We start from the raw sequence: 135,142 nt of genomic DNA, 5'->3' as shown, positions 1-135,142 counted from the left end.
TCCTAACCTGTCAGTTTATCGCTGGAGCAGACAGTGATTTAGATCTCAGAAATGTCTACATGTGATTAAATGAATGGCATCTCTCAAAACACTCCTTAACAACAGCTTTTCTGTAAAATGAAAGCCAGCTTTTAAGTTGTGTACAGTTTCTGAACTTCAGTCAGTGGATCCACAAATTCTTTACATACTTTCAGTACAATCTGGAGCACTGGAATTTCTAAATTGTTTTTCCCTGTGTTACTGAAAAAGACACCTGAAAAGTCGAAATAAGTACCATAAACCCCAGGACTCTCTTCAGAATATTTAACTGATCTTTAAACAGTAGCAGAAATAAGGAGAATTCAGGAACTGTTTCTACTCAGCCATACTGGATGAAAAAATCTGGAGAAGGGGATTATCAAATAACCTCCCAGGCACAAAAGAAAATTTGTGGATTTCAGCAGACAAATTGTAAAATAAACTGTAAGAGAGGAAGTAACTGTTCCACCCAGGGCTGAAGAAATTCACATTTTGGACGAGCAAGGGGTGACAAGACTGGAAATGGGTGATTTTTTTTTTTTTTTTTTTTTTTTTCAGTACTAGTATGTATGGGAGCAAAGTGTTTAACACATAATTTGAAGCATTTGAAGTTGTGGGGATGGCTTAGTGAAACTCAAGAACTAATTGCACTGCCTGCTTACCAGTTCTGTCACTGGTATGTGTTCGTCTTGCCGCTGTTTTCCTGGGTCAGCCGCTGAACTGTTTGTTGCGTGGTGGAACTGTAGAATCCTCTTTCTCCTACGTCTGCTTTTTGGCACCTTGGCAAATACATTTAGGGATATCAAAAGTCAGCTTCCCATAGAAGGATATTAATTTATATACTATTCTTTCGAAGTGATACCATGTTATTTAAGTAATATGATCTAGAGCTGTTTGGCTTAAGTGCTTCTTCACCTGTTCCATATGCTTCCCATTCTGGCTTTACTAAAACCAAGGAAATTTTAAGTAAATTACCGAAATCTGCTAATAATAAAAGAGTTGAGATTTTAGAAAGGCGGAGAGAGTTTCCTTCTTAACGTCCTTCTGCTTATTAGCTTGAAATACTGTAGGAAAGATGAGTTGGTATAGTATAACACCGTTTACAGGGTGCTAGAGAGGAGAGCTGCTGTCTGCTGGAGAATCCGATCTTTCCCGGTCCCCCTGGTTGTTCTTTCTGGTTGTTTTAGTGGGGAGCCCAAATTCGTCATTCAGAGCTGAGTTGCTAGGTTGGATTCCTTGCAGTGCGAGAATTCTTTTCAAGGGCAAGGTGTCATTTTTGGCAGTTCCGTTCCACAGTTTCTGGAAGGAGAGGTGTGCTGCAGTATTTTAGAAATGGCTGCTGTACACACGGGGGTGCTCAAGCTATAGTTCGTGTTGGGCTGTCAGGGCTCTGAAATCTAGGGCAAGCAGGCAGGCTTCCGATCAAAACATTTTTTTTCTCCTTCGGCCTTTCATCTTGGTGCTGTTTCAGAGCTTAATCAGCCCATCCCTTTGCAGCGTACGCTGTTTTTCCACCTCGCTGCCGTGTCCCTTTGAAGTGACCCAGCCTTTAACACTGCTGATCTTGAAAATAATGACAGGAACTTGCTAGCTGCTCCCTCTTTGTGAGCTGAGGATGCCAAAGGGAAGCTGGCAGGTGCCGGGACAATCCCTCTTACCGCCTGGTTGTCTTTGCAAAGCCGTCCGTTGGTGCAGCCGTGTGGCCAGCTGGCAGGAGAACTCCGCTTTCCTTTTTCACTTGTTATTGTCGGCTACCTGTATTTAATTAATCTGGCTTATTTCTAGCAGTAAATAAAATACTTCTCGTTCCTTTGAAGCTCAGCGTAGCGCCAGGAGTAAAGAGCAGCTGCTGTTCTCAGAAGTGAGGGTTGTTGCTCTATTTTTAAATTTTGAAAGATCACAAGTTAGTGTTATCTTAACAGAGAGGGGAAGAGGTCAGGGGGGAATTTGCACAACATAAGAACTGGCAGAGAGAATGTCCTTAATACTTCCTGCCCCCCCCTATTTTTTTAGGTTCAGGACCAGTTGTGGTCATGATTTCAGAATACTCCAACTAGACATTGCTGGATCTCTCAGCGTACAAGCACGGTCTGGATCAGGCTGGACTATGCAATTGCATTTGTGTCAAATTAGAAGACACAAATACAGAGTTTTTGCTGGCGTCAGGGCTTTTTCTTGCCAGGGTTGTGCCAGCTGTGGGAGGAGGGAGGGTGCTAGGTCTAGCAAAAAGCCAGTCACAGAAAGGCACTGTGTGCTGCCAAGTTCACCTGCTAGAAGCTTTTGAATAGATGTAAATCTGCAAAGTCAGTTCATAATAAGGGATCAGTTTGTAATTTGAATGCCTTAATTAACTTTGCAATTGAAGTAACAGTGAGTAATGTTTTTTAAGCTACTTGACTTAATAAAATCCTCTACTTTTGTTTCAAACTAAAAAGATAAGAGTCCGTCAGGAGAGGCTGCTGCTGCTTTATTTGTAGGGGTTGGGCTCCTGGCTGAGCGTAACTGCTGGACACGGAGCCCACATGGCTCTTTTTCGCCCACTGCTTCCCTTGTTTGAGCAAATTACAGTCTCTGGCAGTGGGGAGGATGCCTCTCTGGGTTTCCTCGCAAGGTGAAGGATAAGAATTTGGGGGGTAGAGTAGGGTCTGCCATACCGTCCCTCCCAACTGCAGTTCCTGTGGCAAATTCTTCATTGAGCAAATTATTCAGTGTTCTGTGGTTTTGACCAGGAGTAGATAAAATGCTAATAAAAATGATATCTCTACTTTTACTTACATCCATGGTAGAAGATGGCAAAGGAGTCCGCAGTATTATCAACAGCAATGAATGAGAACTGGAATTTAAGCCTATGATTTTAATCTAATTTCATACTTAGACTGCAGAATTAAGACCATCATGGTGTCTCTGAAGTAGTTAAATTCTGTTCCACGTGGTACTGGTAGGGGAGGCGAAGGAGCACGTAGACTGCTGTAGATGTAAAGAAACTACTAGAACTCACCAAACTTTTTCCTCTGCATGCTAAGCATTGTGGTTTGAGCTGTTGTATTTAATTTCTTTTAAATAATAATAATATTTGTTTTCTGATTATTATTTTTCCCTGCGTAGCATGATAAAATACATTACATTATCTTATATTTGTTTAAATATGTTTTAGCTTGTTTGCAGGGTATGTGATGAATCACTTGGACAAAAAATAGCTTGTCCTGGATCAATTAAATGAATGTGATTCGAAGCCCTTGGAAAACGGGAGACAAATAATACTCGTTTCCAAGTTTTCAGATGGACAGTGTTTTTACAAAAAGCCAATATGCTTCTGGCGACTGGCAAACGTTGTCACAAACCCAAGTAACAAATGTGATTTTGTGCTCCTGGAGCGAGCTGATGTGCAGTAATGGGACAGTAAATGCTGGGGAGCTAGTTTCAGTTAGCGTGCTCAGAAGTTACCCACGTTGTTTGTGCTGGAGATGATTCTAAAAGGTCCCTCTGCTCTTTAACACATGTCATACTTACAGAGATGGGGGCTTTTTTTTTAGGGATCACAGTTCTTCCTAAGTGCCAGATAATCTTTCCTGCTCCGAAACTCTCCTGTCATTGCAGTCCTCAGATGTTACAATGATGGGAGCGAAGCTAGCAGTGAGGAATGCTCTCATTTCTTGCAGATTCCGTGGGGAAAATTTAACATACAACAAATGGTCCTGACTGTTCTGGGAAGGAAGCAGCCGTCGTCGACATTCCTAAAAGCTAAGGGTGGAGTGAAGTGAGGATGACAGTCCTTGTGCCATCCTTCGGGATGGAAGAATTTGCGTGGGAAGTGCCGTGCTTTGTTTTGCCTGGAAGCCTGTCCCCTCGGTTCACCCTCTCGCACCCTTCCACCTCTCAGACTGGGATGCCAGGAGAGAGGTAGGGAAGGAAAACACGTGTACCTGTGCCAAGTACCCTGCCTTCCTTCCGGGAAATCGCTGCTTTGCATCTGCACTCGAACAGTAAAAAGGTGTTTCTGGTACTTGTTGCTAGAGTACTGCTGAGAATTTGTGATACTATCAGAAGCTTGATTTTGGCTTTACGAGCCCAAGGCTCCAGCGTGGTAAGCGGAGGGGCCAGGGAGGTTGAGAAGCCATTTGGAATGCTGATGGGTACCACACATGTTGTAATGGGAGGAATGTTGTTAATTAGAAACAAATGCCAGCCTTCAGCATCGGCCAGTTTTGAGGAAAAGGGCCTGTTGGATCCAAGAGTTTGGGCCTTATTATGTTTGTTTTGAATTTGCCTGGGGACTGATTCTCAGTGCTGATCAAACGTGGTGTGCAGTCGTTCCAGAGCGGATAGAATGCAAAAAAACATGGTAAATGATGGATCCTTGGAAGTGCAAGAGGGTGAGAAGAGATCTTTGGATCGCAGTTAAGACGTACTCCTGCAGCCAAGTTAGAGCAAGCCAAGAAGTTGCTTTTCCACTCTACTCTTTTAAAGATGACCTGTTTTATTTTGCTCTGGGATGGGCTAGGAACGTTCAGGCAGAGAGACGGGCACTTCTGAAGCTCTTGAACTTGAGTGGAGGAGAGCATTTGCCTGCCGTTGGTCTTTGTTCCTGTTTGAGGGCTGTGATGGATGACCGTTTGTCATTGTGCGTGTTTCTCACTTTGGGAACGTCTTTTAGAAAATGGTGAACCGTGAACTTTTTCTGACAGGATGACATTTTAAATACGGATTTTGCTTGCTGTTTTTGAAAGGCTGAACTGGAGTTGAGAGGTCCAGTTGAGGTGCCAGAGCACTTCAATCCAATGATTTTCTTTCAGCACCTGAGTTTGAAGAGAAAACTGATTTTTATACTGCTGATAGAGGTTTTTTAGACATGACGAGTAACATGTGGCAGGAGCCTTTAAGAGTCTGAAACATTATTGCTCCAAGCAGTAATTGCAGGAAGGATTCAGAGATGGTTTTCTCTCCGTGCGAATCTCTTGCACAGTTTTAGGTTCATCACTGTTAATGAAAAACGTTGCCATGAGGAGGGGCTTTCCTGACATTCTTGGTTAATATAGGTGCCGCAGAGGAAAAAATAGTCATAAAGGTGTTTTTCAAGCACAGGGTGGTGAATTACTAAGTTAGTTATTGTTTGCCAGTTAATTCATAGTGTGCATTGCTAATTACTTTTTTTTTTTTATCTCTCTCTCTTGCTATTCGGTGTTCAAGCCAGGAATTGTGCTTCTTACCTTTTCCATAGGTGTCCATGTGGTTCACATAATTTGCTAACTAAAATACTACATACTTTTGACGCTCAACTGTTTGAAAATATTTGTTCCTTATTTCTAGGAATTTCTTTAGTACATTGCCAGAATCACGGTTGAATCACTACGTCCTTATCAGCTTTTGTACATGGAGAAGATCTAGCGTTGTCAGAAGGAAGGTAGCGAGGGACGACAACCAGGTCAGCTGGTTCCAAAGTGGTGCCATTTGCAAAGAAGCAGCGCTGATTTTCCTCTGTAATCGCCGTGTGGTTCATGTTTCCTATTTAGTTGCTGCCTAAGTGCTTGCTCCAGAGACTGCAACTAATAATTCTCTTTTATTTTACAAAGTAAACAACCTCAGATTAGTTGGATAATAAAAGCTTTGCTCTGCTTGCATTTTTCCACTTTATATGCTGTTACTGGAAGGCCGAGAGATAAGCTTTGTTTGGAGATATTTAGAATAACGGTTTCAGCAATAAGTCCCCAGAGATTGACTGTACACATGATTGCAATTTTAAAAAAATATATGGTGACCTTTACCCCTTCAGATGCCGATATCTAGAATGACCTTATTGTAGAAATCGTGAGAAAACAGGAGCAGCAATGCTTTAAAACGCTTTAATGCAGCATACCTGCTCAGTAACAGGTAGTCCTGCGGGTGCTTCTGCTTCTCTCGGCTGCGGCGTGGCGATGCTGACAGGCATATGTCAAACGGAACCAAATGCGGTTGACAGACGGCGAGAGCTTGGAGCTCTGGTGTGTTTGCTTTTCCAGTGCAGCCAACCCCCGCAAGGAACAGAGCTGCAACAAGAGGGGTGTGGCGCGGGAGTAAGTATATATCATGTTATTTGTGTCACAAGCTGTTTGCTCCTGTGACAATTCAGAGTTTGGATTGAAGATCTCTGTGGACAATCCGGCTTAAGTCTGGGAGGTGCTGAAATGCAAAAGTTGAGGCCTTGACCGCAATACAGTCTTTTAAAAATCCTCAAGGTAGGGCAAACTAATTCTGATATTCTGACCAAATGAAATTTGTTTGGTGCTTTCTGCTTTTTTTTGCCATTTCTCCTCCACGTTCTGTGAGGCAAGATGATGCTCGTATGGTGTATAATAACCCAGACCACAGATTGGTGCTGCGGGCCTGAGCAAAGGAGCTGCTGTCTTACTGTATTGGCATTATAACGGCTGTCAGCGTCCCTGAGTGGTCCCCTCTCAAAAAATTACTCACTTTTTTTTTCTTTTCTTACTATTCACTCATTTTCTGACCTGAAGAACAGCGGCGGATTGCCTGGATGAGTATGCAGCCTCACGATCAGTCACTGCGTGCCCTTTGATACGTAACTCTCAGAATTTTCAGAAGAGAGGGTTTTACAAGTTAGTAAGTGGTTGAGGGTCTCAAATGACATGTTGAGTGTTCACTGTGAGTTATATTTTCCAGTGGAAATGGAATATGTTCAAACAGAATGGAAACCCTGGGAAAAGAGGCTTCTGCCTAAAAAGTAAGCAGAATTGGAGCAAGCTATCAAATAGGGGCCTAACTATGGATTTAGCTTACTAATTAAAAAATTCAGTTTGGGGTGAAAGTTGTTGCTCTTTCCACACAGCGAACAGTAAATATTTCAGTTATGAATGCCTAAAAAAAAAGGATTTTTCTTCGTCTAAAGCTCAACAATTTCACTGGACAGCCTGTTTATTCCCATTAGGTGAAGATCGTAACGTGAATATGAATAATATCCTGAGCACTGGCAGTAGAACACAGCTGGATGTAAAGGGAAGGGAGCGTTATCTGGAGAGCGATGTCTAGGGCAGAAGACAGATATTTGAAATGCTGTTAGTGGCTAGGAGCCAGCATACTGCTAACACTGAACTGCTTTCTGTGCAGACAAGTGCTGCCCTTACTAATACATCTTTGGTTTTTAATACTTACTGGTGCTAAAAAGCCCTCCACGCAGAAACTGAGCCGGTATTTGGCAAGCAGGATGAATACAGCACCTGAAGCTCCTGGATGATACAACCATGGTTTCTTTTTTCATGCTTTTGATTATGCTGTGATTTGGAAGAGTATAAGGAAAAAAAGGTATCTCATGTTGTTTCTATATAACGACTGCCAAAAATATTGAAATTATTTAGCAGCAAACACATATTTTTCTCTGTAAGGTAAAGGTTTATGGCTAAACATTCCAGCATTCTTGATAGAATCCTTTCTTACTGTTACTCTGTAAATATTTCTGTTTTATGGAAGGAAGTTGAGCAAATAAACTGCTCATCATCATAGCTCTCTCTCAAAGTTTACTATACCTTCAAGTTGCAAAAGAAATGCTCCGAGAGGTCAACTGTATTAGCTGTTTATCTGACGTTTATCGCAGATTAAAACCCTACAGTTTATTTTAGAAAGGTTTTTTACTTTGTTTTGGGAGCCTCTGTTCTTCAGATGCTCTCTGTAGAAATTTGGATTGCGGGGAATGCTCGTGTCGGGGTCAAACGGCCGTTCTATTCTTATGCCTGTCCCAAACCTCTCTGGAGAAACTGTTGTGCTGGGTACAGAAGTTCCCAATCTGCAGCAGTTTTTCTGCTTGAGCTTAATTGGTGCTCCAAGTTTGCAGCCTTTGTTGCCTTTATTGCTGAAATTTAATGTTGAGATGCTGAATGTTGTTGTAAAACCCAGGGTAAGCTAACCTATGAACAGCAGAAGCAGGAAAATACACTGCTCTCAGAGAAGTAAGACTATTTCCTGATGTGAAAATATATGTATGTTAGTATTTGTGCCTGCATAAACATGTGTATTTGTCCATACACATGGAAACACCTTGTATTTATTCCATCTGAACTGGAGAGACTCTGCCAAACTCAAATATCAAAATATGTACCGGAATGTGATAACACACTTACAACAATGAAAACAGATAATTTTTTTTCTCTTTTTTTTTTTTTTCCTTGGTTTAGAAGAAAAGGGCAATGTGTTGGGAAATAAAGCTGAGAACGACTTGATGGTTTCATATGAAAAGGTAGAGATGGCAGGCGAGTAGTTCTGGAAAACCGTAGCGAAAGGGGTGATGTGATACTGCATGTGTGAGGCCGGCTGGAGACCGCATAGCCTGCTCTTGTTTTGGCCAAAGTTCTACAGCTTCCTTTTTTTGCCTTTTCAAACTCTGGTCAGTATCCATTGGGCTGCAATGTGTGGTGAGATCTTTGTCAAGAGGAAGAAGGTCCTCTGGGTCCTTATTGCTCGGCATAATAGTAGAACATTTTGTTGGGCGGCCGTGGGAGATCTCGGGAGGAGCCGGTGTGGTATATTCCAGCTCTGCTGTTTAGATCCTGGTTTCTTGGACTCACCACAGGAAATGCTAGCTTGCCATTTCTGGTCTTTGAGTTTTCTTTGTGCTGCGGAGAGCAAAGTCTGATGCACTCTGCTAAATGTTGTCTGTGCTATGGGAATTTGCTTGGGCTAATGAAGTTTTTAAGACCTGTTGGTTCATTCAGAGGTCAAGGAACATTTATGTAAGAGAGTCTTCAATAACATTCCTTCAACTTGGCACGTTGAAAAAGCACAGCGCCAGTTTTTCTCCTCTTTTGAGTATTAAATTTTTGCGTGGATCCTTTTGACTTCCCACCAAACAGTGAAATTGCTTTTAAAATCTGAAGACAGCATCATGTACAGGCAGAGAGACATGCATGATGAATTAGTTTCCGCTGATTCTTATTTTTGTTCCCTACCTCCCTGCCTAATTGAAGATGCAACTTGTGAGGTGGAATGGTTATACTGATCAGAAGCTCCTGGGCAGCCTGGAAAAGAAGTTGCCTTTCCTTTCTTAGAGCCGCAGCCTGGTATTTAGTTTCGGGTTTGCTATGACTGGTCAAGGTCACATCAGGATTCCTATCATCAGGCAGAGCTTTATCTGATGTGTCATGTCCCTTGCTGTGGCGTTTTCCGCACCAGTGATGGCGTGTGCAAGTGGCAAATACAGAGAAAGCCATCAAGAGTTCTGACTGTGTCCTTTTTTATGTGAGAGAAGCCCTGGGTGGTGGAAAAAGTTGTTTGTAAAGCTCTGAAGAAATTTGCATTGACCTTGAAAGACGTTTGGCCTTTTTCATCCCAGGACAGTTCTCACGGTTGTACCTGGGCTGAATCAATCTCCCCGTGAGCTGCGTCTAGCTGCTCCTTTCTGTCATCCAGCTGGAGGAACACTCTGACGTTCTTCTTATGCAAAGAGATGTCACTGGTTTTAATAGCCCATCCCAGGGGGTGGCTGAGTCTTTCCACTGCTGAGAAAGACGTCTTTTGGCTGTCAGTGAAGGTTAAAAACACGAGTGTACTGAGGACGTTCTGGTGCCTAAGTACATACACACGCCTGGATCTGTGGTGTCGCGTGCTTTCTGGCGCATCGCTGTAGGAATAAACAAACACCAGAGCGGGATAAACAGCAATTCTTCAAGAGGGGTTTAAAAGATCACATTTCTTTCAGTGAGATCTAGGTTTTGTTTGTTTGTTGGGTTTTTTAGGGGGGAGAGTGTTAAGAAATCCATTTAGAATTCAAGTTAGATGAACTACTTCCTTCAAGACCTTACCAGCCCTTGCTGTATTCAAACAGTGGAATCCGAGCAGCGAGAACATTTGAGGAGTGCGCGTTTGCTGCTGAGTTTTCCGGAAAGTCAAACCGCTGAATGGGTGCAGGGCTCCGGGTAAGTGCCCAAAGTTGATGTTGGCTAGTGGTAGACAAGTTTCTCGATGACATGAGCCGCCTCCGCAGGAGCAGAGAGAGCGTTTCCTTCACTTGATTTATTCTGTTCACTTGATTTATTCTGTTCATTCAGTTTAATCCAAAAAACCTGCTTCACTTGTAGCTGAGGAAACCAAGTGGAGGAGAGGGAGCTTGTAACGTCGGGATGCTGCTTGTACTCTCTGGCGGCAGGAATACGAACAAGCTGTGGTGTACCATGCTGAAACTCTGAAAATCAGAACAATAAAAAGCGTTTAGTTCAATAGTTACAGACAATGCTTTATTTAATAAATCAATTTTCCATTGCAAAACATAGTTAAGAGGTCATCTCCTTGTGCCTTCAGCTTTTTCTTAACAGTTTCAAGGTTTGGCAGTTGTAAGTTTCAATTTACTTTATTAGAAGAGTACATAACCACTCATTTCAAAATTAATTTAGAACCTTATTAATTATGTGATACTAAAATGGATGCGTAATGCATTTTGGTCATCGAAAAGTTCAGTTCAGAGGTTTTGTTTCCCTCGTTTGGAAGAGCCGATGATAAATTATATTTGATTTTATCAAAAGTCAGCTGAAAATTTATTCTTAGAAGGATAGGCTTAACTTGTTAGTAGTAATCATCTCGTGTCTCCTAAATGTGTTAAATGCTAACTTGTGGAAATGATCTGATTTCAGAATTACTGTGGTGGATCGCGGGTTGCTCTGTGTTGTGTTTATCATTAGGAGAACAAAGCAGGTGAGTAAAATTGTGTTGTAAAAATAACACGCTAAGCAAGTATCTGTTTGTACCTACTCAAGTAGAAGACATACATCACTCATGGGTGATGGGGATGGGCAAATCTCGAACAATTTTATTTCTCAACAGTAAAGTTTCATGTATTAAGGATGTAAACATTTTTCTGATTATCTTGAAACAATTTTCTTTTCCTAACGTGTCTTTAGAGCAAAGTTTCCAAGCCATTTTCTACCCTCTGCTAGAGCGTTTAGCAGATGCAGTCTACAGAAGCAGTCAGCTCAGCCAGAAAAGACATTTTTCATCCTTCCACAGCACTGTGTTTTTACCGCTCTCCAGAAAGAACACAGCAACCAAATCTTGTTGCGAGGAGGCAAAACTATCCTGGTCAAACACAGACAAAGTTTCACCTTTCTGTCTAGCTCATGTTTCTACAGTAACAATTATTTAAAGCACCGATACTTTACTCTTTGAAGTGCTGTAATTTACAGGTCTTTGTAAAACTAATTAATATCTTGGGAAGAAAGCTGTGTCAGCTAATAAGGAAAGAGAAGCTTGGAGAGTGATTTTTGGACAGTATATTTCTCTGACAAGTTCAGCAGGGTGAAGAATCTGCCTGAGGATTAGACTTACAGGTTGTATTAAAAAAAAATCCATGGCCAGAGGAGGAAAAATAAGGGAGGAAAGGAGATGGAAAAGTTGGAAACACAGAAGAGCAGTTTCATACGTGTTGAAAGGGGATTTCTTCTTATATGTGATGATGTCAAGCTTAAACTTAACCTTAGTCATGAGGCCACACACAAGAACATGAATTTGACTGCAGCTTGAGGAAGGAAGCTTCAAAGCCTAATGCATTTTACCCACGGAGTTTCAGAAGGATTTTGAGCACCTCAGTTTTCAAACATTGTCTCTGTGCTGGTGAAATGGCAGTCCTGAGGAGTGTACTGAAAGTTTGGAAACTTGTTGGAAAGTTTGTTTGTGCAACACTGGTACGCAGAATTATTTGGAAAGGCAGGATGGAGTAGCGTTCTGAAATAATTCCCGCCCTCTCTCGGTACAGCCAGTTGTTGAAGCTGCTGCATAAGATGAGAGAGAAGCAGGGATGACACACGGCAATGTAGCTGTGCCATGAATGGAACGATGCGAATTAACATCAGCCCAAGTCTTGCCTCGGTATCTGAAATAACCCGGGAAGGGGATGAGAGAGAGAATTCTTCTTTCCACACTGGGGACCTGGCTTGATTGCTGGAGCTGGCTCTCCGTGCTCTTGCCAAAGATAGCAGATGATTTTTAATGGCCACACCTATTCAGGATTGTTATTTTATGTTTTGTCCAATAAAGGACAGTATCAATGTTGTTCTGTTTCAGAAGAATACAACAAGCATGGTAAATGCTTCCAAAAATAACATTTTTTTTAGAAAAATAACCATGTTCTGGGGAGTAGCAGACTCGAGCTTTTTATTCGTCTAATGCTTGCGTAACGTGACCCTTATTAATGCCATTAGTATTTATTGAGCTGACTCTGGTTTGAAAACGCATACCATCGTCTTCTCTGTGTTTGAACTAGCAAGGACGCCTGAGGTCTGAGGCCCAGGTGTATTTGTAAGGCTGTTCACAAGGCATCTGTTTGCTTAGGGACTTACATGATTTTGCCTGAAGAACCCCTGTTCATCAAGAAAATTGTTTTGTATAAACAGCAAGTTTTGTGCAGTGTTTCTGCAGCTTATGTTATTGCGTAATTAAAAGTTTGGGTTGTTGAATTCACAAAATTACTGTATTTTTTCTAGCATTTGCTACAGAATTGCAGCAGCATTCCTAATCCTAGAGAGAGCCTAAACTCAGGCTGGCGCACACGGCGTTAATGAAAGCATTCTTCATTTTTGAGATTATTTTTTTTTTCCTGAAAGAGTTTCTGCTTTGCAATAGCCATCTTGACTTGCAAGGCACGCTTGGTTAGAGGCTTCTTGGTGTCCTCACAAGAGCAGCCTCAGAACCAGCCAACGTGGTGGTTTAGAGCTATGGTATTAATGCTGTCCCCAGCCTCCAGCCAGCATCGTGAAACCACGAGAATCAGACAAACAATAGGATTTGTTTGGTAAAAAAGATGTTTCCTAACCCTGCAAGATGTCATTTGTTGAACTACAGAGATTAACGGTGCGGGAGGAGAATTCCAGTGCTTGGAGCCTGGTCTCGAGGGGACGTAAGAACATTGGTCTTTTGTCCCGTGGAGGAGGATGGCTGGCTGCTTCAGAGGAGGCCAGCTCCCTGTTTGGGACAGCTTTGCAGACTGGTAAATACACCTCCCCAGAGCAGCTGCTTTCACAAGTGACTCAAAGTTGGTAGCAGGACATCCCTGAGTCCCCGAGGACTGCTTTGTCCGTACAACTCGTAACATGAGCTGCCAGATGAGCAGGAGCCCCTCTCTTAAAGATGCCCAAGGGAACTCGGTGTTCCACCACAACCTGGTGGTGTGTGCTGATGGAGTTCAGTGCCTGTGCAGTGCGGTGTGACTTCATCCCTTCGTCTTCTGCAGTGAGTTCCTGCTTGTCCTGCACTCGGCTAGCACGTTGGGTGGAAGTTAAAATGATGTATTTCCCAGGATTGTATACATTTCATACTCTGCTGCTTGGCGGTTTCCAAAACTACCCAGGATATCCCAGTAAAGTTTTGAGTTACAGGACATTATTTGAATATTTCCGAAGCATTTTTCTGAAAACATTTTTTTTTCAAATATAATAGAAGTGAGCAGGTACTTATGTTGTGCTCAGTAAAAGAAAACACTTTTCCCAGAAGTGAGTGCAGTTTGAAACTCCTGCCTCATTTCATGCAAAAGTAAAAGCAACCATTGTTAGGACAAAATGGAACTTAATGAACCGTGGTTTTAGTACAGCTCAAAACCTGTGTCCTGCGTAGTTCTCTTTGCAACTGAACATCCAAGGAGAATATAAACAGCTGAAAGCAAACTGAAAGTTTTACTGTTTGACTTCAGTTTCATCTTTTGAAAACTTCTAATTGCTCCCTTCAGTTGTCTGAAATTCGTGGAATATGAGGGAAATAGGTGGCAATTAGCAATAACTTCAGTGAGATGATGCTTAAAGGAGTCAGCCTCGCCAGAGCTTTTCCTGTGTTAAAACTGCAGAACTGACGTTTTAAAAACATTTCTGTTGTGTGTTGGGAAACAAGAGCTGCAGTTGATTTCCCTGTTACCGAGTGCAGATGGGCAGTCATGGGGCTGTCGGAGAGATGGTTTTCCTTTCTGCCAGGGTGAGTTCTCCCTTAGAGGCTCTGTGTAGACAATTAACAGTTTCACTGCCTTATCAGACCCTTAGCAGAGTCTTGCAACTGTTACTCATGCAAAGTCTGAAGATCTTAGAACCTAAAATACTTTAAAATAGTGGTAGAACATTGAAAACAAACCTTTCAAAGGTGTAGAGGAAAAGTCATTGGCAAGGCATGCACTCTGTCTAATAAAAAACTTTAAATTTTAAAGATACCAATAAAATCTTTAGAAAATAGAAAGAAAAGGTTGGCGTAGGAGTCTGGTGTGGAACCAGCATTTCTTGGCCGTCTACAAATTCTTTCAAAGAAACATTTGGAAAAGTTCTTTGCAGCATTTTTATTGTGTTTTTGTTCATCAGTTTCGGTGCCAAAATAGTTTAATGTGGGCTGAATACTTGATGTCTCTCGTTCTCTTTAAGTTCTTTGACATGAGCATCTCGTCTCAAAAGCAGGCCACTTCTATCTGTTAGACAATTCAGGCTCTTTATTTGGAGCATAATGGCAGCGACTGCATTGTGCTGTAGTCCAGACAGATTTTTGAAGGCTTCAGACCAAGACTCTACATCCTGTGGCTCAGGAATCTTTTTACTGCTTCGCCCTGGCAGAGAGGAGCGACTGTTCCCGCGTTAGGCGGCGGTGATCGGTGAGGGTGGCAGAAGAGATCCCAGCTTTGGGATGGCCCGGGAGCTACAGAATGTAGGAAACCCGCGTGAAGATCAGCGGTTCAGGTGGTTAGAGATTCAGATGGCACCAAGGCCAGTCATAACTGGGAATTGCTGTTGAGCGATGGTGTGTTTGTAAGAGTAGAAGAGTTGCGTTAGTAAAACAGGTAATTGTCCATCCAGCCTAATATTCCGGTTGTGGATGCTTTTAAGCAAGGTGTTAATCTTCCTTTCTTCAATACCCTGTTAATCATCTAACACTATACCATGGTGGGCTTGGAGCAGAGGGGATTTCTTTCTGATCCCAGCTGGTGACCAGCTTATGCCTTGATGGTAGGGGTTGATAGCCACAGTAATTCCTATATAAGCTATCAACACTTGATGTTTATTCCATTCCATAATGGAAATTATATTTATGTTTTGCAGACGTCAACTAGATACGGTGGAATCTGACAAACACTCCAGCAGCTTTTTGAAATTTGCTACCCAGTTTGTCTCGGTAGTCCAACTCAGTCTTCTGCAGGTCCTGTAAATTTGCTTAAACCACAGCTGAACCAATCTTCTCGCGTAACGGTAAGATCTGACTCTTTTCACCCATAATGATTGAATGCCAATTACGTCTAACGAGATTGACCCCAATCCTCCCACACACGACATGCAGAGCTCCATCTGTACAAATTTTAGTAAGTAATACTTCTCCTCGCTTGAAAAAGGCTCTGATTTTCTGAGTATACCCAGCTCTGAAGTTTTTGTGGATAATGTGAGCAGCCGCCGCGAGCGCTTCTTTCATTTGGTGGCTCAAGAAAGACGCAGAAAAGTTGTGGCGGCCCTTTGCTGGTCTGCAAAGATTCCGGGTTTGGTGTTTTGGGTTTTGTTTTTTTGATAGATATCTTCCGTTGCTCCAGAAGAGTCATTGGTAGCTGGGATTAAATATTTTGTATTTCAGGGCTAGGATTTCTTTACAGAAGCAAGCTCTTGATCTCCCCTTCCAATTTACTAATGCTCCCACTTCCTTCTCTTTTTTGGATTCCTTCCAGTCTAGTCTTAGCAGCAGCTGTGACCAAATGTGTATCTTCATTAAGCTCATTTGTGCTGTATCCCTTCTGCACACTGAAATGACATTCTGATGACAGTTTTGTGTTCCGGATTAATAAGCAGCATGTCTGGATACGGAGTTGTCTTGCGCTGGGGTGTGAATGAGCAAACAGTTCGGTTCTGTCTCATTGTACTTTCTCCTCCCAGCGCCTTTGGCTGGAGCATCTGGGCAGTTCCGTCTGTATGTTTGGAAAGCCAAAGTCAATGGCTCCGAGGGAATGTGGGGTTGGACGAGGCCAAATGTCACTGGAACCTAGCGTTGTCCTAACTATGCAAGAGAAAAACAAGATTAGAATGTTGGTTTCTAGCATTGGTGGCACCCACTTCAATCCTGCTTGAGGTCCTCAAGATCAAAGGAAGAGCTGTCAGTGACAAACGTGTCTTCAGCGTCGTTACCTTCGTGGCAGGCCTCCAGCTGTCTGAAAGAGATCAAAGACGCCAGAGAGAAATCTGGCAGTCCACCTCTTGGAAACTCCACGCAACCGGGCCGGTGGGGCTGCAACCAGCTGTGTCTGCGAGCCAGCTGTGTGGCGCTGCCGCGCCTGGCCGCGGGAGTACGTGTTCAGTTTAACGTAGCGGTGCTACAAACGTACCGATAAAGGAAGCTGTTTTATCCTGACATTTATTTCCAAGGCAGGGTGGCTGGCTGCAGGAGACTCACGGGGAGCCCTTGTGTTAACGCAGCCAGAGGAGCTGTTGAGAGGAGTAGAATGCCAGAACTCACGGCGTGCACCCTCCAAGCTCGTGATGAGTGCGAAGTAAAATGTCTTTGCTTAAACCACACTCTAGGAAACGAAGAGAGGTAAACTGGGAGGACTTCAGTCGCTGCCAGTGTGATGCCAGTGAAATGCCATCGACTTCAGCGTTAGATAACCTAGTCGTATGCTTCTCATCTCTGCAAAATACTCAATTTCTGAATCCATTAAACTCACAATGGGGCCCGGTATTGTTGGTTCCTAGTTTTTTCAGTCCCTTGCCTTCCCATCTGTCTTTTCCAATAAGAACAACATGGAAGGCAAGGTTTCTGCATCAGAACTGGAGATGGGATAAAATGTAAACTTGTTTGCCTTTTCCCGGTGTGCGTTGCGTTCACAGACCATGAAGAAGTCTGTGTTCTACCACTGCCAGATTCTGACTTGATGGACCAATTCTCATTTTCACCGCGGTGCTGTTGTCGGAGTGAAAAACAATCCTTTTGTATGCCAAACCTGGCCCTCGCTCGGTTTGCTACTAGGATTGGCAACCATTCCAGGAATCTCATGTTCTGCCTTCATTCCAGCGTTCCCCAGCGATTCATTTATTTCTTAGAAAAATATGTTCTGTTTGGATTGAAACACTGGCCATGGTGGCGCGTTTGTGTAGCGGCTTCCACCCTGAAGGATCCCAGCTTACGTTCCTTGTTGGCACAGCGGTTGTGGTGTGAGCAGGGGTCTTTCCACCTGGGCTGCCTGCGCTCGGCAGCAGGAAAGGGAGACAGCGCGGCGCTGGGGGAGAGGAAGCAGAAATCTACTGACAGCAAAGCCCGAGGATGACCTCTCCCTCCGTTTGAGAAGTGCAAGATGTTCTTGGGCAATTAAACATGACGAGAACTGCTACTTTATCTCAATCCATGTCTTCAATAGGATGCATGGCTGGTTTAAACACCCTTTAAAATAAAAACCGAAGCTTCCTGAGCTTAGCATCCTCCAGAAAGTTGAATAAGCTGCAGGTTCAAGGTTTGTTGGGAATGTGATGCTTAGACAGTCGAGTCAGCTGTGAAGGAATAGACATTCTTCTTTCACAGTGAGCGCAGCCGTGCTTCTCAGCGTGACGCCTTCACACTTGAGGCGCTCGTCATCCCACCTGGTAGGCTGGAGAGCCCGTGCCTGAACTTAACGCGGGGAACGTTTCCCTTGTTGACAAAGGCGAGTTACACTGCCTCGGCCTAGCAGCATTTAGCAGTACGGGGCACTGTGAAGTGAATGTCGGACCAGCTGACGTTGGAGTTGGCATTTATTTCGTGTTATTTGCGTGACTGGAAGTCTGCCCTCGTGAAAACTCAAGGCAGCCTTTTTGAATTGTGTGATGCTTGGTGAAACTTCTACACGTACGGCCAGGGCAGGAGATGGGGAAGGTGTCTGGGGTTTGTTTGGTTTCTTTGGATTCGGTTTGGTTTGGTTTTCTTTTTAAAGCTTTCAGCTTTGGTTTTTTCATCACTGGCCGGTTCCAGCGTTTCAGGGTTAATTCTAAGTGTCATATTCTGCCACTGTTCATTGACAGTTGCAAATAGCTACGCTGAAAAAAAAAAAAAAGAAAGGGGAACAAAAGAGGTTTCGGATATCACAGTCTGTTCCAGGAAAGCCTGCCAAGTCTCCAGAAAACCAAACTTAGTAACTGAAACTATTAAAATCATAGTGTTTTATGGAATTTTCATTTTGTTATTCTTTCATCCTAAGGTATTTAATCAAAGACGTTGCCCAAAGGATGCCATACGCTTCTCAGGCTTTGTCAGCAAGGCCACCGTGCGACTGACAGCAATTTTGGCGGCAGGTTCCGCTGTCAAGGTCTAGCAGTGCAGCCCTCTGAAATGTCCGCTGTGCGACTCGTGGGTCTGCGACACGCGCTAGGTCCGTGCCACCGTGTCTTCGCACACCCCGCTGTGTCAGGAATGTACTGGGCTCTCACAGGGATGCTCCTCGTGGTACGACATCTGGGGGACGATAAACAAATAAACGAAAGGGCTTCCTGTGGGACTGCAGGTGGAGTGTGCCGCACGGTTTTTAGTGGTGATGGAACAAAAGGAACGCAATAGTTTTCCAAAACATTGCTCTTGCTCTTACTGCTAGGCCTTCCGTTAATGCTTTCCTTTTGTGGAAGAAGAGTGTGAGACAAAAAGGCAAGTGGCCTCCTTAGGTAGAGTAAGTTTTGCCCGTTGGCCGTTATCTCTGAACGTTAAGGGTAAAGCAATAGGCGTTATCCCCTAACAAATCCCAAAGCAGCAGTGTAGTAAAAAGAGGGACAGACTGGGTGATCAGAGCACTGGACAGAGACTCCGTATTTTTGGATTCTCTTCTCTTTCTCGTTAGGCCAGAGGAAATCTTTTCCTTCCCGGGTGTCCACGTGAAGAGGGCTGGGAGGATGCCAAGCTGCGTTGAGGCCCGAGCTCTGCGGAGCCTTGGTTTCACCGAGACACGGCGCTGGGGCTTTTCCTTGCAGGGTGAGCGCCTCCAGCTTGCTTACGGCTGGGCGATCCTCAAAATGTGGAACTCGTTCCCTCTGGAGCTATGAAATGTGGACGGACTCCGCATTTTTACAGTGGAAAGGCATGAAATCACAGCCATATTGGCTAGGGCTATTATTCATTTAACGGTTAGGCTTCCACTGTTTGCTACGTGCCATTTTTATGTGCCTCGGGTTTATGCGTTTTGCAGTTAACTGTTTGAAAGGAGAAAGAAGTGATTCACCAGGGCTGTGCCTTTCTCCCCACTAACGCTGTGCTTTTCTTGTTGCTAGGATGAGGTTTGTTTCATATTGCACGTGGGCATACTGGAAAAAGTAAATGTATAAAATTTTACGGTCTCATTGTTCGTAAGAGAGCCCTGGAAAAAGCTGGCTCTGCGTACGTTGTGATAACTCAGCCCTGCCTGTGGGTACGGCCCTGGCTGTAAGCGCTTGGTTTGGAAGACACATTACTGAGAGCGTTGTTGTGTCTCTCTGTTATTGTTCAAAAAAGCTCAAGGCATGGTGTTTGCTTTTTAAATTAGTGACTTTTATGTGCTAGTTTGAAAAACTGGAAAAAAAACAAGCCCAAACCTGATACCTGTCATTCTTGGAAATCAAGAGCAGCCTCTCTGTTAACTTAATTAACCTTGGCCTGTGCCCGTTATCTTCTGTTTGTTCATCAGAAGAAATTTTCCTCGATTCCGTTTGCTTTGGCTTAACCGGAAAATTTGTCGTTTTTTTTGCAGGAGTTCCATGCTGCACAGTGAAGTTCTTCTCGGAGAAACCTCTTTTCTGAAAGAAGCCCCGTAAAAGCAGGTGGGTGTGACACCGTTGCTTTGAACGTTGGCTTGAGTCTGCCGGTTGGACATGAGCTCACGCTGAAGAAGGTGGATTCTCCTCACAGGAACCGCTGGTCAGTGAGGTTCCTGGGTGGTGGTTCAGGAACCCAGGCCTGAACCCTGTCAAGAAGAAAAAGCGTTGCCCACCACTTTCTCTATGCCCTTCTAGACACAGTTGGTGTGTAACTGGGACTTCGCATGGGATGACAGCTGTGGTCTCCAGGCGCGGAGCACCAGTGAGTAGCATTATTCTAAGGGCAGCCGGTCCTTGGTGCACTGGGAATGAAGGGAAGGGAGCCGGTTTTGGTTTAAATGTCAGGTTGTTTTGAAACGCAGCCTGTGCAGTATGTAGGTCAGCGCTAAAGGGATCGACTGTGTCTGCGAAGGCGCAGGGAGTGATTAATTTCCCTGGACAGAATTTGAGGGTTTTTTTTTTTTTTCAGTGTGTGCTCAAGTCAAGCTGCACATTCTCATTCATGATGGGCTCAGGTTTCGGACCGTCTGCCCGAAGGGGAAATTTATCCTGGCGACTGCTGAAAGGGGAACTCTTGTGGATTGGCACCAGTTTGCGCATAAAAAAATGAATTTTTTTTTTCTGCGTTTAAGGTAGCTTTTCAAGGATGGTTTATTTACATTTCCTTCTGTGTTCTCTGACCATTTCCATCAGCAGGAGCTGATATTTGCGTGCTCTCCAGCAGCTGCCAGGCACCCCATCAGACGCGTGTTAGCCTCCCGTCGCTGTCCTGAGTGAGTAAGGCCCGCGTTCCCGAGAACAGCGCCCACGGCGCTAGCCGTGTTTTACTGCTCAGTCAAATACACGCTGGTGGTGTCGTTCCTGATAGCTGTGAAACCATGCGGGAGCGAAGGCCTCCTCTTGTGAGCTGAGAAGCTTGGGTCACATCTTCTCTGAAGCATGAGGGATGGATCACGTATAGTCTCCGTGGAGGTCCTGATCGGAGAAAAGCTGCGTAGCTGTGTCAAGCCTTCAAGAGTTTTTTTTCAGTTGTTAGCTCTTTGTACGATGAGCTGGCTAAAGCCTGTATGGCCAGACAATAGATGCCAGTGGTCTAGTTTTATTTTAAATGTAATAAAATCCCGCCTAATGGAATCTGCAGGGAAGACTTAACAAAATGTCATGGACGGTCCTTTATATGAGCATGAATCGTAGAATCGTAGAATCTTAAGTTTGGAAGAGACCTCAAGATCGAGTCCGACCATCAACCCAACACCACCATGCCTACTCAACCACGTCCCTAAGTGCCACGTGTACGCGTTCTTTGAACATCTCCAGGGATGGTGACTCCACCACTTCCCTGGGCAGCCCTTTCCAATGCTTGAACCTTGTTTCCCTTATCCCAAGCAGTCTGAACCTTTGTGAGGGCCTTGCAGTCTCAAAGAAAGTGTTTAAAACTTGGCTGATAGGAAGTTTTAAATGACCGTAGAACTGAGTCTGGAAAAACTATTTGATAGTCTAAAATACTAACTTTAAATAGTAATTTATTACTTGGTTTTGCTACTTGTTGGTCGCATATGCAAGAATAGATTTTTAAAATTTGATTCTGTAATTGTTACACAGTTGATCTTGTCATGCTTTACAGATGAATAGCGGTCCTCAAGCTGTGGCAGAGGAACACGTCTGGAAGGCCTGGGGTTTTACTGCGACTGCGGAGATGCCTGAAAACACAGCTTGCCTTTCCTCCTCTCCGTTCTTCCCTCTGCTGTCCAATCCATAGACGCCCTGAGAGATGAGGAGCAGGCGGAGGGGTTGTGCGCAGAGAAGACTCTGGATGTGTTCTCTGCGGTGTGCTCCGGAGATGGTTCAGAGGTGGCTTCGCTCAATAATTATGTCAGACATATTTTCTGGCGCAGTTTGGCAGGTTCTTCCGCACACCTCTCCTGGTACGTGCACGCCTGACTTCTCTGTGCTGCCTATCTTCAAAGGGTACAGCTTCACCATGTACAAGGAGGCTCGCCAAAGGTGCTATTTACTGAGCGAAATGTGTTTTCCTGGAATCCTGATGGGCTGATTTATTGCTTCTGCAGTTTTTTCTGGAAGCTGCTGCACGGTGGAACTGTGCCTTCTGGGTCAGAGATGAAAGGAGCTGGCTGGTACCTCTGTGGAACTGAAACTGTTTTTTCCAAAGGTACAGTAAAATTGTAGCTGTTGTGTTGAAATGCACTGTTTTGCCTGGTTGAGGGAGACTACCAATTCATTTTTTTTGCAGCAAAGAGAATACTTGGATGCTTTGCTGCAGGACGTCTTTGGTTGCTGCTGGATTTTTTTTGCTGGAGTGAAAAAAATACTCTTATTTTCATTTTGACCTCTTTTTCTTTAAAAAAAAAAACCATGGTCTGGGGTTCTGTTTGTGTATAAGTGTGCCCTGAAGAGCCTGGGTGTGTATGCTTGTCCAAAATTTGTTTGTGAGCTAGTCAAAACCGACCAGTTATTCAGCATAGGAGACTGGCCCTGTGGTTGCTTTTGGACAGCTGGAATGATAAAAATAGTGCGAAAGTTTTAAGGTGACGTCACCTCTGAAGTTCGTGAACGTAATGAGACATCTCCTCGGTAAGCTGAGTACCCCAGAGAAGGGTGAGCGGTAGGTACCCTGTCAAATCAACGGCTCTCCTGCTGCCGCGGGACGTTTTGTTACTGTAATTTTTGACGTTGCTCTGTGGCACCAGTTGAGGAGATGACTGAAGTTCACATGCCGATGCAGTACAGCGTTCCCTCTGATAATTCTTTTTGCCTTGCCTCAGCAAGTGGCAGGCACTGCCCTTGAGAGGGGGACATGTCGCAGAAATGAGGGCTTCTGGTTTGACCAGGCTATAATCTGCAGAGGATGTACAGTAAGTGTGTTATTGGAATTAAATATTTTAATGTGTTAGCATAAAACTTCCCAACCATTTCTTCTGACCCAGTAGAATCCTCTTCTATGGGGGAAAAAAAAAAAAAAAAATCACTGTTAGGGATACTTCAAGAGGCTTTACATGGAGGACTCCGTCAGTTTTTATCAGACCTGCCTTCGAAGTGTTGTCTTTTTGCTGATAGGTCTCGGGCTCTACCGTGTTTCCAGCTTGTTGACACTGTTTATGGTGGGAAACGGCATTGCAGCGGTGAGATAAATGCTGCAGTCCCGAAGCACCGCCTGGAAGCTAAGGGGCAGCGGCAGAAAAGTGCTGGGAAATAGTTGAGTTCTGTAGGGTTTTTGTCGCTGCTCAAGTCACACCCAAATCCGAGTGCTTTATGATCTTAACGCAGAATTTGAAAAAGTCTGCATATGCTTTTAAAATTCCAGATCTCAGCTGAAGCTCAGGCTATTAAAACAGGAGAAAAGAATCTCTGCTGCAGAGACTTCCAGGCCGCTTGAAACACCACCAGTACTGGAATTTTCATTTAAAAGTCTGATCTTGCAGAGCTGCTGGGTGTGTTTTCAGTCTCAGCTCAGCATCTAACCGTTTATTGCCGCTGAATGGAACCTGCAGAGGCTCACTCAGACCACAGACAGGTCTCCCTTGGTCAGAGGCGCGTACAGACTTGGGGTTTGCACTGTTTGGGCGCGATTCCGGCGTGTTACACGATTCAGAGATCAAAGATGTATTCAGTGATCAGTTCGGCGGTTCCGGCTCTTGCGTGGGATGATGGCTTCCACTGCATGGATTATCCATACCTATACATTCACAAATATGCACCCGTGGCTGCAAGGCTAGAGCCAAAAATATTTGAAGTCTATCTAAAACATATTGTATTTCCTGTGTCTTGATTAAAATGACATTTTTAATCTCTAGGACACGTGATTGATTTAGCCTAAATTGGTAGGACTTTAAATCGGGTTACATTGAGAAGGCTCTTATTTTGGGCTGGTTTGTACTATGTATACATTGATCGCCAACAGAAAAAAAAAAAGCCCACAAAGTTGTTGAAAAGCTCTTCATCTGTTTTTACATCATTAGAATTTTTTCAATTAAGAATTGACCTTTTTTTTTCCTATTGTTTGCATGGAGGAGTTTTGTTGTTCTTAACAGTATTTGTACATGAATTTAACAGCAATAAATTAAGAATATTTTGTAGAAACCACGGAAGAAAGTCAGCTTCATAAATTTCTGAAATTTCAGAATTTCTGGAACTATATTCAGAAATATAAAATATTCATTTTTTTTCTGAATTTGAGTATCCTCCTACCAAACGATACGGAAAAGAATTCTACCAGCAAGTACAGACAGCGCCCCTTTCTCAAGGGCAGTGGGGAGCGGCAGACCTGTAATCCGGTTGGGGTTTGAGTGTGAGCGTATTTGCTGCTTTTCCTATGCAGTGACTAACATTCCCAGGAAGTGTCCAGGTTTTGTTCCAATTTTAGTAAAAAAAGCGGAAAGGCAGTGCTGTAATAATCTTTTCTGATCTCCTGTTTCATTAAAAGAGAGAACAACGCTTTGCTGCGTAGTGGTCATGGATCTCACAGTTGTGGAGACGGAAGCCCTTTGGGAAGAGGATGCGGTGCGCTGGCTGCTGTCGTAGGAACTTGCGGGGAGACGTGGGAGGAGGACGGTTCTTTTCCTGTGTTGGCGTGGGTTTAGAAACCCTCAGCTCCGCACAGATGGGTGCGGCAGTTGAGCGTGTGCGCGCACGGTGGTTTTGCCCACGGTTGCTGTGTGACCTTGACCCTTTTTCACAGAAGCATCCGTGGTCACGGTGGTGGTTCTGCATTTGCCCAGGTACGAGCAGACACTGAATTGTTGTGGCTCTTCCTGGCAAGTGCCAGTAGACAGAATATTTTGAGTGTGTTTCGTGATTAAAATGCAGCTCATTGGTTTTTGGTTGGTGTTTTTTTAAATCTTAAATTCATCAAGATTTTCCTTCATCTCCTTCCGTTACAATGCATTGAAGTTTCTTGGAAGGGGCAACCATGTGGAGGGTGACCAAAACTGGTTTAATGAATTAACTTTTCCAATCTCCCTTGGTCTCTCAGTACAGAAACCTAAGGATTTTACAGTTATGGAACATATTTGCCCCTCCTTCAGGTTTTGAATGGGAAGGTTCAGAGCATCTTCTGAATGAACACCGTGGTTTGGAAATGTCCCCGTTTTCGGGAGATGAGTGCTTCTGCAGGTACGCTCGTGTTTTTGTCTGCCAGCAGTCGTAACAGCGAATCAAACAGATTGGAACCCAGTTCTTCTCTAGCTTAGAAAACAGAAGTCGTTCCCTTGAAAGGTATTCAGAGCTGCGTAAACGCAAAACAAGTGGCTTCTGCGCTGCAGCTTCGCTTAGCGCTGCTGCTTAGAGAATCCCTGCGAAACCTAACCTGGCAGGGCAGGCTCCCGTGCTGAGCAGCCTCCTACGTCTTTCTGAAGTTCATGGTGATGGGAACAAGAAAAAATTCCTGCTTTCTTGTGCCTGTGTAAATTAAGGAGTGGAGGAATTAGTAGGGTCTCTGCTGTATCAGTTGCTAATTTTTACGAAATATGTCAGAACTTGGAGACTTCAATTCCAACTGTAAATCTGATTGAGATGAACCGGTGGGTTCAAAGGGAGAGTGGGAATGGGAGCACAGGCAGAGCTGCAGCACCATCTACAAGTGCTGATTTTTTTGGAAAGATGACTGGAAATAATGTGTGATTGAGTCTCCTGTTTGGGGGAAAAATGTACTGGAAGGTAAACATGGCATTGGGCTCTTTTATGACTAGGGAAGAGCTGATGTTGGAAGAGCAGAGGGGAAGCACTGCCGGTGGAACTGGGACCCTTGGCTGGAACACGGGAGAATTTAGGGATTCGTTGTTGTAAGAGGTTGGTGCACAGGGATGATTTTTGAGCCCGAAGAGCACCTGCAGGGATGCCTTTTTCTCACGTCTTGCAACAAAGGGATTATAGAGAACCCTAATTTCATCTTAACTGACTTGCAAATAAAATCCTCCTTCTACAGGGAATCCATTTCATAAGTTTACCCTACATGAAATAAATTTGAATTCTTAGGAAATAAAACATGGTAGTTTAATTCTTGCTCTCTTAGTAATGAGTTAACGTCCTCAGGGCTGAAGCAAAGGCACGTGAGCAAACTGGGTTACCTCTCCGCCGGTGCGTGGTAATTTCGCAAGGGTTAATGTTAGTGACAGACGTGGGTTCAGAAGCGTGCTGGTGAGCATGGGAAATCTTCAAATAATGAGGTTGTTCAGTCCCACAAAGATTAAGTATTTATTCTGCATTCTTTGCTTTAAAAGAAAGGAAATCAGCATGAAAAAGATCTCATTTTGAATGGTGGATCTCATAGTCCTTAATAGAGTAACCACTCCAGCCAGAAAAAGAATATTAGTTCCTCCGAAGCAGTACCTTATTGAGATACTTATCAGTGCGTGCAAGGGCGTTACATCGCTGTCCTCTGGGAATAACCATTTCTATCTTCTTCTGCCCCGTTCTGTAGAACGCTCTGTGAGAATGAACCGATTCCCTGAATGAAATCTCATTTTCTCAGACCTTTTCCCTGGTGAAGAACCCTATAAAGACAGAAAAGAATTATACAGAATAGAGGAAACCAAGTGCTTGGAGGCGCCGCGTGCCGGGTTTCTGGGCGCACAGCGGACGGCTCGCAGACAGGGGAGAGCTTTGTGGTTTGGTACCTCAAATGAGACGCCGGGCGATGGGCTACCGGGGAGTTTGGCCGTTCCGCGGCGTTCAAAGGAAACAGAAAACTCTGCTGGCACAGTTCTGTTGGGTTTGTACATGTAATAGTGAAATAGTCTATTAGTGAAGGGAGAGAGGAGGGAGTCTTCAATCCTGCACCTTCTTACGCACGGCTGGCTCACTGTGCTTGCTCCTCTGCTACCTGTGGGAACCGTTTATCAAAAGGGGAGATGAATTGGCTGGTTTTTTTCCCCAACACGTTTGCTGAGTGGGTTCCTGTCATGTAGGTGACAGGCAACTCTGTCTAACTGTTAAATGTGCGTGATCAGGGCTTGACTCTGAATGAGGAAACCATTGCATGTTACAGCGCACAGCCACCACAATCAGCCGTAACTGGTCGTTTCGTGGAGATGCAAGTGTTACACGTTCACATCTGTGCACCTTGGTCTGCATCACGAGATCATCACGAGTCTGCAGCCTGCTTCAAATTACCCATCAACTTCAGCGCCTGCAAATATTTTAAATATACTGAGAAAGTTAATGGCTGTCATGTGGTATCTGAGCCTGTCACTGCTTACATTGGAGTTGGGAATCTTACTCAGAGGTCACTGGAGTCATTGGGAAGCCCAAGACCTTGATTGGCAGTGACTCCTGTTGTTCTAGTGGTAGAGATTTGTCACCTTGTGAAATTTATTTGAAGCCTCAAACTTTTCCTGGTAGTAGAGTGTGCACGTCATGGAAATCACCCGGCGTGTTTGGCCGTTGGAAGAGGAAAAGAACAGAAACATGATTTGGCTTGTGACGTTTGTTATCCTCCTTCCGCGTGTCTTCTGGTGAGCGTAGGGTGGGATGTAGCGGCAACAAGGGGCAAACTCACACGGTCGCCTGGGAAGGCGCCAGGTTTCAGAGGTGTAAATCTGCCAAGTTTCATAAGCGTCACATAGAGTTTTGAAGTGCCTTCAGATACGGGAGACTCGTACTGCAGTCTTAAAAAATGCCAGTGAGGAACTGCGTGTTCTGCTGGAGTTGGTGAGCATCCCCAGACACAGTTTTGCCTGGGTTGAACTTAGGGAACTGATTCCCCTGTTGACACCAGGGATGTTAGTGGTGCCAAGGATGCTGTCTCTAGAGACAGTGTACATCCAGGCTTTTTGAGTGAACGTAGCCGTGACGCTGCACAGTCTGCGTCGAAGCCTCATGCCGTAAGTCACTTTATTTTAAATGACTTCTTGTTGATGTGTCCTTGTAAATTAACAGGATCTAGCAGATACCTACATAATGTTGGTTTTTCCCCATGGTGTCTCTGTTATCTCACACTATCAACAGATTTACAGTAACACCAGGGGAAAACCCTTTTAGAAATGAAATTTTCAACATTTTATCCAGCACCAGAGTAAAGGTTGACCAACAGCGTGTTCGGGACATCCAAATATGCATTTCCTGTGCTGATTATACCCGTTGGTTGGAATCTTCATTTTAGAAAGAAAAGCTATCCAAAACCTGCTGAAAAGAAGTGGGATGTGGTCCAGAGTGGTGGTTCCTTCATACGTCTGTCCATTGGGGGTCACTCTTCCCTCTGGCTGATTTGTACCTTGTAGATTCCACCTGGCTTAGCTGGTGAGAAGGAAATGCTGCAGGGTTTTCTTGGGTCCCTGCTCTTGGGTATGGATTGGAGTTACTGGTACTGGGAATAGCAGGAGAAATGAGAAAGCACAGTGAGAGTATAAGAAATGTGTTATTAGAATAGGATAGCAAGTTGTTGCTGTTGAGGTCTGAACGTAGGTCCAGTGTTGAGCTGGATCACGTGGGCACAAGAGCTGGGCCAGGACTGGAGAGAAAATCTGTGCTTTCTTCTCTTCCGTTTTAGAGCTCTGTGGTAGGCACAAAAATGTGACTGTTAGCTCCGTGGTTTTCAGTGCATTCATTTTACTAAAGGAGCAGTTGCGTGACTTCTGCTGTATGAAAGAAAATAACAGATACTAGTCGATATGGTGCCCGTCTTTCCACCCCACTGTTCCGGCAGCCTTGCCTTGCTGTCAGGACGGTGACGATGGAAATGGTATTCCAGTGTCATGACCAGAGCGTATGCCGTGTCATTCCTGATACTGCTGCATAGATCCTGCCAGTCATGAAACCTTCCAAAATAACGTGGGGCTGGTTTTAGCCAATCTTTAATCGGATTTATAGATACTCCACAAGAAAGTGCTTTCATGTTTCCCTGGATGTTCAGACTGTCCATGGAAAATGGAATTCTAAAGCTTATGGTGGGTTTTAAGCTATTTTTATTTTTGTTACAGATATTTTTTAAGGCTATAATTTAGGAATTGACTTTGGATTAAGTTTATATGCATCTATTCAGTGAGAAGTCATGCTGGAAATTGCTGGTGAACAAGATCTCTAACAAACTTTGGTTTTGATGGGCTTGGAAGCATAATAGGAGTAGCCTTTCTGGTTTCCTAAATTCCTCCAAACTTCAAAAGGGCTTTTTGTCATTTGGGTTTGGCTTTTCAGGCTTACGTGAACTCCAGTTCTTAACGGATTTGAACTTTGCGTCCATCCTCAGAGCTGGATGTAGAGAGCTCGGAGGGTTTGTGTTGAAATGAGTCCCCTTTTCTCCTTTCAGTTCATAGGGGAATAACGCTAAATTCAGCGTTTACGTCGCAGTCTCACAGAGGGAAGAACCGAGGAGCTTCCCCGGGCAGAGGGAGAAGAGGTGAGAGTCTGTTCTGAAAACATGAGAACGGCTGGTCTGTAGAAGCTGTCTGCTCTGGCCCGGGGCAAGTGGAAAGCGTGTAAAGCTAAGAACACCAGGTATTGTTTCCTTAGCAAAGTTTGCTTAACTAATACACTTAATTTGCCAATGGTTATCTTTAAATTAGAGTTACAATCCTTTGCCTGATTGCTTCAAGATGTTGGGTTTTTTTTTTGCCCTGCAAAGACTGTTAAATCCCAGGAGAATCCCTTTGAACATCTGTTCTGGTTTGACCGGAGATAGCGATGGGTGATTGCTGGGATGCTGTGATTAGAGGTGGCTGCTCGGCCAACCATGATTGCCGCATCCACCTGGCGCCGTCTTTTTAACGGCAGCGGTTCGATGAATCGGCCAGGATAGCCCTCCAGTAATAAAAATGCAGGGAATGGACGACAAGATCATCTCATTATTTACGGTTTTGTTCCTTTCATTCCTTACGTTGATGTGCTTGGTGACAAGAATTAAGAGGAATACGTAAATGGAGATGTTTCTGTTATGGAAACATGTTGGTGATGGGCTTCGGCTGTGGATCTCAGGTCTGAATCAAGCTGAACTTCTCCAGAGTTTGGTGATGGTTTGCTGACTTGGAATCATGAGAAGATCCACTGGAAAGCGGATTATCTGTGTGAATACCAGTGGGCGATGTCTAGTATAAAGAATGAAAAATAATACTCCAGCGTGACTTTATTGCTTATTATTGGGCTAAGCGGCAAAATCTCTCACCGAGATACCACATCAGGGAAAGCAGGGATAGCAGATTGCGTCACTGTGCTTCGAGGGGTCTGAAAGAATAACTTGGCTTCTAGTCCAGGCCCAGCTAGTCTAAACCCGGGGTGTCGAGGAACCTGCCTCCTCCCAAGAGCCGAAAGTCCTTCCTTCCTGTGGGTTCTGCAGAGCCGCGGCCGCGTCCTTGAGAAGTGCGTCGCTGCGGGGACGCCACAGCGTAGTTCTTCAGCTAGCGACCAGCTTTTCTGCCGAAGAGACTCCGCTTAGGAATGAGTTTGAGAAAGGAGGAAATTCTTAACCACTGGCTGCATCCTTCGCGCAGGAAAGCGGGGTTTGTAGGTGAAAGGACTGGGTTTGTATTCAGACCCTCTCCATCAGACACTGAAAGCGCAAGAGGAACCGTGACACGTGGGCCGCGTTCCACGTTTTCAGAGCATATTTCAGAATTAATTGTGCTGACAAAATTTTATAAAGAGCAGCTCCAGACTCTTTTCTTTCTGGCAAGGGTTGGTTCTGGCTGCTGTCTAGCAGATGAACATGTTTTTCTGGTTTTATTATTTTGGGCTTGGCTCACATGCTTACTGTACAGATGGTTGGGGCGCAGGGGGGAGCGTTACCTACATTCACTAACCGGGCTTGAAATACTTGCAGCCGTCACCAGCTTTTTAAGGTTTTGCCCTGAGTGCCCGGGGAGGCAGGAGGGGGAATAGCAATAGGACCAGATAAGGAGAGGTGGGAGCAAAGCCTGGAACGGGACCCAGGCCGCGTTGTTGTTTGCAGCCAGTGTAGATGGCTGTCTGGGATCCAGAGGGCTGAGGTCTAGCCTGCGGAGAATTCCAGCGCGGTTTAGTCTAGACTAAACATTTTTGGATGCGGCGAGTCTATCGCTCTTGCTGAGACTCCTCTGCCAGGGACTAATTGGAGCTGATGATCACCTACTCATGAGAATTGTGAATTCCATTTCAGCCGTCTTTTTTTTTCTTTTCCTTTTTAAAAAGCATTTTACAGGTTTTGGCAGGAGGATGTCTTTGGCTCTAAAATCACAAAAATACTTTCAGCGTAGATTCAAGAATAAATGTCAATATTCTCCAAATTCCTTCAGTTAAAAATTGTGCCAGTTACAAACAAACAAAAATCCACCCCTCTTTCCAGTTTGGTTAACCAGATTTACTTTCTATTCTTTTCTTTGCAGACTTGAAAAGCTCATTCCTTCAGGCCTTGTAATATGGAATGCGTTCTTTCATTCTTATTTTGATAGGCTTCTCTTCTATGTTTCTGCCACAAAACTTGCACACTGTGGTAGAGCGATACGGACGGGATTCCTGTAGCACCCATCCTCGTGTTTTTCCCGTTTAAAACAGCGGGATCAGCGTTAGGCTGACGCTGGGTGCATTTGAAATCTCCTTGTTGCTGAGAAAGTTTGTATTTGTTTGCTATTTTTTTTAATAACACACTTCACATGGATGGACCTTGAATGCTTTTACTTCATACCAAGTTTTCAGCATCTGCTACTTGACAGTGTGAACAAAAGGAAGTTGATGTGTAGTGTAATGTAATGAATTTTAGGAATTATTGCAGATTTTCAAATTTTATGAGGAGATTGGAAACATCATCTTCTCTTCTCAGCCCGTTTTCAGCCATGTCAGGAAAGGTATAGGGGGAAACGTTAAGGGCAGATAGTTTAATGGTTGCAAATCAAACAAAGGGTTTTTGGAGAAAAGATACCAAAAGGCAATCATGGTTAAAATTAAGGGGTGTGGTATGAGTTCCTTTGTGTATGTTTACGTAATGCTACTTCAGAAACAATGAGATGTTGTAAAAGCCATGGAGTTTTTAATAATGCAGTCTTAATTGATGTACGTTTCCAAATTCTTTTTAAATCCAAACCAGATCCAGAAGTAGCAGCGAGGGAGCTGCAGAACTCCCTTTTCCAAGGGAGACTACTCACCGGATAAAGATCTTCAGGCTGCTCCCTCAGGAGATCGTATTTATAAGCGTGAGGTAGCCCTGCTCTGATGGGGACGTGATGAAAAGTTGCTGCGGGGTCAGATGTTTGTGTAACGATAGTATTCAAGGTAACGTGAACTCGCTCGCTGCTGGTAAAGGAGTTGGTGGGTGGGTGTGATACAGTGTTTGGGACCGCAGTAGCCCTTGCGTCCGATGGAATCTGTCAGTGCTATTTTAGGTCGGAATAGTTTTCTTTGAGATGAGCAATCAGACTTCTCAATGTATGGATCTCTCTGGTTGCAAAAATCTCCCTGAAGCTGGTAAAAGTTTAAGGATTCGGAGTTAAAAGATCTGATAATCACTGTTTACATACTTGTACGTGCTGAACAACTGTCTTCTTTGCGTCTTCAGATGGAATTTGACTCCTTGATGTTCCTTATACGTGGGGGAAATTGTTAAATCTAAGTACATAAAAATAAGAAGTGAGATACAATGAGGATTTTGGAAAACAAACGCTAATTCCAGTTTCTCGACTGTCGTCCATCAGACCAGACAGCAGTTCCTCTTGAGTCAGCGCGTCTGTCGTGTGGTCTTCTGGCTCGCTCTTTGTGGGTAGAGTTCAATCGTTTCATCCAACGCCAGATGAAAGTCAAGGTAAACGGCTGCTGTTGTAATGGAAGTGCGCAAAGCTGATCTTGAAACAAAGCATTTGCACTCTCTTGTAAGAGCTTGTGTCAGTTGTGTGCCCTCTAATTATTTCAGCCCAGGAACGGAGGTGTTAGAACAGCACCAAGTATTGCAGGAGCTGCCAAAAGTGATTCCCTCCAGTCACTGATGCATAATCTCAGCCCGTGCTGAAGTCAAGATGGATTTGAGCAGCAATTCCTTCGCTGCCTGCTATGGTGTTATTTCAGTCCTGTCCTGTGAACAAGCAAAGTGGAAAATGCTGGAGAAATGCCACGTTTGAATATGTAACGCCAGGATGAAAATATTGGGTTCTTACACTGTTGTACAAATGAGGATATGAAAGACCTGAGACGGTAACCTAATGGTAATTTCTTCTCAACTAGTAGAAACAATGACCCAAATAATATATATTAGTATCACTCCGTTAGTGACTTTGTCTTGATTTAGACCACCTCACTGTACAGTTTGCTATTGTATTTACTGTCGTACTGGATTATGGAGAGAGGGCTGTCGAAAATGCAATAATGTTGAACTTCTTACTCATCTTAACTCGTTTTCATAATTCCAGTTCATCAGTTAGTCATGATCATACCATTCAGCATAGTCCATCAAATTAAACAGAATATATTTACTATAATAATAAGTTAAAATAAAATAATTCTTCATTTAAAGGTGACCTTTTTTGGTGGACTCTGCTGGTGAAAAAACTCATTTCTTGTTCTAAGGCAGACTGTTCTTGGGAGATGTGAAAAGGATTTTTTCTTGAATAAACCTGGGGTAAAAAAAAAAGAAGCAATAAAATGTAGAACAGGCCGTGTCACATGGTTTGAATTTACTTGGGCCGTAGCCAGCAGCCATAGATTTGATTTGTATCGCAGCAGCTCACTGGAGGCCGCAGCGTTTGTGTTAAAACGCACAGAGCTTTGTTAAGAGGCAGCATATTCGGATAGTGCGTGGTCAGGTATCACTTTTAATAGTTACCCTACAAAAATTGGCTAGAAATCTGCTGCGTGCATCGATGTATCCTGTTTTGCTCTTTTTTCTAACATTTTTTCTTCATTTTTACCATAGTTAAATGTACTGCCTATTCTAAATTCTTCCAAAATGGAAAAAAAAAAGAAGACATTTAACATCATCGTAGTAAAACCTGAAACGCATTGCAACAGAACCAGTCCATTCATTAGAGAAAGGCGTTGAGGAATCCATCAATACAATTATTTCAACTAATTCCGTAAAGGAAAAAGACCCACGTGCTGGAGACTGCTCACGCTTTTGGCCGACCTCATGGTATTTTGCATTGGAGGAGTCTACAGCTCATTTCAGTAGAAAACACACGAGCAGGTACTTCTGTTGTAGAGAATTTTGCAATTGGTTAAAACAGCCTGTGCCTCTGAGACGCTGATGTTCAGAAATCGTGTGCGTTCTAATAGATGGACCAGGTTTTTGAGGTTTTTTTTTTTGTACGCAGAAATAGAAGGACTCAAATTGGATGGACTCAGAGAGCAAAACCTGCCACCTCAGGATCTTGGGACGACCCTCTTGCTGGCAGGAGGAAGGGAAGAATGCGGAACAAAGCCCACGATACCTGTCCTAGCAGATTCCTTCGGAGACAGTCAGGAGAGAGCAGCCCTGCCCGTTCGTGTGCGTTATGATTGTTTTATTTGCACGAGTACTGAATTAATCTTTGATTTTACTTGGATGGTTTCCCATTTTGCCCACGTTCCCTTCGACCTTGCTATCCCAGGATCTGATTTCTCTCGTTTGAGCTGCGGTGTGAGAACGTGGGCTGTTATCCTTCTCGTGTCAGAGGCTTTCTGTATCCACAAGCCAAGGTCCACTTCTTTTTCGTAATCTCTTTAACGTGTTGCCAGCACGTACATCACTTCCATCCGCTGACACCTCCCTGCTGCATGTTTCCAGTTAGATAACGCGAAGCACCACAGCGCGAGCAGGCACCGCTGAAAGCACCGCTTTATCTCTGCGAAGCGACCGTGCTGGCTCGGAGCTGTCGAAACGAGAAGGTGTTTCTGCCTGGCTTCAAAGTCACCCAGACGCTGGAGGACGGATTTCCCGCTCGGCCGGGTATTGGGTTTCACTTCAGAGGGTGAGGAGAGGGACAGCGATTGGGAGGGGAGGAGTCTGGGGGGAGAAGATGGCTAAAGTGGTGAGGAGAGGAGAGGAGGATGATCGTGCTTGGAAAAAAATGGACGGAATGCAAAGGGAAGAAGAGCGCAGGAGCTGACGGAGGGAGCACAGGGATGATCAGAGGCTGCAAGAAAGGAATGGGAAGGGAGAAGCACGGGTGGGGAAACAGTGCCTTTACAAGAGTAAAAATGGTAGAAATGGTGCTTGTATGTGATCCCTTATATTATGGGTCTTCTCTCTCTGTTGTTATCACTGATTTCTCCTTTCTCTGCCCTTTTTTTTTTTTTGAAAGGCAACATGATGAAGAATCTTACAAACTAACAAGCTTAATCCCTTACCTCAGAAGAAGTCAGAGAAAGTCATCTCTTTTTAAAAAAAGAGAAATGCTTGGTACATTTGTTGTTTATTGGTATTTTTTATTTTATCTATGTCTTCAGCGTTAGAAATCCTTCAGAGCTTTGCCCTGACTTTCCGTAGGAGCAGGATTAAACCTGCTAAAAGTAAGCAGTGGTATAAAAAAAAAAAGAGTAACGGGCAGACATGAGCCTCTTGGGAAGAGGAATTCCAGTAAGGAGCACTATGGTTCAGAATGTCATAAAGCCTTCCTTTCAATTGGCAAGTTCTGATTTTCAACTGGTGACGATCTTGGCCCTGTCTCAACTGATCCACTCCCCAGGAGCTCTTTTGCATCTTTCCTGCCTGTGACTGTATTAAATAGTTTGATTCTGAAGGGAAACCTTAGAAAAACACCTTTTTAGATGTATTTATAGATAGATAGCATAATATTTTTCCAGAAACCAGTTGATGGTAATTAACAGATAGCAGCAGCAGCAGCACACTTCATTTTTCCAGCGCAATAACTCATTTTAGGAGCAGTCAGAACGTAAGGCTGACGATGGGATTATTACAGTGGAAAAACAGAGGTGTCGGTTCTGTTATGCCTGCAGACTGGGAGTGAAATTCTGTGGTACTAACAGCAATCAGGGCAGTCATTAATGTATTAATAGAGAAATAATGCTTTCCGGTCTGCTCACCCGGTTCTGTCCCTGGCTGTGTTTTGATGCTGAGACCACCCAGGCTCTGAGATGATTACTGCAGCCGAAGTCTAAATTCGGTTCCGGAGTGCGGCCAAGAGGAGTAAGAGGGACAGAATGACTTAGAAAATAAAAAAAAAACAGTGAAACCTGAAGGGGCTGCTACTGTTCTGTGTTTCTGGGATGCAGCCAGGACTCAAATACTGAGGGAGAGCGGGTGAAGGAGAGCATAAACCTAGAGTTACCTGCCTGGTCTGGGAAGGATGAGTACTGGATGGGAAGCACACAATTACGTAAAGTGATCAACGCTGACCGTTTCGCTCTTTCATCCTTCCATAGGCGGTGAGAACAAAGACGTACGTGATACAGTCCAGGGGCAACGGGCTTTGAGCAGGTGGTGACTGAACATCTGTGGGATGTTTAGGAGCTGACCTCAGCACCGTAGACTAAAAGGAAACGCTGAGTTTAGGTTTGCTGATGGCCCCCATATTTCAGTGATTACTAACCGTGTCTGTAGCGCTGTGATGTGGGGGACGGTTCAGTCTCAGCCTTAGGGAATGCCTCAGCGACTTCGGCGGTGCGTGGGTTGAAGACTGGTTGCCTCCGTTGTCTGGAGCGTACGCTGCTCCATTTTACCAGCAGCCAGCGTGAGCAGAGGACTAGGAAAATGAGTTACGTGGTTCAGGTTGGCAAACTCTGGTTTAGTTGAGGACACAAATCATTTAATAGAAGTGATTTGGTGTTATTAGTGGGATGGGAGTTACGGGTGGGGTATGTGACGTTGGCGTCCGGCTGCTGTAGGATCGGCATAGCCATGTGTACGTTAACATACAGCTCTGCGTGTTTGTTATGTGATTGCAGCTGAACTTGTAGAAGAGTTGCTTTCAGTTAGGTAGGAGAGCGAATCATCAAAAACATGAACACTGAAATCCTTTACAGAAATAGCAACACCATGGCCAACTTCTTTTTGCTGCTGTATCAGAGCCTCAGATTGTCCTGCGATTTCACGCAATCGTGCGTATACAGCCCTTGTATTCTTCAAAGTTCGGAGCTGCTTCGTGGGAACTGACAGCGTCGTGAGTTTTTCTGAGTGACAACCAATTTGAGTGACATGAATTTTTCATTAAATGTTCCATTCATTCTGTGTTATGTTACAGCTGAACCCAATATAATATATCCCTGAGATCAAGCGAGCCTTTCCCAGTTTAATGAGAATTCACGAAGTCCACTATTGGTATTTACAGTCCAGCCTTTCCATAGTCTGATGTTGCCGTAAGCAGACCCTGAGGAAAGTGTCCCGTATTTCAGAGTCCTCAGCTTCATGGCACAGGAGCACCTGAGTTGGTTCTGGCTTCTCTGGTTTCTTTTTGTTTGGAGCTGCTGAGACCATGTCTGTGTTCAGGCGGAATCTGAGTGAAGTCACATGTTGAAGACTGAAGGAAATCCTGCCCAAGAATCATAGGTAACGGTGTAGGAGCTGTTCAGGGAAAATTCAGGTGTTAATACCGACGTGATTTGTAGCGCTATGGTTTCAGCTCTTAAACTTGCAGCTTTCCCTTGCTTTCCTCAAGCTGATGAAATCTGTGTGAGAGCAGTTGCGTTGATTTTCTGTGTTGATCACAGGGGAAGCAATTGTTTAACATTAGAACAGTGGAACTGGGTCTTAGTTGTTTTCATTAAGCTAGTCATAACTGAACTGGACAAGGCGCTGAGCAGCTCACTCTAGTTGAGGCTGCTCTTGAGTTGGACTAGAGATCTCCAGAGGTTCCTTCCAGCCTTGGTTATGTTGTGATTTTGTGGTGATCTACTTTTCCAGCCGGCAGTGAGAAGGAGGAATAAGTGAAGCTTTTCAGCCTACTGATATACTTCCCTCTTCTGGAAACTGATATTAAAATGCAGGCTTCTCTGCCATGGACCTCCGCAGAAGTCGGTATCTGATGCAAGCTTTTTCTTCCAAGTACATCTCTCCTTAGCCAAGCCTTGCAAGATTTATTGTTAGTCAAGCGTTCAGTCAAATTCTTCCCTGAATGCTTTTGGTCAACACGCATTCTTAATATATCCAGAGTAAAATCCACCGTTGTGTCGTTTCAGCCCAGCTCCCCGTCGTTCCAGGAGAGACGTCCAGCTGAAACAGATGGCACTGTGACAGGGTATAAAAGAAATCTTCATTAGGACAATACTTACTCTTCTTCCTCTGAAGGTGTTGTCTTTTTCCTTGTATTAGTACAGGTTTCTCGGCTTGTTGTTTTAACAAGTGCTCATTTTTTTCCTGAGGATTAATAGGATTTCTGTATGGTGTGTTTGTTTAAAATATTTTAAGATGTAAGACATACACAGATCCAACTTGAGCCTCATTAAAAGAACTTAGCCCAAACTGGGAAGCCTTCAGAGGCCCATTAGAGTGAATTATAGTAATTAGAAGCATGAGCTCTGTCTAACAGCTCAAACTGCTTCAGTTGATCTGGAATTTTTCCCAAAACCTGCAGAAATTTAAGGACCGACGTCCGTCCAGATAAAACACGCTGTCTTGGCTAAACGATCAACGCTGTTAATGAGTCCTCTGGTCTCAGGTTCACGAGTACATCGATCGTCGGCACAGAGGTACAGTTGTTCTGAGCACACCGATGTCTTTCACCGTTGGAGTTGCTGTTACACAAGTGTCCTGTGGAGCCATCATACCCCACTCTCCTCCATCCCCTACGCGTACAAGACAAGAACTCCCTGCCTGGCTTCCACGTGCCTCTTAACCAGGAGAGAGAGCGGCAGAGGGACTGCCGTGCCGTCCCCACTCGCTCTGTTTTCAGAATAACATTTAAACAAAATGCTTGGCTAGCAGCAGGAAGTGTTTTGGCTTTGCCGAGCGCGTGTGTGATATTTTAGTTGTGCACGTCTGAAGCGATGACTTGAATTCTCATTATCAATGCTTACGGAAAAGACCGGCTTAGCTTTCCAGGGATGAAACAGAGTTCACAGGGTCCCTTCCTTATACAGACAGTTTTTTGGTGATATGTTCTTTCAGGTGACTCCTTTTTAAGGACAAAGAGGCTGGGGAGTTCTCCAGGACAATGTAACATTGCTTTTAGAAAAAAATTATTGAAGTATTCCAAGGCATAAAGAGAAGCTGAGTTAAATGTGTTAAATGCTTGTTGTGTAGTGATTATGTGTTACTCCTCTCTGTTTTCTCCAGGAGAAACCATTCTGTGAAAGCAAGGCAACAATTTGTGACCCTGCAAACAAATGGGTAGTTAGATTAGCGATGATCAGAAAATATTTCTGTTTTCTCTGGTTCATTCAGGAGGACAGGGTAAAGAGAGGAATTTCATTTTATGCTTGGACAGTAAGTGACAAGTTTCATCTTTGTGCTTGGGTGGAAGCAAACTGAACTTTGTGTCACTGACCTGGGTGGTGGCAGGTGGTTTTCTGGCATGTTCAGTTAGATTTTCTAAAGAACTTTTGATTTTCTAAAGAATTTTTTTTCAAGGACACAGCAACTACCGTTAGGGCCAGAGTTTTGAGGGTGCTGTGCACAAAGCAGCTTCCACTGGGACGGTTCAGCTTGGCTTCTCCGACTTGCCCCGGAGGTATGGCCCTCACTGCAGTGCTGGCTTCCTCCGAACCTCCAGCTGTGAGATGCAATTATCAGATACGTGAAACTTTTCATATTCCATCAGTAAATCAGCCCCCGTGGACACATCATCTCAGAAGCCTTTGGTCTCATTACTCCCTCTGCAAAAAAACCTTCTCTTCCTGTAATGATTTCATACAGGTGAGCAGTGGGAATTGAAAAGCGTATCTCGGTCTCTGCTGTGAAACGTTCGGGGTGATGAAAAGCGTAGAAATGAAGCAATCTGTGTTGTAATTTTGAACGTAGTCTCTGCACTGTTCCTGGCACAGGCTTTTAGGGCAGTGGTCCCAAAGCAAAGAGTCGCTTTGTGTAAACTATCTATATATTGTCTGCTTTAATTATAAAAGCATCAAGTGGCGTTTCCTTCCTCATAAAATTCCCCAGCCTTGTATTGCCAGATGTGGCAATAAGTCACGTAGCTGCACGTCAAACCGGTCCCTTTCTATGTAATACTAAGAGCTGCGATTATCAAATGCTCTTTCCTACTGCTTCCTCCTCAAAATTAGGTGTTGCTACAAGATGATAGATAAACTTATTCTCCAGTTCCTTCCAGTTTTTCAGACCCCGTTAAGGAACTTGGACCAGTAATGCATTACTGGTATTGCCCAGCGCTCATTTGGAGTTGGAAGGGCCTGGAATGGTGCCCTGGAGCTGATCTCTGATGTACCGGAGCCGTGTCCCTGGCCATCTGGCACCTCCTTCCTTGCAGAATTAGCTAGGCTTTCGCTTCTCTCTTTTACATTTTATATTCTGCATACATTGATGACATCCATCTGTAGATTTACTGCAATTCTGAGAGCAATAAAAGGCTGAATGTAAGAACTGGAAAGGTAACGAATCCTTTTGAAAGCAGGCACCCACTTGCAAATTCAAGCGGCTTTCCATGTAGGATTGGTGGATAGAGCAGTTTTTCAATTCAGAATTTAACCTGGAAGCCACGTTTTTCTTATTTTCTAAATAAGGAAGTTATCTTTTGTTTCTTGATAAGTCTGGTTTGTGCGTTCTGTGCAGAATATCATTGTTTCTTGCTGCTGCTTTGTGTTTTCTCCTGGGTAGCGGTTTGCAAAGTGCTCATCTTCAAACTCCCGCCTCTGAGTTGCTGAAGTCTTTAGAGGACATCTCACCGTTCGTAAGCTGTAAGTCAATGCAGGTTTTCTTTCCAATTCTGGACATTCACATCTGTTGATGCTGGCCGAGGACACGTGAGTACTTGATCCTTCCTGAAGAGCACAATATCCGTTGAGCTGGCAGGACTAAATTCAGAATACCCTGCCAGCTTGTTTCCAAGGAAGAGCTGGTGTTTGAATGCCCTTACAGGAGATGCTGAAGGACTGACCCTCTACTCTGTGAGCAGACAAGTACCCCCAAACCCAAGGATTGCTCCCATTGATCATGCGTGTCGGCCTGAAATGTTGTGTTTTGACCAACAAGAAAAGAAACCCAACTTTAAAAATACCCAAATAAGCAGTTCATGTTCCGCAGAACACTCCGTTAGTTATGATTCTTTATTTGTATGGTTTTTACTAATAAACAGTACTATTTCTGCACAGTAGCTATGTTATAGTAATTTTTTTTTTTCCTCTGGGGCTTATGTTTCCATACATTTGCCTGTATCTCTGGCAGCATAGCAGCAGACTCAAGCAGGTTTTTAAATACCGGTTGTGCTGGTTTGGAAGGGTAGAATGTATGTCTGTAGTGAGGGAAGGAGCACATCGTGGCGCTGTGAAATGGCTGCTGGGGTGTATCGGCATGGGCAGAGCCCTGATGTCCGCACAGAACTGTGACACTGCAAGAGCAATGGCAAAGCAGGACACAGAGGGCTAGGAGGGGGGAATGGCTGCGGATTTTCGGTCAGGAACGTGTTGGGAATGGTTTCAGTATATATCGTGTAAGTGGTTTGGGCCCTGCCTTGGGAAAAAGGGGTACAGCTACAGATGATCTCTGTAGCCTTTCCTAACCCTCTCTTCTGTCTGTTCCAGGGTGATCGAGGCAGCTGCACGTGTGTTTTTGCAGACTGAGCACCCACCTTCTTCTTTCCCTTTCGCTTGTACTGGATTCTGCCTCCTTGCCAGGTGGCTTGGTTCCAGGGATGAACTGAAACTGAACAAACTCGGGCTGAATAAAAAGGTGGGCATGGTCTCTTCGTACCGGTGCAATAATTGCCCTGAATTTAATGGGGTTCAAGTGGTGAGAAATTGTGTTAATGAGATCAGAATGTAGTTTTAAACGTTTCAAGTTGAGTGTATTTTAAGTGGCTGTCTTAAAGTCTTTTGGCAAATGCCTTTGGACTGTGCAGTCGCTTGATAGAATTTTGACAAGTAAGGTCAGCTGGAAAAATGTGTGTGTTGCACTTTCTATAAATACCATTTTATACAGAACCGATGTATTTGTTAAACCGTAACACGGTAACAGAGGGGTTTCTTCAATTGTATTTCATTCTGGAAATGCTGTCCTGACAAATGGTGTCTGTTGAAGGGATTGAATCAAGTGAGATACAGGAATACGGGAAGGAGCAAAGGTGCAGATCAATGTCATGATGTCTTCAGATTGCTGCGTTTGAATGTAGCCTGCTGCCAAGGAGGTTAAATAGCATCCTCTTGCCATGGAAAAGCTGCTTGCAGCTGATAATTACAATGCCTTTGAGAAAGCACAGTCTGTTCATTATAGAGTAAATACTTTATGAACTATGACTCTCTCTTTGTCTCATGCAGAACTATTTTAGATAAAATCTCTTTCCAGTTTGTATTGTTCAAATAATTACGTTTAGCTGGGGTCAGAGTTTGGATAATGCATTCCCAGCCCGTGGGTTTATTAACTGGCTCCAGGACCAGACCACAATGTCAAACAGCCCCAAGAGGTTTCATATTTACTCTGTTCTGGCTATTTTCAGCTGCGCTGCTCCTTCCTGCTGCCGTCTAATCGATGCAGCCGTTCGGTGAGTGCATCTGCATGATGTGACTTGCCTTATTTGCTGGAGCTTTGCTTCCCAAACAGAAACAGCCACTTAAAATGCAGAGTCTTCATTTAAGAATACATTCTTCAGGATGAACCGCTTCTCAGTTCCAAGTAGTAACCACAGTTAAAACAGTACCAGAAAGATGGTGTACACAGCGAGGATCGAATCTGAGAGTCACATCTGGATTTGTTAGCGCAAGCAAAGTGTGCCAGTGTTGCTTTTAGAGGGGGATTTTCTCTGCGTATGGCAGTTTGGTCACCCTGCATACATGTTTCATCCTCCTAACTGCGATGGGGCGTCCCGGCAGAGCGGGGCAGGACCCTAATGGAGCTGAAATCTGCTGAGGGATTGGAAAGGGCCTTTGCAAACGCAGTTATCCCCGTATCGTAACCAGCGTCCCGAGGAAGACCAGTGCAGTTGCCTTGTTGTGACATCAGGCGTGCCCCATGACATGCCGGGTGGTTTCATTTTCGTCTGTGTGAGTCCTCATTTGATTTGAAGATTGCTTCCTCAAACAAAATAGCTTTCTGTGTCCTTTGACTGTTTTCTTCAAAAAAAAACCAAAAACCCACCAAAATCCAAAACCAGCCCATCAAGTGATCATTTTCCCTACCGATGGGGCACCTTTCTGGGGGACCCATACAGACACGGCGTGAGGTTTGGGCTGCTGTGCAAACTCCACAGCACTGGATGACGTACTGAAATTCTGCACACCTCTAACGCCATTTTCTTTCTTTTTGTCTATTTTACCTGTAAATTTTCCAGAATTGTCTCTTGTCATGTATTTATATACAGTACCTCACACAACAGAGGCATAGTCTGGCTAGCAGCTCCAGCCACAGTGCTAACGAGGATGAATAATCATCTATTACTTTCCTCAGATGTGGTTAAATGCCACCTCATATATCTTGGAGATGTTAAAGTAGATTTCTGATGAACTTGAGTTGATTTCCTCTCATGCTATGTGTCTTGGAGCTTTTCTGTGCTTGGGAGTCATATAGACAGTCTTATTTATTTACCAGAAGATGATATAAGATTGATATTGTTTGGGAATTTTAATTTAGATTTGGTTTGTCATTGCATTCCCACTAGTCCCATGGAAATGCTGCCATCAGTTGCAAGAGAGTCACATAAAACTGCTCTCTGGTACAGAATACAGCCTTAATGTCTGGAAACGTGCGTGTTTCCTCCTCCTAGAAAACAGAATTCATAGCTTACATTGCCGAGTGACCTTTTTCACCGATGTTTTTGCTGTTGAACAATTTGTTTCTTTTCTCCGTAGCTTGAGGAAAGGACGTAAAACGAGTCAAAAGCATCGCCCAAGCCAGGAGGTGCAGAGGTGCCTGCCCAGCAGCGACTGCCCCAGCGACAGGGATGGCTTCTCCTGTGGTGAGCTGCAAAGCTACGGCTTTGCTGCTGTGATGCCGGGACAGGCTGCCGCAGGGAGGTCCCACGCAGAACAGAACAAGGCAGGCAAGCACCGCGATGTTGTTCTCATCTGTCCAGACACTTGGTGGTTTCCCAGTCTGTGGTACACTTCAGCAGCTTTGGCTGCTGGGCAAAGTGGGAAAAGTGCCTTGTTCACAGAATTAAGTAACCTGACATACAAGATGTTAAGCACATTCAGCCATTTTTCATGCAGAATTACGATGAGACATTTCTTTGTCCTCTCTTGCCACCAGCTACGTTGTGATGAATTTCATTTCGTCGTGATTATACCTCGAGTGTCGGACACGTCCTGTTTTAAAGCGCAGAGCATGTTGTGCGTAGACGTGAAGTAACAGCAGGCCAGCTTTGCTCTTGGGTGATGAAAAGGAATTTCCTGGAAAGGTAGCGGTACATTTTCTCAGAACTTTGGGCAGTAGAACATAAAAAAATTATCACTTCTGGACACGCAGGCTTCTATTTCTGTTTTTGTTTCAACTCCTTGCTAAATTGCAACCCGAAATTAGGATTTAATTAAAGGAAGAATTTTAACCCATAATCATAAAACTGGGTCAGGAGCTGGATTTGGTGATGACAATGGACAACTTAATGACAACGTATAAAAAAAATGGCAGAAAATTATTTCAAGGCCTGTGATCTGGGAAAAATTCAGAACCAACAGAGATTTACTAAGTCATGGGTGAGTGCCGGGTACCTGAAGTTAGAGGTGGCTTGGTAACTTGAAGGAGAAAACACCTTGAACCTGCTGTTAAAGGAAGAACGGACGTAAATCCATCTTTGTTTTGTTTGTTCTCAAAACCAACATTATACCCTTAAGGCAGCATCTTTTAAAATGGTTAACAGCTGAATCATTCATTTTTCTCTCTGCCTGCTTTCACACATTGAATTCCAGTGATTTGTGCACAAACTAGGTGAGCTCTGCCCCCGCGAAGCGCTCAAGAAGCAAAAAAAAATCAGAGCACCTACGTGGCAGTGTGTGTATTTCCGGTTCTGCATGTGCTTAAGTTTTTTTTTACTGTAGCATGGGACTAACTAGTTCTGAGTATTCATTTTACGGTGTCACTCCAGAAAGGAGGCCTTCCTTCAGGCCCACGCGTCCCGTCAGTGGACACGTCGTCCCGCCGTGGTCTGAACCTGGCATTGGGTTCTGCAAGCCGGCATTCTGAAGAGGGGAGGTAAATTCTTCTGCTTGCGGGAGGCTCCCATGCAATGCCAGCTCTGCGTTTCCGTGGCGTAGCTGCAGTGGGAATTACGGCAAAGCCAGGAAAAATCTGCCGATCTGGCCTGCGCCGACACTGTGTGCTTACAGCTTCAGGCTAAACATCTCGCGCTCTCCACCACTGTGTCAAGCAAGTTCTGAAATGACCACTTAAAAAAAACCGAAGTCTGTTTGGAAAGGCTATCTCCTAACGAGGAGCAGGGTAAAAATGCAGCTTTCTGACTGCCAGTGTTTCAAGGTTTTCGCTCAGTCCTTTTTCACAAAGCAAACCTTCACTGCTGGCTAATAAAATGAAATCAGAGTGAAAAGTTCAAATATTAGGCTTTCCTGTGGAGCTGGTTTCGTGGTCGCCTGACGGCCAACATCAACAGTGCAAGAGTAAGGAGTTCATGTTTCTGTCTCGCCTGCGGTGGCCTGCTGCGATGGCCTGTGCCTGGGAGGGAGAGAAAACCCCGGTGGCAAACCGAGCTCGGGCCTCGTACGGGCCGTCGGATCGGTGGCTGAAGGGGATTTTTCCTTCCCTTTTCAGTATCTCGATGTAGGTATGTCGGTGTGGGGGAAGAACGGGGAAGCACATCGTGCCTCAAGAAAAAAAAAGTATTTTAATGTGTTGAAATAGCTACAGAAACCTCAGTCTTGGATCCGACATCCAATTCTCGGCCAGATTCCGGCTGCTGCTCTGAAATCAACGGTGGGAGAAGGGAAAGTGGAAGTTCGCGCCAGTAGTGCACGTGAGGGAGCGTCTCGTGGTGTTGTTTACGTCACTGATAGATTGTGTGTGTGTGTTGAGGCAATAATAAATCAAATTATTTTATCTCTTAAAAGATGTAGACTTCTCCCACGGAAATGCGAACATCTTGGATACACCGGAGCTGAAAAATGGAACGTGGCTTGGCTTTGCTAGCTGGAGGAAAAGCAACTCAAATCAAGGTTTCAGAATAGAGGGGGGAAAACAGGAAGAAATCTCTGTAGCAGCATTCAATGAGAAAGCTTCCACTGGGCCTTTTTATCGTTTTGTTGTTGTTTTTTAAAGTGAGATTAGGGGTTTTTTTCAATGATATTAACTACATTTTCAGATTGTCTGCTCAAAGTAGTATGTATTCTCCCAGGGGAGAAAGCGTCAGGACAAACACCTTCTGAGGACGAACAAGGAAGTGCCAGTTGACCAACTTATTTAAGCGTTTGACTCCAGTGCTGGAGTTGTTTCTGGCTCTTGTCTTTGTCATGAGCAAGGCTTGGCCTCATTGCGCGTGCGGTGGGGACGCAAAAAGAGCCCAAACCCATGCACACAGCACGTGGAAATTTTTGTGCTGCTTCTGTGTGATGGTAGTCTGCCCTGAGAACTCCGAAAAGAAAAAGAAAAAAAAAATCTAGAAAAGCGTTTTGTGTGTCTGTGTTTTGTCCAAGTTGAATGCCCATGCAGAGCCCACATGGATGTGAAATGCTGTGGAAAAGAGGACAGGGAAAAGGAGAGAAGAATTAAAATTGGCAGAGGTGTGTGGAAAGAGATGAACAGGAATGCAGAACCAGCCACCCTTACCGTGAGACAGAGACCTCTCCAACTCAAAACAATTAAGAGAAGTGAGTTTCCTCCCTAAAAAATGTTGAAGGCAAAAATCGTTAGCTTAGAAAAATGCTGGAGCTCTGGGGTTTCGGTACGTATGTTCTGAAATCTTCCAGTCACTGGGAGATACTGGAAAAATATTTTTCCTAGATATTAATGTTGTCCTTGTTGTAAAATATATTCCTAGACCAAGTATTCATTTTAGAGGACTCTAGCAGGTCTGTATTTTTATTAAAAAGCCAAACAAACAAAGACCTTTTTTCTATTCATGGCAGATGGCAGGCGGAAGGTGAATCTGCGAGGGTAGGAGAGGCCCAGGCTATTTGATGTCCTCTGCCTTTGATGTGCTCACTCCTCGGCGAGGTCTGGTAGCCATCCGTTGTTTTCTAAGGAGCTACGCTCGTTCGTGCTAACTGCGGATCCGTCCTCCTGCTGGATCCTTGTGTGAAAAATGGGAATGCTGTGGTGAAGGTAGGGTGGAATCCATCTAAACCGCTACATCGAGATTTGGAAAAGCAATCTGAAACGGAGTGGCATGGAACAGGCGGGTTGCTGACTCACGCGGGGTGGCCAGTCAGGGTTGTCCCGGGCCAGCTGGATGGAGAAGAGTGGTGGAAGCTTAGGTGAAAAAAATGCGAGGACGCTAGGCTGGGACAAGAGGAGGGCTGGGAATGATATTATAGCAGAAATAAAAATGAGAATAAAACATCACGGCGCTGTCAGCACTTAAAAGCAACCAAGAGAGCGAAGTCCAAGTCCAGGGAAGTGAGCAGCCTCCCCTTCCCTGCGATGGTGTCTGGACTGGGCTGGAACATTTGAGCAGAGAGGGAGGAAAATCAGTGCTCTTAAGAAGTGGGGTGCTTTTCCAGGAAGATTTATGGTAAAATTTAATTTTGCATGGAGCCTCCCATACTTCAGGTACACCAAAGAGGAGAAAACCTTGTAAATGACTTGTGCTGATGAGTGGTTTTGCTGTTTTAAATCATATGAAATACATAGCTTTACATAATTGTGAAGAAAAATAGATAAAATCCTGCGCTTTTTATTATATTTGTCTTTAAGCTGTCAGATTCAGTAAAAACTGGGATTCAAATAAAACTTGGAGCGTGCCAACCGATGTGGATCACCACTAAAAGTCATTTCTGCACGATTTCTGCACGTCGTAGCAATCTGGACAACAGCGGGGACTGGTGAGTAGCCTGTTCCCCTCAACTGTTGTAAGATAAATGCCTTGCATGACAGCGTATAGGTCTGTAATTTGTTTCTGTTTTGTAATCCATGTTGATGAGTTGGTTTTGTTTCTATCTGAATGAATGGAAACCCAGCAAAGATAAAAACTCTTCCTCTAAATGAAGGAAACTGTTGAGAGACTGAAGCGTTTGTTAGTTCGCTGCGGCAGCGTTGGTTCTGTTTTGAGCGCGGAACCGGCGAGCTGTAACCTGGCACTTTTGCTTTGCCTAGTGTGTTGAGTTCCCTCTTGCTCCTCTGCCGAATTCAAAGTTCCCGTTGAGCGTAGAATGACACCTATGAAAAGAGCGTGCTGTCCAGTGTCTCTTCCAGCAGAGCAGCAAGGGAGCAAAGAGCGAATTAACAGAACAGGAAAAGGATCATCTTGCATGTTCTGTGCTACACGGCGCTCTAGAAGAACTAGATGGGAACTTTCCTAAGGCATTTTGTATGGAGTAGGGATTGACTAAGCCCTTTCCTTCCTTTGAGATTTTAAATATATATTTTTCTCTCAGAGGAAGTTCTTTGCTAATAAGAATCTAATTTTACAAATTCTAATTATTTGGCCATTTTAATAAAGGACATTGTACTGCTGCTCAGGATCTGACAAGGGAATGAGGATGGCAGTGAGTGAAACAAATGGCTGGTAGCAGTTACTGGCATTTTAAATTTGTCTGGCGTTTCCTTAGATGATGAGCTTGACTGCAAGCCCGGAGCCGGTTTTAGGATATCTCACTTGGATGGTGAAGCTGGACTGGAGTTCCTAGCTCCTGGTCTGTCTCAGAGACTCGTTTTCCCCATGCGCTGTGCTGGAAAGCTTGCTGGTTGTCTGCACTTCCAGACTGGTGTCAGGATTGATCCAGGCTGAGCGTGACCTTTGCAGAAATATTGGCTCCTAAGGCGGGGAGCACGCTTTGTACGCGAGCTGCGGACGGCTGCTCCCGCGTCTGAGCGCGGCACTCCCACCAGAGAGCGGGTGCTCTTGGGCTGGGCTGCTTCTGTGGAGGCTGTTTTGAAATCACTGCTCTCTTTTTCCCCGCCGTTCAGCCTTTCCTCAGCCTGGAGAAGCAGGTTGATCTTCTAAAAAGTTGTTTTCCCATCTCACTTGAGTGCTTCCTCCTTTGCTTTAAATTTGTTCAGTCCTTGCTTACCACACGCTGTGTCACTGCTTGGTCCATGTCGGGTTTACTCTCTCCTCTACCCCGTGTAAATTCGTCAGGAACAGATTGCTGTGCTGGTTTCCCCTCTTAAACAGCGTACAAGTTATTGTTTCCTCTCCCAAACCCCTTCTTTTCCTTTTCCCAGAAACAGCGAGCAACTGTGTTGAATGGCTTTCTCTCCGAGGTTGTTTTACAGGTCAGGAGGTTAGCTTGCTTTTGTCTTTTTATTTCAGCTATTTCAGAAGAAATCCTCTCTGTGTTCTCCCATATTGTAAAGGCCGGTAAGAATGAGAAGCCCAAGTCATCCATTAATGCACAGGCAGAGGACTATTCACGCAGTGCAGTGAAAGCTGCAGCTCTCACGTGCTGCCCGGGAAATAACCCCGGCCTTGACGTGGTAAGACGACCCTAGGTAAGGTCAGAAGCTCAGTTCCCGTTTTCCTTTAAGCTTCTGGTTTTTACACAGTATCTGGGGTTGTCCCTTGCGGTTACCTTCATCTCTCCACGCAGATGGATCCTCACAGAGAGAGTGGAGACGCAGAGTCCAGAGAGGCAGAGAGTCTACCTGCTAAACTTTGCCACTCTCTCCCCTCAACTTATTGCTGTTTTGGCTCAAATATTTAGTGACCGTGACCCCATGTGAGAGCAGCAAGCGGTATCAGGATTGTAGCTTAAGCTGCTTTGCAGAGTCAAAGCACCTGGTTTAATTCCTTCTGGAAATGGAAGTGATTTGGAAGCGTCCCAGCGAATTCAAGTGGAAGCGGTAATACTCGCCTGCTTGGGTACTTTGCCAGGAAGCGCGTGAATTTGAGAGATCTGCGTACACAGCGTAGGAGAGGGAAGCTCCTGGCTAGCGTTTTCGGCAGGGCCTAAGGGAGCTGGGTGTCTCTGTCCTGATGGCCGGAACGCTGCCCGAGTGTGGCCCTGCTGTGAGCTTTAGGGCAAAGCTCTCATTTCTCTTCCTTCTCTGAGTGAGCTGACGTGGATGGCGCTGCTTTTCACGGGAGGATTCTTACAGGGGACTTCAGGCTTTCTGAGAGCTTCCCCTTCTCTGTCCCCTCTCCTTATGGCGAGTTTACCTTCGCCTGCTCCTATGCTGAGAATTCATTCCCTGCACTTCCCAGGAACTGTTTTACGTGCTATTTCTGTAAATGTGACTGATCACCTTTGCTTAAGAATTCTGGAGTTCTAGCATATTCAGGGCTGTCTTGCTGGGCAGTACGTGGCTGCAGAAGTAGTAAATGTTTGTGCCTGAAGGGTTATGTCGGGCCGTGAGCAGCGCTGCAACGTTTGCCATGCTTCCGTTACTTATGCCCTTCGTTGGTTGTGACGTCCTGGGAATTAAATGTTGCTGAAATCCGGTTCCTCAGGCCTGGTTGGCTGCCCTAACAGAAAGGTTTGCTTTTACAATTCCAGAAATTCAAACGTGCTGTCACACTTTCAGCTTGCGATAAATGCTGCGGAAAGAACGGCCGCTCTGTGGTCGTTACAGCATCTCTCCCATCTGGCCTAACTGGGAGGGGATTTCTGTTTTAAAGAGAGTGCTGGGCAGCATCTTCTGCCTTACTGAAGTCCTCGGATTGCGTGCCTCCCAGTGCAGGCACTGTTCTGCCCAGTCAATGGAATAGAAAAGGGGAGAGGGCGTGTTAAAAAAATCCCTGGCAAACATAATTCCTGTTCAAGGCCTCTGAATGTGGATTCCCAGAAGCCAATAATTGTTCTTTCTCTTATCAGTGGAAAAAATATTGAGGGTGTGTGAGCAGCCTGCGTCCGAGTGCTCCGCCTCAGCTGTTCTCTGTAGGTGTCCATCACCTCTCTGTCTGTACATCCCAGGAGATTGCGCAGAAGAGCACATGTATAAAAACGTGAATCGGAAGGTTTTACAACGGGAAAAATGCTAGCAAAAAATAAGGGTGGCTTAACGGTTCCCATACCTCTGGCATATGGGTGTCGTTCAAGGAAGTCTGTCCCTCACGTGAGGCAGTTCTCTAGAATTTGAAGGCAGAGCGTGTGCAAACCACACGCCGGCCCTGCGGGGTGAGAAAGGTGTTTTCCATCTTTACTTTCTTCTCAGGGCTGAAGGTAAGGACGAGTGTTAAATGGCCCTTGGACGCTGGCAGGATCCGCACAGCGCGTTGGGGTCGCGGCCTCGGCAGTTCCAGGAACCTCTTACAACACAAGAACCGCTGATTTCTCTAGCGGTACCGCAGGCCCTTAAAAACTTGGTCTTACTGGATCTTATTTTTAGAATGATTTATGGGTGTTTGTTTATTCATTTCTTACGAGGATTCAGAGTGGTTTTCATTGCATTTTGTTTGGCACGCTTCATTTCAAGATTAACCACCTTAAAACAGGAACAACGGTATGGAATGTGTCTGTTATTCAGAATTGTCACCAGCGCTGCCTCTTTCCCTTACTTTTTATTTTTCATATCGTATTTTACAAGTTTAATTTTCATGTTTCACATTTTTCTCTCCAGTTTCCTATGTCCTGTGGTTAAATCTTGACCATAAATCTTACGCTGCTTTGTTAAAAATAATAGGTCTACTCTGTTTCTTCATTTAACAGTCTGCTAGATTAATAGAGTCTTTAAGACAATTAAGTATGGTTGTGGGGTTCAATATTCCCAGTTTTAACGCACCGTGAAGGCGAAACTGTGGCCATTTTCATTTATAGAGCGCTTGCGTCTCACGTGCTGTCTGACACCTTGATACCCGAATCCCTTCCTTACGCTGCTGTGGTGAACACCCAAGACGGGTAACACCAAAAAAAAAAACTTCTTGGGCAGTTTTGGAAATCAGACAAAAGAAGGCATTGGATGGCAAATAAGGTTAAAATTTTAAACGGGATATCTCAGCAAAAAAGGGCTTTGCAGCTCTGGAATGCATGACCGGAGTTAGGCTGTGGAGCTGGAGAGGAGGCCGTGTTTCGGGTTGCAGTGGCAATGCTACTGACACCTGCGCAATGGTAGCGACGAGGTCCGGAGCCGCTTGCGGCACCTTCGTTACCGGTGAGCTGACGATGGTACCGGAGAGACGCCGCAGCCTCAGCCGAGACCCCGCTGTGCGAGGACGGCTGTGCTGCGAACCCTGCACGCCTGCAGGAAGGGATTGGTTTCCAGTTAGGAACATAAAATGTGGTTCTTGTATACAGGCTTTTGGGGTTTCAGGGGGTTTGTTTCGTTTTGTTGGTTTTTTGGTTTTTTTTTTTCCCCAGTAGTATGACCACAGCCCTTAAACTGAAAGGTCTTTGTGCATGGCCTTTTTATTGTGTGCGCTGACAATGCCTGCTACAATGGGGCTCCAGCCCGTGAATGGGACCTCAGGCATTTCTGACATGCAGATAGTAACGAATTTCAAAAATGAGGCGCGGGCCTTCTTTTCAGATAGGCCCTGTGCTCAGAAACTGATTGATACCGCCTTGGGTTGAACGATCGCACTGCATCTCTAATTAGTTGGGGAAAAAAAAATAATTCTACTTTTCGTTAGGCCAACGGTGAGCGGCCTGGGAACGTGCCCAGGCTACGTACACGTGCTCTGGTTTCACAGGAACAAGATCTGGGTCTGCAGTCTCCCTGCCTCACGGCGCATCCTGCCCCTGCACGTGTATTTCCATCAGGACGTGCTTCATCGAGGAGAACCTGGATGGGAGGTCAGGCTTTGGCGCCAAAGCCAAATTTCAGCAGAGCTGCTGTCTAGAAGAAAGAAGAAACTGTGGTTCAAATGGCAAAGATTAAAAGAAAAAAGAAGTAAAAAAGAAAAGCCCAAGCATTGTATAAGGGATGTGTTCTTCGGTTTGCGGAGGTGGCAAAGTAGCTCAGTAACTGCCCCTTTTGGACTGCCTCCTACCTTTTTCTGAACCAGCCTGCATTATCTTCTCCTAAAGAAAGATGTCCCCCATGGCCCACGGCTACCGCAGCGCCTGTGAGAACAGGCAGTCCTCCGCACGATGCTTAGAAAAATATTCTTAGTGTTCTAGAACAGGCGTTCAAAGTGGGTATCTGTGCTATCCGAAATAGCTTGGTTTACCCCTGGCTGATCTTTGGTAGTGTGTCTGTTTTGGAAAGAGCAGAATTGACGCCGTTAAGAAAGGTCATCAAATGCAGGCTGGCAAAGAACATAGCAGGTGAGGAACCCAGAAAATTGTAATGGGGGAGGAAAACTTGATTCCTAAATATGAGGAAATGTCACTGAAAAAGCTGAATATTAAACCACGTGTGTGTACGTGATCGGTGAAGGCTGTGATTTGTCTAGACTATAGATGTTATTTCTAGATGTTCTAGTCAGGTTTGCTAGGGGCTTGTCTCAAAAAAAAAATCAGTATTTGAAAGCTCGTATTAAATAGCATTGCAAAAACTCCTCTTCAGGTGATTTCTCTTGGTTCCATAGAGGGAATATTGTTCTTTAAAGTTTCTCTCCTGCTCCAACTAAAACTTGCTTTGAAATTGTTTTGTGTTGCAGGCACTTCTGCTGTGAGAGAAAGTGAGGGTTCCGGCAGACCGTGCTCCAGAGCCCTTCTAGTCAGGTAACGCCGCCTTCTACTCACAGCACGGAGCGCGTGCTCCCACGAGCGTTATTTTTGCCGTGCAAATACTGCTGCAGTCGCGCTCCAGAATCTGTCTCTGTGCGAAACCTTGCAGGCTTCAGTGCCTCTGCTTCCGGGCCTGACCTCGGGTGCGTAAAATGTTTGTGGCCGTCAGGCCAGCGCAGCAGCAGAGACTGCACAGAGGCAGAAAGCCGCTCGGGTGCAGCAGTTCTGGGAGGAATGATTATAGAAATGCAAATGCCTGACAGATTTTGAAGGGATACGTATCTGTGTATGTGCATGCATATGTAAATAGATATATGCGTGTGTGTGTGAATATCTGTCAGACGTGGAATACGCATGGGAAAATCCTTGATTTATTTGGTAGTAGTATGTTCAGCTGAACTTTCAGGTACCACCTTGCTTGACATTTGTTACAGACACGGCACTCAGTCTTGTTTCTTATTTGAAATAGCTGATAAGGCATCGAATTTTAACACCTTATTTTTTCTCTCTTACAATTCTGTGAAACCTTGGTTCTTTGCTCTCAAAGACTGCAAAACAGAGTGTCTGCCCTGGCCTCCAGGCCTGTCTCTTGTTGTTTAGAATCTTGTTTAGCTAATTTGGAGAAGTTCAACAACCTAGGATGCAGCACGCACAACTTGATTGCAAGAATGTTTTTCTGATCACAGAAACAGACTTACAGATTGCCAGGCGTTTGGCTCCCTGTGTCTGTTTTGTCAGGGCTTTCTGCACTTAGCTGTTCCCTTCACAGTCCTGCTCAGCGGTGCTCCGTGGGTGACAGCGAGCCGTCAGAACGACTTTTTTCTGCAGAATTCCTGCAAGATGCGGAGGGAATTGCTTAAACCAGCCCCTCCTGTGTGTTCCCCATTGCGGGGAGCCTGGCCTTGTATGTTTGTGAAATCAAAAAGAGCCTGGCTTGGAACTTAGCTAGATCAAATGGAAGAAAATGAGATAAAATAATGAATTGCACCTTGAATTAGCCTGCATGAAGCACCGGAGATGGTGCTGGTTTATTGTTTCACCTCAGAAAATGGGTGGTTTGTAACGCACTCGAGTGTGTTGTAGTACGGAAAAACCCACAAGATTGTTTGTTGAAAAATGTGTAAAAAGTGGAACGGTGCCCGTCTGTGCTCTGGGTGAGGGGAAAGCCCTGTGGGAGAAGCAGTGAGTTACCAGTAATGCCAGTCGATGTCTTCATTACCACGCAGACGAAAGCAGGCGTAGGCTGGTATCGCCAGTTTGGCAGTTCCGAGACTGCGGCTGTGCAAACTCACTGCCCTTAGCTTTTAACGTATAATTGCGTAGCTAGCAATTTACAGGACCTCAGCCTTTCTGGTTCTGGGCTTTCCAACGAGCGGCTCTTGTGCGGCATGCAGCTGCCCGCTGTTACAGCGCGCGGAGCGTAACGGGCTGCTTCGCGTGTTCTTTGTACAGAAATGATCTTACATGTGTAATAAGACACATGTCCAGGCCTTCCCACTTGCTCTGAAAGATTTTTTTTTTTTGTTTTTGCTTTGTGAGAGAACGTAATGCGATTCAGGACCTGTGTTCTCAGAAAGGGCAGAGCTGCTCCGCAGGCTGGTGCGGTGTAAATAGTCAGGATATCTCCTGAAAATCAAGGCTGGAGGTGCCTTCTCCTCTTCAGTCTTGCCACGAGGTGACCTGGGCTTAGCAGAACTGGTATCTTCTTTTTTGTGTATCTTCTTTTTTGTGTATTTTCTTTTTTTGTGTATTTTCTTTTTTGTGTGGACACGACAGTTTCTGGCAGGCGGTTCAACCTAAAGGAATATCATAGTTAGGCTTCACTCATTTATTCTGAAAACCTTTTGAGTAGCAACGATCCGCTTGGTTTGTGCTTGACAGAGGCCGACAGAAAGTTGTTTTGGTGGGTCCTGACCCACCATCCCTGGAAACGTTCCAGGCCAGGTCGGAGGGGCTTTGAGCAACCTGATCCGGTTGGAGATGTCCCTGCTCCTCGCAGGGGGGTTGGACTTGGTGGCCTTTAAGGTCCCATCCCACCCAAACCCTTGCTGGAAGGCCCCGTTCGCGAGTGGGTTGTGGTTTCCTCCCCGGGCCGGGCCCTCCCCGCCGCCTTGGGCCGGGCCGGGCCGGGCCGGGCCGTGCCGGGGGCGGTGGCGGCCCCTGACGTGGCTGTGCCGGGCCGTGCCGAAGGCGGAGCCGGGCCCGGGGGGGCCGGTACGGGCTTTATTTAGCGGCGCAGGTTGCGGTGAGCGGCGCAGGGAGCAACAGGAGCCGGGCGCGGTGACTGCCGCTCGCCCGCCCAGCCGGCCCCGCCGCGCAGCCCGCGCTCCGGCGGGGTGCGGGGGGGAGCAGCCAGAGAGGAGGGAAAGAAAAAAAAAAAAAAGAAAGAAAGAAAGGGAAAAAAAAAAAAAAAAAAAAGGAAAGGGAAGGCGCAGGGCAGGCGGGCGGGGCGGGGTGCGGCTCGGGATGGTGCTGCCGCCCCTCTGGGTGGTGGCAGCCGCGCTCCTGGGGCTCCGCGCCGCGGGCGGCCGGCAGGTGAGTGGCGGCGGGGCGGCCTCCGCCCGGCCCGGGCCCCGCTCCCGCCCTCCCCTTCCCTCCCTCCCCTCCCCTCCCTCCCCTCCTTCCTGCATGGCGGGGGGGCCCGGCCCGCGGGGTCCCTCTGGCTGCGGCCCCTTCCCTGGCCGCGGACGGGCGCTGGCAGCCCCCGGGGCCTGGTGCCGCGGGGCCCGGGGAGCTCCCCCCGCTCCACCCCCGCCGTACCGCAGCCGGTGCGGGCATCGGGCCGCTGCCCCCCCCTCCCCGCGTACCGATCCGGAGTTCTCAGCGGCTTTATTTACGTTAAACTTTAACCGTGGGCGCTGGTAGTGTGGCGGTGGGAGCAGTGAGGGGAAAATGCCGTCCCTGGAAACCAAAAAATGTGAAAAAAAAAAAATAAGATGGTGCGATAGACACCAAGCGGTTTTTCAGCCCTAGAGAAGCACTGAGCGGCTGTCACGCGTTTGCGGAGTCCTCGTGCTAACAACTTTGTGCATGTCTCTCTTTTTCTCCTCTGCAGGCTGGGAAAGAACAACAGATCCAAGTAGGTGAGTCCCTTTAACTGTTACTGCTGCTGTTGGAAATAAGTAAGCTCAAGAAAGTTTACTTTCTGGAAAAATGATCTGTACATTCTCTCGTGTACCCCCGCGCTGTTAGTGTGCATTTGGAGTTTCACAGTGCTGTGGCACGACTTGAATTTGCGTTGCCCCCGCGTTACGCGTTTTAGCATCCGGACAGGTCTGTGCTTCCCCTCTGAAGTATAAACCCACGAAAGTTAAAAACGGCAGCGTGCTTAAACTGGCCCTCTGAATGGGACAGCAAATCCGCTCGGAGTTCAGTGCTTTGTCTTCGTTTCTGCGTTTCTGAATCAAGGAGGAAATGCCTGCTCCGTTTGGCCAGGGCCAGCCCTGTCTTCGTATCATTTTTCTTCTGTATTGGAACAGTTCAGCCTTTTTTTTTAGCTGAAAAAAAAAAATTGCCTATTGCTGAGGCCCCTTGGTATTCTGTCGATGGCATGGTGTGCTCGCGGCGTGCCGAACCGCGGTCGTTGCCTGTTGGGTTGTGAGCTGGTGTGCTCGGGAGGGAAAGCGTGGGGCAGCGGGGTTGGTGGCTGTGATGAAGGGTGCTGAAGTGAACGGCGCTTGTTGGTGCCCAGGCGTCCTTCGTGTTGGAACCTAAGCCTCTCTGACTTTTCTAAAGACAGGAAACTTCATATAATTATGGACATGCGCGCACAGTTTAATTGCAGATCTGTGTTCATTTAAACTGCCAGATAATTTAGGGCTCTGCGGGGTGGACAAGGTTGCGGGAAGCTGCGAAAGCTGGCTTCTTCCTGGGGTGTTAGTGCACGGGTGTGCCACCTCACCTGCTCCTCCGCTTACCCGCTCGTGAGCTGAGCCTTCCAGCGACGCCCCGGCGAGCGCCAGTGTCTGCACGCTGGAGTGTGCTCTGGAGCTTTTCAGTGAGAGCTGCGGTAGCGGTGCGAATGGACCCCAGGCAGTTCTATTTCCAGTTGCCGTTAGACCTCTAGTTGTGAGGTTTTGGTTCAGATTTTGATCTGAGGTTTTGTTCAGGGAAGAATTTCAAGTATTCCTCTAAATTTTGGAGGTCTTGTCTCAGTTTCAGTTCTGGCACTGCCTTCTTCTGGGCTTAGGCTGGTTTCCACTGTGATGGGTGAATAATGGGAGTGGAGGCAGTTAGGTACATTTAAACCTAACTGGCAAACAGACTTTTTTTCCAGTGGTATGCTGATCCTGTGTTTTATTTCTAGTTGTTTCCATGAGAAATGGATTGTATTTGAATTTCAGAAACCATAAGCTATACAGGAATGCGTCTTTTAAATTATACAGTACATCAGACAAAATTCCTTCATCTGGAAAATAACTCTTTTTTTTCTTTTTTCCTTTCTTTCCCGGTCCGAGCATTGCTGTAGTCAGGACCGTTTGAGGCGCACAGGAGGGAGACGCTGGCTGGCGCCAGCTCTGTGGGTCAGCGCCTGGGGGTCCAGCTAGCAGGAGGAACAGTCTGGTGGCTCACCAAGAGCAGGCTTTCAGGGAGCCATGGTCTTTTGTTGAGGGGAAACGTGTATTTTCAAAGCACAAATAACTAGTTAACACTTAGAGTCGCTGGGATTTGTCCTACGCTTTATGTTTTTGAACTGTTAGTATTTAAAGTAATGTTTGATCCTGTAAATTCTGATTCCAAAAGTATGGCTTACTCGGTGTAGAGTTTGAGTGGCGGCAGTAAAACCTGCCTTAGGATTGCCTCCAAATGGGCTGTCCTACTTTTAAGTCCCTATTAGGTGTCACTTTGCATCAGTGTTGTATATTTTGATTTGGCCCAGCGCTGGCTGCTGTCAGCAGCTAATCTTTTCTCCTAGCCTGGAAAGTCACTTAGGACAAATTAAAGCATATAGGATTGTGTTTTTTAAAAAAAAAATACCGGTACGGAGTGTATTATAGGGATAGGGAGTTACCCAAGCTTAATTAACGGCATTAATGTATAATGTACCGCAGAAGCCTGGCAGCTGTCAGGAGGGAATCGTGCTGTTGTCACTCGTGAAACAGTAAGCCCAAAGGCTCTGGTGCTCGGGGTGCTCCTGCATCTTCATTTTTCCTGCCTCAGCCTCCCACACAGCAGAGCTTCATCGCTGCTCAGTCCTATTTCTGGAGGAAAACTTGGATGTCCAGCCTGCGAAACGGCTGCCCCACGGCCTGCCCGGAACACGGTCACCTGCGGTTCGGCGGAGGCTGTGAAACACCAACAAGAATTTCTTGAGCTGTCTGCATGCCTGGGACAATTTGACGTTGAAGTGAGTGAACGAGGGGTGTACCTCTCTTCTTGCAGTCCCTTGCTTCTGCTCATCCAACTCATGGTGTCCAGCACCGAAATATACTGCAAAGCCTCGTCCCTCTGCAGGTGCAAGTGGTGGCAATTCTCAAGACATCCACCCGTCCTTGGGGTCTTGTCTTTCTGGGCATTTCTGCCACCTAAAGGCGGCCAAATACAGAGCCAGTGGTAGCTCTGAAGTGCTCCAGGTTGTTGGGAGGGACCAAAAGTGCTCCTTGGTTTCTGGAAACCGCCAGCCACCGATGAAGGCAGAAAACAGCGACGACAAAACCCCTGCTAGGGTCGTGTCTTTGTCACTGCGCCATCTTCTCTTGTGATTAAGCAGCACAGGGCTAAGTGGAACACCTCTGTGCCATCCCCTTGCGGTTATCTGTGGGATGGAAGGGTGATATCTCAGAACCTGAGGCAGTCTTTTTATTGACGTGCTGTCCTCTTCATTCCTGCAGCAGGACGTAAATTTTAATTTTTTTTTTTCTCAGTACTCCCATTGCAAAGCTGGATGTCTGCCACCCAGCAATCTGGTTGTGTTGTAGCTTGTGAGTGCTGTTCAGAAGACGGCGGTGCTCTGGAGGCGTTACGTTAGAGCCAGTCCTTCTGCCGAGGCAGCTGAGCTTCCTGACCCCGTGAGCAATGTTGGGATGCATCCTCCAGGAGAGGAGAGGGAGCTCTGGAAGCTGGCGGTAGCTCCCTGGTCAGTATGGGACGGTCTGGGACTCGCACGCAGCCCCGTGCTGGGACAGCTGGGACAGGATGGCACCAGGAGCACGTTTGCATCCTTGCGCGGTACCCAGCATCATCTCTGCCGAAACAGTCGTGCTTTTGGTGTGATTTTAATAGGTTTCTGCAATGCTGTTCCTAATTGAAGTATTTGCCAGCCGTATAAAGAGGCGGGTGTGGTTACTGCACGTTGATCTGCATCTCATTGCCGTGGCTCAGCACACGTTTGGGAAAAAATGATGCTGCCAGCGCTTTCGCTCAGGTCACGGTGATAGGCAAAGGAGTTCCCCTGGTCAAAAAATGAATCTGTTCACAAAAGCTGGCCCTCTGGCTGCAGCGCAGGAGGGTGGAAAAAGAAGGGTCTTAAAATCAAAATTTATTTACATGCTGTGTGAGCAAAAAAATAATCGGGATAATGAACACGAAATGGGGTTTACTTAGATTTTTAAAAAAAAGGAAACAAGGTAAGGTCTTCAAACTTGGGTAGCTTGGTTTAGACACAGAAATAATTTGTCTGAACTTTCAGAAATGCCTCCTTTTCTGCTGATTCCACTGATTTCAATGTAGGCTGCGTTTTTGAAATCGACTTTAGGTGGATGTTTACACATTTGGAATTCTGTTGTGGGCAACTACATGAAGAATTTTGGATCCATGTATTTCACAAAGTCTTGTGCCTAAAAAAATAATGCTCTTCCAAATGCAGATGATTAAAAAAAAATATGGTTAGGACTTTTGAACCTCCATTGTCCACAGTTGTACGGTGCAGACACAACTCCTGTGAGCCTGTGGTGTTAGTTCTTTGGTTTCATCTGTGTTTGAGGGGAGAGGAGTGCGGACAGCCCTCTTCAGAGGCATTCTCTAGCTAATTACGTTTTGGCACACCATGAAAGAATGTGATGTTTTTTCTTAAGTGCTTCCTTTCGACTTAAACATTGTGCAACTGGAGCAGCAGTTTAAGGCCAGCTAAAAAAATGAAGAAAATGTGAAGTTAAGTGCTTTTTCTCTTGCTCTGTGTTTCTCCTCTGATCATTACTGTAAGCTTTGAATTAGCAGAACAGATGAGCTCTGAAGTTTTAGCGTAGGAGAGGGAGCACCTACAGCTGGAATAGCATTTCCTTAGATGGTACAGTCTGTGAAAAAAAGGGTAATCTAAGTCCGCGGAGGGGTTTAGATGTCTTCAGTATTCAGTCATGTCACATTTAATTTTAATTGCCTTTGAGCAAAAGGCATTTCCTCTTCTAGCTCAGCATTTTAAGACTCTGGAAGAGGCTTTTGCTGACTCAAAAACTTGACAGTTCTTATTTTCCACCCTTTGTTCCTACCTTCTTGTGGCTAGCTGGCTGTTCTTGTTATTAGCAAAAGAACTTTTTTTTTTTTCTGCCCCCGCAAGTACGAGTCTGGGAATACTGCAAGATGTGCAGAGCAGTTTCTCAGTCGTGCGGTGAACACAGGATTTGATCACCAGACTGTGGTCTCTGGCATCGAACATCCTGCTTTTAAAAAAAAAAAAAAAAAATCCACGAAGAATCTCGGCGAGGTAAAAGGAGGAATGTCAGCCTGTGAATGAAATCCCATCGCTGAAGCGCGGGGAATGCGAGGATCGAGGTTTTTGCTTTGACCCAGTTAGGGTGTACAGCCCAGCAGCTCTGTCTCCTGTTCGTGGCCCAAATTCTAATTCATAAAAATGAGTTTAGAGCTTTGGTCTGGTCCCTTTCCTAAGGAGAGAGATTAGAATCCTGCCTCGGAATTCCCAGTGGTTTAGATGGGAATTACCCTAAGGATCATGTCCTAATTAGGGCTCTGATTTTAGACCCTGCTACATAGGTGTGTGGCAAAATAGGTTGAGTTGGCCGCTACAGAAAAGCGTGCTGTGACTGCTAGCTGCAGGACTACGTGGAGTACGTTTTCAGATCAGTGGATTTGAAAATGATACTGAACTTCTCACTCGCCTGGGATATCGTGTTTGTGCGTTATGTAAACATCCAGCGCCGGAATTTAAATGTCCTTGTGCCTCCTGCTAGTTCCGTACACTGTCAGATCCCTCCGTAACTGGCATAAAAGAAAATTGGGAAAAAAAGCACTTATATGGAGCCATTACCAGCATTTTCCTACTGAAGTTATTAATTGAATGCATGAGTCCCTTAAAATAAGCAGCCGCTGCTACCAGGAGAGAGGAGCTGAGCTTTTTCTCTGTTAATTCTCAGTTCCAGTGTGATTCACACTGGGAGTGGGTAAAATTTAGCTCATTTAATTAAGTAGGTTTATTTGGGGAATTCTCAGTGGCACTTAGTGGTGGTATCTGAGCTACCCAGCGTGGAGTTTTGTAAATGAAAAGTATCGGTAATATCACTCTGAAATTGCTTTAGCCAGTTCTCTCAGGAGGAGAAGAGCTGGGGAATAATTATTTCTGTGCTGAGTGTCTTTTTAACTCTCGTGTAGTCTCATACACAGGCAGTCAGACTTGGGGTTTGGTCCAGCGCTTAGCAGCAGCTTGGCCCCCAGCTTGACCTGGCCCGGGAATGTCTTTCCTTCTCCTTTTACAGGACAAAAATCAGACACCCAATATCCTGATGGCTTCCAGATTACAAGGGGTCTCACAGAAGAGATAAACTCGTTTGATGGACTTGTTTTGCAGTGGTGTGAAATTACTTCAAGGCAAGGGGAAACACATGCGCGTCCTGGTGCAAGGCGGCAGACGATTCTCCTCCTTTTCTCAGCAGTGCCTAAGAATAGCACAGAGCAGACAGGGTGACAATGGCTCCCTTAGGCTAACAATGCTATTTTCAGGATATAGGTAAGGGGCTGCACAGAAAGAGGCTCTTTTGGGACTGAGGGGGTGTTATATTCACACAGGCAAGCTCAGAGCCCAGTTGGAAGGTTTCCAGTCGGCTAATGTTGCTGCTAATTAAACAGGAATCCTGAGTAATTGACCGCTGGGAATGGCAAAAAAAAAAAAAGATAGGTAAATGGGACTTTGATTGCTGTCACCTTCTTTCTTCTGTGGCTTTGCTTGCTTGGCCCACGCCTCTGCCAAAGCAGGTTAGCCTGGGGAGAGCTTCTGCTGGAATTTGGTTGGCCACAGCCTTGTCTGGCCAGACCGTTCGATTTTGAGCTCTGTTGGTCATGTTATACGAAGAGGAAGGGCAACGCCAAGCTGCTGGGCAAGGGGATTTGTTAGAGGAGATCTGTAGAGGTCGATGCGTTTATCAGCGGTACGTGATGTCCATTGAATTCTTTTTGCATTTCAGTTTTCTAAGACTGCAGAAATATACATGCAAATTGGAGTGGTAACCAAGCGCAGCACTTGATTTTCAAAATCTTAATGGGGTTTTGACACGGGAGCAAGCAGTTCTGTGCGAGGTGTATGAAGGAGTTGCACGGCTTTTCTTACAAGAGAATTCCAAAGGGTCGCTGCCTCTTTGGTTGTTAAGCAGACCTAAACCCCAGCTGAATTTGTTGGTGGAATGATTTAGAGCGGCTCTAACAGGAATCCCAACTGGGGAATTTGGGAAGGGGAGGTGTGAGGCAGAGGGGTCCTGCACACATGGCGTCTGAACGCGTGGTAGCTGCAGTGCGTTGTGCTGTAACTGAGCCGCTGCTCATTTATGAGCCGCTCTCCGAGTGAGCGTAGCGGTCAGTTCCTCAGGATTCCCGTTGTATCCTGGCATTTACTATTGGTTCTGGTGATGTGCGCTTCTGTAGCTGCGCATCTCTGGGCTCGTTCCATGCTCTTGTTCTAATTTTAGTTTCGTTTTGGTTATTTCTCTTGGCAGAATTACGAAAAAGCAGACCGAGACCGTACGGGTTCGTGATTCCCATTAGTACCGATGCGGACGGAAGCTACGTCTCCAATATCCTCTCTGCGAGTCACCAGAGAAGATCGACGCGGGAGGTATCCCAAAGCCCCAAACAGCTGTATTTTAACGTCACTGCCTTTGGAAGGGAATTCCACCTCCGGCTGAAACCCAACACTCGTTTAGTGGCTCCCGAGGCCGTAGTGGAGTGGTACGAAGACTCTGTGGAACCTGGAAACCATGCTGGTAACACAAGTCAGGCAGGGACTGCTACAGAGAGGTTGTGGAAGAGAGAGCCCCTGTGGGCCAACTGCGCCTATGTGGGAGACGTAACCGACATCCCTGGAGCGTCGGTCGCTATTAGCAATTGTGATGGTCTGGTAAGGCTCATTTAACGGCATTAACGTCCAGTATTTTACCGCTTTGTACCTGGCTTTTGTTGCTTTTAACTGCACGTTGCCACTGAGATCATTTCAAGAACTGTATTTCTTAAATCCTCTAGAAAACGCCTCAGTACATACTGATGTATACAGTCCTGCTGCTTTCTTCTGGGTTAATTCCTAGGAGTTTGTGAGCAAAGTCCTTCACGTCACTGAGTTGTGTGAGAGAGAGAACTCCAATCTATGTGCTTTTGGGTTTTGTTTTTACTTTCATGAGGTGTTACAAATGGGAAAATTAATAATGAAGTCACTTTAGGCTTCAAAGACGACCTTTTGCCGAGTGAATGTAGAAACTGGTGTCCACATCGTCACTCTGAACTTCTTGTGTAGCAAAATCGCAGGCTGCCCAGTAGTCCAAGAATAGCAACAGGTTTAACTTTTTAAAGGGGTTATTTTTAAAATAAGCATACTTTGTGTTTTCTGACCTGCAGTTTTCATTCACCAGAAGGTACCGTAGGAGAATTGAGTGGTTCACGTCTATAAACGGTTTGTTCTCCAAGCTGCGCCGGCCTGACGGCTGCGTGAGGTGAAAACGCCCGGTGTTTCACTGCGGCTTCGGCAGATGCAGTGAGTGCCTCGGTACACAGATCCCATATTGAAAAGCCGGGCGTATATCGAGTACACATACCGTGCGTTAATTCCATCACGCGGTGGGGAAAGCGAACAATAGTTACCTTGTGCTCTTTAAGCAGCCAGAGCGGTGGAACATGGCTGCAACATCCGGGAAGATGAATGTAGTGGTTGCTCCGCTGCCCTTCAGGAGAGGAATCGCATGAACAAGTCTGCGACAAGTATCTGTTCTTGGAAATCGGTTTCCCTCTTCCTGTCACACGCGCACGTTAGTGATTTGATTCCATTTTGCGATAAGGCCTGGCTGGCAGACTCCTTCAGCCAAAACTCCTTGACTTGCCTTACTTAAAGAAAGGAAGTACTGGTGGTGTTTACGTCGGGGGTGATCAACTAATCTCAGTTTGGTGCGTCCTGTTTGTTTTCTGGGGTTTTTCAGGAGAACCTGCTGGCCCTGTGCTGTGTTTACCAAGGCCGTGCAGACATCTGCCTGGGTAGGCACAGCCTCAGATGTAGCTGTGAGAATAAACGTGAGCCTCGGGCTGAGAGCTGTGTTCTGGCCGTAATCCTGAATGAAGTTCTTGCGTTAAGTGAGACAGCACTTGAAGGCAGTAAATTGGATTAAATGGCATTAGATTAAGGAGCACAGCCGCCCCGGCAGGGATTGCCGTGTGGCTGGCAAGCTGCTCCTGTGGTGTTTGCAGTTAGCTGAAGTGAAGCGGTTGCTGTCGTCACAAACCTCTGCGTGTGTAAGACAGCAGATACCAGAGAGGTCCTGAGTGAAAAAACAGGAGATTTCCCGGTTGTGCAGGTGCGACTGCTGCGCAGCGTTTCACTCGGCTGCCTGGGGATGCCCGGCTTCGGGCAGCGAGCGTTGAGAACGGCTCACATGTTGAAAACCCATCTTTCTGAGCACTTCAGCTTGATACTTTCCCTAGCTGTTCTAACAGTCTTTTGGAGCTGTAAGCAAGTGAGTGTGAAATGAATAAATAATCCTGAAGATTGATGAGATTTCAGTTTTTTTTTAATTCCCCCCTCCTGCCAGCTCCAAGGTTAGCAGGAGTAACTTGGAGTTAGCATTTTTGGCTTCTCCAGAGCTGTGCCATGCATCTCTCAGCCAAGCTAGAATATTTGATCCTCAGCGTGTCCTAAAGATGTAAAGAGTGACATGATATGGCTTAACAGAAACTGGAACAAGAGTGAGAAATTCTAGGGCCATGTGTCTTTTGCAAGGATTTATTTTCGACTTCAAAGGAATTTCGACGCTGTCCGGCATAGCCAGCCAGGTTCTTCCCTTTCGGGAGAAGGTGAAGGGAATCTCTGTGGCAGTGATTCACTCAGTGCGTAGCTTATAAAAGAAGTTTGATATTGTAAGTAAACAGAGAAAAAGCACTTGACCTGCCACAAGTTAGCAAAGGACCTCGCAGATTTTAATTTGTGTGTAAGGAGATTTTTAATCGTGACTCATCAGACACCCGCTGATAGGGGGCAAAATTCTGTGTTGTGCTAACGTGTACTTTGTAGACATTGCTACGTTTCATATCGTTCAGTATTTGCTGTCAGCGCTTGATGTGTGGTTATGAGGAATGTAAGGGTGCTACATTTTGATTGCTTGGTTGTAAATATGTAGAATAATTCACATTTGCACAAGTAAAGCAAGATTTTGTCTCTTGCTAAATCTACACTTACATTTAAAAGCCAAAATATTTGTACACTTTTGTTTTGAAATAGTTTACATTTCTGCTTTTGCAGCACAAGTCATCTGCATGCCATCAGGTTTGCAAATTCCTATCTTCACATCTGCTTAATATCCCTTGGAAAGAACCCTGTTTATTTAAAACATTGCATGCACGTGCGTGCACTTGGCATAGCAAAAGAACGCTTCATTCGTCATGGAGGAGCTGCCACTGTTTTTATCACCGTGTTTCGGAAAGCTGGTGCTTCTGCAGGTTTCCACTGTGTATCTCTGCGGGTTTTGTTGTGAAAATAGCAGTTTTTATTGTCACAGGAATTAAAGAGTTTACCAAGTACTTGCCAAACGTGTGACTGGGTTGCAGTCATTGAGCAGAATCATCCTCCGGAGCTCAGGTGGCACGGGGAGAAGTCCCGCCTTGTCTCGCCTCAGGAGGATTGTGTAGCGCGTATGCGGAAAGCGCCTTTCGGTCGCTGGTGGCTGGTTTAGGTCCGCTGACTGAGCGTCTAGAGGAACATAAGGTTTAGAAAAGTGGGGAAAAAACCTGCAAGATGTTGAAGACAAAAGCGTTGGTGCAGGAGAAGCTGTGAAAATATGCTCTAAGTTCAGGCATGTGGTTAAGTGCATACCAGGATCTAAGCAGTTTCAGTGATTTGTTTCAAATGCTTTTTCATTACTGTTGTTCCATCAAGACTGAAGTGTGAAGACTTATTTCTTGTGCACGTGTTGGTACTGATGCACTGTTCCAACGTCATTTCTCCAAGGCTGGCAAGACGGTGTTGCTGAGTGCGGAAACAGCTTCCTAGGCGCTGGGGATACTTCATCTCAGTGTATTACAGCAGCATTTTGGAGACAAACACTCGTGCTGCTGCTGAGCACGTGGCAAACTCTTTTATGTGTCTAGTTTGTTTCTCCTTGAAGATGTCACTCAAAACAAGCAGGTACTTCATCCTCACTTTGCGTGGTGTAGAGAAAGTTCACGCAAATGAGTGCTCAAGCTCTGTTTATTTCTTCTTGTTTGTGTTTATAAGTTTTTCTAATGGGCGCAGACTGGGGCTCATGGTAGGTTTGCCTCATTTCTTAGCCCTTGTGTCTCCTCCTCTCCTCCTGCCTGGCATTTCTCCCGTTCCCCTTAGAACAAATTGCCCTGTCCCATGTTAAACCTTTCCGTTTTCTTCCAAAGCTCTCATCCCAACTCATTTTTTTGTGAAGCTTTCTCTGTCACAGTACAAAGTCAAAGAACTTCTGTTGGCGAGGCAGACACCGTAGGTAGATGTGGGAGTCGCTTGGAGAGCGCCTGCGAAAGATGATATTAGCAGGGAGAAGACCTGAGCCCTTCCACATCCTCTCACCCCTCTCTGCCTCCTGCCCTGTTCCTCAGGGAAGCTCAGCCCACAACGATGGTAAGATGAAACCCATCTGAAAAGAACGCTCCTGTTTAGAGAGCATGTCTTCGCTTCGGCAGGTAGATTCAGAAACCTGGTGTTTGTAACAGCTCCTGGCTGCCTGTCCAAGGAGGGTGAACGGGAAAACCTCCCTGCTTTGCGCTCAGGGTAGGAAGTACTAACAGGGGTTTTGCTCCGAGTTTCTGCTTGGTTGTATGCTTTACGTTTTCAGGGCTGACTGAGCCGCCAAGGCCTCCTCTGAAATGATCATTTTCCTACGGGCCGCGGCTCCCTCTCCTTTTGTTCCAGGGATTGCGTGGTCATAGGAAAAACTGAATAGGTCTATAGTGGGGCTGCTGCGGACTTGGTGTCGATCAGCTTGGGCCAAAATATAAGGAGCTGCACAAATATCTCTCGTAGCACGGAAATACGCGATCAGATTGGATAATAGGTTTTCCAAATGGAAAAAGATGTCGTGTATTTTTTAAAAGGGAGCCCAGAAGCAAAAGGCCTTACTGGCCTGAAGAAATCCTTCCTGCAAGAGCCGCTCTCCCCCGTCATGGAGAGGGATGGAAGCAGCCCTGCCCGCTGCTGCCGCCCTCTGCAAAAGGTGCTGAGAAGGATCCCTGGTGAGGAGAAACCGGGAGCGTGGCCTGACCCCGTTAAAGAAATAAAATAGATGATGTGCATGCCTGCACCGTGATCCCTGCCTGTCCAGCTGATGGGACAACAGAGAGACCAGCTCCTGCTGTGGCAGGGTCAGGAGGCTGCTGGAGAACATCAGAGGGACTACAGATCTCCTGGAGTATGAATCGGGACCAAGAGAAGGGATCAAGGACAAATTTGAGATTTTTATTTTTTTTTCTCCTCCTCTCCGGTAGCCTTCCCCAAGCGTGATTTCTCAGGGGGTGACAGAAGGAGCCAGAACTGGGACTGTGTGTGAAGTCTGCCTTTGAAGTAACTCCGTTTTCCCCCTCATCGCTCTGACTACAGTAATCCCTTGCTTAAAACCCCAGCTCGTGATTCCTGACCAAACCCTGGGCCGCTGGAGCCTGCGGGGTTCCTCCAGGGCCCCGGCCGGGGTCTGTGTGTGACACTGCTGTCGCACGGACATGGAATTAGTCAAGGTGTCTGTGCTGCAGAGGTTTTTTCCAAGGGGCTTGGCAGTCTCCTATATAAGCTGTCCAAAGTTTAAGTGCTTTCAGTTCCTTCTTCACTTATGCTGTGGTGCAAGTGATGCTTGATCAGGAAAAAAAAAAAGGGAGACAAAAGCCCTGTTCTGCTCACTTCATAATAGCCAACGTAAAAAAAAAAAAGTCTGTTTTACGAGTGTCTGTCGTTATTTTTGGTTGAGAAATTAGGTTCTTCTTATTTAACAGCATGTCCACTTGAAGATAAATGTATTTATTAATTTTTCCTCATTATTAGCCAGGTAAAGTATGTCTGAACACATCACTTGATGCTGTGAGCATTTGGCTTCAGGGGAGTCCGGTTTAAGACAAGTGTCCTGCCACCAAAAATGCGTTTCCTGGGCTTCTGTCGCAGGGGAGGACTGCACATCTCTTGCTTTGTCGGAAAAGAAGGTATTTGAAGTACAAACCTACTGAGCAACTTCCTTTAAGGAACAGGAGTCTGTGTGAAGGAGCGTATTTTAAGTCCACGCATCCCTGTGTGGAGGTGTTGTGTGTTAAAAAGCAGGAGGACTGTGTTCTTATCTTCCTGTGCTTGCGCTTCGTTTCACCGGTGGAGTCGCTTACAGAGGCAGGAAATTGTGAAAGGGGTGCTTGTGGGTGGCTGTGAATATGGGAAAATAAACATCTCTCGTGCGTGGTTGGAGTTTATATTCCATGGCGTGTCCCTGCAGAATAGTTGTGGTTTAACAGCCCTTCTTGAGTTGGTCTTAATGGAAAATAAATTTTGCCCTTCTCCGAAGAGTACACCTACGCTAGCCTTTCTGTGGTATGGGGCCTCTGCACAGGGGAAAAAAGAAAAAGAAAGTTGCTTGATTTCTGTATAATCCAACAAAAGCATCATCCCTTCATTCCATCCTCAGAATGCTGCTGAGTCTACTCTTGAGTCCGGATTTGTCCAGGCTCTGCAGAGCCCAGAGGAGCAGGCGCGGGTGCGGAACACTTCACCGTCCCCGTTGGACGTGATGGAGTGGGCATGACGAGCGCTGGCTTCGGTGACATCAGGATCGGATTCAGAAACTCCCTGGTATCGAGTGTCCTCATCCTGGCACTCGGTTGAGACCTGGGAGCCGAGGCTGTCAGAGGCTTGTCCCGTCCTTCTGATGGCATTGGGCAGAAGAAGTGACCTGACGTGCAATAGCCCTGGAAGTACCCCGCGTTGGCGGCACACTGCCTCCAAACTGTCCTGTTTTCTCTTCCTTCTCTGGAGCTTGCTTCTTCAGTCCAGGACAAAACTCAGAACGTGGATGGGATGGAAACCGTGCGGATTTCTCATGGGACATGGATAGAAATGATGGATACAGTCAGCCTCTTGCTTCCCTTCATCTCCAGCTCCCTCTGAAGATCACCTGGGCAGTGGGGCTGTGGACGGAGTGGTTTTAGGGGATGGTGTCGTACAAGCTGCTGGCATTCCTGTGCTTTTTTTTTTTTTCTTGGCAGGCTGAAAGGATGTTTCCCTCTTGGGAGTCCCTCCTGCATGTGGATCCTTGCAGAATGAAGTAAGATTGGAATGAATATGGGAATATTTTCCAGCAGACTGCTCTTAAAGTTGCCATCACTGTCAGGTTTGGAGGTGGTGTTGGGCTTCTGCCCAATCAATCCCTCTTGTGTGTCTGTCTTTTGCAAAAATGTGTTGTTCTGTCTGTAAGCGGCTGTGTCAAATATGACATTTTTCTGAGGGACAGTCTTGTTTTTTTTTTTAATACTTTCCCGAAGTGGAACTGAAGGATTCTGGTTTCAGGTAGGATTTTTTCTGCAAGTCTTTTGCTGGAGCAGCAGCAGTGAACGTGATGTCCTGACTGAAACTGCATGTTTGAAGGAAATGAAAGTAACGCTGTTTTGTGACACAAAAGAAAGCAGGTTTAACAAAAGAAACCGGCCTTAATTGGAGTTCACAGAAGGGCATCGTTGTTCAGCTGGCTTTGAACAACATCTCATCTGATCCTAGAAAGGTGAAATTGCAGAACAACCATCTCCATGACAAACTGACCAACTTTTTTTCCCAAACCGAGAGTCCATCAGAAGCCAGCGGCTGAATGAGCTGCTGCTGCAGCGGGCGGTGCAGCTCTTAGCGCAGCAACTGAATTTTCACAAGTATTAGTGCCACGCGGATGGGCCGAGTGCCGGTGTGCTGGGGAGCCGGGAGGTGCGGGGTCAAGGAGGAGGCTGCTTGCCCCAGGTGGTGCTTTGGCAGTTGGAAGGAGAAGAGGAGAAGAACTCAATTCAAGCTGGCATCTGAGCGACCTGAAGTGATGAAATCCAAGTTGCCTATGGATTTCTTCAGAAGAGGAGGACTTCGCTTTGGGAGCTCTCTGGAACCTCCAACAGGAATAGCCCAAAATGCTTGATTTGGGAGTTCCCATCCCTTTTAAGCCATATATTTTGGGGCTCAAACTGCTATTTACGGGTCAGTATGACTCTCCCCAGTTCACTTTATCTCAGAGCAGACACGGTCACTGGTCACACAGCAGCCTGAGGTGTGCTGTGCAGCCGAAAACCAGGGATGGACGCGTTGCCCCTGTTTGCAGCTTCTCTGCTCCAGGTTCTGCTGCCTTAGCGGTGTCTCCTGCTCAGTGTGTGGAGACCTGCTCCAAAGTGAAGGAGTGAAGATCGGGTGGGTGTCTGCTTCTTAAATTTTTCTGTTCCTGGATGCTCACAGCTAACGGTTTATAAAATACCCCAAGCTTATTAAATTTACTAAGTACAGCCCTTTTTTTTATAGTTTTAGTAATAAAAACCAGATTGTTGTACTTCTGTGGAACTTTGACAGCCCGCACGGCGCACATGAATTGGGCTCTCATTCATGTTCTGCCTTCACGTGTCGCATGTGGTAAAGTCCGTGTCTCAGTGGAAGAAGGTACTGAAATAGTCAGTGTTCTCAGAGCTTCGGTCCTCGCCGCCTCTCTCAAAGTTCTCATTGACCGTAGGGTTAGTACAGTGTTTGGAACCGCGTTTTGTAGGGTGGAGATACAGAAGCTGTATTCAGTAACGCCCTTTTTGATGTTCCCTGTTTATTCAGCGCTGCACGCGCTTCTGTCTGGAGTTTGACCTCGGAGCCGCGTGGTCTGAGGTGTGTAATGGGGGCAAGAAACAAGGCTGGGCAGAAAGCACCCCACAGCGTTTTTGGGGAAAAAAAGGGAAGAGCGTAGGGCAGACCAGACAGGTTTGGCTGTCGTAGGAGCTCGTCATTTGCGTGCCAGTTCTTATTCTTTTCCGAGGGCCACACCGCATCTCTAGCGATTGCTTTCTGATTCAGGCTCTTGAAAGAGCTGTGGAGATAAAATCAGGTCAACGTCCAGCCCTCGGGTTTCATCAGGAGTTTCTCGAAACGATGGATAAAGCTGCAGCACTGTTGTTCCTGTAACGGGGTGAAATATTGGCTTTCACGTCAATTTTGATCCGATGCTTAGCTTTCATAGACTGTTTCTGCGCTTGGCTGATAAATTCAGTAAATGCTTTGACTTTCTTTTTTAAAAGCGGCAACCGTGCAGCAGTAAATTGACTTCCTAACCTGATACAAATCACACTGGCGCTGGGCTTTCCCCTTTGATACCTGACTAAACCGCTGTGAGAGATGTTACTGTGGGTTTTTTTGCACAGAGACGCTGACCTCAAGTGTCCCCTTTCCACCCTCCCGATCATGAGATGGTCGTATTTGGGATTATTTTGTTTGTAGTTTTGGAGTACTCAGCACTTGATGTGAAGTTATTTTTCCTGCTTTGAAGGCTCTCAGATGTCCTTGCTTTTTGTTTTCCTTTCCACTTTTCAGAGGAAGCCGTGACTCTCCTGTAATCCCCTGACTTCAGGAGCTGTGGAAACACCGGGCTCACTGCAAAACCTGGCAGCCCCGCGCGTGTCAAATGTTCCTGTGGCGAGGGCCCCGGTGCCCCTTACCACGCGCCCACTTCAGGCTCCTCTCCCAGACGCGGGTCTCGCCGTTGCCTGTACTATTTCACCCTAAAATAGTCACTAGAGCTCCTGCAGCGGCCACAAAGACAAAACTTGGACTCGGTGAATATTTCTACAGAGATACTGTGGGCGCAGGGAGGTGCTCGACTGCGCCGAGCGTGTTCCATGCATACTTTTTGGTTTTTAATAACTGATATTTTAAAACCACCGTTCGTTCTTTAAGGACAAAGCGTTTTGCCTGCCAGCTTTGCGCCGTAAAAATGAATCTGTGTAGGTTTTCCAAGAACAAAAAATAGAGACACATTTTTCCACATAAAATGAAAGTTTGTTTTTTTTTTTTTCTTTTCGCTTTCATGTAACTCTTAAGGGGTTCCATTGATTTTCCTTAGGCTTTCTGAAAGGGGAAAAAAGAAACCCAACGTTTGGATTAAAACCAAGCATGAGAAATTTCGGCACAAAGGAATTTTCCTGTGTGTGTTTATAGAGGAGGCTGAAAAGCTCAGTTTCACTCCTGCACCCAGTGATACCTTGCCGTGTTTTTTTCTTCTGTGCAAACTGAGCAGAACGTTTGTTTGGTGGCTCTTCCGAACGCCTTTTGCTCTTCAGAGCGGTGCATCAGTGTGTGGAGAAGGCTTTGGCTCATCAGGGGAGCAGGCAGAGGTTGGAAGGGGTTCTGCCTTCATGTGGCATACAGAGATTAACAAGGAGTGGCTTTGAATTTTAAGCATTTTAATTTTTTTATATTTTAAATGTGATTGCGGATTTCTGTGGGAGCATCGCCCCGTTTTTGTTGTCCAGCCCAGAATCCCGTTTGTCAGGGACCTCCCTTGTTTTTTGGCTTCTTACTGTTCTGCTCCCCTGCGGAATGGCCGGTTGTGAGCGGCCTGTGACTGGATTACTTGGCACGGCGTAGTCCCAAACGAGATCAGTAATCTCATAGCAGCGCTTGTATTCTTCAGATTACACTGGGTATGCTTAAATTACAGAGCATGCTTGTGTTTAAAATGAGTTTAGTGGCCCCAGGAAGAGCTCTCCTGGGCTAAGGAAACGCGTGCATTGTTTCTGGTCAGCTTGACGTTCGGTGTTTTCCTACGAGTGTCTCTCAGCTTCGTATTCCTACGTAGTGTCCCTAGTTCGGAAGAGGATATTAAACATTCCTGTGTTTTCATCCTGTTTCTGAACCTTCATCCTGGTATTCAGTTGAACAAATAATATTTTTCTATGTGGCTGCAGAGGGCTTTTTTTTGTTTTGTTTTAAAAATCTGGTTCTGGATGCTTGGTCTCGAAGTTGTGCTGTGTGAATAACTCAGCTGGCTGAGAAACCCGAGCAGCGCGCGCCGTGTGAATGTTTCATTTGATTCAAAACCGGTTTTAATGTTCTGGGATAAATACTATCGCGCTCTTAGCACTTATTTAATAAGAAAAATCTTAACGCTGCTCTGTGCCATCTGTGTTTAGTAGCCTTCAAGAACTGAGACCGAAATGATTCGGGAGCTCTCGCTTTCTTTCTGTAGTGCGTTGCCAGCCGTTAGCGTGTGATCTAGCGTGGATTTTATATCACCTTGCTCTTCCAAAGAGGAGAAACGAGGTGTGGATTTCCTGCTCGCTCTCCTAGAAATGACTCAAAGGGCGCGGGTGCCACAGGACCCTCAAATCCGGGGGGTCTGCCTGGGGGCCTCGGCGGTCCATGGGGCCTGGAGGGAGAAGGCCTTTTGTCTGCAAACCTCCTCTCTAGGCACCCGCAGCTCTAGCAATACCGTCTGTTTCTCTACAAGGTGCCATATTACCTTTTTCCAGCGTTCTTCTAACGTGTAGGGTTTTCTCCCGTGCCAAGTATGTCGAGGCCGTAAATACTTTAACACGCAGAAGATGTGCAGCCAGAGAAGTACGTCCTTTTGGGCGGGGCTGCCCCTTCCCCGCCAGCCCTGCGGGACGGCCCGCGGCGGGGGCCGGGGTCCCCTGGCGAGGTGGCCGAGAAGCGGGCTCTGCCGGAGGCGCGGGTGCCAGGCCCCGGGCCGCGTGCCGCCCGCCCCGTGCCCCCGGGGACAGCCATCGTGCCGTCTCTGACGGCGGCCGGCGGCAGCACGCGCCGTGGGCACAGCCGTGGCCTGCGCCTTTCTCTGGGGGTGGGCTCCTCTCTTGGCATTTTTAGTGAAAATGTGTCATTTTGCCTCATTGCTTGGAACTTGAAGCGCATGTCATTCCTGGTCGCCTCGGTAAGCCTTCGGTGTTGTTATCCCATCTTCTCTGTGCTTCACATAGTTTTTAAATTACCTGTAGCCACTTTTATCAGATCAGTACTGTAAGTTCTGCATAAAATATCATGTTTTATCATGCTGTGATAAAATAATGCAGTTCCATGAGTCTGAATTAGCTGGAAGTGTCATAAATAGAAGAAAATGTGTGATACTTGATTGCTTTCACTTTATTTTGATTCATCCTTATATACAATGGCCTGTGCAAGTGAGGTAAGCAGTAACTACAGATAGAATAAATGGAAAAAGAGAAAAAAAAATTGATAATCTGCAGAGATCTCAGTAGCATTATGAGCAGAAGGGGACCTCTTCCTTGGTTTGCCAGGTGTTTTGTGAAGGGACTCATCCCGACGTATGAAGTTTCTTGCCCCCTCTGTCCACAGAGGCCTGGTGAGATGAGATCTGTGGTGTGTGCTGTCAGGATGTGAGGTGGGTGGCTCAGCTAATCGGGTTTTTTGGGACAGAGCGCTGATATTGTGGGTACTGACTACAGGATGATGCCTTGGGAAGCTGGCAAAGGAGACTGTCTATCTACCGAATCTTTTGTCTAGAAGGAAGAGGTATCCGCGCTGCCACAAAGGTATCTGTAGGCGTGCTGTCACAGAGTTGAACCCCGGTAGGCGATGGACGTGCTTTGGTATGAGAGCAATAAGCGTGTGTCCGTGCTGGCTTGATGAAGGAAGCCATAGAACTTGGCAAACGTGCTTCTGTTTGCCGGGTCTGGTTAGTGCTAGGCTGTGCTCTGTTTTTCCTTTATTTCTGTACTGTTCTGTTCATACGCTGTGTTCTTTGCTGAAATTTGACTGCTTTTCCTATGGGTGTCAGGAGCTGGCTGCCTAGGTCAGCGATACGCAGCTCTTCCGGCAAGGAGATGGCTTCCCCCGCTGCATTTGTTTGACGGGTGCGATACCAATGCGCGTGCTTTACACGGTAAAAGGTTGATAGCCGTGAGCTGAAGAGGGGCGTCCTGGGGCCAGCTCTACGACTTCGTAAGCTTCTGGAATATTTTGGGAGAAGGAACCCAGAGAATCAGTCGATCCTTGACGAAATACGGATCCCGCGTGGCGTGAGAAAGAGTACCCGCCCCGGGAGCTGAAGGTGTGACCCTGGCGCTACGCGCGTAGGAAACTTATAATCCGTTTCCACCCACCGCAGCTCTGTTTTGGCAGAGGCGGGCAAAGGGAAACGTGCTGCGGGCAAAGCATCCTTCTTTGCTTTTATTTTCCTTCCAGTAAATCAAGCAGTGTTCGCTGCGGCTCCGAAAAAAAAGCGTTGGTCCTCGGATTAAAAAAGCGAGCGGCAGGTAGCTGTGACGCAGGTTTTGCACAGTCACTGGACCCAACACACCTTAGGCCAACAGGGAGGGTGAAAGGTGGTAGTGTTTCTGCCCTGAATCTGGGGTTTCAGACAAGGCAGCGCCTTTTTTATAAAAGCCTGTTTATGCCGACTCCGTAAGAAGTTCAGACGGGAGGGCTGTCTCCAGAAGCTGCCCCCTCCCCTTTTGCCGGGTCCCAGGTGTTTGTCTTGGCAGGATGCGGCGTCTGCGGGGCTGGCGCTGGGATGTTAACTGGAGGGAACACAGAGCTCTTGATGCTGTTCAATAGGGCTTCTATTCCGTCAGCGGGGGACGGAGCTGTCGGCCACCTGTGATTGTCCAAGGGGGAGACGGGGAGACGTGAGAGTGGTGGGAGGGAGCCCAGGAGACTTTTTCTGCTCCTGCCGATAGGATGGTCAGAGGAAAGCGTTTCCTGGGAGGCGGCAGCTTGGCGTTGGTTTGGCTGCGGAGCCCTTTTGCTGCGGTTGTGGCGTGGTCGGCATTGGTGGTGGGTGAGATCACGGGTGACGCTAGCCGGGACCACGCGGGGCAGCGTGAGAAGCTCTCTTATTTTAACTTCCAGCACCTGGAGAATCTTCCAGGAGATGTTGCTGTGAGCCAAGCAAGCGATTTGTGGCCCCAAGTGAGAATAGATATCCCAGTTGTGACACTTGCAGATGCTGTACGTATTTCTGTTTTTTCTCGAGTCCATCTTGGGTTCTCTTACAGAATGCTGCTGGAAGGTGAGATGAGGGTAGACATGAAGATGGTGGAGGAAGCTCCTTCTAAGTGAGCTTGTTTCCTCTTTGAACACAGGCTGAGATCCTTTGTAGCTGTCGTACACGCTGACAGACCAGTGAAGGATGTCATTTCACAGACCTGGGTGTATTTGGGCCCTGCCCTTGGGTGGTTACGGTCCCCTTGTGCTGTGATGACAATTGCTCTGCGCAGTCGCGGGCTCTGGAAGTCTCGCTGCGTGTCTCGCAGAGAAAACTTGTCACTGTGTTTGCCCAGGGTGGGCTCCGTCGTTAGATTTAGATCTTCGAAGCGAGCAGGTTCACCCCCCTGGGCGTAGTCTCTCCCCTAAAACTGCCTTGTGCAGGCAGTTCTCCCCTTTCCCGCTGAACTCCTAGGTGCCCTTGGACTGGACGGTAACCGTCTGGCTCTTCCGCACGTGCCTGCTTCCACACATGCTGTGGTGAGAGCTGTGACCTTCTCATTTCTGCTCCCCTCCTAGGTAGGTCCACCTACACCGCCTGGTTTCTTTACTCCGTATTTGCTCCTGTGTGCTACTGAAGGGTCCCAGTTGGACCTTTCTTCTGCAGGGAAGGTGATTTTTGCATCCTCGGATCCCTGTGCTTATTGCTGATTTTTTTCCTTTGTGTAGCTTGCTCATCTCTTAACGAGGACTATTTCTGCAGCCCGGCTTCATACAGAGAACCTCCTGCTGCCAGCCTGCTTATTGTATTATGGACAACCTGCTCCGTTGAGAGATTAGTGCAGAGTCCTGGGCGTGATGTTGAATTTCAGTTTTTAAGCTTTTAATCTCCCCTGTTTCAAATCTTAACGTAACGTAACGACAACGACACAGTACGTGCTATTTCCAGATTACTCTGTGTTACGGAAGGGCGTGCGTATCCTAAGGTGCCGGTGGTACGAGTGACGATTCTCGTGTAGGGGCATGCAGTGAAGCTCTGTCCGTCACGTGTCCCTCAGGGTGCGGTGAAATCAGGTTGGACGAGTGACAACGGAATTGGTGAGAAAAGCTTGAAGAGAGCACAGAGAGCAGGTGTGGAGCGAGGATGACACAGGTCATCCTTGCGAGGGGTGTCCTAGAATGTGATCGCACTTCTGTCTCACCTAAGTAAAAAAGTGAAGATATTTTTAAAAAAACAACCCAAATAAACCCACGCCATGAGAGAAACCTGATGCAAGCAGCCTACAAAGCCAGCTTGGCAACAGAAGTGCTCTCAGCCCTTACGCTTTGCCCCGACGCGTGCCGCACCGGGCCGGGAGCAGCCGTGCCGCAGTTAGCGGATGTTTCAGTTTTGCCTTTCTGATTTGCCTCTAGCAGCCGTGCTTGGCCAGTTCTCTCACTGCTCAAAGCTGGCTTAGGAGAAACAGCTACTGATTAATGCCTCGGTTCCCCAGAGTGGCATGTCAGTGTTTTAAAAACGAGTTCTGTGTAGCACAGGGGCACTCAGGACGGCTTAAAGACATAATTTGTATTATTGTAGATTCATTACATCTTACAAATATGCAGGGTTTTCAAAATATAGGTAGCAGCTGAAATAGAATATTGTGGAGGTTAGCGCGTGCATAAGTGAATATAGCAGAAAAGCCACAAAAACAGAGATAAAAGCATTTTAATTATATTTATTAATAAATATGAGTCAGCTGTCTCAGCATTGCTCGATGGAAACGCAGGCGGCAGCCAGGCATGGAGCAGCGTTGGCGGGAGATGTGGAGGGGAAGAGGGAGCATTAACTCTGTCCCAGGAGGAGTGTGTGGGACGCTGCATCACTGAAACCGCCGTTCAGCCCCTTCTCTTGGTTGATATTGTCCTGTGGTTTTGGAGGAACCTCTGGATAAGCGGCAGGGTTTCCGTCCCCGCTCCGTGCTGGTGAGGTTAAGCGCTGCGGTCTCTCTGAGGACATGGAGCGTTGCAGAGTTCCCCAGAGAAGCTGACGCTGCGTAGCTGCGGTTGTGCTGGCCCTGCTGCTCCGGGGCAGCCGGTTCGGCTGCTGCACCGCACGGTATCACCCCGCTCGCGGGATCCCGCTGGGAAAGCTCCTTGGCCGGAGCCCAACAAAGCAGCTGGGGACGCTGGTGGGTCTGGTGTCCTGGCAGGCTGGACGCTGCTGTGAAGAGCTGACGGAGTCCGGTGAGAGACAGGAGGGAGCAGAGGCGGGACAGGACATGGGATGAGTAGGATGTGATCGGCGAGCCCAGTAGATAAGAGGTCTCAGCACTTGGGAAACCTAACTTTTGCCAAGCTTTTTCTATAGGCCGTTAGACAAACGAGCGTTTTGTAGATGAATTTGGCTCGATAATGGCCAGTGGTGTGACCCCGCTGCCTTGTAAAGGAACGCCTTTGCTTCCTGGCACGTGAGGGTGGGCTCTGTAAGCACCCCTGAGAATTCAGCGGCTTGCCCTTGTTGCAAACCACCAGAAACGGGGCATTGAACTTCCTCGGGTGCTTTTGAAAATCCCACCTGCGGTGCTGGCTGGAAGACTGACGTCAAATGTGTCCGTTCTTAGCGGTCACTCCACAGCTCTCCGTTGTGCGCTCTGAATGAACGGTTCTTTCCTCTCCTGCCGCTCGTGCCCCACACGTATTTGTAGGGAATAGTGTTCTCCCTTAAACGCTGTTGGTTTTGGCTCGGTAAGCGATTCACGAGTTTAACCTGCCCTTGTCGGTTGTTTTCTCAAGGCTTGATATTGTTTGTAATCCCCTTATTGTTGTCTGTGTCTTTTTGCATTTTAGGGAAAAAAAAAAAAAAGGCATTTTACTAGGTTTTGCTTCATCAGTCCGGTGAAGAACGCCTCGTTTGCCGTCCTCTGGGAAGTCCTCCTAGGTGGGCTGCCTGCGCCGGACTGGGTTTGGCCTTGCTCCCAGTTACCTTTTATTATGATCTCAGGCCGGGCTTGCTCCCGCGTCGGCTTAATCCAGCGGAAAGGTTTTCCCTCAGTTCGCTACGCCCTGTTACTTCTGAATGGGGGAGGACAAAAAGAGCTGCAGGGGCAAAATGATTTCATCGTCGCGGGTCGCTTAAAGACAACTCAAGACGTCGTGCGGTGAGGTGGGTGCACGCGAGGTGCTGGGCAGCCCTCCCGTGGGTTTTCCCCTCTGGCACCCCCTCTGTTGCCCTTTTCCAAGCGGGAGAAGTGAGGCGGTAGGAGAGCTGAGATGTTAATCCGCTTCCCCCAGGTCTCCGTCGGGGCTGGGTTTATTTTCCACAAAGGCTGCTTTTTCCTTTTTGCTAGTGCTGTGCTGTTCCCCTTTTCACGGTTTGAGAGTAACGAGGACGCTTCTAGGTAAACCTCACAGCAGCACAGCTTTCAAACCGCGTCCTTCAGCTGCTGGAAATGTTGGACATCGTTAATTTATGAGAAAAAGCCATTAAATTAATAGCATTCCAAGATTTCAGGCTACGCTTTCCTGTGTTGCTCCGTAAATGTGCTTTTGTGGAAAGAAAAATTTCCACCACATACTTGTTCCTTGAAAATCCACCGCAGCCTTTTCTCCAAGTGAGCCTTGAGAAATATTTGCTCTGAACACCTGCTTGCTTGGCTCTCCGGCTGCGGGGAGGAAGACGCTGGGCTGCCGGTCAAGTTCTCCGTGAAGGTGGACTCGACAGTGCAATGCCTGCTTGTGCCCCTCTGTCTCCATCCGTCTGGAACGTTCCAGGCTCTTTTTATTGGGGGGAGTCAGAATGGAAAGCAAGCTGGGTTCTGCGTTGGTGCTTGCTGTAGGCTGTTAAAATAGACCTGCGCCGTCCCTGTTGATTCTAAGCGTCATTTTCCAATGAAAGGAGAAAAAATTCAGTGTTTATTAAAATTTATCACCACGCTTCGTAAGAGAATGCCACGTTTTAACTGTTACGTGTTAGGTGTCAGAGGGAGCGTGTTAATATTTGTCCTGCTTAGCATGGAGGTGAAGCCAAGCAAGGGTGAGTATCTCCAAACTGTGGGAAAATTAATTATTCAAAAGTCTGTGAAATGTATTCAGCTTCCGCAGAGGTGAAACAAGATCTTACCTGCAAATGAAGCAAAGAGTAAATCAAGGCCACAAGGTGTGGAAGGGATTTTTCCTTCATCAGCCCTTCACGTGTGGCCCTTTGAAAATCCTTGACGAAACCACAATTGCCAGATAACCATTGTCTTATACTTGTAAATATGTTGTGTTTTTCTTCCTCTTGTGAACCATGCAGTTAGTTTAGCATGGTCAGGTGGAATGGGACGTAGCTTGGGGTGTTGTTCCTCCTAATCAGCAATGAGACCTTTAAAATAGGCAGGTTGTCAGCCTTCGGTTGTGAAAATGGAAACCGTGCTGGATGCTCGCGGGTTATTCTTCTGTTCCTGTAACAGCAAGGCACAGCCCTTCTCGGAAACACAATCGTGCCTCTTGCTTTGTAGGTGTAAGGCAGACAGGAAAGAGCAGACGCGTTGAAGCTGGGAAGTGCTTTGGGGTAGAGCCGCTTTCAACTCACAGGCAACGTTTTCATAGCAAATGAAGTTATTTGCAAAAAAAAATCTGTCTGCCAAGACAAGGTCTGCACCAGTAGCATAGCAACTGGAGGTACAAAACTTTGTTTTGCTCAGAAAAATGGCAGGCAAGTAAATGCAAAGGGGACTTGTTAATTCCCAATCTAACGATGGGTGCTGGACACATGTGATAGTAACAGCAACAACTGAGTTATTCCGACCAAAAATCTCGCTTGTCACTGCTGCTCTTGTGCTGAAAACAAAGGAAGAATGCAGTGTTTAGGTTTTTGTGGTTTGGCCAATATTTGAGGAAATTCATTAGCTGAAAATTTGAGTGTAGATGGAAGAAAACACACAGAGCGTGGAAAGCTTGCGATGAAGTACTGTGATTGTCTCCGCTGGATTTTATTTTGTATTTTTTTTGGTTCATACTTTGTATGTGTCTCTGGTTGCCTGTGGAACTGGTGCAGGTGGGATGAGAACAGGAAGTTTCGCACGCCGTGGTTTTTAGCTGAGCAGAGCTCACGCCTCCGCTCCAGAGCCACAAGCTTGCCGGGGTTTGCTGTAGGTTGCCCCGGCACGCGGATGCGCCCGCCGGCATCCTTGGTGCCCGCGCCCCTACAGAGGCTGAGCAGGACGGGGCAGGGCCTGCGGCATGGGATGGGGTGGGCATGGGGGACGCGCTCCGAGAGCCGGCCCCGCGTCAGGAGAACGTTGTACCGAAGGAGGGTTGTAAGGATAGTGCTTGTTAGTAGTTGCTCTGCTACTTTTTATACAAACATTTGTGTTCTGTATGTTAATGTCTTGGATAATAACTTGCAGATTCCTCAAAACACGTAACCCATTGGTGTTTTCCAGGATTTTCAAAGATTCCGTATCCATTTTTCCCCTGCGCGATGCGTTTGCTTTCGCTGGCTGTGCTGGAAAAGCTTAGCTTAGATACAAGCAGGGGTTGTTAAGTGGCTGTTTCCTGAGCGCACTGCCAGATTTCCTTTACCGGTCTTTACTGCGATTTATATTCTAGTGCCAGCAAAGAAATTTTTCCTCCTGAGCACGGGTCTCTCTGCCCTTAGGCTGGATTTAGGCAGGTGTGAGTTTAATGGTGGATGAGTCTGCCTTGTCTGCAGGCCTGTCCCACAGCTTTTACCGGCAGAAAACATGAAGAGGAAGGGTTCTGAGGAATTGTCGATAGCTGCGTAGATGCAGGACAGAGCAGCATGCCTCTGTTTAACTAAGAATCAGTGTGGCTTCTGCGCTCAGCGTGCCGTGCTTAGACAACATAATAGCCGTGCCCAGCCTACAAACGGTGAACTCCTGGGTGAGCTCGGTCTTAGCTGTGTTGTTGAAGGGGTGGTGTATCTCATACACATAGAGATCTTCTCCGAAGGCCTTTGAACAGTGCCCGCAGCCGGATGGATGTCCCCGGAGCGCAGAGGGGTGTCGCCTCTGGCACGAAGTCCGTGCAAAAGAAACCCAGCGGTCGTCTGAGCCTCACAGCACAGCAACGCGCTGGGTCTTCCGTGCTTCGTCCCTCTTGTTGTTTGTTTTTACAGCATCAGGCCAGGTCTCCAGGCTCTCAAATGACATTGGCGTGCTCTCTCTCTTCCTCACCAGGCTGGGATGATAAGAACTGATGAGGATGAATACTTCATTGAGCCTTTGGAACGCGGAAAGCAGATGGAAGAGGAAAAGGGCAGAATCCACATGGTGTACAGGCGGTCGGCCGCAGCGCAGCATCCCACCGACACGCTCCCCGATGTCCATGCAGAAGGTACAGTACCCTGCGTTGGTGATGTGCAGATCTGCTCCGGGTGACTCTAGCTTACGGCAGTTCGTACTGAGCCGTTTGAAAAGAAAGCGTTGAGCTGTTTTGCTGAAATACGCCGTCAGTCATGCGCACGGTTTCTCTGCCAAGGGCAGCGCACGTGTGCTTTTGTCTAGGAGAGCAGAACCCAGCCCCGAAGCGTTCTCGTCGAGATCCGTTGCAAAACGCTTGGGTTTTCCTCCCTTAAACCAAGGCCATAGTTTGCGCTGATTTGAGCAGGAACAAGTCGGAGCTGTACTAAGTTGGTAAGATACTGCGGGACGTGGGTTGTTAATAGAAATACTCGTGTGGCTTTAAACTGGGAAACGCTGTGTGAAAGCCTTCCTCCACGATGAAACGGGGCGTGCTGCGTTGCGTTCTCCCTACAAGAAGTTGGTTTTATTTGTAAGATACTATTGCCGTGAAAGCTTCCAACTTTATCTACACAGGGGGAGCTTTCAGCCTGACAGGACATCTGGTATTCCTGCAGGATTTTATAACGTTTGGGGATTTGTTGGACGTTTTTCAGGCAGTTGGACAGAAAGAGCATACGAGTCCTGCGTCAAAAAAGCTACCGGCTTAAGATCAAGGTTTTAGTAACGATCAGTTACTGGTCCATGTGCTGCGTTCTCGTAGAGATAAGCACACATCTATCATCTGTCTGCTTCTCTTTCCAGGTTCTCTTTATTGCAGTTATTTCTGATGGTGTTTTGCGAGCTTTCTTAGAAATCTGGGTTTCTGGAGGAGATTAGGATGCCTCAAGCTACTGGATGGTGTGGGCTCAGCCTTTCCGCTTCCGCAGCACGAAGCAGCAGCCTGTGCCGATCCCTTTTTACGGTATCCATGGCTATGGACAGCCTCCCTGGGGAATGACGGCGTGTGGCCTGCGCCACCGTGTTGTTTTCATCGTTGGCTTTGTCTAGAGCTTGGTTTCCTTAGAAGGGCGTTATGTGAAACACCCAAGAAATTAGATGGGAAAGCCTGCCTCGTTCTTTTGAGGAATGCTCGAGGATGAGAAACTTGGTAACGTTTATGGGCAGGCCTTGGTTTTCTCTCTAAGTGAAAACACTTAACAGAAGATGGGAAGAAATGTGAATGTTCAGACAGAAAAGTGATAAGACAGCACATGCTGCTTTTTTTTCCCCCCTCTTCTTTTTTTCTTAATTTTTTTTTTTTTTTTAAATTTCATCATCTCTCAAGTTAAGGAGCTAGGAAAATATACCGGAGGCTGAGTGTTTAAAGAGATGATGCAGATATCCTTTGAACTGGTGGGTGCCTCTTGTTGTGTGTGCGCACAGCCAATTTAAACTTCAGATGTGGATAATTTTCCGTATCTTGGCAGACTGGTGGCAGGAGTGGTAATTTGGATTTCATGGGTAATCTGTCTGCTGATTCAAAGGGTCTTGTTTTACTGTGCCTCTTGGAACCTCATCTTTCTTCTGCGAGTGTGAGGCAACGCAGGGACCTGCAAGAAGCAGTAGGTTAGTGTTAAAACCATTTTTAAAACCAACCACCTGACTGGCCCCTGCGGTCTGAGTTGCGCTGGGTGTTGCAGGTTTGAAGTGCTGAGCCTGGGTTGGCCCTTCTGGACAGGGGAAGCTCTTCCTCTTCTGCAGAGCAGCAGCCAGAGCTCCCTCGGGAAGTCCCAGCTGTGGAAAACCACTTAAACGTAGTAGGATGTGACACGGCATCAACAAACGTCCAGTGGGTTTCTCCCCTGGGAACAGAAAAGCCTCTTGGTTATTCTTCCTTGTGAAGAACTGAGTCACACGAAAAACCGTGTGAAAACTGGTCGGCTCAAGATGTTTTAGTGAAATCATGACCCGGAACACGAATACTCATACCACATTGTGGTATGTCCTAATTTTTATGTGTACTGTCCTAATTTTGGTCTGAATGTGAGAAAATGATTGCAAATTCATATCTGTGCTCAGAAGTGAGGTGGAGTCAACCGTCACGGACCTGGTAGGAGAGCGTGGACGAGCAGGTATGTGCTTACAGCAGGCAACGGTGAGTTGAGACAGGCTGCTCGGAGAATAACCCTGTGCTGAAGTGTTACAACTTCAGCGTCATCTGTGTCTGCTACCGGATCACAAAGGCAGTTTATGCAAGGTTTTACACTGCTGCTGAAAATACTTTTGAGTAGCTGCTATACCGTAGAAGCCGTATGAGAAGCTCTGTGGCTCCGCATCCCCTGCTAATGCGGCCAGACCTTGTGGGGCAGCAGTTTGTGGAATGCCACCGAGCGCATGCTCTGCCGTAGCATTTCACTGCTCCGTAGGATGGCTTGTCTGGGGAGCAGAGAATGCCCGGGCGTTTGTTTTTTAAACATCTGGGATGAGCATCTGGTTAGGTGTAGTCTGGAAATCCTCTCAGAGAGCAGGAGGATCTCTAGAGTTCTTCATGGGTGTAAGTACGCACGACTGTCTCCTAACGGCTTTCCCAGGAGTGCCCTGGGATGGTACTTGGTAAGCTCGACTTCAAGTCTTGATCCTAAAAACACTGAACATCTGTGCTTCTCATTTTACTTGAGTAGTACAGGTACTCGCGATCAGCGTTCACGGCATGAGTGTTATTCCCAAATATTGTCTATTAAAAAAAATATATATTCTTAAGGGCAAAAAGAGACAAGGATCAAAAGACTCGGTATTGAGGATGAAGGGTCTGGGGGACAGAGAGCGAATGAGGTATGCATACGGAGCTGGAAAAACTAGAAGAGTGCGTGAGGCTGTCATGTTAAAGCATCATTTAAATAAATCTTCTAAGATTTTATCACCAAAATAGCTTTTCACTTAGGAACGGAAAGAACTGCTCTCTGGAGAAGCCACAGTTGGAAGGTTTTGAAGGGGTAATGATGATATCATTCTGTCCAGAGGGCATGAAAAGAATCCGTTCTCCTTTGTTCATAAGCTGACAAACACCCCCGAGACGTGTGAGCGTTAACCTTATTCCTTGAAAGCATCCAAGAAGCAGTAGAAACAAAGAGCTGCCGAGTTTAGAATCAGATTTGCACCCAGGAGGCCTTCTGTGCAGATTCTACTGAATGACTCAGAAGTATGGTCAAATGGAACCCAAAGTGTTTCTCAGAAACGTAAAAGCCCCATCCCAGTCCACTGGAACCAGCGAGGAGGCTCAGATTTACGTCAGTGGGCTGATGAGGCAGGTTTTGGATCGTGTTGTGCCTGAGGTCGATTCATCTTTCCTCCTGTTCACTCGTTTTTTTTTTTTTTCCATCCTCTTTCTTTTCATACAGTATAACGATGACAACCAGCCCTCAGCCTGGAGGTCACACGGCATGTTCATGTAGTCAGAGTTTCCCTGGTTTATTTTCCTCTTCTCATCATGGTATTTTTTAAATGACAACCTATTCACCCGGAGAGCACTTCAGATGAAAGTATGTCTGTAATTACTTCCTACCAGTGGGAAACGAGGAGTAGGAGCCTTTATCTCCCGGCTTCCTTTCAGAATTTTCATTTTCCCTAAAGAACCAGAGTGCTTGTGTGGCTGATGGGGTTGCCATGGCACTGGGTTCAAGTGTCTTTGTCCCAGGTGGGAAACATGTAGGAGGAAGAAATGATTTGGGAATTGCTCCTGGTTGCCTGGGAATGAAACCCTGGAATAGACCGTAGAAGAATGGGAAGACTGTTGCCTCTTCGGAGACCTCCCTCCGCACTTCCCCAGGCACATTAGTGTTTCTTAGAGACGTGGTCGTGCCAGGAGGTGTCCGAACTCGTTCTCAGCAGAATTTCTCATGACCTGTGTTCTGGTGGAGGATATTTCAGATACTTCACAGCACACCACACAAGTTTGTGCGTCAGTAATAACGGGAAAGATGGGACCGATTTCTGTGGAGGCTTAGTACACCGCGTTTTGTAACGTGCTCCGTTATTCTTGTCTAAGTTATACTGGTGGCGACTCATCTAAAGACATCCTGCCTCTTTGTCCAGAACTGCTAGAGCTTTTGCTTTCAAATCAGCCTTCTTCCATAGAATTGAAACTTAGGAAGACTCACTGAGGTTCTTGATTGGATACTCGTTTGTGGGGTCAGGTTTTTTTCTTTTTTTTTCCGGTAACGGTTGCTTAGTCAAAGGAAAGGTGGTAGTCAACCCAATACCTTTCAAACAGAAACGGCACAGCATGGTACAAACGAAAATAAGTATTGGTGATGGATGTATTTACAATAAATGCAAGGAGAAAAGAGAAGGGATCTAAGGAGGAGACAGAGTGGGAGGGAAAATAATGAGAAAACCATCAAGCACTTTTTGAAGTGGAAGTGGATGAGTAATGTCTTTGAGTGCAGTGGAATTACAGCCCTCTCCAGGGGTTTGAGTGTGTGTTTGCAGCGCCGACGGATGTGTGCTCAGCCTGATGAGGCATAACCTGAACTAGATTTAACCTCCCTGGTGTTGGCTATTGGTGTCGGTCAGTACAACTGTGGAATCAACCAGTCACCCCAAAATGTCAGCAAGAAGCTCCATGTATTACTGGGTCCTGCAGAGCCAGTGTTGCTTTGGTCTCAAACCAGAAAGCTTTTGGTGGTCGTGGCCCAGGACACGTGTCCTCCCTACACTTTTGTACTGAGGGCGAGCCCCTGGTGGGGTTTCGGATCGGCTTTCTTTGCCATCAAAGTCCACAGCCAGGCTTGGCCCGCTTGTCCTCAGGTTTGGGATTCATCTTGTACTTAGAAAACATCTTTGTTTTAGTCTTCCCTGTCTCTCCTCTCTTTTTTAATCATGTCTGTCACCAGACACCTACGGGGAGACTGGACAGTTGGGTCTGGAGGTGGCGTAGTGAGGTGTCTTCCCTCCCAGGTCAAGCCCGCTCCGTCACGTATTTCCTACGGGTAACGTGCTGGGCGGTGCGATGCAGCAGTTAGTTGCCAGAGCTCAGTGATGGTGCTGGCGCCTTCCTGTACGCAGTCATTTATATCCAAACATAAAAATCCAATTCTTCCCTTAGATGAGCATCTAAAATCAGTGACGTGAACGGAGAAAAATTAAGGTGCTTGTGTGCAAACTGTGACTTCGATGCCATCTTCCGAGCTGTCTCTCGGTTCCCTTTGTGCGCAGATCTGTTGGGCTCAGCGGTTCATGGAATCGAAGCACCGTGACTCGGCGGTTGTGTTTTCGATGTTTCCGAGGATGGAGATCCCACAGCCTTGCTGGGCCCGTGCTCCAGTGTTTCATTTTTTGTTTCCCCCTTCCTGTCTCACTGGAATTTCCCTTCCTTCAACGAATGTCCGTTACCTCTCATCCACTCAAAACTTTCTGAGCGGTAACGGTCACTGTATCCAGAAATGCAGTGAGGTCGTTGGGTGTTTCCTGGCAGATCCAGCACCCAGCCTTGGCTTTTCACTATTGAACGTTAAATGTTCTATTAATATACAAAAAGCGTTTGCGTTAATCATAACTGGGCGTGTTAGCTGGGCTGAAAAGCGTAGGTAGTTAACGAGCGGGGAACATAATCTGCTGTAATCAAGCAGGAGGTCTGTGGCAAAGCGAGGAGTAGGAACGTATTTGCTATGAATATTCATCCCTCGTTTTGGGAAGAGTTGCGAGATTTAATAAGTTGTATCCAAGTTATATTCAAGGTACACCCAAGAAATCGTATTCATCAAGTTCCCTGCTTAAGGCCTGCTGCGCTGCTTGTCGGTGAGGCCGGGGTAACGAAGCGAAGGCCTCCTCGCTGAGAAAAAGCTTGTGAAATGTTTTTAAGGAGGAGACTTGAGCAGGAACGGATCAAGAAGCGCTAGGAAGGACTGCTGCACTCCGTCTGCGTCGGGAGGTTGCGCTTCCCTCCCGATGGCGGGAGTAGGGGCATCCATCTGGTAAAGTCGTCTTCCGTTCTTGGCAATAACAAAGGAAAATTATGCTTAAATTAAACCGAGGCATCAAGGCTTGATTCCAGCCGCAGGCACCCAACGCCAGAGTAGTAAAACACGCAGAAATCTGTATGAAGGGAAAATTGAAAAAAATGGAGCGAGATCAGTGCGTGCAGCTCGCGGCCATCGCGAGGCCTGTACAGGTCCCAACAAAACTGCTTACGCCCCCAAACGACGGCGTCGTAGGACCGCGCTCCCTAGCCCAGGTGAGGAGCAGCTCCTTTCTCCCGCGGAGTTCCACCGGCTGCGTGCGAGACGGTGAAAAACGCGCTGAGGTTGAGGGTGAGGCGGCCGTGGGAGCAGAGGGACCGGGGTGGCGTCACCCGCCTGCCCGTCCCCTGTCCACTCGTCTCCGCCTCTGAAGCCGCGTGCGTACCGGGACAGTCTCGCTCCGAGGAAAGACGCTCGTGGGAAGCAGAAGAGTTTCCTTATCAAGATGAATTTGTGTGAATTAGAGGTCAGGAAGACAAGGAAATGAAACCTCCCACAGCTTGCAGGGGCTGACGCTCATGTCAGGGTTTCTCGTGTGCATCATGCACATTTAGTACTGAGACACGATACGCGGAGAGCACCAAGAGACTTCTGCTGAAAGAAAAGATCCTTTTTTAATCAGTCTGCATTCTGCAGTGGACTTTTTTGACCTATGTCTTTGATGGGAAAATGAATTAAAATGTGGTCGTTGCTATCGTAGTATAAAATGGTGATTTTCATACCATATGACTCGCTGCATTTTCTTCCTCCAAGTCTTACGCAGCTTTGGCGTTTTTCCCCGTTGTGAGACACCTGGATTCAGTGGATCTGTCACTCGGTGTATTTGTTAGAGAGATTTAGAAATGCAGAAACAGGTGAGAATCCAATCTGAGGGGGAACTAGGCGACTTAATTCAGTTTCTGTCTTAAAAAAATTCTGGATATGATGTAGTCGTGCTTCATTTGTAATGGAGAAGAAGGAAAATCGCTCTTGTGTCTCTGAGCGACGTGGGTGCTTGCAGAGACTGGCTGGCGGGCGGTGCGCCGCCGTTCCGTCGGATCGTGGCGTGGTTTGAGTTGGAAGGGATTTTGGGAGGTACGTATCCTCTGCCAGGGCCACGCGGGGTTCCTGCACGGTACCTCCTGCCGTACGGCGCGTGTTGCGCCGAGGTGTCCCCCAAACTTCAAGCCACGCTTCCGTGCATCCCTCCAAAGTGCTGCGTAGTGATGAGTAAGAGTGAACTCACCGTGTGCGTCTTACGCGGGGTGGCACGGTGCCGGGGAACCGAAGCTGACAGGGATACGTGCGGAAATGGCTAACGTGAGAACCTCGTGCTCGCCGTTGATCTCGCTCCCGGCGGGCCAAGTTTCTTCTGATCCCTTTCTGGGTTACTGGAGCACGTAAATCTTTCCAAAATGCAGTAGCGAAGCACCGCGGAGTAACAGCATGACCCAGCTGTTGTTTGCTGTGAAAACAGCGGGGCTTTCGTGCCAGCATGCCTTGCCTAGTAATTCTGTCGAGTGTTCTAATAACATGGGATGAGATCGTCAAGATAGCTAGGATTCTGGAGGTCATTAGCAGACACGCAAGGCTGAGCCTGCAGTTCGAGCTGGAAAAGAGCAAATTGCTATCTAAGGGCAGCTGGCTGCTCGCGCCGTAGCGACGGGGAGAGGCTGACCGGTGGGAAATCTGGGTCAGATTCTGTGGTTTGGGAGGAAAACCCAGCGAGCGATGCAGGGCTTTGCTGGCCCGTACCTGCAGGAGCAGCCAACGAAAGCTTTTGGGTCGTGTGTCTTCCTTTGCGGTATGGCTGGCAGTGTCTTTTTTTTTTTTTTTTTTTTTTTTTTTTTTTTTTAAAAACGTTCCCTGGAAAAATCTGAGGATGTGTCTGGAGGAGAGAGAGAAGTAGCGGCTTTGGAGTCTCAGCGCCCCACCCAGGTAACAGGCAGGCTGCTCCGCCTGGAAAGGCCGGGAGTGCCGGAGCGCGCGTTTGTCCCAGGAGCGAAGTGACTCGTCAGGCTAACGAAGGTCTGTCCTCACGTTTCTTCTCTGCCTCTCTAAGGTGGGGAAAAACGAGTGTGTGGGGCTTAGCGCGTGCGGTTCAAACACCTTCCTCATACTCCAATATTTGCTTACGCTGGGCTCGCGACTCACAGCTGTGAGTAAAAACATAAAAGCTCTCCGTTCTTCGGTTAATGGCAAGGGACTCTCCATCAGGTGGCAAGATCTTCCTCCTTCCCCCATATTTCTGCCCAGCTCTGGGCCCAGGCGCCCAGTTGGGGGTGTGTTTTCTTCCTTTATCTGAAGGTTGATGTTGCCCGGCGTTGTCACAAGCGACGGCACGGATGGCACGCTGCGACATAGGAGAGCTGGGAGCTCTGGAAGTAGCTTGAGCAGAAGCACTGAGGGTGGCTGCAGCCTCCTCTGCCAGGTATCACAGTCCTTGCTGTCCTCTGGAAGAGTTTTATTTTAATTTTTAAAAAATATAATAATTGTCCAGAATGGCTGGCCCTGAGGAGAACGTGATTTTGAGGTGGTGTGCCCCTTGAAAAGAAAGAAAAAACACCCACCAGACATTTCTGGCAACAATCAAACCTGCTGCCTTGTCTCTCCAGCTCTCCTTCAGACAGCTGAGCACTCTGAATCTCCCATTTTTCGTAGCAGTAACAGGTACTCAGGTGGCTGGGCTGGCTCACCGCGGGGATGGGATCTGTTCTTTGCCCTCCGGCCTCCAGAGGTTCCCTCCTGAGGTGGCTTCGCGAGGGCTACCTGGGATGTCTGCTGCCCGTCGGGAATAAGGCGAGAAGCAGTCCCAGAGAAGGCCGTTTACAGGGGAAGCTTGAATAAATGACGTAGCTGCAACTCTATCAAAAGGTTTTTTAAAATTTAAGTTGTGAAGAAATTGTTTTGTCCAATAGGGAAAGATTTTGGGATTCTTGAAGAAGAAATGTGAGTGTAACAATTTCATTTTATCGAGAACTTGAGAACGTATGACTTTCAGAACTGAAAGCAGCTGAAAACACAGCGCAGGTACCTCTTCAAAGCACGTCAGCGTTGCCTTTCTTGTAATACAGAACATGTTTGGTGCCTGGTGCTTTTTGTCTTTGTTGATTTATTTTTCACGTAGGTCTTGAACTTCCTGACTGCGCCCAGCTAGAAATTAGCGTCTCCTGCTTCTTCCATTTTTGGGTGTAGGTTTGCATTTGGTCTTTATTGAGCATCTGTGATTTGATGATAAAGATTCTTTGTGGGTTTTTTTCACTTGCGTAGGGCAGAAAGGAAGGCCTTCAGCATTTTTTTTTTCTGCAAGGCCGGTTCTTTGAGCTTTTTATTTCCTAAACTATGCGTACAAACCATGGTATGCGTACCGCAGCCCACTTGAAAGCGGTACGCGGGGTCTGCCACCCTGAGAGCCGTCCCGGGCAGAGCTGGACAGCCGAACCTGAGCGAGCGGAGCTGGGCAGCACCTGCCGAGGAGGAGGAGGCTCTGGAAAATCCCCGCCGAAGAGGTTTCAGGTTGAGTGGAATGCAGGTTTTCTCCAGGTTTTCTCACAACACAGAGTGAATATCTCAAGCTTAACTTGAAAATCACACCGTTGAACGTTTCTGGATGCGTGAAGTCCAAGACACTTGGTCCTTCACACCCATGAGGTTTTGGGCATCAGATGTCATCCGCTTGATTTTTCTCTAGATTGTCGAAAAGCCTCTGTTGCTGGGTTTCCACACGTGACCCCTTTCATGTGGAAGCTGTGTTGTTTCTCAGCTGCTCCGAGTTCCACGTGTCAGCTATGGCACGCGTGTTTTCCTCCTGCACGTGTTCTTTTCTCTTGATAGGCTACCTGCGTTGGGCTTCCTTTATTATTCACCAGAGCTCCCTTCGCCGTATTTCTGGAAAATTCAGCTGGCGCATCTAGACGGAGAGTAATTCCGAGCATGTGTGTTGCTTTAGCTTAATCTGTGGCAAAAGCTGTTTTGAAACTCCCTGAAAAATACCTTACAGCGCGAGGGTGGCTAACTGTGCTCTGGGTTGTGAATGGAACAGAACTGGTGTCGTCACAGATTGTATAGCTGGTAGCACCAGAGGTGGTGTTGATTTGCAGCAAAAGCCCTGGATTTCTGGTTTTAGATCTGCGGTAGCAACAGAAATCCAGCTCACCAAATAATTGATTACCTTTTTTTAAATGCTCAGTGTTAATCGGCAGTCAGTGAGTGTCCGTGTAATTCATCTTGATCACTGCCGTAAGAAGTCCCTGCCAAGAAGAAGTAACAGTATATTTTCATTGCTTCCAGCCCTCAAAGCTTCCAAGTTCCTGATGCCCAGAACATTCACTACTAGGAGCAATAAGAAACCTCCCTTCAGTTAGCAGTTGCTCTTTGACAGGGAACACAAGGTGAGATAAATAAATTCAAAGAATCTGGTGTTTGGGGGACCGGCAGTTCAGCTCACTAAGTGTTTTGGTGGCTGATTGTACGCTAACTTAATTGGACAAGGGCCGACGAAGTTCTGAGCTCCGCAGATCTGCTTCGTTTGCTGTTTAGTCAAACGTGCTTTTTATTTTTGCTGGCGAGACAGCCCCATCATTCATATTTATTTTTTTACATCTGAAGTTTGTCGAGCCTCTTGGAAAAATATGACAATGAAAGACATCTGGGCATCCCATCCACTCTCTTTGGAAACATCTGCGTCGTTATTAGGAACTTCTTAGCAGCGCTGCGGCGAGCAGATGCCTTCCCATTCTGTCTCCAGGCTAATTCACAGTTGCTGGTAGCGAAAGAAATTTGACAGGCCCTAAACCCCCAGTTCCGGTTTATTGACAGGGCTTTTGAACACCAGGATGCCTCAGCGTTTGTTCCTGTGTAAAGAATAAACTCGTGGTGTTTGTGAGGGGACGTGATGGAGAAAAGCCGGCAGTGTCTCATCAGGTTAGTCCTTGTCTGTAGCCGCAGGATTCTAAAAACTCAGCGCTTGTGTTCCTGAATCCTTGCCACGCAGGCTGGTTCACCGCTGTTGGGCAGCTGTAAGGCTCCTTGTGAACCCGCCACCCTCTGTCTCGAGCTGCCCTTTCTCCGTTTTTAAAGCCTGAGGAAATCTGCATTAATACAAAAAAATCCCCAGTCAGTCTTTCCTCGCTTAGTAAGGGAGAGCTGCTGAATCGTGGTGGCTACACCTGGAAGACATTATTTGGAGAAGTTTGCCTTTAGCAGGCCGCATACGCTGAGTCACGGCGCTAGCGGCACAAGCAGCTGTGCCGTTCTAGTAGAGAGCTTTCGGTTCAGCGAGGCTTTCCGGGGTGCTCTGTCCACTGGCCGCCCGTGGGTCTCTCCTTCCTTCGCTTGTTCAGTGCCTCTGAGCTTCTCCCGTCGCGATGACTCACACCGTTTGTTAGGCACCGCGGAGGAGGACTTCGGTTTGTTTTAACCCCGTTACCTGGCCTTTTTATTTCATCCACCCTGTCTCCTATGTTAGGAGAACATTCTTCAGCTTTTCTTTGGTTTTTTCGGGTTTTATATCGATCTTGCTTATCCCTCCTCGTGGTCTCTTCCAGCCCAGAGGGAATTACTCCATTCTTCCTCCCGCTCTGTAAGCAATTCCTTCTTTGTGGCCGTCCCCGCCGCCCTCACTCCCCATCCTTTGGGTGCAGTTGTTGTGGACGGCTGCTCGCCATGGGTTTGTGCGGCGGTACCGAGTTTTGCTCCCATGCCTTTCGTAACAATGGGTGTGGTTTTTACTCATCAGTTGAACCCCGTTGTTTTTGGGGAACGCTCCCTGCTGAATTCAGTCTCCCTTTTCGGAGTGACCCTAGGGACTGACGCTGCGTGTGTGTGCCTTCTGCTCCGCTTTCTCCGTGTACGAGTTCTCACCTGCCAGCGTCTCCTCTCAGCTCTGGATGAGACCCACGCCTTTCCGTGGGGCTGCCCTCGGAAGCCAACTGGGGTAAGTGTTTCAGGCTACGGATTAAGAGAGACTTACATTACGGCAAAATCTTCCTTTGAATCATTACAACTGAGCGCAAATTCTGAAGAGAGCAGCCTGGTTTGTCCGTGAGCTCTTAGCACCCTGCGTGTTTTCATTCGTAACCTCCAGACCTCTCAGGCGTTCTGTTTTAAAGCGGACTCGTTCTCCTCACTGAGGGGCAGGATCCACACTGGTTCCTCATTAACGACGTGAGTGGCGCTGTCAAACTTCCTGCTTTTTAGGAAATCCCTTCGTTAATAGATACTTGACCTTTTTCTCGTTGAAAACCGAGGCCTCGTTTGTGCAGAGCAGCGTGTTTTGGTGGTGCACCCCCTTGCTCTCTTTACGTGGTGGTAGCGGAGAACGGCTTCATACGTATTTTTGTCGTTATCTTGGACGGTATCACGGTGCATGTGCTGTTTGGAAATAGCTCGGGTTTGGAGACGTTTGTTGGTCTTGGAATGCTGACTTACAGTGCATTTATGGAAAAAAAAAAAAAGTAGGAACCTGAGTTCAGCAGCATTCAGTGATAGTTTATAGTTGGAGCTTTTCCTTTATATTTATGCCAGTGGAATTTTGAAAAATGGCTGGAATTCCACGTGGCGCGAAGATGAGGCTTATTAGCGGTGACTGACGCTTTGATGCATTTTTAAAAATTGATAATATTCGCCGTCATGCCGCCTCTGCGCTTCGGCTGTATGGGTTGCTGCTGTTGCCTCGCCGTTTTAAACAGCTTTTTTTCCAGCTTTGGTTGTTAGCCTTACGTTACTCACCCTACCATCCTCCTTCGGGGATCCGGCCAGTGCGACCACGCTGTCAAATCCTAATCCGGAGCAGAGATAAGCCGGCCTTTGTCTTAGGTAGGAACTGAATCCAAGCTGAAGTCTGTATTTTTGGATGACAGCAGTGAAATTATATGAAGTCTTGCAAAAGCAAGGAGCAGGAATAGTGTATGGACCTGCTCAGGTCATGTCTGCCTGACTCACTCGAGGTGGGTGTTTTTCGAGATCAACTACTCCCAGTTTTTAAAGTAAAAAGAGAAAAATTGCTTTCATATAACTTACAATCTCAGTTCACTTCTAGATCTAGCAGTACTCTTTCCTAATATCACCCACCTTTGTTTTGTGTAGGTTGAGTCCTTCGCTTCTCTCTGTGTTGAGGTGCAGCAGTCCGGAGATAGAGAAGTTTGGCCATTGTCAGAATTTAGAATTTAATCAAGGGTGAAAGCTGGGTTATAATACACCTCTGCCTGGAGCGGCACACGGGCACGGCCTTGTTGGCGGCTGGAGGGGAGCGGGGAGGGACGGAGGGGTGGGATAGCACTCGTGTGTGGGTAAATTGGGTCCCCACATTCGTTTTTGGCGCCTTGGACTGTCCGGCTGCTGTTTGTACAGCGTTCCTGGGCTCCTGCAACACAAATAGCATTTTTTCTTTGTAATTTTGTTTAAGAGTCATTATATTGCTGATTAACATTAGCTTAAGAGATCCTCTTACGTGTCTAAACCTGTGAAAGGGCAGACTGAAAATTCAGCATCAAATTTGATGTTAAAATGCCGGAGCTCTGGTCTCTCAGTCAGAGATAATCCTCAGGAGTTTCAGCTCGGCGTTATTTGGACGTCTTAACCGTCCCCGTTCAGTACAGGGTTGGTACCAGGCTGTCTGATGCGGTGAAGCCTGCTGCGTGCTCAGGTCTGGAGATCACTTCCGTACGCTTTAAACCAGTTCTTCTCGTGTTCTGGCCACCTTCCTGGCCCGCGGCAGCGTGCACCCCTGCCTTTTGGGGAGGGCTGTCTCTTTCTGTCGTATTTATAGTCACACCCATTTTATGTTCCATGGAAAATTCTTCCTAACATCTTCTCCCACCTCAGGTTATTCTTTTTTTTATTATTATTATTTTTTTCGCTGTCTCCGTTAGCTTTCCACCAGACTGCAGGGCTCATTAAAGCAAAGCGTACAGGAAATCGAGAGAGGCGCAAGAACGGGACCCCGCTCGCCAAGGAGGGAAAGTTGGCAGCCCTCCTCTGACAGGGAAATTCCTCGGCTTCGGGGGAGCGGCTTCGTAGAGGGAGCGCGCTGGTGGAGAGGCACAGGGGCACGAAGGGCTGCTTGAAGTGCCGTTCCACAAACAAACGGCGTTTTGGATATCCACGCGTTGCGGTGAGGTTCTGTCAGTAGCGTTTGAATATTGTGTTCACATTTATTTGGATGTAAGAGTTGGAAATGTACAGTTTTAGCGGAGTGGTCTTGAGATCGAACCGCGAGCATCAGGAGGGAGAAGATGGGTTCTGGGCATAAAGAAGCTAACGGCGTGTGTCGTGATCTCCTACAGAAGGCGTTTCCAGTAGGCTTCACGTCCGACGTGCGACGGCACAGACAGCAGAAAGGAACCTCTCTGAAAAAACTCCGCTCTCCTTCGGTGCTGCCTTTTCAAGCACCGTCCTTCAGGCCAGAAAGAGAGGGAGGTCAGAACGGGAGAATTTATAACTTGGAGCTGTTTTGGACGGGGTTGGGGTGGGGAGAAGGAGAGGGGAATGATCAAAATATCCTGTGTGGAAACACTGTGAGTTATATTCATAACACATCTGTGCGAGGGGCAGTCGGGGCTGGATCACTGACAGGAATTTGGTGAGATGGAAAGAGGGAAAAAAAAAAACCAATAAAACACTGCTTTGTATACGAGTCTATATGAAAAAGGGAAATAAATATCAAAGGGTAATGAGTCCGTGGGACGCTCTCCTGTTTGTACACCAGTTCTGTGGTACGACAGTCAACATTCAAACTCGTAAGCTGCGTATTTGCTGGTTTTTTCACTGAAAATACTGTGGCGTCGGTATGTATGTCGTGTCAGACTGCATGGTTTTTGTAAGTGTCTCGCACTTGCGTCATATTCTGAGTGATTACAGCCCGAGCTGTGGGTCAGAGAGGTTCTGCGCCGTGAGGAATGGTGAGGTTTGAGGGCTGACTTCACATTCAGAACTGCTCCCTCCCCCTTTTAGCCCTCCCAGTTTTCGAACTCTCTCTTACAGGGAATGTATGACTGGGAGATGGAGAGGCTTTGGCTGACTTTCTCTGATTTCACAAAATCTCCAGTGGTGTGCGTGTGTGACACTGAATATTATTTTCTAATGAAGAATCAGAATTTGTCAACCCGGAATGGCTATCTGCAATATATTTATAATCCTCCACTTCAGATATTTTTTTTTTTTAATTATTCCATCTTCATTATTCCAGTTCTTGTGTACAAGTTAATTGTAAAATGAAGTATTTCAGCTTGAGGCGGGGTTGATGTGCAGTTTCTAGAGGATGAGATGGTGGTGGTGTGGATGTTGAAATGCATGACTCGATATCTTAGATAACGCGTGAACATCACGTTGATCCAAGCACAGCAAGAGTCTTTGCGTTGAGGTCACCGGGCTTTAGATTCCACCCGCAGCCCTGCGTGTTTGTCTGAATCGGAGTCTCCTGGGGACCTTCAGACAGAAACTGCCATGCTCCGGAAGAAACCTCTGAAGAGCTGCCCTGAGAACCTGGCCAAGACCGTCCTCGTTGCCATCTGCTGGGGCGCAGGCGCAGAGCTAGCGGCGTCGCGTCCTCCCACGGTCTGTGCTGCGTGCAGGCTTTGATCTGAGCGCTGGCTCCGGGTGCTACCTTGGGCTCGGGTGGGTGTCGCTGCAGGCACGCAGGCTCATCGAAAGGCCGATCTCCAAAAAAAAGCCAGCTGTTGGGCTTTGTAATGTCAGGAGGCTGGAATCCACTTAGTGACAACTGAGCAATGAAGGACAATTATGCTTTCAGCTACATTAACGAGTAAGTCGGTAGTAGGACACTGGAAGGGAGGGACCTGTTGTCGAACACCTGCGTAATTCGTGACTCACGGCCTCGTTGGAAGGGCGTTTGAAGTTCTCTTTGTTTTGGTAATACGGCCTGTATGAATCTTCTCCCACATTTTTTCCCGGTTTTACGCACTCAGTTATTCCTTTTATGTGACCGAATACTGTGAATTCCTGTCTTCTCTCTCCTGTAAATGTTTATCTCTGCGTAAGCCATCTCACAGCTGGGCCTGCCTGTTCCATTCGCCGCCGTGGCTTTCATGAGGAAAGCACGCTCGGAATCGTGAAGCGAGCGCCGTTCCCTGAAACCCCCTCTGGGAAAATACTCTCTGGGGTGGGGTTGTGACTGGTAAAGCGGCGGCGCGTCAAGCTTCAGGAGGTGAAGTTCACTCAGGAGGTGGGAAGCGCTCGTCTGTGGCCTGGAGTTTCCCAGCAAAGTTCCTGTACGCCAAACGCTGTCTTGAAATTACCGACAGAATTAATTGGGAAGCACGGAAACAGCGACAAAGGTTGGACTTGGAAATGTTTCCCTGCGTGCACTGAGGTAACGCTGGTCCCTGGTCAAGTTCCCTTCTGAAATTTGAGCTCCAGAAGGCGTTAGCCACGCCTCGGCGCTTGCTTACGCTGCTCTTGTCCGTAGCAGCGTACTGGATGAGAACATCTCTTCCAGCATTTAGCTTAACCGGATTCTCCTTTCAGCTCTACCAGCTCTTTCTGATTTTCCTTAAGAGTCAACATTTTGCGGAGACATTTATCTTAGAGATGGAGCTGAATCCATTCACTAGCACAGAAAAGAAGTCTAAATCTCAAGTGTGAAAGTGAAAAATTGGTGGTTAGAAAAAATTATTGGTATTATTATAGGCTGTCCTTACGGGTATTGCGTATTTTACCTCATTCTTAGTGTGATATTCGCTTCTGTAAGCACTGTTTTGTTATCTCGTCTGAAGCAAAATCTGGTGTTGAATAATACTCAGAGATGCTCATTTATTGTGACCAAGGCCTTACGTGTGCGACCTAATCTGCCCAAGCACTTCCTTCGCGGACACATCAGAAGAGAGACTGACGAACAATTTTGCCTTTTATACCTGTAAAGAGATAAATTTGGTTTAGAAGGGAAACAGGCCCAGCTATTCCTTCTGGTTTGTCTCTTCCCTGGACAGACGTGAACGTGTGAGAGCTACAAAGAAATTATTTCACTGCCGATCAATTCAGAAATCTTCTTTCTTTATGTGCAGAGCTTCTAGCTTTGGCATTTGGACAGAGCTTCGTCTCTGCCCTCCTCCGCTTCTCATTCGTCCTTTCAGACTGCAGATCTGTGTCCAACCAAATGTCCGCTCCGGCCGGTGTCCTCTGGCTGTATCCTCCAGATTTCCGAGCTCCGGCCGTACAGTTGGCGAGGCGTCGGAGGAAGAACCAAACCCTCAGCGTGGACGCCGGTTTGCGGTGTCAGGGGTCTGCTCGGGCTCTTGGAGGTTCGTGCCCAAAAACTTCCCGTTCCTTTTTGGGTTTTCCAGTGTGTTGCCACCAAAATCTTCTCATACTTGAGCATTTTAAAGTAGCAGGTTACGTGCCCCACCTCTTCACAACTGACATTTTTTCCTTGGATTTTTACGACGTGTTTTCGCCGTTGGTAATTACATTGATGGAAAAGCTTAGCTGCTTCAGCTTTTCACAGCTCTGCTCTCCAGCTGGGCGGCCGTTTTGGCTCGGGCGCTGTTGGTACCGCAGAACCCTCCAGCTTGGAGCTCTTCAGTGAGGGAGCCATTCCTTCTGCCTCTCTGAAGGCAAGAGAACAGGAAAGCTGTCCTGGAAAAAGGCAGGGACTCTTCCCTGCGCTGGTGGGAGAGCTTTCCCCTCGCACGGATCACACGGACAGGCCTCGGCTGCGGGGATTTTGCGTCATTGTGGAGCACAGTTTTTAAGATATTTCTTTTTAGCCGAGCCATTAAATTGCGTGTTGGCGGCGGCAGTAGCTGCCAAGCTCCACGCCTTCCATCCAGAGGAGCTAGAGACATTTGTCCCTTTACCTCGCTTCTGCTTTTAGCAGGGCACGCCTCCGCGCGCCGGATAATCCCGTATCAAACGGAGCTGCGCTCGTTCGGCGTCTGGACGGCGTAGTAGGCTTTGCGGGCTTGCGGGGGCTCAGGGCGGGTAAAGCCGTGATGGGAGCCTAATTGTTGTTGACAGGAGACAGCGAGCGGCTCGGCAAAGGCGGTGACAGCGCTGGGAGCACGGAGGAGCTCCGGCCACGCCGCGCTCCTGCCGCACCTTTGCTGGGGCGGTAGCAGCGTCCAGATATTTCCGAAACTAATTCCTTTTGCGGCGTTTCAGATGCAGCGACTGTGCGTGAACGCGTGAGAAATGTGTTTTAAAAGGGTCGCTTGCGGCACGCTTCTGTCCGAGAACGGGGAGGGAGATGACATGGCTGATTTTAAATGTTACGTGATGCCCGGGCTGTTTCTGGAGCTGGAAAACAGAGGCGTTCGGTGCAAGGTCTGTGGTGTTACACATGTTTGGATCTGCCGGGACTGGTAAAGCGTGGCTGCATTGCGCTCTCCTTGAGCTGTACTTTTGGCTGCAGTTATTCCTGGTTTTCCTGATAGTTTGTGTGGTCTGTTCCTCTGCTCTCCACTTCCCCCAGCTCTGTGCTTTGACATTTGAGTGGTTTTTTTCTTTTTTTTTATCCTGACTTTAAAGAAGAGCTGTGGGGAGAGCCAGCTCCTGCTTCTCGGGACATGCATGTATTTCCGGGGCGGCGTCGGGATGCGTCCTGCTAACATAGCTGCTGTCAAGGTGTGAGATGAGGAAACACCTGAGACTCCCGAGAGCTGACCGTAGCTCCTGCCAGTCCCCTCCAGCCCTCTCTTTTTCCAAACGGGAATTTCCGCTCTCTCTGTGCCTTCGAACAGCTGACAGAAGCTGGCTCAGATGCTTCGGAGTAAGGAATCCAAACCGTGACCGAAAGAATGTTGAGCCCTCATTATAACAACTTAGTTAATGAGCACTGGGTGGGCTGCGTCTCCTCAAGCGTTGAAAGTTCGTAACAGTGATCTGCTGCTGAAAATACCTTTTAAAGAGCTCAGGCCCTGGAACTCCTCTGAAGCCTTCAGGAATCTCAAGGAAGCTGCCCAAAAATGCAGAGAGCTCAAGCCGTCCAGCGCTTCTTCTTCCAGCAAGTTCCCAGTTAGCCAATAAGTTACAAATGCCGAATGTGGTGGACTTTGAAGGTACCCCCCTTTCTGAATTGCCCTCTCCTTTTGTGATGCATTGTTCAGCTGCTGAATGCGGGCACTCTTGGAAGCTCTGGGAGTACCGCCGCCACGGTGGTACTTCTCTGTCAGGTCATCGTGAAGGGCAGGCAGAAGAAAAGGCTTCCTCTGTGCCAGCAAAGCAGATCCTTGGTCTAATTAATGTTTTAACAGCCTGATCAAAATACAGCGGTTGTTTCTAGTGCGGCAGCAGTGCCACTGACATGTATAATTCATGATATCTCATCCTTTTAAAAATTCAGCCGAAACTGATGCTGTCCCAGCCGGCCCAGCCAGGCAGTGGTCCCCTGCCCACGGGCAATGCCTTGTCACGGCAAAAACCAAGCTAAACCCCTGACTTGTAAAGCTGGCGTGCCTGGGAGGCGTGCCTCTTGCCCGCTGTACGTCACCCGGGCCCGCTCCGGCTCTGGGAGCTGAAGGCTGTAGATTTATTCAGCAGCTTTGATACCCAGCGGCTCACGACCGCGCCGTGCCTGCTGACAGCCCTCACCCTGGGGGCATTTCTAGCCGCCTCTTCTCCTGCTGTGACCGTACGCGTTAGAACCTCCCAGTGACATTTCTCACTTCCTTCTAAGGCCTGGAGCGGGGCGAGTTCCTCAGCAAATCGAGGATTTCGCCGTGAGCCCACTGAAGGCGGACCCGTTGCGATGTTAGTGTGTCAAGCGCAAGCTCGTGTTCTCCGGTCGTGAGAACTCTGGAAGCGCCTGAAGTTCTTCTTTTGCTCTTCCTATTACCAGTTTGTGGTCAGGGGATGGAAAAGAATGGGTGGCCCAAATTCAAACATATTTAATTATCGTTTCCTTAACGGCATTTAAGTTCTGGCTTTGTTTTCTGTACGTTTGCTGCCAGGTGAGGATAACCTACAGCTCTAGAAAGCCTCCGTGCCGGGTCGGGAAGCGATGACAAGAGAATTACGGGGTAACATTCTGGCCATTTCCACTGGAAAAGGTTATTCCCAGTTGGCTCTACACATATTCAAATGTAGAGGGAATCACGCCGTCGGTGGTTCTACGCGGCTCCCTCAGCGCGCTGCTGGCATCCACCTGTCGGGTGAACGTGCGCGTAAGAGCCGCTCTCCCTGAGGGAAGAGCCCTTCCCCTTCTGTCGGAGCAAAGCCAGCTCCGCAGAGCCAGCGAGGAACAGAGTGCAGGAAATCTTCCATCCTTCCCAGAGTTACGCTGCAGCTGGAATCGCTGAGGTACCAGGGGAGCAAATATTTCATGGAAGCAGTCAGCGCTTCACAGTATTTTCTTTTCTCTTTCAAGTCTAACAACAAAGTAAGGTAGTGTTTGTGTTCACAGCCCGCCGAGTCCACGCGTTTAACGACTAATCCTGAACCCAGAGCTTCCTTTAATCCCTGTTTGTTTGTAGTCGTACCAGTCAGCGCCGCTCTGAGGGTCACGCTGAAGAGAATGTAAGCAGAGCTCGTGCTCTGAGCTGTAATTTGCTTCATCGTCCCAGGAGGGTGAGACATAGCCAGGCTGCCTGTGAAGTCACGCGGAGTCTTTTTCTCTCTCTTATCTTAATTCCTCGGTGTGGTTCAGCTACTGTGAAAGTGGAGCTGGGTCTGGTTTTATTTCACAGAGCATTTGGTGGGAGCGGAGTCAGCGTGACCTCGCGAAGGCAGGCAGGTGGGAGGTCCTCCGTCCACTGCGGTGGGGCTTCTTCCTGCCAGGCTTCCCTGCGCTCTCTTTGCTGCGTCACCACGGCTCGAAGAGCACGTCACTCCTCAGATGAGTGTCTTTGGTCGGGGCTGGGAGCGATCTCCCAGAGGTTTGATGAACAGAAGCACCAAGGTGGACTTGGGAGGGTATTTCTCCAAAAACCTTCGTTCCGTCTCTGGTGTCTCCTCAAGCGTGAGTGAGGAAGTGTGATCCAGGGCTGTATTTGCCGTGGGGCCGCAGTTCTCACGTGGCAGGCATGGCTTCTACACAGTTCTTCTCCACCTGGTTTTGCCCGTGAAAGAAGTTGGGCGTTAGGCGCTTAAGGTTTTGGGTTTCCTGTAAAATCTGCTGATTTTTGTGTGCAAATCTTCAGTGCAGATAACAGCCCTGTGGAAAGTGGCGTGTACAGCATTTCAAAGTATTTATTTTTTTTAATACAAAAAGGTTTGCATCTTGGTAGTCTCAGTTTTCCTCGTCACCCACTCACTACTGTACGTCTCGGTGCCTTCACGCTCATGAAGAAAAAGTAGGAAGCCCTGAAATCTCACCCGTGTTCCTCCTTCGCCGGGGGGACTTTAGCGATCGCCAACGCTTCACGTCCACTGATTTCAGCAAGGCTTTCAAAAGCAGACGAAGTCCCCAGCTCCCGCCGCGCGTCGGTCTGAGGTGCTTTTGACGCCCTGGGTGAGCGGCGCGGGTCGGAGCTGGCTCCTGCCGTCCCCCTTTCCCGTTGCTTCGGTTGGGAAGCGGACGGAGCGGCATAGCTGGCAGTGGCACCCGTGTCGTTTCCTCATGGCTTGGTTTTCTACTTTGCCTTCCAGTCTTTTGCCAAAAAATGTATGGCAGTCTTGAGAAAAGAGGAGTGGTTTGTTCTGGGTTTTTTTTGTTTGGGTTTTATTAATGCTCAAGTGTTTTGCCTCCCTTGAGGGAAATCTTAAATCTGATTCTCTTCTCTCTGTAACTGCCCTGTCTTTCTGCGGAAGAAGAACTGGCTTGCTGTGCATTATCTGAATTTCGCAGATAATATTTATTTGTTGTGAAATATCCCAGAGGGACACCACGTGGGGTGGAAGCACTGAACAGAGAGAACCCGAAACATACGGTGAAACACGAGTGAAACCCTGTGTTTTATGGCCAACTTGCTCACTTAGCGTTGCTTCAGATACAAACTCTTCCTTTCTCTCAGCCCCCAAAACTGAAATAGCAGAAGTTTTGGCAGCAGGTAAGCAAAGAGTAACAACAAGCTGGCTTGCGCATTCCGTCGGCGACAATAATGACGTGAAGGAACCCAATCTCGGAGTCACCACTGCAAGTCCCAGCGTCGGGGTCTTGCGTGGGAAGTGGGGACTGGGGGCAGTGCCGCCTCGGTGAGGGACAGATGCTTCTTATGCCACGCAGGCTGCTGTGGGACTGTTAGAAAGTCGTCCTCAGGCTTCCGTAGTAAAAGGCAATTGCATGCAAGTCGTCAAGAAAAGCTCAGGGAGAATGCTGAACTTCATAGGATTTTTCTTTTTGGTTTTTTTTAAGGCCCTAGTGAACCAAAGCACACGAGTTTCAGCACATCCCGGAATCTCATGAGAACATCCTGCCGTCATCTTTTCCGCTTGACAACTTGGGTGGTTTCTTCTGCAAGCGCTGGTCCCTCGTAATTAGGCAGTACCAGCGGTGCCACAAAAATGTTGCGTGTACACAATTCCTGGGGAAATAAGTTGGAAGGGTCTTGGAATCAGCATTTGACTTAAATTATTCTTCTTTTCCTCCCTGGCTTTTTTAAGGACGTACTTGGGAATAAGCCTTAGCAGGCAAAAAATCAGGGGCTTTCACAGATTTATGGAAGTGCGTATATTGATCTTTGTTATAATTAAGTAACCTGTTCCATTTCTCCTACTAATTTTTTGGCTAAAGCTCCAAAGAAGCCAACAGGAATTTTTGACTTGTGTGGCAGCCAGAACCTCTGGCCATCCCACATCTAAAGGGAAGGCATCAACGTCCTGAATTGTTCTTTAGAGGTAGTTGGTAAAAAACAAACAAAATGGTCAGTAAAGCGTGTTGGGGAGCTGTTGAAAATCCAGTGTCATACTCAAAACTCTTCTGAATTGGAGTTCCCCGGGTGCGTTTAAATGGCTTTCGTGTAGAGCGGGTTGCTGAGGACCTTGGGTGATCTGCTCTGCGTTGAAGAAGATGAAGATGAAGACTTCTAGATGAAGTCTAGATAAAATCTCAGTCTTAGGCTTTAACAAAGTTAAACAAACTTTTAACAAAGCTTGACGCTACAGAATAACTGTTTTGTGGCGGCTTTCTTACGTCTTGAGGACAGTGGTGCTCATGGGTGCTGTGGGTGAACCTCCTCCCAAGAGCAAGGTGGGAAAGGTCATTTTTCAGCTAGTTTCTTCAACTGGCAAGCCCCGTTCCTACTCTTACCCGGTCTTTTTGACCTGTTAGTCAAAGATGCTGGTGGCCTTCCTCGGAGTCAGGTGGGAGCTGGAAGTGGCTCTACAAGATCTGAGCATTAAGTCTGGGGAAGAGAGCAGAGAAAAACATCCTGGGAATGCCTGTCTCTACCCGGGTAACGCGGCTTTGGGAGCTGAAGAAAGGACAGAGCTTCAAGAAACTCTAACTAGGAGAGAAAGCAGTCGTGGGAACTCCTGCTCATCCAGCGGTTAACAGGTACAAAAATGTGCGACGGCTGCGTAGCACAACTGCAGACGGGACATTACAAGTTGGCCCAGTTTCTGTTCTTTGAGAAGAGTGTCACAAAAAAATCAGTTTGGAACAAATTGAGATCAACTCTTTCAGGTTTTCGTTATTTTCGGTTTGAGTTGGTGGAGTCGTGGAGCCTCCCTAGACACCGCTGCCGGCTGTCTTTTCAGGAAAAGGAGAAACTGGCCATTGGAATGCTCGCTTCTCCTGCATTTGTCAGCGGCTCGTAATCTTCTGCCAAAAATAAACTCCAGCTTACAGCTGCCCGGGTGACATCATCCCGCTGCCGGGAGCCTGCCCGTGCGTCCCACGTGGCTGTTGCGCTGCGGTGGCGCGGCGTGGGCACAGTTCCGCCCAATTTTTGACGTAGGCGCTCATGTTAAAAGTTCAGCGTTCCTGAAGAAGGATTTAGGAGGGAGGCAGACTTTCCTGGTCTGCAGAGGGGGTACGGCTTTTCGAATACGCGCCTCCGGGCTCACAGAGAGGCTCCGTGATGTGTTTGTGCTTGACAGAAAGCCACCCTCTGCTTCCGGCAACAAGGGTCCAGGGCTCCAGAGGTGGCACAGGGCGAGGTCGGCAGCCGTGGTTTTCAGCCAAACATGATGACGGAGCGCGTGGGGGAGATGGCCGTCGGGTGCGTCTCTCTTCCCTTTCCACCGCTTCACCTGCAACGTGCACACACCTTGTCCTGCCTTTGCGTGGCGGAGGAACCCCAGCCGAAGTGGAGGAAGACGTGGCTCTTTGCTCTCCTTGTTTTTGCTAGGTGATGCGTGGTAGACAGGCGGGTGATGCGTGGTAGACAGGCTCTGATGTCTTCTGTGAAAAAAATGGGAAAAAAAAAAAACCCACACCTGCACACGTGCACACAATGCCTTCTTACCCAAACCTTTGCGTAAGCGTTCCGCTTGGTGAGACAGCGCGGACTGATCTTTTCCTGCCAGGTGAGGTCGCGGTGCGGAAGATGCAGGTGACTAGCAAAATAAAAAAAGGAAGAGATAATGAACCAGCTAATTCCAGAATGAGATTAGGAAGGATTAGTCTGTCTCGCACAAATCCGCAAACAAACAGACTAGTTTGTGCGTAACAGAGAGTATTGCCGTCCCGCGACGGCCGTCTCTCAGCTCTGGTAGACAATGGCTTTGTAGATTAACTTGCAAAGAACTTTGTCTTCAGGTGATTAATTTAAATAATTAACTTCAGTAAATATCGCTGTGATCTCTTCTCATTCATACGAAGAGGGTCGTTTCTCCCGTTTTTCCTTGCATCTGAGTTACTCGCTCTGTGCTCTAGAGAAGGGTTTTGTGAGGAAAGGTTGGTTTCTCCTGCACCCGGCGGCAGCAGCTCCAACGTGCAGGCGAGGAGGTGCCCAGAGGCACCTGCGGCATCGCGCTCCCACATCTGCAGGACTGCCTGCGTCTGAACCGATCGGCTCCGCGCTGAAACTGCTCCTGGAGTTAAAATCTTGGCCAAAAATGGTCATTACACTTTTCCCTGGAGCGAGGTCATTTTTTTTCTCGCTTTGTTGGGATTGCACACTGGAAAAACATTCTGTGCTTGGGAAATATCGGCGCATTGAGAACACCCTCTGTGCGCGGAAAGTGGCTGCGCGTGAGGGGAGGGAAATAAAAGGAGTCCTTTCTGACCCGCTACCTGCTCACATGCTCCCAAAAAAGAGATTCTCCTCTTCGTCTGACCCGCAAAACCCCCTATTTGAGAAGGGAAGCGACGGCCAAACCAAAGGTGCTGGGCGGCGCAGATAGTTGGTTCTGTCTGTGGTGACCTCCCGCTGTTCCATCCGTGGCGCGGGCGTAGCGCTGGCGTTGCCGGCGTGTTTCCGTCGGACGCCGCGCTCGGCGGCTGGGCCAGCTGCGGCAATTTTTAGAAGTGCAGCTCGTCTCTGAATTTCCCACCTGCGTGCCATCACGGGGTTCGCATTCTTGCGAGCGAGAGGATTTGCGGTCGGATTGCGAAGCTGTTTGCAGGCCGGGTCTCTCTTCTGAAAACAACTGGAGACAACCTCGCCGTTTGGTGTGGGCTGTGGGAGGGTTATTTATGTCTTGCTGTCAACCACTGTGATATTTAGGAGGGAGAGGCATCCCAGTTAGTTCAGCCAGCTGTTGGATCTGCTCGAGATGAATTCCAGCGTGGCCATCCCACGCATTTTGCGGCGTTGGCCCTGCTCCTGCTGTCCTTTTACATCCAGGTTAGCGGCAGTCTTGCCTGAAAACACGCGAAGGGCCAGCTTGTGTGCATGCAACCTTGGCTTTTCAACTCCAGCGTGGAGAAAAAGGGCTGGGCAGCTGTGCCGTCGTTTGGGGAAACGCCTCATTACAACACGAGTCAATGCGAGGAAGGCAGGACCGACGTCTCCTTCCTGTTCCTTGGACGCTGGTTGCTTTTGCTGGGTCCCTGGACCTGTCGGAAATCCACAGTGCTGTTTGGCTTTACTGGAAGTGGAAGAAATAGCTTTTGAGTCATCGCAGACGCAGGCCGCGGGATGCACCCCCTTCACAGCCGGCTCAGAATGGTTCATCTGAGCTCTTCCCCTTGACCCGTGTCTTCAAGGGACCCTTCCAGTATCCTGGGATGTTCACAGAAGAGGATGTTCCCGCTTTCTACATAAAGAATTACAAAAATAGTCAGTCAGAGGTTCTACCGTAGCTGTTCCAGTGGTGGGGTGCGAGGGGGAACCACACAGCACTACGATTTGAGATCTTTTCAATGCGAGCTGGGGCTGACCACGTTATTTCTGAGCGCTAACACCACAAATTGAGCGTTGTGGCATCCCACGTCCATGGCATTCCGTAACACGTGCCCAATGTGTTGGACAAAAAAAAGGGAGGGGGGATATTCTGGGTTAGGAAGTGAAGTGTTTGGCCCAAATCTCTGTAGGAATTAATTTTATGCTTGAAGTAAGAACCGTGTGATAAATTATAGAACCATATGGTTGAATTAATTTTTTTCACTGGGTACCTGGTGATTTCCCCTACTCCTGCGCCGCTAGAATAACCATTTCAGAGTTGCTGATTCACGTTATCCAAAGAAGCGGTGACTCTACAGGTGAGGATGTTGCACAGGAGGACGTTTCAGAAACAGAATTGGCGTAGACATTGATGCCTTGCTGTTTCTTGTAGAATCTCTTCTCGGCGGCTTCGGAGAGCTGAGCTCCCTGTACAGCAGCGCGGAGCGGCAGCTGAACGAAACCCTGAGGCGGCGCCGGCACGCGGGGGACGACGACTACAACATTGAGGTGCTGCTAGGCGTGGACGACTCCGTCGTCCGGTTCCACGGCAAAGAACACGTTCAAAACTACCTCCTCACCCTGATGAACATCGTGAGTATCTTCTACTTGTTCTGGAGCGTGAAGGGTTTTGTAGTCTCTCATGGGAGTATCTAGGAGAGCGTGCTGGGCACAGATGGGATGCTTTTGTCTGCTGCTGGATATGAGTTTCTCTTTTCAAGATGTTCCTTTGCTTGATCTTTTTCAGAGTCATTTTCTAGGGCACGTTCTAAGGTAATTCCAGGAACTTGGAAGTAGTTGGGGAAAAGTGTAAACCTGATCCATTTCTAGTAGTTCCTCACTTCTCCTGCAACACAGTTCTGAGGGAAACCTGGTTAAAGAATAAAGATGCAGAGTGAAGAAGTGTTCTAAACGCCTCACGGCTCTTTGAAAGGACGCAAACCTTCTAGTAAAGTCTGTTCCTTAACGTGTGTGTTCATCTGGATTTTCACAGAAACTGCAAAGGAGCAGACCCACGGAACTGCTTTATCGTAGCGTGTCTAACAGGGTTCGCCAGTGGTTTTTGTCCACATACACATTTCTCACTGTAAACTCGGTGGCAGTAAAAGCAATTTAAAGATCCGGTCGTGCGCTATACCGTCAGGTGCTATGGAAGTGCACGTTAGAGAAGAGCACAGCTCACACTGTGCGTTAAAAGTCACGTACTGTACCAGCACTGAATGCTGGAATTGCTCAGGCTTAAATGATTTCTAGTTTTTCTGTCCTAGAAATCTGAAAAATGCATGAAAGGAACGTAGAGGAGGTGTGTAATCCCTTGCAATGCGTGGCCTTTTCTTGATGCATATAAGCATCAGACCCATATGGATGCGTCTCAGAGGCTGTGGGGATCCTCAGGTTTTCCAGGGAAGTCAAACAAAACCGTAAGGACAGGTTAGAAGCGAACAGGCTTACAATTACTAGTGATTTGATGAATGTAGAAATGATTCTTTTATTTTTTACACTCACCTTTTTGTTCCTGGGATAATTCAAAAATTAGCCGGTAGAGCGGTGCTTCTGTGCACCACTCATTCCCACATTGCAAGTGGCTCTTGGCAGAAGGCTTCTTGTGGTGATCACTGTCCACTCAGCCTTGCAGTTTTGTGGGTATTGCCTTCTTTCTAAACAACAGTTTTAGTTTCTTGTCCACCTGCTGAAGTCGATGAGAGTTTGGTGATCGGCTTTGGTAAGAGCAGCCAGTGCAGATGCATCTAAAAGTTCTGCGCGGGTCTCCCTGCACACGTACTACCTGCAGTTCTTTATCTCTCCATCACTTGCTCTCATTTTTTTGTTCACTCTGCCTCTGTCTAGGTGCGTAGCAGGGCCTAAACACATCCCTGAACTGAGAGAGCTCTTGACTTTTTCTCATCTCTAACCCAGTCGCTTGCCTGACAGTTGTCACCTCAGACAAAGGAGACACCTCAGATCGGCGCTGGTTCTTTTCCGTGTGGTACCACAGACTTTGTGAACAGTGAGCTGATGCCCTGTCCCCGAGCTCTTCCCGCTTTTCTGAAACATCTGCGGCTCCATCTCCTGGGAGCGGGTGTCAATGCAGAGCCTGCGCAAGCTGGAACACCTGAGAAGCTGGGTTTATGTCCATTTTAATGTAATACTGCCCTCAGCCTGTGATGAGGACTAACGGCATGGGACGGTGTCACCAACAGAGCTCCGCTCCCTCCTCGCCATTAAATCCAGTGATTTATGCCCGTGGATGGTCAGTAGAAGATTTGAATCTTTAACTCAGCTCCAGGATCCTTTCTGTCTCTAGGACAGCCGCTCCTGGGAAGCGTCGTGTTTCTTGGCACAAGGGAAGTGGTGGGCGTTGTTTCTGACACAAACCTTTGTGGGAGAAAACGAGAGATGAATAAGTGAACGTTGGAATGATTGCTCGTGGGCTACGTGCTCCTGCCTTGCAAAGCCGTCCTGCTGACGGCCTGTTCTCAGCTGCTCCTGAAAGGGATTGCGGTTTTAGAAACCGCAGCCTGAAGTCATTGTGCTCGGTCTGGACAACACAGAGTGACCTTTTTCCCGGGGGGAAGGGGCAAGTTCTGGTTAGCCTGGCTAAAAAATCCTGCTCAAATATACCAGCCTCTGAACTGTGGTATTTATTTTTCACTGGTTACTCACAATATAGTATTTATCTTGTGTTGAGGGATGTGAGTAACCTCATTGATGATCTGCAGATGTTTCAGCCCCCTGATTGACTCTGGTGATGGGACATTTCTCACCTTCCCACACACAAGGAAGTTCCTCAAGTAGACCGACTTTTGACCCGTCTGCGTAATGGTGGTTTTTCAACTCTAGTCCCACAAATCCTCTTTTCAGTGCAAAAATGACCGCATACTTCTAATTTCTCTCTGAAAATTGGGGCGGCAGTATTAGTTGCTTCTAAAAAAAAACTTCTTCAGAACAAAAACCACTGTGAAACATGTTGCTTGTTCGGTGAGCGGTGGAGCTGCTGTGGTACCTCTGGATTTCTGTCTTGCAGCCGGGCGCTATGGTGGGACACGAGCTTCTCCCATGCTGGGGACGTTCTCCAAGCTCCTCTGTGTGTGTGTGATACGGGATGTGCAGTCCTTCCTCCCGAGCAGCAAAGAGAATGTCATTTCTAATCCCCTGCTTATTTTGACAGAATTTCTGCATGCTTAATTTCTTCAAGGTCTTTATTATTTTGTAGGTGTTGCTGGAAGGTGCTAAGCAGGGCCAGAATGTATTGGGGTGTTGGAAATAACAGAGAGAGCGACTCTGTAGTGCCTCTGGCAATGAGGCTAAAAGCTCTGAATCACAGTTCTGCCTGGAAGTGATGTGTGGAGAGCTCTCCAGAGCCGAGGTGGTGCAAAGCCGTGATCTTTTTTTCCGAGGATTCCCCGTGGGCTTTGACGTTCCCTCTGTGCTTTCCGCAGTCTTTGAGGACTTGAACTTGGCGCTCTCATGGGCTTCTCTTACGGATGGGTATTTTCTCAGGCCGGCATTTGGCTTTGAGTAGTAAGTCTTTCCAGATCACATAAACCTCACATGCTTTCATGCAGCTGGTGAATATTTTTTAAGGCAACATGTTGACTTGCAGCAATCAAGTATATTTGGAGATACTGTAAGCCTGTAAGGTCTACTACAGCTTTGTGCCTCTGGCAACGCTGTTGACTTAAAACTTCCAGATGAAAATGTCCAGCGTGTTTCGAAACGCTTTGCCCATTAATTTTAAGATTGATTTAGAATCCAGAGTACAAGTCGTATCTTCAAAGCTAAACAAACACATGCCTGCACATGTGCAGAAATGGAGCCTCGTTGTTCGTGTCGTTGTTTCAACGTTCTGCCTTCCCAGCCTCGAGCTTCAGAATGCAAAAATGGCTTTAGGTCAAATCTAAATCCAGAATGAACGTTAACGTCTCATTTCCCTGCGTGAGAGCTACTAGCAGCAGAATCTTCTACAAAATGAACAAAAGTGCGCTTGCTTGCTCTCCTCGCCAAAATACTCCTCCCAGTGTGTTTAAACTGATTGAGGTGAAGACTGTAGTGGCGTAAGCGCTTGAAATCACGTAGGCGTGGCCTTGGAAGTTCCCTTGGTGTCACCAGTGGTTTTTGTCTTTTTAATTTTTCCCTTATTTCCCTCAGGTGAATGAAATTTACCACGATGAGTCTCTGGGCGTTCACATAAACGTCGTGCTGGTCCGAATGATCATGCTGGGGTATGCGAAGGTAAGGAAGCCTCTGAGCTGGTCCTCCGCCTTCCTCTCCTTTGCAATCGTCATCAAGATAGAGTTTTGAAAGAAATAAACGCTTGTGAAATTGGTCAGGATGGGAGGAAAGGCTGTTTAGGGTTTGATAAAGACCATATCTGACCAAGTCAGACATTGAATTAGGGCAAGTCAACGGACCAGTTGGATGTTTGTCTTGTAATTCAGTTCACTGAGCTTCCAGATGTTTAACCTGTGTTCATCGGGGCGCTCTTTCAGTCCATCAGCCTGATAGAAAGGGGGAACCCCTCCAGAAGCCTGGAGAACGTGTGCCGCTGGGCCTATCAGCAGCAGAAGTCGGACCCCAGTCACTCCGAGCACCACGACCATGCCATCTTCTTAACCAGGCAAGATTTTGGGCCTGCTGGTATGCAAGGTAATGCAGCTGACCTGGAGCAGAACTGTCTGGACTTGGTGTTTCTTGGCTGGCATCTGCCAGAAAAGACGAAAAACTTAAAATTGCGTTGTTGCGTGACCCTGAGACAAGCCTTTATTCAGCAAAGACTTAAGGAAGTGTTCGGTTTTAAAGATGTCGTGAAACTGGGTCCTGTTGGGGAAAGCAGGTGCACTCCTCGTAGCGTTCAGTTCCCTTTTCTGGCTGCAGAAGAGGCTCCCATGGACAGCCCGAGCATGTTCCTCTGGTTAGGTGTCTGTTAGGTGGAGCTCCCTCTCTTCAGATTACAGCTTTTAGTGAGGAGCAGACGCCAGCGTGCACCAGGCAGTACGTAGGTGAAGGTACTAACAGGAGCACATGCAGGAAATCCGAACCTGTAGCTCTGCCTTTTAACAGAACGGGCATGTGGGGCGTTTCTGGTGATAAAGGTGTAACACAGATGCCTGTGGGATCAGAGCCGTTTGCTCTGTTTGACAGCAGTTGCAAAGACAGAGGGAAGATGGACCGTCGAAAGACAGTAATGCTAGGGTCTTCTCTCGTAGTTTATTGGGGGTCTCATTTAAAATAAAGGCAATGGGTAAAAGAATCGGACTGATTTCTCTCAACAGGGTATGCTCCCGTTACTGGCATGTGCCACCCGGTCCGAAGCTGTACTCTCAACCACGAGGACGGGTTTTCATCGGCTTTTGTTGTTGCTCATGAAACTGGTCACGTGTAAGTCTTCACTTTTACAGTGAGATTGCCAACAAAATGCGGTACTGCATCGCCTGCTGGCTGCAGGTGGTTTCATTTTAACGGCTGTCTACTATTTCCATCCCTGTGGGATGCATCAGCGGTTTAAGCATTGGAGAGATCAGTGGGGGAAGAAAGGAAGGAGAAGAGAGAGGGGGAACCTGTTTTCTCTAGGGTGAGGAAGGGGTTGGTAAGAAACCTGGAAGGCCCAGGCAGTGGAGACAGGAGCTTGTCAAGCATCCTTGACTTCTTCTCATTGACTGCAAGTGCCAATTTGTTAAATTTGGCACCTCCTCGAGAACGATAAAATGTTAACTTGGGAGTAACTGATGAAGCAAAGATCTGTTAGCCGTCTGGGTGAATTAGTGTCGGGCACTGGGGATCTGATTTTTGTCTTCCTTCGGTAGTGCAGGCTGCTTGTTCGGCTCACTGGAGACGTTTGGCCCAGTTGGAGCTGTACCAGGGGCGCGCCTGGAGATGCGACGTGCTGACATTAGCTCTTGGGGGACGCAGCCTGGTAACGGTGTTAGCTCTGAGTTTAAAGGGGTGCTTTTGCTAAAGGAGCACACGGAGATGGACAGCGTGATGGCTGGATGAGCTGCTCCCTCATGAGCAGAACTGCTGTTTTCCCTTATCCGAAGCGTAAGAAGTCATCGTCGTCATCTAGTCAGTTCATTCCTGGTAGTAACAAATAAAACAAAGCGTAAATGATAGAGCGTTCCCAGAGTCCGTATGTTTTGGAATCAAAGAAGATCAGTTTGAAATGCAGGTGATGTCTGTAGAACACAAAGAACAATTTCATTTTGCATGATAACGTGTGCATGAGACGCCGTTTCCTTTACCGTTGTTTTACCGGTTGAGCAGCAAACCCGCCTGGGCCCTGATAGCGGTTCTCTGTTCCAGGCTGGGGATGGAGCACGACGGGCAGGGGAACCGCTGCGGGGACGAGACGGCGATGGGGAGCGTCATGGCTCCCCTGGTGCAGGCCGCCTTTCACCGTTACCACTGGTCCAGATGCAGCGGCCAAGAACTCAAAAGATACATCCAGTAAGGGCCCGCCAGCACTGGGCGGTGGTTGGGTTACGAAAGGAAACGGAGATCTTTGCGGTTCCTGGGGTGCCAGCATGCTGGCTCTGCTAGGCAGCGAAGGCAAGAGGAGAGGCCATCCCAGCTTTTCTCATCTCCTATTTTGCCGTACTCTGACGTCAGGTAGCTGTTGTTTTCCCTAGGTTTTTTATTCTTCTAGGAGTTAGGCTGTGAAGGGAGGAAAGGAGCACAGCTCTCCACCCTGCTGGGTCTGTTCTCCCTCCGTGTGGCTACCTCCGCATCCGGTTGCTGCTCAGGCTTCCTTCTCCGTTGCAGATAGCTGGGTTTGCCAGTCCCAGCTGAAGGAAAATTTCAGGAGTTGACCCACATCTCCTACAGAAGAAACCCCGTTCCTAACAGAAAGCATAAAACAGTAATTGATTGAGACCTGAGAGCCTGGAGTCAAACATCCCGCTGCAGGAGGAGCAGCCCACCAGTTAGGGATATTGGGAATCCTACTCCAGGTCGAAGCACGTGGAGGTGGTGCCCTTTGGCAGTGAGAGTGAAGGAGGTAACAGGCAAGTGAAGTCCACATCCCACGTGCATTGCTAGGGCAGGAGATGCCTCTCCACAGCTCCAGGAACTGCAGGGATTTTGCTGTAGGATCTTCCTGTCCGGTGCTCCGTCATGTTGCAGCGGGCACTGTCCTACAGAAGGGACTCTGTGCTTTGGGGAGCAATCATGATGGAGCCAGGGCAGAAAACAGGCTGGAGAGGTTTTGCTGATCGAAAGAAAAAATATTGCTACGTCTTCTCATGATTTGATTTTCTGTGTGTTGTTCTGCAGCTCTTACGACTGTCTGCTCGATGACCCTTTCGAGCACGACTGGCCCAAGCTTCCTGAGCTGCCGGGCATCAACTACTCCATGGACGAGCAGTGCCGCTTCGATTTTGGCGTCGGCTACAAAATGTGCACAGCGGTACGTCCGAGGCAGCCGCTGCGCTGACAGATGTTCCTTCAGCAGGCTGGTGTCTGGCGTTGTTCAAGAGCTGCAATATAGATGTTTTTTCATCATTGAAGAGCAGTTAAAGAGATCTGTAAAGGAGAGAGAGATTTATGGTGAAACCCAGTCGTCTGGGTCGTTTCGTTTAGTGGTCAGGTAGATGGCAGCACGGTCCACGTGACGCAGGCTTGTGGCAGTGATCCCGAGGAAGAAGGGGAACAAACCCTCATTTTCCTCCCCCTTCTGTGTATCTCCTCCTTTCCACTTCTCACCAGCTCAGGACTGGGGGATGCAGGGAATAAGCACTGCCCTTTTCTTTTGAAATAGACCTTTGTCTCTCTTTTTTCTTGAAGATACTGTGCTTATTGGTAGCCCTGTGCGTGAGGTGAATTGACTGAAGGGGCTGAATCCTTATCTGAAAAGTGTGAATAATCTAACGTTGAGCTTCGTCTCCTAAATGGTCGGTTTATTTTCCGTTGCGTTCCAGTTCCGAACCTTTGACCCGTGCAAGCAGCTGTGGTGCAGCCACCCGGATAACCCCTATTTCTGTAAGACTAAGAAAGGACCTCCGCTCGATGGGACGGAGTGTGCCCCCGGAAAAGTGAGTGTTGTGTCTTCGCTCTGTTTCTACTGAAAAAAAACCAAACCAACAGATGTGTTCCTTTGGGCAGAAGGGCAGAGAGGAGAACAGGGAATTGCCTGGCATCCCCTGGGTGGAGCCGGGGAAGAGGGAGCTGTGCTTTCCCACCCAGATATTCTGGGAAGCGTACCGAAGTACGAAGTAAATTTCGGAGACTAAAACCCCAGTCGAGGCGTAACCCGTTCTCAGCCGCCTCTGTGGCCTGTTTGTTGCGTTTTTGGGGTTCTTGCCTCATCTGCAGAGCGTCCGTGCAGTGTCTTTCCGAATCCACGGCAGCAGATAATGCCGTCACTGTAGGGCCGCGTCTCGGCGCTTGTGGTCCAGACATCCTGCGGCTAGATGTTTGTGTGGGCTTAGGATTAGCTCTTTTTTTTCCCTTTTAGTATCCCCATTAGTGGGTGTCCTGCTGCTAATTCTTTTTTAATTTTAAAATTATACTCAAATGAGTGTTTGTTTAGCAAACTCCATGTATTTTGAGATACAGGAGAGCCACTTAGACCGTCTGAGCACGTCCTGGCCGGCGGCAGAACAGCACCCTGCCCAGTGACTAGCGCTCTGTTCCAGTGTTTTTTTGCATAAGTGTGAGATTTGGCCAGCGTGAGGGAAAAAAAAGCCAATCGTGAGCAAAAACTTTATCCTGCTAATACTCAGAACGTTAATATTCATTGGAAAAGGCGGTGGCGACTGAGGCTCAAATGAAACAAAGCCTTACTGAAATGAAGTGAAGAGGAGGGTGGAACGCGTTGAGATTCACATGTGCGCCCACGGAGGGGTTTGGGCTCGCGTTCGGCCTTGCTGCCGGCCTTTGGGGAGGGGGATCGGGTACTCCTGGGTTTTTCTTTCTCTTCTGATGTTTTCCTGGCCCGATTTCTCTCAGTGGTGCTATAAAGGTCACTGCATGTGGAAGAACGCTAACCAGCTGAAGCAGGATGGCAACTGGGGACCCTGGACAAAATTTGGCTCCTGCTCACGGACCTGTGGAACGGGAGTTCGCTTTCGGACGCGCCAGTGCAACAATCCAATGTAGGTCATCTAGCTCGGCAGTAGTCCCGCTCGCCTGGGAATGGTTCTAGGTGCCAGTTTAAATAGCATTTACGTTTCGGATGGAGTCTGCCAAAATCCACGTTCTGTTTGAGCCCCTTGAGTCACAGCTTTTTGCAGGGAGCCGGGATCATTTTTGGAGAACCCAAGAATTTCCAGAGGAGTGCCTGTGGAAAGCTATGCCAAGGATTTAGCTGACGTGCAAGAGGGTGAAGTGAATGGTGTGTGAGCTCAGCAAGCTGCCGGAGAAACTTAGTTCATCTTGGATAGTAAATGGATTCTTGGCAGCACGGATGCGCGTGCGTGTTACGTCTGCGTTTCAGCATCTGCCGTCGGGATGCGTGGCCAAGGGAGGTTCTACTGCAAGCGTGTCTCTGTGCGGTGTAGCTGCTCCCTTTCCGTTTCTGCCACCTCACACACGTTGTTTTCAAAATTGTCTCTTAAATTAGAGCATGAAATTTCACCTGAGAACAATCCCCAGAGCTGATGTCCGGAGGGTTTAGAATCTCTTGGCTTTTTCTCTTCCCAGGCCCATTAACGGAGGTGAGGATTGCGCTGGCGTCAATTTTGAGTTTCAGCTTTGCAATACAGAGGAGTGTCCGAAGCACTTTGAGGACTTCCGCGCGCAGCAGTGCCAGCAACGCAATTCCCACTTCGAGTACCAGAACAGCAAGCACCACTGGCTGCCGTACGAGCACCCTGACTGTGAGTTCTGTTGTTTGCCTGTGTTACAAATCAATCCTGGAATCTCCCAGGGCTTGGGGGGTGCTTGTTCATCAGCCATGCGGAGACCAGAAATCATCCGGGCGTGATTCTCACTATATTACAAGTCTTGAAAAGCGAATTAGTTGCTTTTTCCCCCACAGTCCGTCCTGTCTCTGTCGTATTCCCTTCGCTCCCTTAGCGGGATATTTTTCTGAGGCACATCAGGATTGCTGTTAACTGATGCAGCTGCTTCTCTTCCGTTGCGGCGCAGCTCATAAGAGATGTCACCTGTACTGCCAGTCGAAGGAAACCGGAGACGTCGCTTCCATGAAGCAGCTGGCGCACGACGGGACTCGCTGTTCCTACAAAGATCCCTACAGCATTTGTGTTCGCGGAGAGTGCGTGGTGAGTGGCGGCTTCCGGGGTCAGCCTGGGCTCTGCCGCGCTGCGGAACGACTCTGCTGAGAACTGATGGGAACTCCAACAGTGCGGGGACAGACTTTGCAGATGGTCCTAAATTAAATATCTGCAGCATCGTATTCCTCATAGTTCCTGGAGATTTGCATTTAATTAGGGGAACAGCACAGACCCATTCTCTGGAAACACTCCGCTTCTCTTCAACTGATGGTTTCATTTGCCTTTTGTGCACTTAGTTTTGTATCTGAACAAGTTGTGTCTGTTTTTCTGCCTTTCCCATCTTTCTTAGTCTTGAAGTACAGTGAGTATAAAGCAAGAATCACTTCCTGTTTTTCACTGGAACCCAGCACCAGATTTGCAAGTAACCTGTGTTTAAATAAAACAGATCGGCGTTGGCTGGCGATTTCCTATATGCATTAATTTTGAGATTGCTTCCCACCATAACTAAAACCTACAGCCAGTGACAAACCCTTCTCTCTCTCTCTTTTTTTTTTTTCTTTTTTTTGGCTTTTCCTTCTGCAGAAAGTGGGTTGTGACAAGGAAATCGGCTCCAATAAGGTCGAGGATAAGTGTGGCGTCTGCGGCGGGGATAACTCTCACTGCCGAACCGTGAAGGGAACCTTTACCCGCACGCCCAAGAAGCTTGGTAGGAGTAACATTTTCCTGCATCTGCATGTAGTTTCTGATGTCTGTGGTGTTTCTGTCCTACCTCCGGCTTTTGCAGACTGGTTGGAAACGCAGTCAGCTTCAGGGTAGCAAAACATGAGTTGTAAGAGATGTGCAAAACCTTCTAGTCCCTGGTGAGGAGATGACGTCTTTAGAACAGCGTGCGATTTCTGTCCTTGAAGGGCCTGTTAGAAGGAAGCCTGACCAGGCAAGTGCATCGAGAAATACTCGGCACGCAGAGCCTGTTCTGCTCCGCTTTGTAAGCATCGAAGCCCGGCCAGTGTTTGTGATAGGCGGGGGTACACTGAGTTTTGCTGAACTCTGTGAAATTGGGGGTTGGGATGCTTTCTGACACATTACGGCCCTTTAGTCAAATAAACACATGAAAAATAAGTTCAGCTGAATTCTGAGCCAAATATAAACTGAGTATAACTGACTGAGATGCAGTGGAACGTATGATAGCATTCTGCTGGCTCAGCACTGGAGTGACCCCGTTAAAATTGTCAGTCTGCACTCTGGGTATTTTGCAACAGGTTTCCTACAGATAATAACTCAAGATCTCCTCGGACTCCTCAGAAATCTCTCTTTCATCAGTTAATACAGCCAGGGCGGTATTATTTTGCACATTTTGCTGGGAGTGTTTTGTGTTTTAAGGCTTTCCTGTATTTTTTTCGTTCTGGGGAAGCTACTCAGGGAAGCGCTTCTCCTGCATGACGGGGAGCGGGTACGCAGGAGCACCTGTCCGGTAGGGCTGAGCGTTTGGAGACAGCAGAGAAAGGCCAAGAGACAGATCGTGTGAATATCTGTGACTGCAGCAGGCAGACTTAAATTTGGGCAGCGAGCAGGCAGACTAGGACAAAGACAAGTTAGTGTGCGGCTGTAAATAAAAGACATGAAATATTCTGCTGAAAATACTTTTTATTTCTTACAAACCAACTGGAAAAGTTTACTGATGGCACTTATCAGATTACAGTAGAGAGCCTTTCCGGAAGGGGTGGTTCTCAGGAGGCTGCTGGATTGGACGTGGAATAATGCAAGAATCATTCAAACTTTGGGAGTTTTATGACTTGAGCCTCATATGTAAGCCTGTGTATTTCTGGAGCTGGCAGTTACTGCGCTTTTCTTAAAAAAAAAAAATATTAATAATCAGCAGAAGTGAGTGCTCAGCCCTCTAAGAGCGTTTCTGATTTTTTTTCACGTAGAAAATGATTGGAATTTGGGGGGCAGAGAGGATATTCCCATCACAACTCTGGATCCAGTCCAGTAAGAGCTTCCTCTCACGGGTCTGGTTTCTGTTCTCTGACCCCACCGCACTCTGGCTCAGCGTTTCTGGCGGCGGGCCACTGGGACCCGGGTGACGGCATGCCCTTGGGTGTTTGCGCGGTATTTTCAGGGTCTGGCAGCAGGACGGCTCGCAGGGATGGCTGCTGTTGGTCGGCCACTGGCTTGCAAATGTTTATGGAAGGGATAGAAGCGGTTACGAAATGTTCGTTGCTTTACGGTGACTTGGGCAATCTAGCCATTCAAAGACTAATTGACCTCTTCCAACAGGAAAACATGTAAGCAAGAGGTGCCAAAAAGAATTCAAGTTTCTGGAAAATGAAATCTGCAAGTATCCAACTTAAAATCACCTACCTGAATTTTCCCTGCTCTGGCTTTCATTGACTGTTGCCATTTGCTGGATGTGTCCAATTCCGCTTTAAATGCGCTCGAACGCGTCCCGTCGTTTAGACTTGGAACCTGTAAAGACCATCTGGCTGGCAGCGTAGTCAATGAAATGACAAGCCCTGGCTCCCACAGCACTAATTACAGACCTTCTGTTTAAGGGAAGACGAGAGGAGCGTTTACGTTGCCCAAAGGAGCTCGCAACGTTTCCCTTTCTGAAACAAAGGACTCTAAAAATACGCTGGGTAAGTCTCGAGCGCTTGCAGAGAGAGAGGCATCCCTGGCAACTCCAGAGTTCTTGCTGCAGGTCTCATCTCCGTGCAGGCACCGACAGATTACGCTGAATCAGGCAAAAGCTGTATGTTTCCTATGCTCAAAAGACGGTTGATGAAAAGATTGGCAGGCGCTGTTTGCGCAGTCGCTCATCAGCCGAGACCGTGGTTTTACGCATTCGTAACTCCGCGTTTTCTTCGCTTCGATTTTCCAAGGAGCTGTCCTACGTCAGGTGCGTGACGAGCTCCTGAGGCATCGGCCAGTCCCAGAATCCCGCGATGAAACAGAATTACTGACGTGCTGCGTCTCGCGTTTGCAGCGCGTGGTCCTCCAAGTCCTGCCCCATCTACGCCGCTTCAGTGGCAGGGCAGGCTTACGCCGATTGCCCTGCTGAGCACAGACAGAGACGCTTCCTCAGCTCTGGAAAAAGGGATCCGCAGAGATCCATCGTAATGAAATCTGCAGTTGGTAAAGAGAAAGTCCTAGAAATATGCAAATACCATGCTGATGATGCTCTTGCTTAACAAGCGACATGGCAGTACCTGTTGACAGGTCCCTGGGAGGGATTTTGGTCTTCCTATCGACGGTGCTTACTTAACGTAACGCTAATTACCTGCGGTTTGGGCTGATAAAAGATAGAAATTTAATACAAGAATCATTTTCTTTGGGAACGACTCTTTGCTTTTAGCTGTAAAGAGTCGAGTTCAGCCCCGTTGCTGCAGCAGAAGCGATTTAATTGATGTGCTTTATGTTCCCGCGCACCTTTCCGCATTCCTTGCTGTCTCAGACGTAAGCAGACACACTTAAGACGTCGGCACCTAACGTGACAGCACGTGAACTCAACTCCGACAGCCTGGCTGATGAGCGATTTGGGAAAAATAATCAGGAAGTGTTTTCCCCCTGGTACGCCGAGGAGCATAGGAAACGTGATTTTGCCTGGATTGTTTGTTGGTATGGCCGCTAGCAGCGTAGCTAGTCAGGTGACAAATAGATTTGTAACCGGGTTCTCTTCTCTCCCTGGAAGAGAAGAAGCAGAAGGAGGTCCTGGCTAAGACGTTACAAAACTATTTGCTCCGTTTCTTCCTGACGCTGCTTCTCGGTTGGTGGCGGATGCCCTCTTCTTCTGCAAGTGGACGGCGGGTCGTAGCACGCTCCTAACCACCGCTGTTACTTTTTCTTTCCATCCCTGCTTTCTCCACTGGCTCCTACACATGCCAAAGGGTACCTTAAGATGTTTGACATCCCTCCCGGTGCTCGACATGTGTTTATCCAAGAAGACGAGGCTTCTCCTCACTTTCTTGGTAAGTGTTCCCTCAGGTTTGGCCTCGAGGCATGAGGAGAGGCATGGGGTGGTCATGCAGAAGAACCTGAGAGATGAGATCACCCAATTAAAGCGTTTTGGGTAAATGCGTCCCTTCAGAATCGCATGTTGAGGCCTGAGTGCGACAGCGTGAGCTCAGCAGACAAACATTTGCCTCTCATTTGAATTCTTCACAATATCGGACTGATCCCAGTTTGCATGTTTACTAACAACAGATGGTCGTCATCTCGCTTAAACAGGCACAGCCAGGGTGAAAACGATGTATTCTGTTATCTGAATCAAATTTGGTATTTTTAATTGTTCTCGTTTGCTGCAGATTGTAAGCAGCAGCTCTTTTGATGGGAAGACGACCGGGGAACTTGTGATCTATTCTATTCTAATCCTAATATTTGCAGTGCGTTTCATTTCAGATTTTTCTCACGCAGGGCCGTTCATACCGTTGCCAGTCAATTTGTATCTTGCCCCCCGTTTCCTGACACCTAAGGGATTTTTAGCTCGCAGGAGAGGGGTGAGATCTGGCTTCTAACGGCCTTGTAATCAGCTCCTCGTGCGCTGGGGCAGTGTCTGAGCTGTGAGCCCTTCAGGCAGAGTTGGATTGGTTACTGAAAAGAAGTAGAAGTGGAAAAAAAAATAACAGAAGAAATGGTTTCAACTGTGATGATGGGGGAAACTTGGCTTTTGAGGTCCGAGACCGTCATTTTGGGCCCGAGCGTATGTACACCAAAGAAATCAGAATGTGATGAAAAACATAGTCATTTCCTAATCTGAGGAAAATAAGAAATGCACCTACGGTCTGCTGCGGTGTCCGTTATACTAACTGGCATTCCCAGTAATACTGGGATTTGGAGGCCGCGTGAGATGGCCCTGGAGGGCCTTTCTCTGAGCCAGCGCATCTTGCTCGTGTGCTGGCCTTTCCTGCAAAAAGCCCCGTGTAATGTCTCCTGCCAAGCTCTGCCTGAGCCGCCGTGACAGCTGAGGGTACGACGGGAGGCACCACTGGCGCTCTTTTCCATCCCTTCAGCCATCAAGAACCAGGCGACGGGACACTACATCCTGAACGGGAGAGGGGAGGAGGCCAGATCCCGATCCTTCATCGACCTGGGCGTGGAGTGGGAGTACAACATCGACGACGACATCGAGACCCTCCACACCGACGGGCCCTTGCACGACGCAGTGGTGGTGCTGGTAGGTTACGTGTCAGGCGGTGGGAACGCCGTGGGGTTGTCTTTCGTAAAAGGCACGTGGCCAGCCTGGAGCTTAGACTGAGATGAAACGCCGGCGCGGAACGCCTCTCCGAGAGACGCGTGATGGCCTCAAACCCTTTTCTCGTTAGCTGTTCCCCTCTCTTGTCATCGGAAGCTTGATGTTGCGTTCTCAGACATGGGAGGGACACTTTGAGTGGCCGAAAAAGGGCTTTGCCTGCTCAGCCGTGTCTGCAACCAGCCCTCCTCTTCTGCCAAGCGAAGGATGTGGCCGCACCGTCCTTTCATCCTAGATGATGGCATCCCACTTGGCCAACCTAGAAAAATCTTGTCTGTTGATCTTACTATTGTTAGTTCTCACTATAAAGACAAAAAACTTTTTTTTTTTCCCCTGGTGTGTTAATTAGCAGTTTCCGTGTTTCCCCTGAGAGCCAGGCCTTGGTTTCTTTACTTTGCAAAGGCATAAATAACAGCTCTGGTCCGTGCCTCTCTTGACATTTGGTTATTAATAGATCATTCCTCGGGAGAACGACACGAGGTCCAGCCTGACCTACAAATACATCATTCACGAGGACTCCGTGCCCACGATCAACAGCAACAACGTCCTGCAGGAAGAGGTCGATACTTTCGAGTGGGCCCTAAAGAGCTGGTCGCAGTGCTCCAAACCCTGCGGCGGAGGTAAACGCGTGGCGTAGCGCCTTCCGGTAACAAACCACGGATTACCGCCGCGGAAAAGTAAAAGATGGGGCAAGTGTGAATGCTTGAGGAATCCTGGCTCTCCTTTTTTTAAAAGCAGTTTGTTATTTTGGGTGCCCAAGCTCAAAATAGCTGAGTGCCTGATTCTTCAGAAGCGTCACACTTCCAGCCTAGAAGGAAAAAGGCTTTTTTAGGTGTTTAAATTCAGTGCCCAAAGCCACTTTGGAAGTGCAGACACGTACTTGCGGTATGTGCATTGCTCTTACAGAAGGAACAGGGAGTGCAAATGTCAAAGTAACTGTGACTTGCGTGTGTTCTGGTAGCAAAACCACTAAAATGAGACCGGGATTTGCTCCCAGGTTGGCCAGTGACCTGCTGCTCGATGTTCAGGGGGCAGTTTCTCCCCTCTCGATGCCCTGGTTTGTGCATAGCGCAGGGGTTAGGCTGGGGGACACAGCCCTCCTGTCCCTTCTGGCCTTAAAAACCTGCCACAGTGTCATAAATAGCATCCGTGCAGCAATCTCGCGCCCGGCAACCGCACAAATTGTGGGCACAGACAAACGCTTAGTGAATATCTATCACGTAAAACCATGTGGTAGCTGTAAAACTCTGTTTAAACCAGAAATTCTACCGAGGCCCTGTTTTTCTGACACACTTCCCAGGGTTCCAGTACACCAAATACGGGTGCCGCAGGAAGAGCGATAACAAGATGGTTCACCGCAGCTTCTGCGAAGCCAGCAAAAAGCCGAAGCCCATTCGCAGGATGTGCAACCTCCAGGAATGCACGCAGCCTCTGTAAGTGTCTCTCGCGTCGGGACAGAAATGACTGCTCCTTGCGGGACATTCGGAAGGTAACCCAAGCCAAATTTGGTGGGATGCTGACAGCTTGCTGTGCCGGAGTTCCTGTGCTGTGGATTGGTTTTTCCTACCTATGTAAGAACGGTTACTGATCTTTATTGAGTGGTTTCATCGCAAAAATACCATATGCTAAGGGCTGCCTGACCTGGGTAACAGAGAAAAGTTGTGACGGTGTCTTCTTCCTCTGTACTTCCCAGCTGGGCAGCAGATGAGTGGGAATACTGCACAAAAACCTGTGGGAATTCAGGCTACCAGATCCGTACCGTGCGTTGCATTCAGCCCCTGCACGATGGCGCGAACCGCTCGGTCCATTTCAAGTACTGCAGCGGAGATCGCCCCGAGAGCCGCAGGCCCTGCAACCGCGTCCCCTGCCCCGCACAGTGGAAGGCCGGACCCTGGTCTGAGGTAGGTGAGCAGCGGTCGTGAGCCAGTAACATACTTCTGCTACCATCTCACACCTCCCAGAGCTGTGCCGGGGCTGGAAGCTGCAGGCTGCACCGGACAGTTTTCCAAAACCTGAAAACCTGCAGCAGATGATGCCTTCCGGCTTCCCGGGGTTCCGTAGCTCTCCAGGCTTCTCCAGAAACCAGCAAGGACAATGTTCCCAGTATCAGACACACAATCCTGCAAAACAAAAGTTGAAGTTTTGCTTGGTTTTCTCCAAGTTTCCAACCTCTCGCTTCCCCGCTTCTGAGGATAGTGTAACGTTTTTTACCAGTTGTGACTGTTCTGGAGTCACAGAGTTTCTCCGAGCGTTGATGTTGTTGTAACGACTCAGGAACAAACAGCTGGACCCCACAGCTGACTGTGAACACTGAGTTTGCTCTGCCCATCCTGTTCTCTTCATATTACCTTGTCGAGATCGACTACAGGAAGAATAAGGAGTTAAATTCATAATATGCTATAATAATAAATTCAGGAGCAAGGAAAATACCAGCCTTCTCCTCTGCGTTTTTCTCCCGAACGCCAGCCTTGGCTAAAGCCTGCTTTCAGAGCAAATTGCTGGAATGTACGGCCTGGCCCGAAAGCCAGCCTGGAGCTGTTTTAGAATTTAGCAGCCATTTTTGCACATCGCTGTCAAAGCCGTCTCTCCTGACTTCTCTCGTGTCTGTTCCGTAGTGTTCCGTCACCTGCGGGGAGGGAGCCGAGCGCCGGCAGATCACCTGCCGTGCTGGTGACCGGTGCGATGGAGAAAAGCCAGAATCCGTGAGGGTTTGTAAACTGGCTCCCTGTGACGGTAAGAGAACCTGCTGAAGTGGCTGCAGCCGATGAGGGTGGCGATTCTGCCTCGGTGCGGCCTGCCTGGATAGCACGGGGCTGGGCAGAGGTGTTGGAGGGGGATTTCGTCCTTCAGGGGACTCCAGTGAAAAACAAAGGCCCTCTGTTTAGGTCTGAAGAATAGCTAAGCTTTCTGTGAGCTTGCCGCTCCTGTGTAGAGCCTGTGCTCACAAGCAGGCGGCGTGCCCACCAAACCTGGACCGCGCTGCGATTAAAGGTATTGCACCGTCAGGTGACGGCCGCGCAGCACCGCTCATCTCCGTGCTAGTGTGAGTTCTTAGAAGGCACGGTGTGTTTTCCCACAGAGTGAACCTAACTGCTTCCCACAAGTTTGCTAAAAGTAACTGCTTTTGTCCTTACTTGTCTTCTGCCAGTGAAAGAACTCCCAGCAGGAAACAATTTTGGGAGCAAGGAAGAGACAGAAAATGTTGTATCCGCTAGGTGGGAGCAAATCCCCGTCTGTGACGCTGAACAAACTTACATTCTGTTTTTCACTGGCGGTAAAAATGTTTCCAAACCCGAAAGAAATAAGGGCTACAGCTTCACAAAACCAGTCAAATAGTTTTGATCTCGTGCTTTAAGCGTCCCCTTAGAGAATCTCTGCTTGAAGCATCAGCTGGGGTTTTCTGGAAGAGCCAGTGTTGAATTCCTGCCTTTCCAAATTAGCAGCACACAGTCTGGTTTCTCCCTGCGAGAGGAGTTCGTCTCTCACCGAAAGCAGGACTCGGAGCCAAGTGCCGCTGACCTGTAAGACCTAGGGTCCACTTGTATGGGGTACAAGCAACAGACACCCCTGTACAGGCCCTTTACAACTGGCGGTTGAGTCACCTTGGGCAATACTCCCTGGTTTTTTAGGTTTTTGGATGTTTAACGTACCCCCATCCCGCGTGCCCCAGTGAGGGGAGGATTTCAGGGGCGCCCCGAAACCCTAGGGACGTTTCCTAAAGGGAGAGGAGGAATACAGCTAAAATATCCACAGTGTTCTGTAATATTTCTGCAGATAAACTCTTCAGGCAGTAGATTTGTATTCCCTTGATTACTATTTGGATTTTCAGGGCTTTAGACGTAGCAAAACATCTGTACCAGGTGGGTTTGACCAGCGATGTACTGCCTGCCTGCAGGGTTGCTGGGAGTGGAATCTTAACGGAGCTGCCAGGAACGTTTGCCGCAGTAGGTGTGATTTCTCCTGTGCTGTGTGACACGTGAGCGTTTCTCTTCCATTTCATGACAAAACGTACGTCTGCGTACGGGAGAAGGGCCACCAGCTCTTCCAGCGTGCGCCTCGGTGGCGCTGAGTCTCAAAATGCGGAAGAATGAGGTCGCCTCCCAAAGCTCTGTCACTTCAGCTTGCCATGTCTTTGTGGTTAGAGGGCAGCGGGAGGCAGGATTTTATCCTGCAGGTCCGTAGCAAAGATCTGAGCAGCTGTCGTGTTCCTGTGGCTGTGCCGGTTTAGAAGAATGGATTTTGTGGTACGGAGACAAACAGAGGAGCTCCACGTAGGAACCTCTCTAGAGCAGACCCTCAGAGAGTCTTTATAGGAAGAAGAAAGCACACGTGTTGAATTTGCCTCCCTAAATACCAACTTTCCGTGAGATTTCTGTGGGATGCTGTCAGCTAGCAACATACTTAGAGTAGCAGTGACGCCTTCTGTAAGAGCTACGTTAATTTTGAAACCTAATGTGAATTTTTTTTACCTGGTTTAAATTTTATTCTAGCAGTTTCATCTTCTAAAGATTCCCTAGGGAGCCGACACGTTTTCTTGTGTCTTCTGCTCTTAGCTGCCGGGAAGCAAGTGACAGATTGCGAGAAGGAGAGCTTTAACCGGGAACATCAGCGGAAGGACCCAAGCACTTCCGTACTGAATAGGAAATGGTTGGCTAGGCTGTGCAGAGTTAACCTAAAAAGTAAAAAAAAGGGATTCTGTGAGTATACAGCTCCACCATTGCACTTGTGGAACCTACCGAAAGCAGAAAAGTACAAAACCAAATCTTTGCACCGTCACTCAAGTCACGAAATCTGAACCCTCGCAAGCTGGCTTACGCACCGACGTAAATCACAGTGTGTTAACGAGATGACGGCCATAATTTTCCAGATCGGGTGCTTGCATTTACGCAGAAGCACAAAGATTGTTCTGTATGTGATGCAAAGATTTGTGTTGCAGTGTTGGCTTTCCTCGTTCAGGTGCATTACGCATAGAGCCCTTCCGTTTCCCGAGCTGCATTCCTGCTGAAAATAGTCTTGTAGCGCCTTCGTAGAGTGCATTCCCGCGCAAAGCTGCAGATCTAGTGCTGGGTTTGCCCAGAACCAGCAAACGTCTGTCCAAGGAGCAAGGGAAATTTTCATATTACATGCTGCAGTCGTGTAATTTGGTGTTTGTGAGCAACCCCGCTGACGTATGTGTGTGTGATTTACTGAGCTCCGTGGAATCGAGCTGATGGATGCTGGTCAGGAGGTTGGGCTGCCGGTAATACAAACGGGGAAAGCCGGTTGCCTGACGTGCTGTTGACATGTGGGGAGGCAGCGTTTCCCCCCGTACACGGGGGAAAAAATAGCGCGGTACAGAGAGCTCATTTGATTTCAGACCGTAATAATTGGTGTTAGGAGCCGTCTGTTGCTCATTAAAGTGTGGACAACATAATTGCTAACTATGAACGGAGGGCTGGACACGGAACAGATCTTCTCAGTCACTGGCCTTTCCCGTTATAATTTTGAATTCTTCTATTTTAAGTAACATCCATCAACATTTCAAGCCAGCGGTGATATCCTAGGAAAACTCTGCCAATGGAAGCCCTGTGCTGGTCTCTCCCTGAAGCGCTGGAGCAGTTACTGGATGCCCGGAGCCACTCATTTGTCCCCGTCGCTGGTTTTCTGTCCCGTGAAGGGTTAGGAGTTCCTAGGTTCCTGGTCTGACACCGGAGCGCTGCCAGGGCCGTGGCGCCCGATTTAGGAGACCGAGGGGTCGGCACAGATGCCCCGCGTTTCCCAAGGGCCCCCGTCGCTGGGCTGAGCGCCCAGGGAGGGAGATGGGTTGTGCTGGCACGCGGCGCTGGAGCGCACGGTCTGTTCGAGGGTCCCTGGCGACGTCTGTGCAAAGGTGATTGCCCCTCTCCAGATAGGTTGGCTTCGAAATAGCGAGGCGCCCTTCTGAGCGGCGTTGGCCCTGCTGCAAGGCCGGAGGAGGTGACCTCCCGCGGTGCCTTCCCACGTGTCTCCGTCGGGGGCTCGTGCTCCCAGCTGCGCAGATGGGTCACGGTGTAAATGAGCGGCAGGATGGGTTCGGCACGGGGAGGAGAATAGTAAGGAAGTGTTAAATCTCCTCATTTCAAAAATCTGCAAATAGTGCAGCTCATCTCAAACGCCCAGAGCCAACGCCCCAGTTCCTTCCATTGCCTCGGGGCAGCTCTGCTCAGGTATAACTGGGAATTCAGCTTTTTCTGTGAAATCGGAGTGGAGTTTAAATTTAAACTTGCGTTTTCCCATCCAGACACCAAACTGCCCAGGGAGCTTGTACCTTGACACAGTCGGTGCAGCAGGCTGCAAGGTGAAGAACAGAAGTTCTCCAGCCGTGCCCCTACTCATGAGCGGTACAGGCTCTCGGCGTTTGTCCGTGGCCTCGTATCAGTAAAACTTCAGACGTTGCCTTGGGGCTGATGTGACGGCCTGGAGGAGCCCGCGTACTGCTGTGCTCTCAGCTCAGTGTCTAAGCCTTGGTTTTTCCTTCTGGTCTCTTGCGCTACGGCTTTCCTCTCTATCGGTTTTGTCCAACGTGACCGCAGCATCTCTGTGGAACAACCGTCCAGCACACGCTCAAAGAAACACTGACATTTTGGGGATCTCCAGTACATCCCTGGCCTCTTTCAGGTCTTTTCCCTGACTGAAGGAAACGCCACACGCTTCATTTGACGGCATCGCACATCTGACCTCTCTGTTAAAAGCTTTCCACCAGTTCTGCAGGTGTGGTTGGGTCACTGAAAAGCTCAGACTTCATCCAAACAAAACTTCACCCAATTTTAATGTTTTATTTTCAGACATCATATAAAAGACATCTTTGAGTCCTACTGCTTGGGATTTAATTTCCTGAAGGGAAGATTTTGTTATTTTTAATGCTCTTGACAGTTAATGTCCTCAGGCGAGAAGTGAAGGTGTCTGGGGTGGGTAGAACTTCATCCGGCCTGGTCTTGGGGAGCAGCGTCCCTTTCCACCGGTCCTGGCTTCTGGTGGGCGCAGCAGCCGACCAAAGCAGCCGCTGATGTCAGTGGCTCTCACCTCGGATTCCTTGGTAGGGTGGCGGTGAGGTCTGCCAGGGGGTGAAGCGCCTCAGGTTGCCTGTTCAGCGCGGCCCATCGCTTACGGAACAGAGGCAGAACTTCATCTGAATGCCGTTGGTTTACAGTCAGTGTTATTTTTGTTTTCCAGATGAGCTCTGTACGGGAGACAAGTCCATCTTCTGCCAGATGGAAGTGCTTGCCCGCTACTGCTCCATCCCTGGCTACAAGAAGCTGTGCTGCGAGTCCTGCAGCAAGCGCGGCAGCACGCTCCCGCCGCCCTTCCTGACCGAAGCCGCCGGAACCCAGGAGGAGGCGACGTTCCACCAGAGTGACCCGCCCAGGGCTCTGGCGGTCCCGACGCCCGCAGCGCCCCGCCACACGCCGTTCCTGCCAGCGAGAGGCTCTCCGGGCAGGCTTCCTTTTGCAGAAGACGACGCAGATGCACACGTCTCCCCGTCCGACGCCAAGCCCAAAGGTGCTGAATTCCTGGAATTTAGGGCTCCTCAGGCGAGGAAGACTTCTAGGCTCTTTGCTTTGCTACACCAGCCGCCCGCCAACGGCAGCAGCCTCGCTCCTCGTAGCGCCCTCGCGCTGGTGGCAGCGGTTCCTGCGGCGCCAGCCGATAACCCCGCGGCGGGAGCTCCTTCTCCACCCAGAAGTTCCAGGAAGGGCGAGAAGCGCGTTGAGAAGAGGTGGCCTTCCAGGTCCTCCACCGTGGAAAGATGAGCGCCAGCGCCTCGTGGAGGACAGCCGTTGGAAGAGGCTTCGGTTGGCGCTTCGGGTTTAATTTCCTTACGTCTGGACGCTACGGTGCGTGCCGCTTTCCACAAGCGCAGGTCGTCAACTCATCCTCCTTGTAAATATGAAGAACAAGAAGTGCTGGTTCACTTTCTCTTTGCTCCCGTCCTCCTCCCAGCCCGCGTTACCTGCCTCGCTGGGACGCGTTGGGGGAAAGCACCAAAGAGTATTCCTCGCAGTGAGCAGGAGCGGCTGAGGGCTCCGGGCACACTCCGGTACGGAAAAGGGGCCCGGACCGTAGCGCTCACCTCGTTGTTTTGGGTTTTACACACTCGCGCGTCGAAAACGCCCCACCGCAGGAGGTACGGAACGTTTACACTAGGCAAAACACTTGTGTGGTGGAACAACCCAGTCCGTGAGACTCGTTGCGCTAATTTATCTCTGTAAGCGGATGCTGTTGGAGCAGACTTGCAGCTGTTGTGTAAATACTGTATATTGCAGAAAGTCAGTGTTGTTTTCAAGTCGCGTGCTGTCAGACGAGCGTTGACCCGTGTTGCGTTCCGGAGAGTCGCGAGGCGCCTGCTGTTGCGCACTGCCTTACTGAGATTCCAGGAGCTGGTTATCCCAAAAGCAGGAGTTCCGTTTGCGTACGGATTCACACCGGCTGGCACTAGGAAAGGGTTTTTTTTTTTTTGCATAGCGGCAGTGTGATGCTTTCTTTTGAAAAAGGGGAATAAAAAGGAAGAAACCGAAAGGTACGACCCTCCTCAGAGCTGAAAAACCATCACAGGCGCCAGCACGAAACCGCTGTGGCAAGACTTAAACCAGAAATTTTTTTTTTTTTTAATAATTTTTTTTTTTCCTACTGGAAGCGTTGCTTTCAAGGTGAGAGAGATATTTATTTTTCAGCACTGTTCGCCTCAGAATCTCCACAACCACAATGCATCTGACTGCAATAACGCCCTAGTAACTTACGGCAGCGACCGTCTCGTCCGCAGCCCACCCCGTCGCGCTCTCTCCGGTGTGTTGCTGTAAAGTACTTGTATATAGGATGGAGAACTAAAGATATTTATTAAAAGTTGAATTCTTGATAGTATTTTATGTACTAAATATTTACGCTACGGGCCGTTGACTGTTCTTTTTGCCAAGATAAAATAGAGAGATGTCATTAGACACCTGTACGTGCTATGTCATGGATAGAACCGGAACTTAAGCTAACCAAACTGCTGTGGAGCAACTGTTGATCTTATTCTTAAAAAAAAAAAAAAGTCTTACGACAGTTTTTTGTTACAGGCATCTTTAATTTCTCAATAGGTCATTCAAGCTTCACGTGCAATTTTTGCTCCCCCGTCAAAAGTCCTCGCGATCGACGCCTTTAAAAGCGCAGGGAAGAGGTACCAATAAATGCCGCTGAGTTGAGTAGACCCCAAAGATGAAATTCCAGAAACCTCTCTAGCGGTTGTAGAAATAAAGGTGAAAATCGGCATCGGCAGGCTTTAGAGTAAATGAGAATGTAGGGAGGTTAATCCTGTTTGGGTCGCGCGACGCCGCCGTCATGGCGACGTGCATCGTGGAACAAGCTGACGTATCGGCTCGGCGCCACGGGAGGATGCTGCTGCCTTGCTGCAAGGCTTCTGCCGCTCCACAAAATCAGCGCGACACAGGGTCCAGCCCGTCCCTGGCCTCAAACAGACAGACCAGGGGCTGCGTTTCTGTAAAATCCCCCGCAGCCGCGTCCTCAGTCTCTGTTCTTTATCCTTCACACACGCACAGCCTGGGTGCAGATAATCCTTGTACCCTCTTGTTTCCTGTTCTCCCGAGCTTTTCTCTTCCTGCCAGGGGTACGCTACCGACGCTGCCTGTTGTGTTGGGGAGCACGCAGCAATAAAATCGTCAACGCCACGAGTCTTTCCTCTGGCTTGATTCACGGGGCAGGGTCTGGTTTTTCCATTTTTAAGTTTTGTCTTTTGCAAAATGAATGGCCCCAGGCGCGACATTTACCGTCCTGGAAATAAAGTTTGTTTGAATTCAACATTTAACTTTGTTTTTAAAAGCAGAGGTCCTGCTTTCACCATCAGCAAGCGCGGGTTGCAGAGAGACTGGGCGAAAGGACGGAGTGAAGTTCCAGTTGGCCAAAGACATCCGGGTGGCAGCTCCAACCCTTTCGTCACAAACACGGAACTTTTTGGGGCTTTGCTTTTTGAGCAAGGGGATCTAAGGGGTTCTGTGCCCGTGGAACCTAGAAACATTTTCTGAGCTGATGAGAGGGTTTCAGGTCTGCACCAGACACTAGAAACCAAAAAAAAAAAAGAAAACCGAGACCTCACCCATGTTTTTGTACAGACGCATGTCTTAAAAAGCGTTCTGGCCTCCTGGTCCCTGTGTCCATAGTGAGTCTGGAGACCAGCCACGCTCGGAGGCGTCCTTTCACGTGATGGCTGTGTTTCCTGTGCACCGACTCGCACCTGTAGCTGCTCTTTCCCTCAAGTCACGCGGGACGGTGTGACACGGGGGGCAAGCGGGGCTGCGTGATGGCCACGTTGACCCGCCGGCAGGCACACAGACCCATCGAGTCACCACAACGCCTCGGGACGGAGACCCAGTTTGGGCCTTGGTGCCCGGCGCCGTGGTTCCGCTGCCCGAGGTGGGGCGGGCTGGTGGCGTTCCGAAAAGCCGAGGGCAATTTTTACCCAGTTCCGGTTGCCCATTGTCAAGAGCAACTGGAGAAAAGCTAAACTGGGAAGAAAACGGAGAGGTCTTCATCGCGGAGGGAGAGTCCGGAGAAACCTGGGGGTTTTAACTGAGCCTAGAGCAACTTCGGGGTTTGAGCCAAGTGCAGAGAAACTGAAAAATCCAGGAAATGGGAGAACCTTCTACCGCCCGCC

At 47.7% G+C, this 135,142-nt stretch overlaps 1 protein-coding gene across 3 annotated transcripts; it reads left to right on the top strand.

Moving 5' to 3' along the window:
- The first annotated feature begins 55,635 nt into the window (after positions 1-55,635).
- On the top strand, positions 55,636-133,430 carry ADAMTS3 (ADAM metallopeptidase with thrombospondin type 1 motif 3). 3 transcript variants are annotated; one of them, XM_086746897.1, is made up of 24 exons: positions 55,636-55,925; positions 56,446-56,473; positions 63,266-63,666; positions 82,863-83,019; positions 109,457-109,656; positions 113,212-113,295; positions 113,553-113,709; positions 114,336-114,441; positions 115,363-115,506; positions 116,332-116,464; positions 116,976-117,089; positions 118,006-118,151; positions 118,699-118,874; positions 119,146-119,279; positions 119,814-119,937; positions 121,509-121,565; positions 121,784-121,867; positions 123,116-123,196; positions 124,238-124,401; positions 124,931-125,096; positions 125,777-125,909; positions 126,170-126,377; positions 127,092-127,209; positions 131,668-133,430. In XM_086746897.1, exons 1-24 carry the CDS (start codon positions 55,857-55,859, stop codon positions 132,243-132,245), a joined length of 3,762 nt encoding a protein of 1,253 aa, XP_086603023.1. In that variant the 5' UTR covers positions 55,636-55,856; the 3' UTR covers positions 132,246-133,430. The 3 variants fall into 3 exon arrangements, with proteins under 3 accessions (XP_086603023.1, XP_086603021.1, XP_086603022.1); XM_086746895.1 differs by lacking the exons at positions 121,509-121,565; positions 121,784-121,867; XM_086746896.1 differs by lacking the exons at positions 55,636-55,925; positions 56,446-56,473; positions 63,266-63,666; ... (1 more) ...; positions 121,509-121,565; positions 121,784-121,867 and adding an exon at positions 101,813-101,916.
- The last annotated feature ends 1,712 nt before the right edge of the window (positions 133,431-135,142 follow it).

Source organism: Chlamydotis macqueenii, chromosome 4 (genome assembly GCF_036417535.1).
Source record: "Chlamydotis macqueenii isolate bChlMac1 chromosome 4, bChlMac1.mat, whole genome shotgun sequence".
Taxonomy (NCBI): Eukaryota; Metazoa; Chordata; class Aves; order Otidiformes; family Otididae; genus Chlamydotis; species Chlamydotis macqueenii.
Note: the sequence above shows the minus strand (reverse complement) of the source record. Positions and strands in the feature narration are given on the sequence as shown.

Coding starts and splice junctions, on each gene's coding strand:
- ADAMTS3 (XM_086746897.1), top strand. CDS start 55,857: ATGGTGCTGCCGCCCCTCTGGGTGGTGGCAGCCGCGCTCCTGGGGCTC. Junction 119,938..121,508: donor CCGCACGCCCAAGAAGCTTG/GTAGGAGTAACA, acceptor CTCTTCCAACAG/GAAAACATGTAAGCAAGAGG. Junction 121,868..123,115: donor GGACTCTAAAAATACGCTGG/GTAAGTCTCGAG, acceptor CACATGCCAAAG/GGTACCTTAAGATGTTTGAC.